Consider the following 141,371-nt stretch of genomic DNA (forward strand, 5'->3'; position numbering starts at 1 on the left):
GCCTCTCTCTCAAAAAATAAACATTAAAAAATTAAAAAATAAAAAAGGATGAGGGAGAGGCTCTAGACCAGCACTCTCCTATAGAACTTTCTGGGATGATGGCAATGTTCTACATCTATACTGTGCTATATGGGAGCTACAAGCCACATATGGTCAGTGAGCACCTGAGGCTAACGTGATTGAGGATGGATGTTTTATTTTATTCAATTTTAATTAAGTTCAAATAGCCTCCTGCAGATAGTGACTACTGCGCTGGACCACACGCATCCAGAAACAAGATCCATCATTGAGAGGAGAAAAGCCAAGTGCAGGCCAGGCTGTGCAGTGTGTAAACCGCCCCACAAATGAGAGGCCATGTGGGGATTCACTCTGCCGTCTGTTTGAGGAGGTGGCCTCCCAGTGGAAGGGACATAAGAAACAGGCAACGGTGGCAGCCTGGGGTCCGGGCTGCTCTGAATATTGTTGTAGAATAACACACCCCAAAACTCAGTGGCTTACGGCAACCACCATTTGTGGGCTCACAGTCCCTTGGGTCAGAAATCCAGGCTGCTGTCTCTTGCTACAGTGCCGGCTGCTGGCTGGAGTGTCCCCACCCTCCCGTGGGGGACCCCTCGGCTAAGGGTGCCCCGGGGGGGCTGACGGTTGGCCGGAGCACGTGTCTGCCAGCTTTGTGCTTGGTCCTCGGTTCCCCGTGAGGTAGTCTCTCCCTCCCCACGTGATCTCCCCTGCACAGTAGCCGGCTTCCCGCAGAGCACAGAACTGGGAACTGTGAGGCCTCCTTAGGCTTCAGTCCATCATTCCCGGCACCTTCCAGGGGTAGGACTGCACAGAGGCACGCACAGCAGGAGGCGGGTTCCCTGGGAGCCTCAAAGGAAGTCTCCACAGGAAGACGGGTGGGGGCTGAGGGGGGAGGTGGGGGGAAGACCTAACTTTAAATGTTTTTTTTTTCTCCTAACTTTAAAATGTTCACCATGGTGGGGGGGCTGGGGGGAGATGCCAGTGCAGCTCAGTAGGTTGAGCATCTGACTCTTGATTTCGGCTCAGGTCATAATCCCAGGGTTGTGGGATCAAGCCCCACGTTGGGCCCTGTGTGAGCGCGGAGCCTGCTTAGGATTCTCTCTCTCACTCTGCCCCTTTCCCCCACTCACGCACTCTCTCCCTCTCAAATATAAGTTTTTTAATTTTTAAAAATTTAATTAAAAAAATAAAATGCTCATGGATAACGTGTTGCCTTATTGAGTTTACAAAGCCATACAATTGCATGGGTCTGCCTCCATACCTTTGCCCATGCTGTTCCCTCTGCCTCGACACCCTTCCCTTCCACCTACAGATGAGATATGCCTGGAGAAACTTTCCCTAAATGCCCAAGTCAAATGACTCCCTGCTTCCTCTGCACTCCTCCCACCTGGTGCCTCTAGGATCTTATTCTGCCCCTACTGGCTTTAATCCCCCTCTCCTGGCAGCCTCTTAAGGTCAGCCCAATCTAGGTCATGTCTGAGCACACGTACACACACACACACACACACACACACACACACACACACTGAAATCATGCTGATGCTAAGTTGCTGTAAAATGATTTGGGGACCCAACCCAGGAAAATACACACTTACCTGGTCCACAATCTCCCCACCCCACGGGGCCTTTGCTAGCATCGGTGATTGCACTGCCCAGAATGGCCACCAGGTGGCAGTGGAGCCCAGCCTCCAACCTCCCCAGGCAGCTGTCAGAAAAGCACCTGTCGGTTGGGAAGGCCAGGACAGGGGGCCCCAAGCCCAGCTTTGAAGAGAAATTTCCCATCCTTATCTCCCACTCCCCTCCTCCTCAGCTTCAAAATTTGCTTCCCCCCAAGCAAAATGACTCTAATTAGAGGCGTGCCAACCACCGATAGAGGCAGCAAGCTGGACGAATCTACATCTTGCACCGAGGAAAGATACCAGACATAAAAGAAAACACCCTGCACGGTTCCTTTTCTATGAAGCTCTAGAATAAGCAACATTAATCTATGGCGGCAAACATCAGAATGGCGGTTGCCTCAAACGGGGGAGCGGGCAGGCTTGAGTGGGGAAGTATGAGTGAGAGTCCTTCTTGGGGTGATGGTGAGCACTCTGTGTTAGTTTCCTGGAGCTGCCATAACAAAGTTCCGCCACGAACCAGGTGGGTTAAAACAACATACACGTGCAACATGCATGTTGGAGGCTGGAAACATTCTGGAGGTTGGAAATCTGACATCAAGGCCACACTGCTTCTGAAGGCTCTCGGGAAGAATCCTTCCTTGTCTCTTCTAGCTGATTGTGGTTACCAGTCCTGGCATTCCTGGGCGTAGAGCCGCATCCCTCCGTCTCTGCCTCTGTCCTTGCGCGGCCTTCTTCCCCCTATGTGTGTCTGTATCCAAATCTCCTTCTCCTTTCTCTATAAAGACACCAGTCATTGGATTTAGGATCCACCCTGGTCCCAGATGATTTCATCTTAACTCCGTTACATCTGCAAGACCCTATTTCCAAATCGGGTTGCATCCACAAGTGCCAAGAGTCAGGACCTGGGGCGCCCGGGGGGCTCAGTCAGTTAAGCTTTCAACTCTGGATTTCAGCTCAGGTCATGATCTTGCAGTTTGTGAGTTCGAGCTCCACATCGGGCTCCGCTCTGGCAGTGTGGAGCATGCTTGGGACTCTCTCTCTCTCTCTCTCTCTCTCTCTCTCTCTCTCTCTCAAAGTAAATAAATAAAGTTAAAAAAAAAAAACAAAACAAGAGTCAGGACTTGAACATATCTTTTCGAGGGACTCGATTCAGCCCAGTTCATGTTCTTTATCTTGGAAAGAGTCTGGACAACACAGGCAGATGTACGTATCAAAAATAATCAAAACTCCACTAAGATTTGTGCATCTCACTGGATATAAGTTTTACAGACAGAAACAGATATTGAGCTCCAACTAGTGATATGCACCCTGCAGTGCTTAGGGGTGAGACATACTCGGTGTCTGCGACTCACTGCATTGAGTTGCCCTGGCTCTTTTAACTGCCAACAATTCCTCAGTCCCTCTCCTTCATGATCTTGACACTTTCAAAGAGGACAAACCAGCTATTTTGTGAGACTGTCCCTCGTGTGGCTCTCTCTGAAGTTTCCTCGCTGTCAGACTCAAGCTCTGCGCTTGTCAGGACCCCCGCTGCTGGTGGCATGTCTGTCCTCCTCGGTGCTTGCCATCACGGACACCTGAGAGCCACTTGTCCCCTTACTGGTCATGTCAATAGTGGTCACTTGGTCAAGTGGCTGTCTGCCAGTTGTCACCACTGGCAAGTTACCGTATTTTCTCTTTATAAGGAGAAGTATCTTGTGGGAAGATATTTTTTTTTTAATTAAAAAAAATTTTTTTAACATTTATTTACTTGAGAGACAGAGCGTGAACGGGGGAGGGTCAGAGAGAGATGGAGACACAGAATCGGAAGCAGGCTCCAGGCTCTGAGCTGTCAGCACAGAGCCCGACGCGGGGCTCAAACTCACGAACCATGAGATCATAACGTGAGCCGAGACCCGACGCTTAACCGACTGAGCCACCCAGGCGCCCCGGGAAGATATTTTTAAACTGTCTAAATATCCTTTTAATCTTCCAACGTTCACTAATTTTAACGTCACGTACGATGCTTGCCTCAATCAATCTATTGCTACGTAATAAATGATCCCAAAACATAGCAGCTGAAGACAAAAATCATTCATTTTCTCACTGTTTTGGGGAGCTGAGAATTCAGGAGGAGTCTGACTGGAAGGTTCTGGCTCAGAGTCTCTCAGAAGCTTGCAGTCAAGATGTCAACTGGGTCTGGGGCTCTTGGGCGGCTCAGTCTGTTAAGCGTCCAACTTCGGCTCAGATCATGATCTCATGGTTTGTGAGTTCGAGCCTCTCATCAGGCTCTGTGCTGACAGCTCGGAGCCTGGAGCCTGCTTCAGATTCTGTGTCTCCCTCTCTCTGCCCCTCTTCCTGCTCATGACCTGTCTCTCTCTGTCTCTCAAAAATAAAATAAACATTAAAAAAAAAAAAGAAGATGTCAGCTGGGGCTGCAATTATCTGAAAGCTCAGCTGGGCTGGGGCATTGGTGGCCAGTGGGAATATAACATGTGAGCCAGACATGAGAACCACACACTTAACTTTTAGTTTTCCAGCAGCCATGGTTTTAAAAGTAGAAAAAGATATAGGTGACATTCATTTTTGTAATATATTTTATTTAACTCAATGTAACTAAAGTCACACTTCAACATGTTCTCAACTTGAAAAATTGTCAACAACGTATTTGACATCTCTTTTTTCATGATGTCTTTGAAATTCAGTGTATATTTCACACAGCATATTCCAGTTTGGACGTGGCCATAGCAAGTGCTTAACAGCCCCTGGTGGCTAGTGACTCGTGTGGGACAGTCAGTGCGGAGGCCCCTGCTTCCAAGGAGGCCCCTGCGTGGAAGCTGTTCATACAGTCCTGTTCATACAAGACTGTTAGGGGAGGCCTCAGTCCCCACCACATGGGACTGTTCATAAGGCTGCCTGAGTGTCCCCACGATATGGAAGCTGTCTTCACCTAGACACAGTGATGGAGGAGAAAGGGCAAAGAGAAAGCACCCGCTTATTAACGACCTTGTTCTCCAACCCAGTATCACTTCTGCCATATTCTAGCCATCAGAATCGAATCACTGAGGGGCGCCTGGGTGGCTCAGTTGGTTAAGCATGTGACTTCAGCTCAGGCCATAATCTCACAGTTCATAGGTTCAAGCCCCACATTGGGCTCTGTGCTGACAGCTCAGAGCCTGGAGCCTACTTCGGATTCTGTGTCTCCCTCTCTCTCTGCCCCTCCCCCACTCATGTTCTGTGTCTTTCTCAAAAATAAATAAACATTAAAAAAAAAAGAATCATTGAATCCAGCCCCCACTCAAAGGGAAGTGAATTGGATTTCACCTCTTGAGGAGAAGAATGTCAAAGAATTGGTGGTCGTATCTTAAAATCACCATATTCCCATTTATTTGCTTATTCATTTATATCAAGATGGACCCATGGGTTTTATTTTCTTTCAGGGGTTAAAAATCCATCACCAGCATTACTTACGTCAGTGCTCAAAGTGACCCAGATTCGGCCACAGCCCAAGTCACTTTCTGCTGGCTCCTGTGTCTTGTCACCATGTCCCAGTCATTCTCTGGGCATTTACTTGTTTCTGGAACAAGATGTTCAGGCTCACTTTCTACTTTTCTTGCCCCTGCCCTGGTTCCTTTTACTGGAGAATGCGATTTTAAAACCAAACTCTGGGTGCTTTTTTATTTTTGCCAATCTCTCAGGCGTAAAGTGATATTTCCTGGTTGTTTTCATTCTCATTTCCTATTACTAACTAGTTTGAGCCTGATTCATTTGCTGGTGTTTTTCCTCTTCTGTAAATTCCTGTTCACATCCATTGTCCCTTATCCTTTGGGGCCACTGTCTCTTCTGTTGTGTATGTGCAAGCTTCCTGTATATTCTAAGCACTGCAATTTTATTTTATTTATTTTATTTTATTATTTTACTTTATTTTACTTTACTATGTTATTTTTTATTTTATTTTATTTTACTTTATTTTACTTTATCTTATCTTATTTTATTTTATTTTACTTTATCTTATTTTATTTTATTTTATTTTATTTTATTTTATTTTATTTTATTTTTAGAGAGAGCACAAGCAAGGGAGTGGAGAGAGGAAGAAAGAGAGAGAATCTCAAGCAAGCTCCACATTGAGTGTGGAGCCTGATGCAGGGCTGGATCCCACAACCCTGGGATCATGACCTGAGCTGAAATCAAGAGTCAGATGCTCAACTCACTGAACCACCCAGTCCTAAGCACTGCACTGAAATTTTTTTAAGTATTTTTTTTTTAAGTTTATTCATTTACTTTAAGAGAGACAGAGACAGCGCGAGCAGAGGAGGGGCAGAGAGAGGGACAGAGACATAATCCCAAGCAGGCTCCGCACTGTCAGCGTAGAGCCCGATGCAGAGCTCAAACTCACGAACTGCGAGACCGTGACCTGAACCATAACCAAGAGTCGGACCATTAAGCAACTGCACCACCCAGGTGCCCCTAAGCACTGCAATTTCAGACACTGCTGTGTGTTCACTCTCTGACCCCTGCCTGTTTACTCTGTCCCTGGTACCCTTGGGCCAGAATTCCTCAATTTTGATGTAATCAGAGTAATTAAAAATATATATATATTTTGCCTTTTATACACTTGTGGGGGCTTTGGTTGTGGTAAAACACAGATAACGTAAAAGTTACCATTTTAGTGGTTTTTAAGGGTACAATTCAGTGGCATTAACGACAATCACTGGGTTGGACAACCATCATCACCGTCTATCTCAGGAACTTTTGCATCCTCCCAGACGGAAACTCTGTCTTGAGTGTGGCTGCTCCAGGCACCTCAAATCGCGGAACCATTACAATACTTGTCCTTTTGTGTCTGGCTTATTTCCCTTTGCTTAGTGTCTTCAAGGTTCATCCATGTTGGTGCCTGTGTCGGAAGTTCATTTCTTCTTAAGGCTGAATAATATTCCCTCCTTTGAATACAACACATCTGGTGCATCCACTCACCTGTGAGTGGATATTTGCCTTGTTTTCCCCTTTGGGCTGTTGTGAATAACGCTGCTATGAATGGAGATTCGAGCATCTGTTTGAGTTCATTTTTCAACTCGGGATTGGGGATCATATGGCAATTCCGTTTCACTTTTTGAGAAGCCGCCAACCTGTTTTCCACACCAGCTGCCCTGTTTTGCATTCCCACCAGGCACTACAACAGGGTTCCGATTCCTGTACATCCTCACCAAGACGTAGTTTCGACGGTTTTTTTTTTTCTTTTTTACGAGAGCCATCCTAATGGGTGTGAAGTGTTATCCCATCGTGGCTTTGATTTGCATCTCCCTAATGATAATGAGCATCCTCCCGTGTGTACTCTGGCCATCTGAGTGTCTTTTTTGGTGAGATGTCTAATTAAGTTGTTTGGCCATTTCTGAATCAGATTCTTTATGCTTGTGCTTTTGAAATTAGCTTCATTTACAAGAGGTCTTGTCTCACCTCTAGGCACAAAGTGATTTCTGACTATTCTACTAATGAGAGGGCACTCTGGGGGTGAAATATATATCACATGCGTCATTTCAATCATTTGTAAATGTACAATACAGGGGCATCGATTACATTCACAAGTCCTGTATCCATCACCACTATCAATACCCAAAACTTTTTCATCGTCCCCAACGTAAACTCTGTCGCCATTAAACAATAACTCCCTGGGGCACTTGTGTGGCTCAGTCGGTCGAGCGTCTGACTTCAGCTCAGGCCACGATCTCATGGTTCACGAGCCCCACATCAAGCTCCCTGCTGTCAGCACAGAGCCTACTTCAGATCCTCTGTCCCCCTCTCCTCTCTCTGCTCCTCCCCCACTTAAGATCTCCACAAAATAAATAAATGTTAAATAATAATAATAATTAATAAAACAAACAATAGCTCCCCGTCCTCCTTCCCCCCTCCTGCTTCCGGCAGCTACCATCCAATTTTCTATCTGTATGAATCTATCTATTATTGTTCTTCTGAGTCTGGCTTGTTTCCCTTACCATTACACTTTCAGGAACTCTCCATGCTGTAGCATGTGTTCAAATCTCATTCCTTTTTATGGCTAAATGACATTCCACTATGTGCTTATAACTGCTAATTTTATGATTTTCCCCTTCATGTTAAGACTTTTTTTTTTTTAATGTTTATTTTTATTTCTGAGAGAGAGAGAGAGACAGAGCATGAACGGGGGAGGGTCAGAGAGAGGTAGACACAGAATCTGAAATAGGCTCCAGGCTCTGAGCTGTCAGCACAGAGCCCGACGCGGGACTCGAACTCACGGACCGCGAGATCATGACCTGAGCCGAAGTCGGCCGCTTAACCGACTGAGCCACCCATGCGCCCCTAAGTTCATTTATTTTTTGAGAAAGACAGCACACGTTGGGGAAGGGCGGAGAGAGGGAGGGACAGAGGATCCAAAGCGGGCTCCACACTGACAGCACAGAGCCCAATGCGGGGCTTGAACTCGCGAGCCGTGACATCATGACCTGAGCCAAAGTCGGACGCTGAGCCACTCAGGTGCCCCACCTTCACATTAAGACTTTAATCCACGTTAAGAGTCTGCCTGTGTTTGCAACTGGGGGCCAGTTTCCCAACACCATCTTCTGAACCCTGTCTCCTTTCCTGGGCGGGCTGTGGGGTCACCTTTACCCACACACTTGGCTCTCATGCAACCTCTGTCTGCTCCAGCCCACCGTGTTCCCTCGTTGGTCTGTTTCTCTGTGCGTCAGCACCCCACTGCTTTTATTATAATGGCGTGTGCCTTTTTCGACTGGCAGGGGAAGGCTCCTCCTTACTATTCTTTCTTAAGGTTGTGGCATCCACGCCACATCTCATCAAATCCCCAGAACATCCCCGTGTCCACAGGTACAACCCTTTTTCCCACAAGACAGTGAGGAACCAGGCTTCAGGGAGGGGAAGTGACCTGATGAGATTTACAGGGCCGACAAATGGCAGAGCTAGGACAAAACAAGGCGGGTCTGACTCTCCAGCTGCCCCCTGGTCCCCGCCCCCAGCTGCCTCTCCTATCTGTAGCCCACTGGGGTTTTATCTGCAAGAAGGAGGAAGGGGCTAAAAAAGAAACCACTGTGCATTTAAACAGAGAAACTTTCCAACAGGAAATTGCTTACGGAGGTGATGGAGGAGCCCAAAAGTCAAAAAAGAGACTGCGGAAAAGCTCAGAGATTCCTCGCAGAAGCCAGTGCCACCTCTAAGCTGGAGGGAGCAGGGGAGGAGGAAATGTTACGGCAGGACAGGGCCTTTGGCCCCTCAGAAAATTGGAAATGCATCCATATGATAGGACTATGAGCCACCATTAGTTGAGCATTTACTATGTGCCAGGGGTTTCCACTAGTATTTTACATGTACTCTATATACACAAGGTGTGGCTCCTCTGGCCTCTGCTCAAACCTCCTCAGAGATGCCCTATAATGCTGCCACCAACAAAGATCCATCTCCTGCTTTATTGTCCTTTATGGCATTATCAGTTTATCAGTAACTGAAATGATCCCATACGAGTGTTCGTCTATTATCTCCCCCGCCACCTGACCCATCTCAAGACTGTAAGCCCCATGAGGGCAGGACTTGAGTCTTGGTGCATCTTAGCGCCCGGATGAGAGTCTCAATCACCCAGATCATAGGTACTCTTATGTTGCTTCGATAACTAATCTAAAGAATGCTCTCATGAAATCCTCACCAGACATCCATAAGGTGGGCACGAGGGTCCTCATTTTATAGAAGAAGAAACTGAGCCTCAGAGAAAGTCCCAAATTCGCCCAAGCTCACCTAGCTAGTAAGTAGCGAAGCTGAATTCGAAGCCAGGTCTGTTGCTCTCGACCTGAACACCTGCGCCCCCTTCTTGCCTTGGTGCCTTCCTTCCAAATCTCTCCTTGCTCTGTGGTTTCCCACACTACCCTCACCGCTACCCCCCAAACCTCTCTTGTCCTGGAAATTCCCAGGGCCTTGCTGAGCTGGGCTGCAGTAACACTTTGTGCCAGGAGGTGTCACCAGAGAAGTCTCGTGGCCACGGTCTGGGGTCCGTACCCCAGCGACGAACGTGCCATAGTTTAATCACTTTTAAGGATATTCCCAAGTTTTTCCTCCACAAACCAAGCGGCAGCTATATCCTAGCACCTGTGGTCACAGGCTATGAGGGGAGGATTTCTCTGGGAATGGGTTTCTCGAAATGGAGTTGCAAAGATCAATGAACATCTTTAAACTGCATAGATCCCGTGAACGTGCGAAGCCTGGTTTTACAGCTGAAGAGTGTGGGGCCCAGAGAGGGCACACGGTTTACCCGAGGGCATACAGCAAGTTAGTACAAGAGCCAGGTCTGAAGCTGGTTCCTCCGGCCACAGATTCTGCCACCGCACTTGGATGGATGCTTCCACCTAGGCTCAAGTGCAGTCTTGGTGCACTGGTACATGCGTGTGGACCTGTATCTGACTGTTCCTTCTGTCGTCCAAGCCTCCATTCACTCACTTAACAAATACATTGGTGAGATACAGGATCAACACTGCCCACTCAAATAACAAGTGCCTCCCACACAAGCAAATAATTTATTTTCCTCTCTGATATTAATCTGAATGAAAGCAGTCCAGGGTTGGACGATGGCTTTATGGTGTCAGGGACCCAGACTCTTTCCGTCTTACAGCTCTTCCATCTTAGACTGGCAGTTTCCATCTCATGGCCCAACGTGGCAGCTGTAGCGTTGCCAGCACATCTACATTCCTGCCAGTGGGGAGTGGAGAAAAGGAAGAAGCCAACATCTTTAAGGGCACAAACCAGAATGTTTTGTGCCATTTCCACTCTCATTCAATCGGCCAGATTGAGTCACATGTCCTACACTGCTGCAGAGGAGGCTGGAACAGCATTAGCTGGGCGGCTATGCTTTCTGTTAAAACTCGGGGTTCTACAACCAATGAATACATTGGCCACTCCCTGCCACCCATACATTTTCTGAGCACCTACTATGTGTGAGAGAAGGTGCAGCAACCTAGAAAGAGTGCAGACCTGGGAATTTGATTCATCTTGGGTTGAACCCCAATTCTGCCTTTCCCAGCTGTGTGTCATGACCTCGCTGAGCCTTAGTTCGCTCGTTTAGAAAGTGGAGACAAGACAGTGCGTGTGCTCGTGCACTGCGAGAGCATGCGGACTCAGCGTTGGGTCCAGGGTACAGTTGGCATCAAAGAAATGGCACATGCTTCTACAAGAGTTAGACGCTGAGCCGGGTTCCCGGGCTGGGGGGGAGGGGGGTGGCGGGGAGAGGTGACTCAGCAGAGGCCCTGCCCTCGAGTCCTATGGGGAGACATTCCAATGCAGCCTCCTGTAAATAAAAGCTCAGAGACTGCTCAGCACATAATCCCAACGCGTCCGTCACGCATGAGTCAGAAGCAGTTATGCCCTTAAGTCATAAAGTCGCAGCTGGACCCGAGATAACTGGCACCCTTCCAATCCCACCCCGGCCCCATTTTACAGAGGAGCAAACAGAGCTGACGGAAGAGCCGTGACCACAGCGCGACTACAGTTTGATTTTATCAGCCTCCCCCTGCTGGGATGTGTGGGTTCGTTCCAGTATGGAGCGATCGGAAACAGACTTGGCTGGACCTCTTTTCCAGACTGGCTGGGGAGAAACAGGATTGCCGGGGCGAAGCGTCGTCCCACCGGGTGCTCTGACCGCAAGAGAGGGAGGTGTCTCTCTCCAATTTACTTACAGATCAGTTTCTCAACCTCAGCACTACGGACATTTGGGGCCAGAGAATTCTCTGTCCCGTGCATGGCAAGAACGTTAGCAGTGTCCCTGGCCTCTCTACTCGTGAGACGGCAATAGCATATCACCACTTCCAGCTGTGACAACCACAAATGTCTCAAGATGTTGCCAAATGTCCCGTAGGGGTCAAAAGCGTCCCCAGTTGAAAACCACTGCTTGAGATAGACAGAGCCTGCAGGTAGGATGTTTAAGCACAGATTCTTTAAGCAGATTTATGGATGTTAGTGATTTTCTTCTCTGTGGGCAGGTGTATGTTTTTTCTCCTACAAAGGGGTACAATGGCCTTCGTAGTTATTAATGATTTCAGGCCATTATTGGTACAATTTGTGGCATTTGAATGTGGACAATGGAAATTATATTATAGGGGCGCCTGGGTGGCTCAGTCAGTTAAGCGTCCGACTTCAGCCAGGTCACGATCTCGCAGTCCGTGAGTTCAAGCCCCGCGTCAGGCTGTGTGCTGACAGCTCAGAGCCTGGAGCCTGTTTCGGATTCTGTGTCTCCTTCTCTCTCTCTTTCTGCCCCTCCCTGGCTCTCACTGTCTCTCTCAAAAATAAATAAACATCAAAAAAAATTTTTTGAGAAATGATATGACAATGTTGTGTCAACGTTAAATTTCCTGACTTTGAAACCTATTTCAAACCTGTGGCCGTGTATGAGAATGTCCTTGTTCTTCAGAAATGCACTCGGGGTAAAAATCATCAGGTCTGTATCTGACTCTCAGATGGTTCAGAAAAATTACACACACACAGAAAATGATAAATCAAGTGTAGCAAAATGTTGAAAATTGGGGGATCTGAGTGAAGGAGATATGGAAGCTCATCGAGCTATTCTTTTTTTATATATATATTTATTTTTGAGAGAGAGAGAGAGAGAGAGAGAGAGAGGGAGGGAGGGAGGGAGCACGACCGGGAGGGGGCAGAGAGAGAGGGAGACACAGAATCGGAAGCAGGCTCCATCCAGGCTCCGAGCCGTCAGCCCAGAGCCTGACATGGGGCTCGAACTCACAAACTGCAAGATGGTGACCTGAGCTGGAGTCAGACTCTTCACTGACCCAGCCGCCCAGGTGCCCCTTATTGCACCATTCCTGCAACTTCTCGGTAAAATTGAAATCATCTTAGAAATTATTTTGGAGGGATACACCTTTCTCCCCAGTCCCCCCCGATCTTGATCCCCCCACACTCTGCAAGTAAGAAAGAGGGTGTAAAATAGAAACAGAGGATGGCTTGGTCTCCTATAACTGCAAAGTCCAGAAGATGATCACACGCAGTTCAGGTAAGGTTTGCTCTAGGCGGTTAATGCTAATAATAGCTAAAACTCAGTGAGTGCTTACAATGTGCCACTCTTCTAACCACAATATATTTAGCAGCTTATCTTCACAACAGCCCCATGAGGTAGCCATACTCTTATTATCCCTGTTTTCCACATTAGGAAACGACATCCCAAAAGAATAAAAACTTGCCCGTGGTCACACAGCACACAAGTGGGGGGGGCTCAGACTAGTCTGACTGACTAGAAAGGGAGATCCACCTTCAAGTAAGGCTTGATCCAGCCGCTCGAGGATCTCACCAAGGACCTGGTTTCCCTTGGTCTCTCCTCTTCGCCTTCTCCAGGGAACTCACCCCCTCATGGCTGCCAGCAGATTCTGATGAGACTTTTTTCCCTCGGGGCAAAAAGCACCCGTGTCTCAATTCCATGCCAAGATCCTCAAATTCACTCTCATTGGGCCATCTGAAGTCACACACCTATTTCTGAACCAATCGCCATGCTCCAGGTGGCTGGACAATGTTGCTTGGCTTTTGTATTAAACAGGTGGAGTCTGCTGAGAAAGCAGGCAAGAGAGATTCCTCCAAAAGTTCAAGGTCTTATTTCCCTGAAGGAGGGGGAATGGCTGTAGGCAACCAGAAACAGATGTCTGCATCCCCATGACTCACACATACAATAAAACACTGTAAAATGTAGAGGGGGAGGAGGAGGAGGAGGAGGAGGAGGAGGAGGAGGAGGAGGAGGAAGGAGAATGGAGAATGGAGAAAGGAGGAAGGAGGAGGAGAGGAGGAGGCCTGGTTTGGGGACGGCTATGCTGTAGCCCAGGCATGCACCATCTGGCAGCCTGGCCTGGCCGTGACCCTCCAGGGAAGGAGGCCTTCCTGTCCACACCCACACCCCGAAGTGGTGGCAGGGTCACAGGGCAGGCACGCTCAGGGTTTTGGAAGACAGCCTGCAGCACGGCCAGGTCACTTCTGGGCTACTTCCTTCTGGGCAGGAGGCCCTGCTGGGAATAGGGAACATGTGAAGATGTTCCCACAGACTGACCGGCTGGGCACACGTAGCCTCTAGGGACAGTGGGCAGGGATACCTGACGTCCTGAGAACACAGTGGCCCCTCTTGTCTCACAGCCAGGAAACGCTGAGGCCCTTGGTCCTTCCACCAGGCTATAACCGGGAGCTTCTAAAGTCCCTGTGGGCCCCAAGCCCACTTTTTCCTTTCTTTTTTTTTTTTTTAATGTTTATTCATTTTTTGAGAGACAGAGACAGAGCATGAGTGGGGGAGGGGTAGAGAGCGAGGGAGACATAGAATCCGAGCTCCAGGCTCCGAGCTGTGAGCACAAAGCTGACGTGGGGTTGGAACTCACGGACCGTGAGATCATGACCCGAGCCGAAGCCAGACGCCCAACTGACGGAGCCACCCAGGTGCCCTGAAGCCCACTTTTTCTTTCTTTTTTTTCTTTTTTTTTTTTTAATTTTTTTTTTTCAACGTTTATTTATTTTTGGGACAGAGAGAGACAGAGCATGGACGGGGGAGGGGCAGAGAGAGAGGGAGACACAGAATCAGAAACAGGCTCCAGGCTCTGAGCCATCAGCCCAGAGCCCGACGCGGGGCTCGAACCCACGGACCGCGAGATCGTGACCTGGCTGAAGTCGGACGCTTAACCGACTATGCCACCCAGGTGCCCCTACTTTTTCTTAACAGCCCACACATTCAATCATTAAAAAGCCAGTAATGCTTCTTCCTGCCTCAGGGCTTTTGCACTGGCTTTCTGCTCTGTCTGGAACACTGTTCCCCTACAGTCTCACATGGCTCCTTCCATCCCCTCCCATAAGTCTGCTCACATATCACCTTCTCAGTGAGGCAGTCCCTGGCCACCTTCATCCACAACTCAACCTGCCCTCTAGCCTCCCAGCTTCAGATCCTCCTTACCCTGCTTTGTGTGTGTTTGTTTGTTTGTTTGTTTGTTTTTCAAAGCAGCCATCACTTCACTTCTGGCATGTCGACAAGTCCATTACCTATTGGTTATTATCCATCACCCCCCACCACCACCTCCCCAGGTGTCGGCTCCAGGAGGCAGAGATTTTTGTCTTCTTTTATTCCTGCTGTTTCCCGTACCTAGAACAGGCCCTGCCTTGTAACATCTGCTCAATAAATATTTGCTGAATGAATAAATACATGAATAGCAAAAATTATAGTGAAGCTCATTTTTGCAGTCAATTTGTGTTGTTTGGAACCTATGCAAATGTGCATGAGGAACCTTAAACGTTCTCCTCAACATCAGGCGCTGTGCGTCACTGAGGAACGTCTCTTAGGAATGAGACTCCATTCCCCACAGGGCCACCAGCCCCCAGGACAGGGCTGGCGCGGAGCAGATGCTGAAAACGTTTAACCGGCAAATGTACCGTCAGGCAGATGACCAGGTGGGAGAAGGAAGTCAGTTGGCACGAGCCCCCATTACAGCCTCCCTGCCTCCAGCCCCCTCACCCCTCACCCCTGTGCGCCCTTCTTACTCACTGCCCTTCCCTCTCGGTGCACCCCCCACTCTAACCGGCCTCCTCTCAGCAGCTAGACGGATCCCCTCAAAGCACAAATTGGATCTTCAATTCTGCGGGGCTCCCTGCTGCCCTCGGAACAGCCTAGATTCCTCTGTAGGGCACCAAGCATGCCCAGCCCCCACGGAACTTCCATTTTTCTACAACTTTCTTCTCACGTTCACTCCAGGCTCGCCGATTGTTTTTTCTTCAATTCAGTGAGTAAAACAACCTCTCGCCACCAGGGTGAGAGCACATGGCACGTGCTATTCCCTCTGTGTGGAGGACTCTCATACCTCACCTGATTCCCTTTCCCCAGCGGGTTCTTACTTAACTTCAGATTTCAGCTGATTCCCCTCCTGCAGGAAGCCCTCCCTGATTTCTCCTCCTGAGGTAGATCACGACTACGTATGCATCCCCATAGTTCTCTCTCTGCCCCAGTCTTTCATTCACGCATTAATTCAACACGTATTTGGCCTACTTGGTGCATAATGATCTGGCTCTTTAATATCTCTCTGATCCCACCTTCCCCCTTTTTTCCTCTCACCCTCTGCTCCAGCTACATAAGCCTCCTTGCTATTGCTTGAGCACACCAAGCATGCTCCTGCCCCAGGGCCTCTGCACTTCTTTGGGCATCTTCATCCAGTTCCTTCACTTCCTGCAGGTCTCTGCTTAACTGCTGCCTCCTCGGAAAGGCTCTGCCGACACCTTCCCCTCCCCATCTGCTGAAGCACTCCTCGTCATTCTCTGTCCATCCCTGTAGCCTGCGTCATTTCTCCACATCATTTGTCCCTACCGGAAATTAGATTATCTTTTTACCTGTTTATTGTCTGTCCCTCTTGCGACTCTGAGGGCAGGGGCCTCCCATGTCTTGTCTGCTGCTGAATTATCAGCATTTTACACAGTACCTGGCCCACAGCTATTCTTGGTAAAGATTTGGTGAGTGAATGAATGTGGCAATCCAGATCAATATGACTCGGCACAAGCCATGGGGGGCTCCGTCCCCCAACACCGTGACACCTCCGGGGTGTCCATCTCGGGCAGCTTTGCAGCCTGAGTCTCAGAGCTAGGAGGAAGCGGAGAACATAGACCTAAAGGAAGAGAAGGGGCCAGCCACATCCCTCTCCAGGGAGATCATTCACTTGGAAGTAGGTACAGTGAGTGCAAAGGCCCTGTGGCAGGATGACAGTAGGAGACATCAGGAGACAAGGCTGGAGAGTCAGCAGGGCCTTGAATGTCAGGTGAGGGTGTGGACCTCAACCCAACACTTTCATAGTCAAGTATAACACACAGGGGAAGTAATAAACATTTCTTCAGTGTCTCCTGCCTGTCAGTACCCTACCTCTCATTGTGTTCACTGTGAACCTTTCTAAAGCCTATGAAGCATTAGATTTCCATTTAATGAAGGAAAATGGACCTACATAGGCTCAGAAACACAGCTATGAGACTCCAAGTTTCTAAGGCTAGGCTCCTCCCATTGTCTTTGACCTTTGCCCCATCCTGTGATTCCACCTCTTCCCTCCTTTCTGGCTTTGTTCTAATTGGTGACCAAAGGCACATGTCATTCTCCAGGCCAGAAAAACAACTTGACACCCATTCAACGTCTCCCCCGGAACACCCAACACCCATCACATGTAATATATGCAAAACAGAACTCCCAGGTTCCCCACCCCCAGAGCTGATCTCCCCCAGCTCAGCCAGTGGCACCTCCGTCTCCCAAAGGCTCAGGCCAGGAACCTGAGCGTCATCCCTGACATCTCATCAACCAGCAAATGCTGGCCGCTCCACCTTCAAAATACATCCAGAATCAGCCACTTCTCCCAAGTCCATGATCACCCTGGTCTGACCATCCATCCATCCACTCCTACCTGGGCTATTTCAGCACCTGTCCCTGGTGTCCTGCCTCTGCACGGTCGCTGGGTCCATTCCTTGCGTGGAGCCAGAGAGACCCTGTTAAAAATATAAAGTCAAAGTCACCACGCAATTCTTTACCAGAGCTTCCCGAAAGAATTATGACGGACGTGTTCCACATCTGTACCGCCCGATACATTTCCCACCTGCCACATGGGACTATCGAAATGGGCTCAGTCTAACTGAAGGGCTGAATTTTTAATTTTACTTACTTTAATAGTTGGCAAGGCTGTGGGAAAACAAGCATTCTTGAACACAGCTGTGAGAGTATAAATTAGGACGTGATTCTAATCCCAGTATCCACCTACCTCAGAATGGTTTGTCTCTATCTACCAAAATGACAAGGGCATGTAACAGTTATCACGGCAATCCCACTTCAAGAGTGTGTCTTTCCCGTGCAAAAGTGACATTACACAAAAAAATTTACAACACCCAAAGACAGGAAACAACCCAAGTGCCTATTCAACAGACAACTAGTTACATGAATTATGTGGTCCAGCCACATAAGGGAATACGATGATGTTGTTAAAAAAAAAAAAAAAAAAAAAAAAAAAGGAGGAAACAGGACACCTAGAGCAAAAACAAAGAAAAAATCCAGAAACTGGACTTCATCAAAAGCAAAAACGGTTTTGTGCACCAAAGGACACTATCCAAAAAGTGAAAACACAGCCAACAAAATGAGAAAATAGATTTGCAAATCATGTATCTGGTAAGAGGCTAGCGTCCAGAATGCATGAAGAACTCTTACAACTCAACCACAAAAAGACAGATCATCCCATTTTGAAACAGGCAAAGGTTTGAATAAATGCACTGGGCTGAGCCTTAATTCACTCGGCAAGTGTTTACTGAGCCTCTACCACGTGCCCTATGCTGATCCCGACATGGGGATTCAGCTGTGAACAAAGCAAGTCCGGGCCCTCAGGAACTGGTTTTCTGGTGAATGACACATGTTATGGCCCATGACAAGCGCTGTGAAGACAAAACATGATGATGTCACAGTGACTGGAGGAGAGGGCAACTTTGAGTAGGGAGGGCAAGAGGGCCCCCCCCCGAGGAGGCAACATCATTGGTAATTAAGAGTAAATGAAAGGCTGTGGACTCGCTCCTGGGCCTGCGCCTAACAGATATTAAGCGCTCACCAAATCTTATAGTGACGCTTAGGGTCATTCTCCTCAGTTTACTGTCTTCTCCCTCGGGAGAACAAGAGGTCCTGGGGATCGGGCTCGACGTTTCTCCTCCCCGGGACGCTCAACGGCAGCTGGCACACAGTAGGTGTACGCAGGGTCCTCCTGACCTCCGCACGACGTAGGGCTCCAGAAGCTAGCCCAGTGGGAATGGGCCTCAGCCCAGGAGTACGGTTCAAAGTGTCCACCAAGTGCCGGCTTTCTAGCCCCGGGCCGGCGCCCTCCACTCGCGCTCCCTGCACGCAGGAGGCGCTTGACAGTGCTTGCTGAAGAAACGCCCTTTCCTGGGTCCGGTGGCGCACGGCCTCGACCCATTGCACAGGCCGGCAAACCGAGCGAGAGATGGGCGGTGCCACGGGCGGCATTTCCGTGGGGGCAGGAACCGAGGCCCCCGCCGGGGGCGAACCGCGACGAGCTGGGACTCGCCGCCGCCCCACGCTTCCGTGCCCAGCTGCGCCCAGCTGCGCTCCTGCCTCCGGAGCGCCGCGGTTGGCTGCGGCTCGGAGGCCGCTGATTGGCCATCGCGGCCCCGGCGCGGTCCCCGATTGGCTGTGACGCGCGGCCGGGCGAGGCCCCCGCCGGCGCCGCCGCCGCGCCCGGCGCTGGGCGGTCATTGGGCGGCGTGATCTCGCCGCGGTTCCGCGGCCCTGCCGCCGCCGCCGCCGCCGCTAGCTGAGCGCACCGGGCGGGCCGGGCGAGTGGCCATGGCGGGCGCCGAGGACGGGCCCGGTCAGCAGCCGGAGCTCGATGAGGACGAGGCGGCGTATTGCCGGCGCTGGGGCGCGCAGCACGCCGGGGCCCGCGAACTGGCCGCGCTCTACTCTCCAGGTAGGACCTCCGGGCCCCCCTCCGGGCCTGCAGTCACTAGCCCGGGCTACGGACAGCGATCCCGGGTTCCCTAGATGGGAACCCCAGCCTCAGGCCCCGATGGAGAACTCCAGCCTCTGCTTCTAAACTTGCAAATAGCGCCCCCAAGTCCGGGGACCCCACCCCAGCGCCCCTTCCAAGATTAAGCCACAGCCCCAGCCACGGGGCTTTCTAGATGAACGTACAGTGCCTATATCAAGGAACTGCCACATCAGCTACCCGGGCCGCATACAGAGCTCCCATCGCACCCCTCGATCCGGATCCTAGCCTCAGAGCACCCGAGGCTGCAAAGAGCGCCCCAAGACTTAGTAAGGACCCCCATCCCAGGACCCTGTCCAAGCTGGACGCAGCCCTTCAGCTGCATGCACTGCCCCCGGCCTCCTAAAAGTCACATCCCATTCCACGTTCCCTAGATCCGGAATGCACACACTAGGGCCCTAGTTGTGCCCCAGCCAGGGCCCTGGGCTGCAAACAGTGACCTCACCTCCCCCCCAAATCTGGGCACATCAGCCTCTCTGCTCTAGAACCTCAGCGCATGGGGTCCAGGCTTCCTGGCATCCCCGATGCCGCCCTTCCCCCAAGCTCTGTTCTAGTTATAGCTTCAGTGGTCACAGACCACCCCGCTCCCCCCCCCCCCACCTCCCGCAGAGAGGGGCCTCAGCCCTCGCTGTATTCCAGAATCCCAGGTGGTGAGGGCATGGCAAATCTTCCAGTTTCAGCCCCTCCCCTGCGCAAGCCCCAAGTCCAGCCCTTGCTCCTTTTCCATTGCATATATTAGCCCCCTCCCTTTAGGACTTGGGGCTGGAGCCCTCCCTTTCCCCAAACCAGACCACAGTTTCCAGACCCTTGCCCCGCCCCCCCCCCCCTCCCCTTCAGCCCTCAGACCAAGGTCCCTGGCTCCTTCCTACTGTGCCTGCCACTTAAATGCTCCAGTGAGCACCAGCTCCCCCACCCTTCTCGTACTTCCAGAAGAGCCCGGGGAATCTCATTGCCTGGGCACTCTGTCCCCAGGGGTTAAGGAAGTGCCATCAACTCCAGAGTCAGGTGACTAGGAGCCGCAGGAGGCCCCTCCGCCTGAATGTCGCCATCACACCAAGCTTTGTTTGTCAAACATTCTGACATCTTTCCTTTTGCCAGGGGACAGCCACCACGCACAGCCCTTGCCTGGCATGGGCATGGGTCGACTACCACCTTTGGCTTTCTACTCTGACTGGCCTGGGTTTGCAGACCATCTCTGCCATCACTGGCTGTGTGACCTTGGGCCATTGGCTTTCTTGTTGAGTCCTAGGTCACAGAGGCCTCTCTAGACTTGCAGTTCCATGCTCTGGGAGTGATTTTTTGGAACCTGACTTGGGCACCTGGTCCATGATGCCGCGGTTTCTTTAGCCTGTTCCTAGAGCACCTAGCCTATGGACTTGAAACCGCCTGTACGTCCTGGGACAGACTGGACGTGGCATCCTGGCTGCTTCTTTAGCTGTGTGACCTGGACCAAGCCACTTTCTCTCTCTGAGCCTCAGTTTCCTCACCTCTAAAAAATGGATACAAAGTAAAATTTATCTGCCCCTTGGTGTTTGGGGGAAGACAAAATGAGATCACCCACCTGTTGTTTGGGTTTTTTTTTAAGTTTATTTATTTATTTTGAGAGAGAGAGAACAGGTTGGGGAGAGGGAGAGAGAGAGAAGCCCAGGCAGGCTCTGCACTGTCAGCACAGAGCCCGATGCAGGGCTCAAACTCAGGAACTGTGAGATCGTGACCCGAGCTGAAGTCAGACGCTCAACCGACTGAGCCACCCAGGCTCCCTGAGATCAAACTTTGAGCAGCACCTGGCTTGCAGTGGGCACTCCCTATTGCTAACCCAGTAGTCTGGCCTTTCCTGTGAGTTTCGGAGTCAGCTGTCTCTCCTCTCTGGCCCTCAGACTCACCACGTGAGAATCGAGGGTAAGGATTTAAAGGCCTCCTCCTTTGGTGTCCAGCTCTCCCCACCTGAGTAAACCCTACCCACTTTCAACCAAATCATACCCCGGCATCCTGAGATTCCCCAAGGGACTGCCGTTTGGGTCTGATTTCCCCAAATGCCCTTCACCCTCTGAAGAACAGCCCCGGAGGGATCTGAGATTGCAGGCAGCCTCCGGGTGCCCCAAACCTTCAGTCAAGGCCTTATCTCCTCCTGACCTGGAGCAGGGAGGAAGCCAGGCAGTGAGGAGCAGAGAAGTGAGAGACTGATCAGACTGGTTTCTCCAAATTTCATAGGCCTCCACCTCCCTGTCCCTTTCCTGCAGGGCTTGGGGGAAGTACCTTGACCTCTCTGGACCTGACTTACAAAATGAGGGACCAGCCTCAACACATAGGGAGCATCTTTGTCCCAGTCCCTGTTCTAGGCCCCAGGGGCAAAGCAGTGAACAAGACCGGGGAAAAAAAGGTGGCATTTTACTAAACCCAGTAAATAAGGAAAATAGCCCACTTGCCCAGTGGTGGCAAACATTATGGAGCAAATATAGAGCAGAAAAGGGGGAAGTGAAATATTGGGGGCAATAACATTTCAGAGAGGGGGCAGTTAAGACTTCACTGAGTGAGTAATACTTGAACAGAGACCTGAAGATATTCGAGGAAGGATGGTCCAGATCAGGGACCCAGCAAGTGCAAAGGCCCTGAGGTGGGAGCACGCCGGGAGTGTTTGTGGGACTGCATGGTAGGAGTCCCATGGGCTGGAGCAAAATGAGCAAGGGGAGTGTAGGAGAAGCTTCTGGGTTCCAGGACTGAATTCCTGAGATTCCTGGGGCCAGAAGTGGATTGGTACTGTGACAGTCGGCAGCCATGAGAAGGCAGTTGACATAGCTGACATTCTTGAGCACTGGCTGTGCTGGACATTTTCTTCACACTTACTACAACCGTCTGGGGCACACCCTCAGTACTAACCCCATTTTTCAGGGGAGGAAACCGAGGACCCCGTCACCTCCTCATCGCCCACCCCCCAAAGGTGTTCTTCCGAATGCTTGTCCTGCTTGGGATTAGGCTTGCATTTGCCCCTAGCAGAGGGCCAGGTCAGCAAGCCCGGGGACGGCTTATGTTTGATTTGCCTGAAGGGCTGTCACTTCAGGGATACCCTGTCCCACTTGAAGACATTTCCGGAGGCTTAGCAAAGAGTAGGGACTTGCCCGGAGCCCCATAGCCCGTTAGCGGCAGAACCAGAACACTGGTGGAAGAAGGGGGGTGTTCTAGGTTCCGTGTTCTTAATCTTCACTGTGGGAGTGAGCCAGCCCTGGGGTGGGTGTGCAGGAGGGGGACCAATGTTCCAGGTCGGCGGAACAGCATGCGTGCGGGGCCGCTGGCAGAGAGAGTGGGCCTAGTGTCCGCGGGGAGCTGTGAGTAGTCTAATCGAGGCGGCATTGGGTGGTGGGAGCAGCAGGGGCCAAGGAGGGAGGCAGCCTCAGCCGTACCCCGTGGGCCCCGAGGGTCTGGCCAGGGAGCTGAGGCCCGGGCCTGCGGATCCCAGGAGCCCCCTGCACTCCGGGTTTGGGTTTTACGGCAGCAGCCTGCCCTGTGCTGGGATTTGTGAAGGACCTGGTGGGCTCGCAGGCCTCGTGGGCAAGCCCACGGGTAAGGCAGGTATCCAGCTTCCCGGCAGGTGCCAGCTGAAACCTGCCTATATGTGTGCCACTTCTCAGGTGCCCCGGGCTCCAGAGGTGGATCCTGAGGGGTCACTGGAGTCAGCTGTTCAAGCCACCCTGGCTAAGTACAGGTGCCTGTGGCCCTGGGGGACACAAGGGTCTCTTAGCTTAGGGTCAGAGGAAAGATTCAGTCCCCCCACGTGGGCCTGACTGAAGCCAGAGACCTGGGGCCCTTTCCCTGGCCAGGCCTGGTCCCTGCCACCCTGGGCTGAGCTTTGTCTCTGTTTTCCTCTGTCTTGTTCTTTTTCTATTTCTTTGTCTCTCCCCTCTGGCCATGTTCTTTCTCTTTTTTTCTCTTTGTCTTCCCATAATCTCTCCGTGACTCTGTTTCTCTCTGTTTCTCATTTCTCTGTGTCTCTGATTCGTCTTCGGTCTCGTCTCTGTCTCTCTGTCCCTCTTCCTCTGCCTCTCTCTGGTCCCTCCCTGCCTTCTATCTCCTGTGCCCCCACCTCCCTGAGGCCAAGGGGCATCAGAAGTGCAGATTATTCAGGGCTTCTCTGACTGAAACTAGAAGAGTCGGGCCCGATGCCAAGCCCGTAGCTGCCATGGCCTGCCCCCAGGAAAGCAAAGATGGCCGAGGCCTGGCGCCTGGCCTTCCCTGCTCCTCCCAAGCCCTACAGCCACCACACATAGGCCCAATCTCCTCCCCAGGCCAACAAGCATGCACTGCCATAACTCAGCCCAGATCATGGACCCTGGCCAGGCCAGAGGCTGGCTCAGGAAAACAAGGCCCAGCTCTCTGCCAGAGGTGGCCCAAGCTCTTATGTCCTGAGCAGAGCCCTTCTCTCCCTGGGCCTCAGTCTGCCCATCTGTAAAGTGACACCACTTAGACCACCTGACCCTGTAGGCCCTGCCAGGCTGACGGTCCATGCCGTGACTTTGGAAAAGTCGTTTCATCACTCAGGCCTAGTTTCTCCTTGTGAAAGACAGGGCATGTGGTCCCCAGCCCACAGTGTATGGGAAGGGCTGGCTGAGCTCATCCTGACATTGTACCTGGCACATAGTAGGTGCTCAATGAAGACTGCTTTTATGATAGATGTACTTCTTATGAATCAAAGTTGAAGCACTTGGTCTGCGAAGGATCCAGATCCCAGAAGCCAAAGATAGATGGGGTCTAGAAGGGAAAATATTCAGACTTCAGGAACGTTCTCGAAGGCATGGGAAGAGAGCTGGGCTGTCTTTAGAACATCCGAGCTAACGTGTCCCGTTGACGAGCTCAGGATCCAAACCCAGCTCCTCATTTTCACCCACTGAGCCTCAGTTTCCTCGTCTGGGAACTGAAATCACATAGTTCCTTCCTGGAAGGACTGAGACTTGAACGAGAGAGAGACTGTCTCAGGCTCAATGCAGGTGACTGCAGGAAGCCACCCAATGTGAGGCCACAGGGAGGGAAGGAGACTGGGCTGAACCAGGAACCCCTGCCCCATCTGACGGGAGCAGCCGCTGCTGCTCAGGCCTGTGGTGCCCAGAGCCTTGTGTTCTCAAGGGAAGCAGGAAATTAGGAGTTTTATATGATTTATTTTTTTAATGTAGCTAGTTTTTTTTTTTTTTCTTAACTTAGAGCTGAGTGTGCTGGAGGGAGCTGCTCCCTGCAACATCCCTGATGTGGGCCACACCTGACCACCCCAGCTGTGCTAGGCCTCAGTGCGTATCAGCCACCGTTACTGTTATTTGATCACGTTGCTGTCCCTGCAGGCTGGGGGTCAGGCAGGTGGGTCGGCATCGAAGAATCATCTTCTCCTTACCCCTTCCACATGCCCCTCCAGACTTCTGCTTCTGAGTCCCAGGCCCTGGCCGCAAACAGGAACCAGAAAGGGGAAGGGCCAGCTGGGGCAGATGACAGTGACCCCAGGTAGGGGCTGCTGGGGCAACAGGGTCATGGGGCCCACGGGGAACAGTCCCTGATGAAGAAGTGGAATGCGAAGGGTTCTGGGCCCACTTCTGCTGCTGTGTGACTACCACTGGAGTCCTGCCCTCTCTGGACTTGAGTGTCCTCATCTGTACAAGTGGGGGCCAAGAGGATGCAACCCTGGGCGTGTTCCTTCTCCCCTCCGACCCTCGGTCTTTTCACGGGGCAAGGGGAGGGCAGCTGTTCTGATTTTGGCCCAGGGCACAGTGTGCTGTATGTGGTACATCCTGGGTAAGGCCCTTCTCTCTCTCTGAGGGAGAATGGAATGCCTAACAGGAGCAGTGGAATACCTGATATTTCCTTCTAAGGTGCTTTGGTGACGAGCACCCAGAGACAAAGTCTGGCAGTTGTCCCCTAAGATGACGTATAGGAATTCGTTTATTTCACGGGCATTTATTGAGTGCCAACTGTGTGCCAGGGCCCTGGTGAGCAAGCCAGACATGGCCCTGGGCCTCCTGAATTCACACGTGGATAGGGGAAGAGGGACGTCCTTCGGGCAGTGACAGCCCCTCAGGATGGGCCCCATGTTGGAGGAGTCCGAGAGTCAGAGGAAGCATCATGGATAGCCTCCTGGCGGTGGAGGTTCTAGGTTGAGATCTGCAGGAGCATTGCCAGAGTCGCTCCAGGTGAGGAGAGCAGACACAGGAGGAAGCCTCTCTATCTGCCATGGCCCCCTTCAGTTGTTGACCACTCACAGGGGCCTGCCTGGCCATAGGATCCGAGTCTGTAACCGACTAGCTTTGCGGCCTCTGCTACTTCTCGGGGCCACTCTGACCCTCAGATCTCTCATCTGCAAAACAGCATCACCTCAGCAGGTACCTGGCATATAGCAACTGCTCGGTAGATGTTAAACACTAATGATAAGAAAATTATTGTCGTTAAGGAGCTTCCATGCCCTTGGGACCAGCTGCCTGGGAAAATAATATCCCCAGGGGACCTGCAACACATTCTGTGTCACCCACGCGATGTTTTCGTTTCCTTTTATTCATTTATTTTTTACTTTAATTTACAATTACAAGAAAAGATTTTTGGTGGAGGAGCACATTCACGAATATTAAATTCCGAGAGGAATAAGTGGAAGCCAGTCTTGACTAGACAGTTTCTTTCTTTTCTTTTCACACATAAATGGCTGCTTTTTTGCGCTTACCAGTAGGCCCTGGACATCTTCCCTGTCCACATACAGACAGCCACCCAGACTTATTTTCTGGCTGCAGAGATGCCGTAGGCCAAGTTCATTTGGCTGATCCCTCCGGTGTTGGACTGTTCAGACACCTCAGATGGAGCTGCAGTGAGTGAATCAGCTTGTCTGAGCTCACATGCCTTTTAAAAACACGTGGCAGGAAGTTTAAAAAGAGTTCACACACCGCTTCTGATTCCTGGCTTCCCTTGGGTGTTAGAAGTTCAGGCGTCCTGGGCCCACACTCCCACCTGGCAGTGGTCAGGCCGTTAGCGACCACCCCCCGCGCCCACACTTAACAAAGGATCCATGGGCAGCCAGTATCCCACGGCCCCCACCCAGCCCACCTTACTGCTCCACGTCACCTGCCTGGTGGCTGGAGGGCTTGGGAGCACCTCCTCTTTCCTGTGTTGTGCTCCCAGACCCCCTGCTCCTGGCAGGAGCCCTGCACGTGGTAACCAAGGCCCATTTCTCCTAAATTCCTGACTCATTGGAGCCTTGCTGGATGGCAGTCGGGCAGGATCTGATCCTCTGGGATTAAAGACTCCACTTCCGAATGATTACCTATAAAAGGGGATAGGTGATGCCATGATGTCAGTTTGAAAAAGCTCATTAAAGCTCCCTCTGGGGCCTCCGGGGAGAGCCCACCAGGGCCCGGAGACGAGTTCTGGTCCTGTCTGCCAAAGAATCGGCCCTTCAAGGCAGGCTTCACGGGCCTGTACCTTGGGCAGACTCTCCCCCTACTCTGGCCTTCGGTGACATTGTCTGTGAAATGGGTGGGCGTTCTTCGTGGCAGTCCCTAAGTTCAGCCTGTGGTTAGCACCGTAGACTCCCTGAGCTCTGAAGAGCTCCTACAGGGTTCAGCTCTGCCTGGCGTTGGTCCTTGATCCCTCGGCCTCCCCCACCCGCCCCACACTCACCTCGGGCCTCCTCTCCCTGCAGGCAAGCGCTTCCAGGAGTGGTGCTGCGTGATCCTGTGCTTCGGCCTCATTGCCCACAACTTGGTCCACCTTCTGCTGCTGGCCCGCTGGGAGCACACGCCCCTTGTCATGCTGGGTGTCAGTGAGTACCGATTGCCCCGCCGCCGGCCTCAGTTTCCCCAGGAGTCAGGGACCCACTCTGATGGCAGCTCGCATACATGTGTAATCGTGAGTGGCTGTGTGTGCTTGGGTGTGCACGTGCACTGTTGGACACACTCGTACCTCAGGGCCTTTGCACATGCCGTTCCTCTGCCTGGAACTCTCTTCCTTCAGACACCTACCTGGTTCACTTCCTCATCCAGGTCTCACAGGTCACCTCCTCGGGGAGGCTCTCCCTGATTATCCCTCAAAAGTAACAGCCCTGCCGTACACCGTCACCTCAGCATACTGTGTTGTCCAGTACATTTGTTTGTTTAGTATCTGTCTCCCTTCACTCAAATCTCACTCCCTGAAAGTAGCGATTCTTGTGTGCTCCCTGTTGGGTCCCCAGCCCCCAGTGCGAGGCCTGGCACATGGTAGGTACTTGATAAATATTTATGGCATCAGGAGATGAATGAATGGGCAGGCTGTAACTTATAGCACATGCTGAGTGTTTCCCATTGGTCAGTCCTCCCCCATCCACAGCCTGGGAGGTGGATGCTACACTTGTTGTCATTTTCCAGATGAGCCAACTGAGGCTCAGAGAAGGGCCCGTCCACCATCACACCTCAAGCCAGAAGCACAATAGAGCTCTCCATTCACCGTCTCCACTCCCAGGTCCTGAGGTGACTCCCTTCCTTCCTGCCTGCGCACCGGCCTCCCCTCTGCCCTTGAACTCAGGCGCTCATCCCTTCCCCTGCTCCGGGCTCCCAGGCTGAGGGGGGCGGCTGTGCCCTTGGTCTGTCCGCCCAGCCCTCCCTGCGTGTTCAGCTCCCACAATCTCATTAAAAGCACTCTGGCCGCCTAAGCCAATAGTGCTCAGGCTGGCTAATTGGGCCATCTGGGTCTGCGTTGGGGTGGGCACGTGGCGGGGGCGGGCCAGCTGGGGGAGAGGGAGTTAACCCCTCCGGTGCTGGGGAGCCTGGGCCCCGCCTCAGGAGCCACACCCGCCCCCCCTTACCCAGGGGTGAGAGGGACCGTGCACCTGCAGCCTCTCTGCCTCAGAGCCCTACATTCAGGGGCAGGAACGTGGCCGGCGTGAGCCCTGATGCCCCCTCTGGGGGTGGCTGCATGCAGGCGCTGGGTTCAAGTCCCAGCTCCACGGCTTTGTGGCTGTGTTGCCTTGGGGCTAGGGGTGTTGCATCTCCGAGCCTTGTTTCCACACCTGTAAGTCGAGGCTGCTTGTGGCACCTGCCTCCTCGGGCTGTTGTGAGGGCCTCACACAGGTGTGTAGCTGCTGAGGGGCCAGCGACTGAGCAGAGGTGGGAAGGAGACCCCACCCGACATAACCACTCGCGAGGGCTCAGACCACCGTGGTCTCTTTAGCAATGGATTCTTTCCCAAGTGTCCACTATGCACCAAGCTGCACGTGGAGTACTTTCAACTCTTGGTGTCGAGCCAGTGCGGAGGTTGGGACCGCCGTCCCCTGAGAGGCCGGGCACTTGCCGGCTGGCCCAGCAGAGTCCGGCATCACACATCCAGACGTGCCCAGCTCTAGAGCCACAGACTCCCCCAGCAGGGCCCGTAGGGCCTCCGGTTAGCACTGGGAGGACAGTGTGTCTGAGCCCACGTCTGTGTTGTGTGAGGCAGGAGGATGGGTGTCCCAGGCCGTCACCACCTTCCTTCCCTGGTTGGGATCAGATCCTCCAGGCCCTGGTTCAGGAGCGCTCTGGCCGTCCGGTCACCGAATGTGACACCAGCTCCCCCATCCCACGCCTTGGCCTCTGAGCTGATGAGAATAGACCATCTCCTGATAGTGGTGTTTGCACAGTCCCTAATTGATTTAAGTAGCCACCCTGATTTGTGTGTTAACATGCAGGAAGCGAGGCACCGTGCCAGTCTGTGGAGCCTGCCTCTGGCCCAGCACTATCTCTCCAGAAGCCTGGTGCCCCTGGCAGGCCCTGGAAACCAGGGAAGGCGGAAACATGAAAAGGTGCCCAGTTGATAAACACAGACAGATGATGCAATGCTGGGAAGCAAAACCGAGATAAGAGAATAGCCAGGGAAGAGTTGAGAGGTCAGGGAAGGCCTTTCTGGAAAAATGACATCCGCACGCAGACCTGAAGGAGGTGAGGGAGGAGGCCAGGCAGATATCTTGGGGAGGGGCGGCAGGGAACAGCAGGTGCAAAGTCCCAGAGGCTGGGATGCGCCCAGGGAACAGGCGGGAGGCCAGCGTGGCTGGGGAAAATTGATCAAAGGAAAGGTAGTTGCTGGCTGCTGAGAGAGGCAAGGTGCAGATTGCGCAGTGCCTTGGTCTGGACTTGGGGTTTAATTCTACAGGCCGTGCGGAGCCGCTGGGGAGTGTCCCGTAGGGAGCTGACATCAGCTGGGGCTGCAGGCGGGATGGATGGGGGCGGGGATGCTGGCCCACCCGGCGGTGGTGCAAGATCCTCAAGTTCTCAGTGAGCTGTGCAAGGCGAGCGGCCAGAGCATCCTGTCACGCTGGCCGTGAGTGGTGACCCACGGGCTTTGATGGAAGGGATGGGCTTCCATTGGCAGAGGCCCGAAGAGGCGGCTTGAGACGAGATGCTCGAGCCGCCTGCCTGAGAGCCAGGGCAAGGTGCCGAGCAGCAAGTTGGAAATCCGAGTCTGGAGTCCAGGAAGGCGGCTACAGATACAAATCTGGGAGACCTCGCAGTAGAAGAGGTGTGTGAAGCCCAGAGGCCGGCGGAGAGCCCCCAGGGCTTCCATGCCGGGGGGAGGAGGAAGAGCCAGCCGGGGCGGCCAGAGGGGCCGCAGAGGCCGGGAGGGGAGAGTGTCTCCAGAAGACTTGAGGCTCAACTGAGAGCAGCCGCTGAGCAGAGCCAGCAGGACGGGGCAGCGAGGGCACCGCCGGATCTGGCCACATGGAGGTCGTTAGTGACCTTGGCAGGGACAGCGTTGTCGTGAATGAAAGAGCGAACACACGAACGGCCCTGGGAGCCTTGAGCTGTTAGCGGCACCCGGGGAAAATGGAGGAAAAGTGTGGGCGCCCACGAGTTGGCCCTTGAGGAGCTGAGTAAGAGTTTTCTGGCAGACAGAGCGGGGAGGGTGTTCCCGGCAAGGGAGCCCGGGGAGTGCAAAGACTGGTGATGAGGTCGGAGGGCCCACGGCCTCGGGTCAGGTGAGGAGTCTGTGCTGAACGATGGTAGAGGCGGGATTTCAGCAGCCCACCCTCGCGGTCCACCCTCGCGGTCTCCACACCAGGCCTTGAGGTGGGCAGCAGCTAAGAAGTCACAGCTGGGTAACCTGTGGTGAGGTGAAGGCCCCAAGGGACCCAAGGACTATCCCAAAGTCACCCGGCGAGTCAGGGTAGCCTGGGGTGAGTCATCGCCTGTCCTGTACCCTGTGGTACCATGGGGTGCTAACCAGGCCAAAGCTGCCCTCACGATGAGCCAGCTCTAGCCACTGCCCCCGGCGCCAGGACAGAGAAGCTCTGTGTGCTTGCCTCTCCTGTCTCCACTAAAGCCCCCTGAGGCAGCAGGCCTGGAGGCCCAGAGTCACTGCTCTAGAAACCCCCACTCACAGAGGCCTGGGGGGTCACAGAGCCCAAGGAGCAAATTGTTTCTTCTCGCCAAGAAATCGTTCCTGACATCTGTCCAAAGCACACATCCCTCCCTGCTCTGCAGCCTGAAAAGGCCAGGTCATTTGACAGATGATAAGACTGAGGCCTGGAGAGGGTGGTAACACCTAAACTACTAACTATAGCTACATTTGGGAGCGCTTACCGTGTCCCAGGGACTCACTTGACACGTATTAGCCCAGCTTATTAATCGATTGTACTTAAGTAAAGTTGAGTGCTATTATTAATGTTCCCATTTCCCAGACCTGGACGTGAACACAGCATCATTGTGAACGGCCCTCACAGTAGTCCCTGGCCGCCGGTCAGCAGCCCTGACTGCCCTTACCCTCTGAGTCTCATTCCTCCTCTGGACTCTCCTCTGGAGAGTCGGGATGTGTTGGGGCCCATAACTATGGACGTGAAATAAGATGATGCAGTTTTTCAGAAATAGACTTTATTTACTAGAACAAAAAAGAGTATAGAGAGTTCCCCTAGGCTCCATGCACCCAGTTCCCCCTGTTGTTAACATCTTATATCTTATATTTTACATTAGTGTCATACATTTGTTACAATCAACATACCAATATGGATACATTATTACAAATTAAAGACCATGGTTTATTCAGATTTCCTTAGTTTCTACCTAATGTCCTTCTCCTGTGCCAGGGTCCTTTCGAGGATACCACTCACATTAGTTATCGGGTTCCTTTAGGCTCCCTGTGGCTATGACAGTGTCTCAGACTTTCCTTGTTTTGGGGGACCTTGACAGTTTTGAGGAGCCCTGATATTTCTTTTTTAAATCTTTTTTTTAATGTTTATTTTTGAGAGAGAGACAGAAAGACAGAGTGCGAGCAGGGGAGGGGCAGAGAGAGAGGGAGACAGAATCCGAAGCAGGTTCCGGGCTCCGAGCTGTCAGCACAGAGCCCGACGCGGGGCTCGAACCGCAAGATCATGACCTGAGCCGAAGTCGGACGCTCAGCCGACGGAGCCTCCCAGGCGCCCCGAGCCCTGATGTTTCACAGGATGCCTCGCTACAGAATTTGTCTCATGCTTTTCTTAGACCACGTTGTATGTTTCTGGGAGGAGGAGCTGAGAGGCAAAGCACCATTTCCATCACATAGCCAGGGCATGTACTTGACCTTGACCACCTGGCCCGAGGAGTGTCAGGTTTCCCCACTCTGAAGTTACTCTCCTCCCGCTTCCCCACCGTATCCTCCCTGGAAGAAAGTCCCTGGGCACAGCCCATATTTAAGGTATGAAGAGTTATATGTTCCAATAATGCATGTCTAACACCTTTGACATAGTGCCTGGCATAAAGGATGCACCCCATAAATGTTAACCACTGTCACAAACATTGTTTTTCTAATATTGTTTTTATTATTATCATTCTTTTCATCTGTAAGGATTAAATGCTTAGGATGATTAAGGAGATAAGATGTGTAACCGGCTTAGAACTGGCCTTGGTACAGTTTAGGGATTAAAAGAGATAAAACATTTAAGGGGCTGGCACAGGGCCTGGTACCTAGAAGTGCTCAGTAAATGTTGAGTGAAAATAAATAAATAAATAGCTGGCATTTTTATGAAGAAATGATGGCATATGTCCGCCTCCAGGTTTGGGTATGAATGTCCACAGCAGCTTGACTCCTAACAGCTTTATACTGATTAACTCAGGGAATATTTACTGAACCCCTAATAAGTGCCAGGGACTGGGAAGGAGACGGGAAATAGGAAACACTGGAAGATGGGGGTGGTTATAATGTCAAACACTCAACGGATGTTTGAACAAAGACCTGGAGGGAGTGAAGGAGGGAACTGTGCAATACCCTGGGAAAGAATGTTCCAGGCGGAGGGAACAGTAAATGCAGAGAGAGACCCAGAGGCGTGTGAGGGTGCGCAAGGGAAAGAGCGTCAGTAAGCCAGTAGGGTTGAGATGCAGCGAGCAGGGAGAGTGATGGGGGCAGCACTGGGATGTTCCCTCGCCCAAGCAGTCAGCCACTCGGCCTCAGTTTCCCTGTGTGCAGGAGTGGTTGTGCATCCTGCTGTGTTAGATTGGGACCTCAAGGCAGGTTAAGAGCCCAGCTCTGCCACTTGCCCTCTTGGGACCTCGGTCCAGTTAAACTTGTGTTCTCCAGGACTCTGTTTCCACCGCTGCAAAGGGGGAATAAGGAGGGTACCAGCTTCGGCCGGATTGTGAGAATCCACTGAGATCAAACACGTAAAGCGCTTGTCTGGCACTGAAGGTGCTCAATAAATGGCAGCCACTGTTTTTTTGTAATCGTCATGCCCATCTATCTAAAGGAAACTGGGGCACAGAGGTTGAGTATCATGCCCAACGTCACACAGCTAGTGAGAGACAGCTGGCATTTCCTGATCTAACAGCTCTTAACCCCTATGTTATACCGAACCTTCAAGCAAGTGGATGGTGTTGGGGTCTTTGCAGGAACCCAGTCCAGTTCTGAACACATTGAGAACAAGGAAAAGGCTGCCAGAGGCCAAATTACCACATTTCTTGTGATACAAGCTAGGTTGGGGAGGAAGGCATGGCTACTGCCTGCACCTGAGGGGATTCTGACGACAGACCCCAAAAGCACATTTCCATCTATTCACTGGCAGCACTGGAGCAGAGTGGGCCTCCCTCTGTGGAGTGATTGGGGGTCAGAGAGAAGGGCCCAGTCAGCTCCTGATAGGGAAAAGTCGAGCTGATCTGTGCCTGCCCCCTTGATTCCCTCCAGACTCCCCAAACAAATGAGTCCCCACATATCCCTGGGCAGAGCAAGTAAAGGGACAGGAGTGCTCTACCTGAGACTCCATTCACAGGGAGGAAAACATCCCAAGTAGAGAAGAGATACCACCCCCCGTAACGAGTGAGTGAGCAAGCAAGCAAGTGAATGAATGCGGGACTCCCTGATTTGGGGCAAAGGGTGGGCACGACTGTCGCCTGGCTGGTCCCCTGCCTCACCCACCTCTTGTCCACAGTTGCAGGCGCTCTCATTGCTGACTTCTTGTCTGGCTTGGTGCACTGGGGGGCTGACACTTGGGGCTCCGTGGAGCTGCCCATCGTGGGGAAGGTGAGTACCTTGACCCAGCCCGTCTCCTGCAGAAGCAGGTTGGGCTGTCTGATGCGGGGTGAGCCCCCTTCCTCTCTGAGCTTCCCGTTGCCCTGTTTGAAAGGCAGAAGCCATCATTCCAGCCTGACCCCCTGCGTCTCCTCGAGGACCAGAACAGACTAGAAATCCTGGGATTTCTGGAATTTTCTGGAAGCAAAAGCATCAAGCATGGGATAGAGAGCTTTGAACCCCTTGAATTTGGGGACCACGCCTCATTCTCCTTTGCCAGCCCTGTTGCACCTCACCATTGGTTCTAGTTGAACTTTTACCTTGTGCCACACTGTTTGGGTTGTCCAATACAAACAGCCTTAGCCAAACAAAGGTACTGGTCCACGTACCCGAAAATTTCAAGAGTAGAGCCAAGTGAAAGCGTGGCTGGGTCCAGTAGGACAGACAGACCATGCTCTCATGACTCCGTCTCTCTCTGTGTCTGTCCCTGCTTTCCTCTCTGTTGGCTTCCCTGTCACATAGGCTTTCCCTTCATCCTTCCAGCTCGGCCCCCTCAGTGGAAAGAGAACTCTCCTTTCCCACGGTTGCAGCCAAAGTCCCATAGCACGCTCCCATTGGCCCAGCTCAGGTCACGTGCCCATCCCTGTCACTGTGGCGGGCAAGCCGGGGTGCTCTGATTGGCCAGGCCAGGGTCACGTGCTCACCTTTAGGTTCTGCCCCATCGGAACAGTATGTACCAACAGAAGAGGAAGAGGGGGCGGCTGTTACCAGAAAGAGGGGCTTGGACACTGGGAAGAAATAGAGGGGTCTGCCTGCCACTGTGAGGGGTGTCCTCAACTGTATTAGAGTGGGGAAGAAGGGTGGAGGTGGTCTCCAACTCCCCTCACACCCCTGCTGGGGAGACTGAGGCCCAGAGTGGGGCGGTACCGTGCCGCGGTCCCCACCTAGTCATTTTGACTGCCTCCTGCTAGCGCAGCTTAGAGCAGGACCCTGAAGGTTGGGGGGGCTCTGTAGCAGTATGATGGGGGAGCGTTCTGGCATCCTGAAGGCAAGGAGGTAAGCCCGAGTCCAGTATGCGCAGCAGGTGGTGGAGAGAGGCCGGCCACCACGGGCTGACCGGTCGGACGTACCCCCTCTCCCACCCTCACCTCCACCCCAGGCTTTTATCCGACCCTTCCGCGAGCATCACATCGACCCCACAGCCATCACGCGACACGACTTCATCGAGACCAATGGGGACAACTGCCTGGTGACACTGCTGCCTCTGCTGAACATGGCCTACAAGTTCCGCACCCAGAGCCCAGGTGAGTGTGCCTGCCAGCTGCCAGGGGGCTGTGGGGACACGGTCCCCTCACTACCTTAAAAAACTTTTAGTTATCATCCTGTAAAATTGGCACATTTGACATAAAAATCTGTGCTTCCAGCTTCTCTTGAACAATCCAGTCTGGCCATCCTGGGCCCTTGTTCCCCTCTGGCTTCACTGGGAGGGAGCTGAGCTGCGGCCGCCATCTTTACACAGTCCCCACTGTCCTACACAGTCTCCCTGCTGTCCTACACCTGGACCAGCTTGCTCACCTGCATTATCTGCCTGGCCCTCAGGGCTTCTGGCTTGGCTGCCCTGGCTGAGTAGGGCCAACACGGGCAGTGAACTCAGAAAGTTCTGAGTTCTGATCTTTGCCCTATTTTAAGGAGGGAACCTGTCCCAAAGCAAGTCATTTCACCTGTCAGAGCCTCAGTTACATCATCTGCCAGGTGGGCAGAAGGCGGGGGAGGGGAGGTTGAATACTCCCACCAGGCCGCGTCGTGTCCTAACTACTTGATACGTCGCTGGTCCTTGGAGCAGCCCCTTGGTGGGTAGAGGTGTGGGTGTCTGTGGTGTGGTGCCATGGTGGCCGCCAGATCCTCCCCACGTGTGCACCCATCCCCCAGTTGCCACGAGCAGCGGCTGCTAACGGCTCCCAGCTGTCCCTTTTGGGAACCGCCAGGGCAGGTCCTACGTCTCCCCTTGGGATAAGCCTAAAGCCAAACGTAAAGGGACAGGAAAAGCCGACAGAAGACCAGCCCTCTCACTTCTGGGTGGGACCAACTCTGTGGAGCCATTAACCCTCCAGAGCTGCCCCCAGGATCAGGCTGAGACAAGACTCCCCCAAACCCATCATTGTTTAGCTCACCCCCTGCTTTCCCCACTCCCTCAGATGATTTTCCGAACAGAAGATACCCTCCCTTCCCCCCCCTCCCCCCCCCCCGTGAACCCTTGTCTCAGGCTCTGCCTTTGGGAACCTGGACAAAGACTTATTGCCGTGTTAGTGACGATGAAGTTGAGACTCAAAGAGGCAGAATCGCTGGCCCAAGCTCGTGTAGCCAAGAAATGTCAGAGCACGGACCTGAACCCAGCTCTGCCTGACTCCGGAGCCTACACCCGTAACTATTTCTTGTGCTTCCTGCACGATCTGCCCACTGAGCAGAAGAGAAGCCTGAGGCCCAGAGGGGAGTCTGAACTTGCCTGAGACCATGGGGGAGGGTGGAAGGAGGCCAGGGAGCTGCCCAGGGGCGAGGAGCCAGGGCCAGGCTGGTGGTGGCCCTGCCCCCGTGACAGCCTCGACACCCTGTCCCGTCGTGTCGTCCCCCCCCCCGCAGAAGCGCTGGAGCAGCTGTACCCCTGGGAGTGCTTCGTCTTCTGCCTGACCATCTTCGGCACGTTCACCAACCAGATCCACAAGTGGTCGCACACGTACTTCGGGCTGCCACGCTGGGTCACCCTCCTGCAGGACTGGCACGTGATCCTGCCACGCAAACACCATCGCATCCACCACGTCTCACCCCACGAGACCTACTTCTGCATCACCACAGGTGCGGCTCCAGGGTGGCGTGGAAGAGGCTGCCCTGCCCCCACCCCAGCTCTGCCTCTATCCTCAGGGTTAGGAGGGCAGAGGTCACAGGAGGAGGTCATATCATCCTTGCCCTGCAGGAACATGCTCTTAGATTCATGTGCCAAGTGTAGGTGCTGAGGACGCAGCAGCACGAGAGAGACCGCCTCCCCCACTCCCACCTCCTAGAGTCGTGATTTCAACCATCCATCCATCCAGCAGATATTTGTTGAGCGCCTACTATGTGCCAAGCGCCGTCCTGGGCTGAGGCTCCAGCACTGAAACAAACAGGCAAAAATCCCTGCCTCTATGGTATTCACATTCTAGTAGGGGACATTCCATTTAACCCTGCTGACTGCTGGTAGGTGAGGAGAAGGAAATGGGAGACTTTACCCTTTAAATAAGGTGGTCAGTGCACCGAGGAGACAGTTGAGCTGAGGGAGAAGATAACGCAGATCTGGAGGAAGAACAGAGGGTGTGAAGTCCCCGAAGGAGGAACACACAGGCCTGCTTGGTTTGAGGAACAGCGAGGAGGTCAGTGTGGCTGGAGCAAAGGGCACTGGGGGCAGGGGGTAGGGGAGATGACAAATGCCCAGTCGTGAGGCGTGCTCGGGCGAAAGCGGAGTATAGCTGTTCATAGTAGGCGGTCAGAAATCTGGAAGAAGAAAAAAAAAGAAGAAAAAAAAAAGCGTGGGAGGGCCCTGCAGCTAAATAATGACAGAACAGTTCAGGCAAAGGGAGTAGGAAGTACAAAGACCCTGAGGCGGGAACACGCCTGGTGAGACCAAGGAACAGGAAGGAAACCCACCTGCCACCAGTAGTTACAGGACCAGTACCAAAGAAGTGAGGTGAGTTGAGCAGGTTGTCTGGGGTCAGCTGGCATCTTTCAAGATTAAGGGTGTCTGAGGTGCTGTCAGCACCTTGATGGCAAGTCAGGCTACAGCTTTCGATCAGCTCTCCACTCTTCCGTGTGAATCTTTAGGAAGCAAGCCTCCCTGGATGTGCTTTGTTCTCACGCACAGCATGGGGCTGCAGCTGCCACCTTACATAGGACTGTCACGGGGCCAGGGCGTGAAGGGCGCTATGGCAGATGTGAAGTGTTTGGCACATAATAATAAGTACTCGATAAGTCACGGCTACTAGTTTCTGCGGGGAGAGCGGTGCATTGTCTTTCTGGAGACAGAACTGAGAACCACAGAAAATATTCTTCGTACGTCTTAAGGTCATGTTCTTTGAGAGCAGGTGGAGGGGGTGGAATTGAGGCCGCCGAGATCAGTTAACTGCTCAGCCAAGCCTAGGATCGGGCCTGGTTTGGCCACTCGCTAACGGGGAGACTCCTCTCTGAGCCCGTCTTCTCATGTGGAAAATGGGAGTATCTACTATTTGGGTAGGAGGCTATCATACAGATGAAATAAGATGGGAAGTAATATTTACTGAACATCTTTGTGCCAGTCACCATCCCAGACACTCGGGATCAACAGAGGGAGAACAGAGTTCTGCTCTTGGGAGCAGATGCTGTGGTTGGGAGTTGGGGAGAAAAACCAACACAAAACAGGGAAGTGGCCACAGGTTATCATAAAGGATATAAAGAAACAGAAGAGGGTGATGTGGTCAAGGAAGGCTTCCTGGAAGAAGTGGCAGTGGAGCCCAGTGATAAGAAATGCTGCCACTGTGCCTGGCATATAGTAAGCACTCGGTAAGAAAGTGAACGAATGAGGGGACAAAGGCATGTCTGAGCAGCCCTAAGCCCACTGGTGGGAGGTCCCCATCCCCTTGGTCAGCCCTTGTCCCGCTACAGACTCACTCCCTGTTGCTCCTGCCCCAGGCAAAGCCAACTTTGCTCCGTCTCCTCAACTGCTGCTCTCCCACTCAACGCCCTGGTGCCGTTTCCCCCCCTGCAGGCTGGCTCAACTATCCTCTGGAGAAGATAGGCTTCTGGAGACGCCTAGAAGACCTCATCCAGGGCCTGACCGGCGAGAAGCCTCGGGCCGATGACATGAAATGGGCCCAGAAGATCAAATAACTACTCCGAGCCTGCCACCTTGTTGCCAACCCTCCCTAGCCCCCTAAACCGAAGCCATCTGCCAAATTCCAGCCTCCTCGTGCTGGCCCCTCCAGATGGAGAGGACGCCTCCTGGGCTGGGCCCGGGCACCCCCAGCCCACCCCTCGTGACACAGAATACTTGAGCCACTGATTTTTCATTTCCTTTTTTTCATTTTCTCTCCTTGGCCCCTCCCCAGCCACCTGAGCTGCTGTCTCCAAGCCTGACTCTGCAGAAAAAGGAGCCCCGCCCTGCCAGCTATTCCTTGGGTAGAGGAGAAGCTCACCCACTCCCTGTGCGCCTACAGCACCTCCACCCCCACCCCACTGGGCAGCCCTTCAGCATGGCTGGCGTTGGGGCCACTGAGTCGTCTTATCTGTCTCTCGTTTGTCCCCAGTGGTCTAGGAGCCCCCAGGCACACCTAAGTGTCCCCGGAGCATTTGCCCTGCCATGGCCCTGTGAACTGACCCCGAAGACCTGGGTGGGTGGACAGCCCCAGGCGCCACCTTCAGCCTAGCCTGTCCACCCAAGAATGGCAAAGTGAGCAAGGGTCTGAGGGCAGCCGGCCAGAAGAGGCAGGAATCCCCTGCCCAAGTCTGGAACCCCTTCTCCCCTGCCCGTCCCCCACCTGCCCACGTGATTCCAGCCAGAGCTGATACTTCTAATCAGAGGATGTCTTCACAGAGTGCAGCCCCTGCAACGGGTCTTGGTCATTTGGAAGGGGACACGGTGTCCCCTCTGGCTAGGGGAATGTCAGAGAAGGAAGAATTGGGCTGTTTTGTTTTGGTTTTTTTTTTTTTTTTTAAAGGTGCTTGCTTGTTTAATGTAAATAATAGAAAGCCTTAATATCTTTTCTGTAACACGGAGTAATATTTTAATGTCACGTTTTGGATGTACATAATATATTTATAACAAAGCAGCAAGAGTCTACTTAACCTCGGCTGCCTCGTATTTCCTGGTTGGCTGGTGGGGGGGTGGTTAAGGATCCTGGAGAGTAAGACCCTACCTCTACCCCATTCCCAGCTCCCTTCCCCCTACCTTGGGCTCAGAATGGGAGTTTTTTCACCGGACACAGTGAATTAATGTTGCCATGTGCTCCAAACACGTTTGGAGGGGACCCATGATTGGGTGAGGAATGGCCTTGCAGGAAGTCATGATGATCGAGTAATGAAGGCTGATCCCTATTAGTGAATTCCTTCAGCAAATGTTATTGGCCTGGTGTGTGCCAGGCTCTGACCTGGACACTGGGACACAGCACTGAACAAACAGACAAGGACTTACCCTGGTGGGGTTGACCTCCTGAGAGACAATAAACATAAATAAATGCATATGTACACTCAGATGGTGATTTGTAAAGAAAATCAAACAATACTGAATCACATTGGAAAAGCACGGTGGGGCTGCTTCGGCAGCATTGGTCAGGGAGGGTCTGAGGAAGTGGCATCTGACCTGAGACCTGTAGGAGATTGAGCCAACTAGGGGAAGCGGTGGCAGACTGGACAGAAAGTGCAAAGGCCCCGAGGCAGGAACAAGTTTGAGGTTTTTAGGACACAGTGGGACTGGGCTGGAGGGAACAAGGGGAAAGTGGAAGATCTGGTTGGAAAAATCAGGACTTGTTATATGGAGCCTCACAAGCTGAGGAAGTTGGGAGACACTGGACGTTTTAGACAAATATCTTGTTCAGTTACTCATTGAACAAGTAATTGCAAGGCACCTCCCATGTGCTAGGCACTGAGATTCAGTAGTGAACATTACAATCAATATGTAGCCTGAGCTTCATAGTTTCTGCAATATTAGCAAAAAAAGAGATGTTAGGGACACAAATTGTAAAATACTCTTCAGAGTGGTCACAGATAAAGCTTTTTTTTAATGTTTATTTATGAGAGAGAGAGCATGTGTAGGAGAGGGGCAGAGACAGAGACACAGAATCTGAAGCAGGCTCCAGGCTCCAAGCCGTCAGCACAGAGCCCGACGCGGGGCTCGAAACCCTGCCGTGAGATCATGACCTGAGCCGAAGTTGGACGCTTGACCAGCTGAGCCACCCAGGCGCCCCAGATAAAGCTTTGCCCTGAAAGTATGCCCACCACTAGACTTGATTTGTGACTGTCCGAGGGGATCCCAAAAGGAAGGGGAATTAAGAGTTCAATTCATTAATAACAAAATAGCTTAAGTAAAAATAGCTAAAATCATTTTTATTAACTCCTATAATAACTGAAAAGTTGAGTTAATAACTGACTTAAGGTTTGGCAGGACCCAAGGGTTCACATGATTCACCAGACCTTGGTCAATCTACTTCCGTTTTTCTCTTGAGTTGAGACTTGAGATTGGACCAGCTCTGCAATCTCAGTGGAAAAGTTTCCCCGCCCAGTGGCCGCAGCAGAAGCCCGGGCCAGGCTCCCACTGGGACAGATTGTGTCTTGTGGTGGTTCGTGGTTCTGATTGGCCAGGTTTGAAACAGGTTCACCCGGAATTGCAGGGATGGGAACAACACTTCCCAAGCCACAGGATGAGAGGAGGGAGATGGTTCCCAAAAGAAAAGGTAAGGTGTTATCAAAGGAGGTCTACAGTGGATGGGGCAGCCAGCCAAACTCTGGAGGGGTCAGATAAGCAGCCTTGGGGCTGCAAGAGTTGGTTTCCTGTTCACAAGCCCCGGAGGGGAGACTGTGCAGGCCTACCAACCTGTGTTAATTACCCTGGCCCAGCAAAAATACAGCCTAAGTCCAAAGAGGTGAACTGGCTTGCCCAAGACGGCACAGCTGCTAAGGCAGAGCCAGGCCTCACAGACAGACTTGTCTTGCTGCTCCTGAATCCCAGGGACTGGGAAAACACCTTCAGAACCAGAAGGAGTATCCGGTCTGATTGTGTTGGGTCATTTGTGAGATATGGGTGTTGCAAACAAGTGCCTGTGAGGGCTGGGCAGGGGGAAATGCTCATATCTGCTGAACACTTAACCACATGCCGGACTGCAGAGAGCTCCATACATCGGATCTGAGAGGTGAAGACACTTAGCCCCATTTGCAGATAAGGAAACTGAGGCACTGGGGTCATGTAACAGGCCCACAGTCACATAGCTAGTAGGTGGCAGGGCTGGAATCCGAGCCCTGATCTGACCCAGAGCCCCTGTGCTTTCACACCTGCCTGTAGCCCCAGTGGAGGGATGGAAGTGAGGAGGCAGGTGGCAAGTGAGAAACGCGTCGAGAAAATAGCAACAGAGCAGGATGAGAAAGAGCAGCTGACACAGAGGGCTGGGATGCCCTGGAGACATCAGGCCCAGAGAGCAGCTGCTGCTCACATCAGCCGATTAAAGAGGAGCCAGAAATCCAGATTTTTAAAGATGTTGGCTCCATTTTTTAAACATACAGTAGACACGGGCGCCAGGGTGGCTCAGCTGGTTAAGCCCTCAACCTGAGCTCAGGTCACGATCTCATGGCTGGTGAGTTCAAGCCCCGCATCAGGCTCTGTACTGACATCTCAGAGCCTGGAGCCTGCTTCTGATTCTGTGTCTCCCTCTCCCTCTGCCCCTCGCCCACTTGCACTCTGTCTCTGTCTCTCTCTCAAAAATACATATTAAAAAAATATATACAGTAGGCAAAATAAAACAGGTGTACGGGCTGACTTCTGCCCTCAGCTTTCCAGCTGGTGCGGGATGGCCTGCCTTTAGGTGGATTTGTGCTGCTATCTGGTGGCGGAGTGGGGCAGGTAGCAACGCAGGGCAAACGTGTATTTCCAGCTTGGCTGGGAATGCCCTGCATCCCCCTCTATGCTGGCTGCTTCTTCCAGGGGATCTTCGAGGGGCACCTGTCCCCAACTTTACCCCCGCCCCCTTTTGATAAACCTAAATAATTTCAAGCTACCCTTTAAACTATTCTTTAATAGGTAATGCATGTGTAAGGTAAAGACTAAGAACCAAACAGAAGGATCTAGAGCAGGGGTCCACTGATGGCCACCCGTGAGCCAAAGCTGGCCCACTTGTTATTCTATGGCCCCAGGAGCATTTTTTTAAGTGGCTGGGGGGCAAAAAAGAATATTTCCTAACACATCAAGTTCAAATTTCAGTGTGGCCGTAAAGCTTTACTGGCACGCAGCCACACCCATTCATTTGCACATTGCCTAATACAGCAGCAAAGTTGAGAGCCAAATGGCCCTCAAAACCTAAAATATTTACTTATGTGGCCCCTTACCAAAAAAAAAAAAAAATCTACCAACTCCTGGTCTAGAGTGAAGAGTAACGTGTTCCCACTCATGTTTTTCCAACCCCTCAGTTTCCCTCCCCAGAAGCCATACTTCAACAAGTCCCTCGCAAATCCCTTGAACAGGCAGAGAGGCGTGCCCGGCCCCTGCTTTCACACGATCAGTAGAATATTATACACACAGTTCGGCACCTTACCTTTTTTCACTCAGCGTATTTGGGAGACAATGTTAGATCAATACTTCCTTCCTCTTTTTGACAGCTGTGTAGCATTCCAACTTCATATTGGACTTTCATGTTTTAACTCGCCTTTTGTTGCACGTTGAGGTTGTTTCCAGTCTTGGGTAATACAAGACTGCTGTTAGGTGCAGGGGAGAACCTGACTCTTTGCTCATCGGGGCCAGCAGACCCCTGAGGGGTTAATTTCTAGGAACCGAATGGTTGGGCCCCGGGTGTCTGTGTTACAATTGGATAGTTCAGGCCAAATTGCTTTCCAATTGCCCATCTAAACTCACAACTTTTGAGAGTGCCAGTTTCCCCACACCCTTGCCAACACAGTGTGTTATCAAGTGTTTTGTTCTTTGCCAATCTGATAGGTGGTTTTAATTTGCATTTCTCTTACTCTCTTTCATTGAATCTAAGAGATCATTGATTGTAAGATGCATCCTGATTCCACAGATGTGTGAATGTAATAATGTGCATCTCAGAATCATTGAAATACAGTATGTTGAATGACCGTGGGTATCTTACCTCATTTCCTCACTCTGTACATGTCCTTTTCCTATTTTTCTTGGGAGGCAGGGCAGTAGTGGTTAAGAGCTTGGGGTTCAAATCCGAGCTCTGCCACTTACAAGCTTGTAACTTTGGCCGAGTTACTAAACCTCTCTGTGTCTGTTTCCTCATCTGTAAGAAGAGATAACAGTACCTACCTTATAAGGTAGTTGTGAAGCTTAGATGAATTAATATATGCAAAATACTATGTTCCTGGAACGTAGTAAATGCTGCATAAATGTTGGCCATGATTAACATCTTTTCTTTTGGACTGTTTATCTTTTTTTTTTTTTCCACAATGAGTTGCAAGGGCTCTTTATAATGTAGGGAAACTCACCCTTTGGTCCTACCCACCCCACCGCCCCAGACTTCTGGTTCTTATTTATTTTTCCCTGACCACAAAAGTAACATGATACAAAATTCAGACATTACAGAAATGAACTGTATAGGAAGAAGCCAACGGAAACAACTCAGATGTCCATCGAGAGGACTGAGTAGATAAATTGTAACATCCCCCTATCCACCCACTCCCATCCCTTTTGGGTTTTACATACTTCAGCAACTTCATCAAATGTCAAATAAAACATTTTCATGTTATGCTTCAGACACACCCCAGAGGGACAGCATTCCATGTATGTGCCATGAAATGCCATTAGCAAGTGTGTTTCCCACACCCACTCAATCTCAGACCCCCTCCCCAGGCATTCTACTCTGTCTTCTGGGTGCCCACGATCCTTTCTGTGAACAATTTGTCAGCTTTACATTCTGTAGTTTGTATTATAAAAGCTGTAGCAGGAGGTTGGGGAGTTTTTTTCTTAACTATAAATTGGAAATAAGATCATAAAATTATATAATGTTATCTATAAGCTGGCTACTCCAAGTGCGGTCTGCGCATCCCCTAGGGGCTTGTTAGAAATGCAGCATTTCAGCACAACCCCCACCCCCAAACACACATACAGAATCAGAATCTGCATTTTAACAAGACTCCTAGTGATTTGTGTGCACATTAGAGTTTTGAAAAGTATTGCTCGGGGGGCACCTGGGTGGTGCAGTCAGTTAGGCATCCGACTTCAGCTCAGGTCGTGATCTCACAGTTTGTGAGTTTCTGTGCTGCCTGCTCAGAGCCTGGAGCCTGTTTGGGATCCTGTGTGTGTTCTCTCTCTCTCTGCTCCTCCCCTGCTTGTGCGCACTCTCTCTCTCAAAAATAAATAGACATTTAAAAAATACATTGTTCTAGAGGCACCTGGGTGGCTCAGTCAGTTAAGTGGCCAACTTCGGCTCAGGGCACGATCTTGCAGTCCGTGAGTTCAAGCCCCGCGTCGGTCTCTGTGCTGACAGCTCAGAGCCTGGAGCCTGTTTCACATTCTGTGTCTCCCTCTCTCTGACCCTCCCTGTTCATGCTCTGTCCCTCCCTGTCTCAAAAATAAATAAAATGTTAAAAAAAATAAAAAATATATTGTTCTAAAAAATAATACTGTAGGCTCCAGCAAGTATACTGCATTTTTTACATTTTGAAATGTAAAAATGCAGGAGGCATTTTTTCTTAACTATACCTGTGAGGCACTCATGCCTTTCACATCACACAGATTCCCAAACTGCCCAGATGTTTTCCCACCTTGTCGAGAATAGTGTTTGAACACTGGGGAACAGGCCACATGTGTCTCTTCACTGGAGCACTGTGCAGCCTCCTGTACCTACCAGGTATGCTTTTGACCGTAAATAGTGAAAACCTACCTTTAAGAGCAGCTTCAGCAATAAAGACACTTATCTCACATCTTACGAAATCTTAAGAAACCTGTAGGTAGACAGCCCCGGGATTCCTTCAGCAGCCCAACCACATCATCCGAGGTCCTAGCTCTTGCCATCTTCCTGTGCCAGCACCTTCTTTCTCTGTACACCTGTAATGTACCATAGACTTTGTGGCCTCTTGATCGCCACAGCCCCAACCATCAAAAAACCTCCTTTTATAGGAAGGAGGAAAAGGGACAAAAAGAAGCTTTCCCCTCAGTTATTCTTAAGGGAGGGAAACTTTCCAAACACGTCCCCTCCTCAACTCATTGGTCGGAAAGAACTAGGTGACCCGCGCACCCTGGGACCAATCACTGGCAAAAGGAAATGGCTGTGCCAGTGATTAGCTTGGATTCACACCTGGAACCGGACCTTCAGCCTCCTAAACAAAACCAGCTATGTGGGCACGAAAGGACATGGTGACTGAACCCAGTCAACGGTGTCCAACACACCCCCTCTCTGGCTCCCCGCCTCCAACCTTGCTGCCGCCCCATTCAATCTCCTCAAGGCCGCCAGGCTGCAATTGGTAAAAAAATGCAACCCCGCCCACGCTTTCCCCCAAATCTCCCAAGCTCCCCGGAGGAAATGGCAGGTGCCCCAGGGTTCAGAGAACTGAATTCCAAACCTGATTTTATTCCTTCCTTGTTGTGGGATCCTGGGAAAGCATTCCTACGCTTCTGAGCCTCAGTTTCCTTATCTGACAAATAGAGATGATGAAAGCTTCTTTGCAAGGGTCATTGAGGATTAATAAGAAAAATAATAGCTAATACTTATACGGCACTCGCTCTGTGTCAAGGCCTTCTCTAAATTCTTTAGTTCCATTAACCATTTTAATCTTCCCAACAATCCGATAAACAGGACTCTTGTCCTGTAAACAGCTACCAGCTCCAGCGCAAGGCGGAGATGAGGCGCAGGCACCCGCCGAATCCGGCTTGGGGGACTGGCTGTGACTTCCGAGAGAGGGGATGGAGCTTCTCGGAGGGAGCTTCAGCGCCGAGGACCACAACTCCCGGCAGGCTCTGCGACGCCGCTGAACTACAATACCCAGCATGCCCCGGGCCGTCGGGTTTAACCTATTCCTCCGGCAAGGTGTTCCGCACCGGAATTTGCTCTACTGTGAATTTTGCTTGCCAGAAATTCCCCTAGAGAACCAAGGAATCTATGCGAGTAAACGTTTAGGAGCATCGTGGATAAATGGCTTGTGTTTTCATCCTCACTCCTTCACCTGTCAGCTCTGAGTCTGTTTTCTCATCTCTAAGATGGGGATGTCCCTAGAATTTGCCGCATCCAGTTGCTGAAAAGATTAAAAACTGGAAATGACGGCTTGGTAAATATCAGCTAGCGTCCCCTCCTCCCTCTGTGCTAAAGAGTTTTATCAAAGCATTTCATCTCTACAGCAACCCTATGAGGTTGATACTATCAACCCCGCCCCCCCCCCCCCCCCTTTTCAGAAGGGGGAACTGATGCCAAAAGAGATTCAAGTCTCTTTCCTAAAGTCACAAAGCAAAGGGAGTGGTGAAGAAAGACAGAAACCCAGAAATTTTCACTCCGGAGGTGAGTCCACTTTAGGAGCCCAAATGCTTCCCACTTGCTACTGAGGCTTTCCAATGACCCAGAGTCCAAGGCAAATATTTTCTGTGCTCTTCAAGATAAACTTGAATCACGTGATAAACGGGACGCTCTCAAGGTGATTACCTGTTGCCAGGCTGGGAAGGAGACGCACGTGGCACTTTGAGAATCAATTATAGCTGAATCCGACCAGGTTGGAGAAATCAAGGAAAGTTTCCCTGAGGGGGTGATGCTGGATCTGAGAACTGAAGAGCAGAAGAGCGAAGGCAAAAGCCCTAAGGGTAGAGGGCACGTGTTGCAGAGGGCTTGAAAAAGGCCAGTGTTGCTGGAGAGGTACAGGCAAGTCTCAGATATACAGGCTGTGTTAAGGAGGGGGGAAAGAGGCACCCAGGGTGCAAATTTTAGGGAAGTATTCACTTGCAGGATAGTGCAGGGGCAGAACTGAGACCTAAGACTAAAAGTCTCCTTAAATGAGGCTTAAGTGAAAGCTCTAGACATCTCACAGGTGTCTTACTGGTCCCGCCCTAGGCCTTTGGTCAGGGTGGCCATCTATCGTGGTTTGCCCAGAAGAGTCCTGTTGTCCTGGGACGATTATACCGGGCCTTCTTTGAATCCGTTCCTCTTAGTCGAGGAGCATTCTATGGTCACGTGACTTGTAGAGCCTATCTTATCACAAGGAAATGGGGAGCCACTGAAAGATTTAACTGAAGGGCGTTTTGAGCAAATTCTGCCTGCCACACAGAGACTGGACCATGGGGGCAAGAATAAAGGGTGCTGAGGTCACCCAAGTGGGAGACGAGGACAGCCTACCCTAAGTAAGAGAAATAAATGGAGCCGAGAAATGCTTAGGAGGCACTGCTGTCGGAACCAGGTGATGCAATGGATGTGCTGGATGAGAGCTTCCCATTTCCTTGTTGCCTGTACTGAAAGTCCCCGTCCTTCCTCTGCCAGGGTTAGCTGTGTTACCTTGAGGCAGTCCCTTTACCTCGCAGCTTGTTTGTACATCCGTTTCAGGGCTTCTAAGCCCATTTACAATAAAGGAGCAGTCCCTTCTTGGATTTAATATATATTTGCAAACATGTGTCTGTAGGACCTTTGCACATGCTGCTCCCTCTACCTCCTAATCATTCAGTTTCAGTTTCAATGTGACCACTTTAGGAGGCCCCTGCTGCCCCGTCCCTGCTTTACTCTCCGTCCTATCATAGTTATATATTCTTTCCTATTTCTTTGTTAACTGGCTATCTCCGATTAAAATGTAAGCCCACAAGAGCAGACTTCAGGGGAATGTATCCATTCCCACAACCTAGCACAGCGCCTAGCACATAGTTGTTCTTAGTAAGTATTTCTTTGGATGAATAAATGGATTGATAAGTGAATGAATGAATGAGTGAATGCTTTCCCTGACAACTTAATGCCCCCCAACATTCTCTGGCCAGGGAGCATGGATCCTGGAAGCAAGACATTTCTGGCCTGGGTTCAAATTCAGACTTAGTCACTTAACTGCTAAATTGTGATAAATCGCTTAACCCTCCTCAGCTTCATTTTTCACATTAATCCCGACCTGGTAGAAATATTGTGAGGCTCCAGCTAGATAGGAAAACGCTCGCAGCGAAATAGGTAACTTTTTTTAAGCTTTCTTTTCTTCTGTATCTTTCATAATCGAGTCCTCCCAAGTCCGATCACCCCCGCCCTTCTCACCAAGCACCTCAATAACTCCCTCGCACCCGAGCCTGGAGGGACGTGCAGGTTGCTGGGCCCTCCCGCACACAAATCATGTTTCCTCCCTCTGAAAAGGCAGGGAAAAAACCTTCCCGGCAACGGGTCGCGCGGTCGGCGTAGCGGGCGTCAGCGGTGCCGTCTGCGCAGGCGCGGACGCCTGCGCAGAAGGGCCCGGGGAAACGGGTGGGGGGTGAAGAAGGGGCCGGCCTTCGAGCGACAGCGACGCAAGATGGCAGCCACCACGGGCTCGGGTGAGCTGGGGCGCCGGACCCGGCCTGCCGAGGGGGCGCGGGCTTGGGCCAGGGACTGGGGACCCGCAAAGGCCCTAGCAGCGGGACCAGGGCCTCTGCGCTGCCTCTGTCCGCTGGGCTCCGCGGCGGCGACCCTGGCGGCCAGAGTGGGGAGGAGGAGCAGGCGGTGGCCGGAAGCACGGGCGGGGGCCTGAGGGGCCTGTGGGCGGCGCGGCGGGGCTCACAGGCTTCCCCGGGCGGCGTGAGGGCCCTGTTGGGAGGAAGGACCCGGCCCCAAGGCAATGCTGAGCGGCCGGAGCTATCGAGGGGCGAGCCCAGAGGCACTCCTGAGGAGACGAGGCTGGCGGCTCTGGGGGAGATCCAGGGGTCCCCTAGAGGATAAGGAAGCGCCCCTGAATGGATGAGAGTCCTTTACCGGGTGATGGAGGTCCGAGTGAGGGGGTAGCCATCCTTGGGATGTCCGTTTGGCGGGGACTTCAGAGAACCCCTTAGGATGGATGGAAGGAGAAAACGATCTCAAGGGGGTGACCGAGGATCCTCCATTGGCTAAGGGGACGGCTCCAGCGTTAGTTTGGGGGATGGGGTTAGCCGAGGAAATCTCTATGTCGCTTGGAAAGGGGGCGTCTTGGCGTGGCTGGTTTTGGCGGAGCGGGGGGGATTAAGGGCATCAGGACTGGCGAAGTGAGAAGGGAAAACGATCTCTCAGATTCCAAAGGGGAATGACCCCATCGTTATCAGGCTTTTCTTTGAGGAGACATGTTAGGTTTTAGGAGCCAAGCTCTGAGTGGGGCAGCGGTGGAAACTTTCGACATTGGGTGAATTGGAAGCCCTGGGGGTACCTGTTCGGTGCGGGAGGTCCACCGAGGGAAGCCACAGGCGATGGTTGAGAGCGGGGGAAAGTTCAGAGATGTTTCTCTCCGAAGAGAAAAATCTCCTCTCTCGGGTGAGGGAAGCATACCCTAGCAGTGCCGGTTTTACGGAGACTGTCACTCCGTTCCACTCCTTTGGATGTTGGGAAAAGATAAGTGGGTTCAGCTCAGCAGTTCCCTATTGAGTGGGTGGGTGTGGGGAGAGGGACAAGTGAAATGAGGAGTCTGGGTGACTGGGGCAGGAAAGCTGAGCAAATCCCCATCTCCAGGATGCAGCAGAGGGAATAAGGGGGCTGTACTTTGGAGGAGGGGGAGTGCTCCCAGTCTCGCATAGGTAGAGGGAAGCAGCATTTATTTTGAGACTGGATTCGCTGTTCTGCACTCTTTAGATGGGCCAGAGGATCAGATCACGAAGAGTCCGTTTCCGAGTTAACGTTCCGCAAATGGGCATCAGGGGATGGACTCAGATGGCCTTCTTGAGGAGGTAGGGTGAGGATTAGCTGGGGGAGGTCCCCCAGAGACGCTGATAAGGTAAGAGAGAATCCAGAAGTGCAGGATTTGGGGGAAGACTCAGTGTCTCCCTTATGGAGAGGCGGCTGTACCTGTCGGCCAAGGAGGTCCTCTCAAATGCGGGGACGACAGGTGACCTCTGATGAAGCAGGCAGGGCCGCCAGCCCAGCTACTGAAATCCTCTGGCTAGTTAAGGCCACAGCATCAGCACTGTCAGGGGAGGTGACCTAAAGGGAACGGGGCGATGGGAGTCCCGTCTTTCCGGGGCGATGCGCCTCCAGTGTCCCAGGGAGCCATCCTCGTCTGTTGCAGTGGCCGTGGAGGGGATTGGCTGTAGGGGTTCAGACCGAAGTGACCTGTCACAAGCTGCCTTTTAAACTTAAAGCAGTGGGGTCCTCCGGGGGGAGGGAGGAGACCACACATCCTTTTCCTGGAGTTTGGTTTCAGCTGGGATAGTGCTGAGTCAACTCGTCTTGCACGCTACTGCCACAGAAGAGAGAGGCTGAGTCAGGCCAGCCTGCTGTGGGAAACTTCGCACCAGAATAGCACCCCTGTCAGGTTGCTAGGAAGTGGGGGGCACAGCGTGCCCGTGGCAGCCAGCGTTATGGTTGCGTTGCAGCTCGGCCCTGTGTGCAGGCACTTGAGATTGGCCACCTACAGTCCGGCTTAGCAGCTACTTGATTCTAACTTCTTGAGGCCCTGCCAGTTGATGATTGCTTCATAAATGCTACTGCAGTCAGATCAAACCTCATCGGCTGCTGTCCTAATGTCAAGAGCACTTGGCATGGTTTGGGTGACAAGGAGCAGGCTTCCAGGTGCTCCAACACGGGCTTCCCAAAAGTCCTTTGTCTGTTTATTCAACAGATGTTTATCGAGGGCCTGTTGTGTCCCCTTGTGAACGGTGGGTGAGAGAGACACAGCCCCTGGCCTTCAGGAGCTTCCACTCTAGTCGGGAAGAAAGCCGCCAAAGGAGTAAATAATGATTAAGGCAGTTTCAGATAGCAGTTGGCGCTACGAAGGAAATTGTGCGATGTGATCAAGAGCAGGTGGGGAGGTGATCTGGGAAGATGACATGTGAACGGTTAGAAGGGATGGCAGGAGCCAGCCCGACAGTGTGTATTGTAGGCAGGGGAGGCGGGGACAGTGAGTGCAAAGGCCTCATGGCAGGACCAAGCTCAGTGTCCTGAAAGAACAGATTAAAGGCCTTCCTGTGCAAGAGAGGCTTGCGAAGGAGATGAGTTGAAGAGCTCTAGCTTTGGATTTTATTAAGTGTGAAGGAAAGCCGTCGAGTGAGCGAGTGGTATGCATTAGGCCTTCAGTAACTGTTTGTTGAATGAATGAATGAACGAATGAATGAACGAACGAGTCTTAAAAGGAGGGGAACGACACAATCTGGCCTGTGCAGAGTGCCAAGGGTAGAAGCAGAAGGGCCTTAGTTGGGTTAAACCAAAACGAATGTTCAGGCTTCTGCTCTCTAACCCTGAGAAGTCACTCAGGTTGGTCAGGGGCCCCGAGGCCTTCCTTAGGTTTAGAACCAGCCACCTGATTAACCTGTGCCCTCGTTGCCAGGAAACAGCTGGGAAGCCTGTGAGTTCCTGGAAAGGGCTGCCCTTCGTTTTCTTTTGGTCCAACACCTTGGCATCTCCCTTGGTTCTGCGGTGCGTGAGTTCTGCATGGACCCTAGAGGGTGGTACCGTGAAGAGCCCCCGAGACTCCTTCAGGATGCCCGTGCTGTGGCGGGTGACTGCCTCCGCCGTGGCCAGGATTGCGGGACCTCAGGCCCTTGGCTGCCAGGCCCTTCGTCTCACCCAGCATCCCACGGGCTTCCCTGACAGTTGCCCAGCAAACCTGAGTGCCCCAAGAGTAGCCCCTGATGGGGTGTGATTTTAAGTTTGCATTCGCTGGAGTGGCCCCCTCTACACATTCGGCATATGTGCAGACTTGACCGTGTGGGCAGTGGGGGCTCAGGAGCCCTCCGTTCCATTTAGGGGTGTTCCCAGAGAGCTGGAGATGGGAGGTGAGAGCCTGTACTCCGGGAAGTTGGGCTTGGTCCTGCGTGTCTCGCTGTGTGAACGTCTTGTGCCGCTTGTGGCCGCCTGCCTCTTGTACAGCGTGGGCCCTGCGTTCGGGAGCACCGCTCACCTGCCTCGCGCTCCGCTGGTGGAGGGGAAGCTCTGTGTTGGGCCAGTACGACCTGTTGCTGTCTTCAGGGATTCCCAAGGTTAATTGTGACGGTTGTGATGTTCCCCTTCGTGGGAACTTTTCGTGAGTGCTTTTCACTCCGGCACACGCCCTCTCTCCTGCCCCTTCCCTCTCACCTGAACTTTGATGAAGGTGGAATGCAAAAGGTGAAGTCGGGAATCCTCTGTTTAATTCCGAAAGGCCCCAGTTGAAGGACAGAGCAGTGTATTTGGTGGAGTAAACGTTTAACACTAAACTACTTCAGAGTTTTCCGGGTAATTTGACTTCCCTGTTATGTCATCTCATGCAATGCTCCACAGCCTAATGGGCTAACCAGGGACAGTGCTGCCCCCACGTCATTGCTGAGGGAGATTGGTGGCTGAGCGGTGGCACTGAGACTAGAGCCCCGGGGTTTGGCTCCACCGCCCTCCCCAACCCTCTCCAGTACCTTAGCAAAGAAACGGAAAGGCCTGGAGTTGGGCGTATGCCCTTCCCAGGTCTTGGGGTGTTCCGTTGATCTTGGTGAGAGAAAGGGCTTTAAAGAGAAGGATCTGCAGCTGCAGCAGGGTCCCTTGTCACAGGAACCCTGGCCACTGTTTGTCCCATTCTGGGTAACGTGCTGTCCTGTGAGCGTGAAGTCCCCTTTTAAGGAAGTTCTTTCTTGTGCCTTATACTCAGTACCTCATACTCACTGGGCTTGGGGCCCCTCATGTCACGTACGAAGCAGGACTTTGTCTTCCATCACATGCAGGCCCTTCAGACTTCTTTTGAAAGATTACTTCTGGGGCTGACTGTGTGCTAGACGCGGGTTTCAGTTCAGTCAAGTTAAATGATCTCAGTCCTCCCGGCAGAAATTTGAGACCCGTGTCTGTCCTGAAGGTGAGAAAATAGGCCCAGAGAGGGGAAAGGACTTGCCCGGGGCGCAGAGCCAGCGTTGTGTAGAGCGAGGGTGCAGGGCCTCGGCCACAGTCTCATTCTTCCAGCCCCCTTTGCCAGGCATCTCACATTCCTTCAGCCCCTCACGGGTCTGTTGACATTTCCGACTCGGCCAAGTGTCTTCACGGGTGGACAGTCGCGGCCCTCAGGTGGGATTCTTTCCTCACCCTTCCACCCACCCATCACAAGTCCAGGAGGTATAACCCAACGAGAGATGCCCGATCCTCCTCTCCGTCTCTACTCTTGCCATTCTTGCCCAACCAGAACCATCTGTCTCTCCCCTGGAAGACTGCAGAAGCCAGCTTCCGGTCTTGCCCTTTTCCAGTCCGTTCTCTAGAGGAGGCGCATGAACTCTTGCAGACCGAAAGCGGAAACCGCCACTCCCCTGCAGAAAGCCCTCAGAATCAAATCACCCTGCGCTTAGAATCAAGTCACTCTCTTTTCTGAGGCGCAGACGGCCCTCTGTGATCTGGGTCTTGCCCACCCCCTGACCTCGTGTGGTATCACGCACACGTCTGCTCTTGCTCCGACCCCTTTGGGAATGCTCTGCCCCCACATCTTCACGTGATTGGCTGCCTCTTGTTCTTCAGGTCTCCTCTCTCCGGAAAGGCCATCCCTAACGACCCCCGTTCGGTGTAGTCTTTTGAGTCATTATCACATGTCTCCTCTGTCCTTCTAAAGCACTCACCTTGGGGCACCTGGGTGGCTCAGTGGGTTAAACGTCCAACTTCGACTCAGGTCATGATCTTGTGGTTCGTGATTTCAAGCCTCACGTCGGGCTCTGTGCCGACAGCTCAGGGCCTGGAGCCTGCTTCAGATTCTGTGTCTCCCTCTCTCTCTGCCCCTCCCCTGCTCGTGCTTCTATGTCCTCGGCACCCAGCATAGTCCCTTTCCCTAACATAGTAGGTGCTCAGTAAATATTTGTTGACCGTTGCAGTGACTTAATCAAAGGTCTCACCTTGATGTGGCCAATATGTAAATTTGACAGATTTTGGAGGAACAGTGTGTCTGATAAGACAGAAGCAAAAGTGACTGACTCTTCAGCTTTTCAAAAAGAAAAGCCCTGGGGCGCCTGGGTGGCGCAGTCGGTAAAGCGTCCGACTTCAGCCAGGTCACGATCTCGCGGTCCGTGAGTTCGAGCCCCGCGTCAGGCTCTGGGCTGATGGCTCGGAGCCTGGAGCCTGTTTCCGATTCTGTGTCTCCCTCTCTCTCTGCCCCTCCCCCGTTCATGCTCTGTCTCTCTCTGTCCCAAAAATAAATAAACGTTGAAAAAAAAAAAATTAAAAAAAAAAAAAAAGAAAAGCCCTTGTCCTGATGAGTTGGTATTTCTAAAGGGACTTTAGCGTAGACTTAACTCTGTCCTCTCCTTCCCTAACTGTCCCGACACACTTCCCACATCTTACTCTTTGTCTCCACCCCTGTCAGAAAATCTGGTCCTTGTCCCTGGCCACCCTAGTGTCAGAGAAACACAAGGTCTCGTAATTTGTCACCAGCTGTCGGTTGTCCCATTGTGTGGACTGTAAAGATAGATCGCCACTGTTTCTTCCCCTGGATTGGCAGTTCTTAAACTAGCGTGCATCCGCATCACCAGGATTGCTTGTTCAGTTGCTGGGCTCCACCCTTAGAGTCCCAGATCCAGGAGTTCTGTGGTGTGTTGTAGTGTTCTGGGATGGGGCCTGCGAATTTACATTTCTAGTGGGTTCCCAGATGATGTGTAGGCTGCAGGGCTGGGGACCATACTCAGAGGACCATTGCTGTAGAGGAGAGAAAACACCTCCTCTGGGCAGGCACTAACTAGGGAGCCAGACTGCACTGGCCAGTTGCTCAGGAATAAAAGTTACCCGCTGCCAACTTTCTGTCTACTTTTCAGGAACATTGAAGCTGGTGCATCACCTTCCAGGCCTCCTTATTTTCCAAGACAGAAGCAGCACCAGACTCCTAGCTCAGTTCACTATCTTCTTAAAATAGGCAACCAAACCAGTTTTAACTGGCAACTTTCAGGAGAAACCTGTGAGGCTTGGTCAGGCCAGGGTTTTCCAAGATTGCATGTTGTATAATAGCAGCTGCTTGGTGGCCGTGATTTTCCCAAAAGATGTTTTAAAGGGCTTCAAATCCATTCCGTACCACAAATATTTTAATAGGTGGCTGTGTTTCATATTACTGCATTAAATGTTTTACTATGACATGGTATAAAACCCTATCAAATATTCATGCTTTTTCAACCTGGTTGTCATATTTTCTTTGTAATATCCTGCAGCTGCTGACTTTTCAGTTTATATTTAGCCGGGAGAATAACTGGCTGACTTTTCGATACTGACACAGATCCAGGAAAAATCCTTCTGGAAAGAATTCTGAAGTAACAGGAACACATATTTTCTTTTTAAAAATCTTGGATTACTGTGGTATTTTAGCACCTTGGTGAAGTTATCTTAACATTTTCATGTTAACTTTTTAATAGTTTATTAAGGTTAGTTAAGAGTTCATTTTTACACCCTCTGTATTGCCCCTTGAAGCTGTTTCTCCAGCTGTCTTTTGGTGTCAGATTCACACAGATATTAGGAATTTTAAGATTTAGGTTGATTTTGGGGCGCCTGGGTGGCGCAGTCGGTTAAGCGTCCGACTTCAGCCAGGTCCCGATCTCACGGTCCGTGAGTTCCAGCCCCGCGTCAGGCTCTGGGCTGATGCTCAGAGCCTGGAGCCTGTTTCCGATTCTGTGTCTCCCTCTCTCTCTGCCCCTCCCCCGTTCATGCTCTGTCTCTCTCTGTCCCAAAAATAAAATAAACGTTGAAAAGATTTAGGTTGATTCAGTAGATTAAAAAGCCATAGCAATTAAACATATATTAGAGCATTCTTAAGTTTTTCTCATCTGTTATGCTTCAGTTCTTCGGCATGTGTGGATTTAATTTTTAAATATATTCACTGAAGAAGCACCTGGGTGGCTCGTTCAGTTAAGTGTCCATCTGTTGGTTTTGGCTCAGGTGATGATCTCACAGTTCATGAGTTCAAGCCCTGCATCGGGCTTTGAGCTGACAGCACAGAGCCTGCTTGGGATCCTCTGTCTTCCTCTTTCTGTGCCCCTTCCCTGTTCGTGCTCTCTCTCAAACATAAATAAACATTTAAATATATTCAGTGAAATCCTATGTTAAAATTAGTGTATCACGATTTTAAGCTTATACTCTCCATTTGGGATGGGATGAAGTCCTAACTTATGACTGGTGCACTCACAAGGTCTATAGGATCCATCCATCCATCCATCCATCCATCCATCCATTTATTTATTCATTTATGTATTTAATATTTTATTTTTAAGTAATCTCTACCCAACTTGGGGCTCAAACTCACAGCCCCAGGATCAAGAGTCAGATGGTTTACCGACTGAGCCAGTCAGGCACCCCTGAATTCCACCAATATTTGGACTTATATCCCTGGATAGGCCCTGAAGTTCTAGCACTAGGGCATAGTCAGGCCATTTGGAGTTGAGTGTGCTTGCTTTGTAGAAAATACTGATGTAATAACTTCATACACAGTTTCTATGGTTTAGAATATCAGTAACATGCTTTCATGTATGTTTTCTGAAACAAAGTTCATTTTGTAGTGAAGAATCCTTTGACTTGTGTGGTTTGGGTAAAAAACCAGTTTTCCTTCATTTAAAAAAAATGTAGGTTTCCCTGAAAGTATCTATTATACTTGATTTTAAAAAGCTAGTTATGGGGCGCCTGGGTGGCGCAGTCGGTTAAGCGTCCGACTTCAGCCAGGTCACGATCTCGCGCTCCGTGAGTTCAAGCCCCGCGTCAGGCTCTGGGCTGATGGCTTGGAGCCTGGAGCCTGGAGCCTGGAGCCTGTTTCCGATTCTGTGTCTCCCTCTCTCTCTGCCCCTCCCCCGTTCATGCTCTGTCTCTCTCTGTCCCAAAAATAAATAAACGTTGAAAAAAAAAATTTAAAAAGCTAGTTATCAATTTTTAATGATCTCAAAAGACGTTAGGTATCTCCGTTACATGGTAGCAGTGTTCAGTGTCTTGGCCACATAGACCATGTTAGAGTTTACGGTGGGAAAGGAAGAGTTGGGTTGCCTGGGGGCTCAGTTGGTTGAGCGTCCACCTCTTGATTTTGGCTCAGGTCATGAACTCCCAGTTTGTGGGATCGAGCCCCACATCGGACTTTGCGCTGACAGTGCAGAGCCTGCTTGGGATTCCCTCTCCCTCTCCCTCTCCCTCTCCCTCTCCCTCTCCCTCTCTCTCTCTCTCTCTCTCTCTCTCCCTCCCTCCCTCCCTCTCTCTCTCTCTCTCTCTCTCTCTCTCCCCCCTCCCCTGCTGACACTCTTCTTTCTCATAATAAATAAATAAACAAAAAGGGGAAGGAAGAGTTGGTGCTGTTTCTCCAATCAGGAAATTTTATTAAGTACCATTATATGACAGGTAACATAATAGATTCAGGGGAGGCAGGGTTGAATGAGTCACAGCTCTAACTCAAGAAACTCCAAGAGTGAGTCAGACAATAAAAAGGAAATAAAATAAAATGTAAAGAAAAAGAAAAGGCCCGGCACAGACATTGTGTGAGGGTAAAGGTAGGTGAGAGAGGGGTGCTTGACAAGACCTCTGTAGACTGCCTGGTTTTCTAATTTAAGATTTGTATTTCTTCTCAAGATCATTCAGAATTCAATGTGTAACTTTCCTTGGGCTACTGAAAATCCATACTCAGCCCCTTTGATAATCTTTATGATGTCAAGAATTTCTTTTAATAGTGCTATGAGTGTTTCTGTGCTGTATTTTCAGAAATAAACAGAGTTTCAGAGTTAGGATTTTGTGACATCGAACATTATTCATTCTGAAATAAGATCCCTTGCTAGCACCCAGCCACCCATTCATTCCTTCAACAAGCCTTTGAGTGCATACTCTGGCAAGGCACTCCTTGAGGGGTTGGAGATTTGGCGTGAACCAAAGAGATGAAGCTTTGCTCTCGTGAAGCTTATTTTTGTTCAGATGGGGAGAGACAGTAAACCACTAATGAAGTAGAAATGAATATATTTAAAATGTCAAGTGGTAACAAGTGCTGTGAAGAAAAAAAAAGCAAGATGGGGCACCTGGGTAGCTCAGTCTGTTAAGTGTCCCACTTTGGCGCAGGTCATGATCTCACAGCTCGTGAGTTCAAGCCCCACGTCAGGCTCTGTGCTGACAGCTCGGAGCGTGGAGCCTGCTCCGGATTCTGTGTCTCCCTCTCTCTCTGCCCCTCCCCCACTCACGCTCTGTCTCTGTCTCTCAAAAAATAAATAAACGTTAAAAATGATTTTTTTAAATAAAAGGCAAAATAAGGCAATGGAAGTGGCTGAGTGATGGAAGTGAACTTACTTTGAAAAGCTAACTGTGGAGACTAGACTGCAGGTACAGGCCAGGTAGGCTGAGCCACCAGTTAGGAAGCGGAGAGGGCATGGACTGCAGGGATCATAGTGGAGATGGTGAACATGGGCCACGTTTGGAATACATCTGGAAACGGGTTGGATATAGGGTGTAAGGGAAAGAGTTCTCATCTCGACTTCCAAGATTTTTGGCCATAGCAATCTGGTAAATGTGCCACATACTGGGATTGAGGAGTGGGTCGTTTTTGTGTTTTTCGAGGAGTACAAGGCAAGTTCTGTTTGGAAGTGTTTTTAGAGTCTCAGTAGCCATCTAAACGGAGATGTCAGGGAGGCTGTTAATTGGAAATGTAAATTGGAAAGTCTCCAGCCTCTTTGGTCTGGGTAAGACCGCTTGGGGATGGCTAAGTAGAGTAGACGGAAAGGCAGAGGGCTACGGGCTCTTCCCTGAGGTCAGGCAGGCAGTATTCGGAGGTCAGGGAGGTGCAGCCAAGCAGCCAGGGAGGTAGGACGAGAACCTGAGGCCCAGGGAAGCCCAGGAGTTGCCACTGGAGCTCCAGGAAGTGGGGGTGGGAGCTGAAAATTTGGCCAGAGGGTGCTCCTGGTGCCCCTGACCAGAGTGGTTTCGGTGGGTGACTAGGTGGAAAGGGCTGATTGGAGTAGGTGCAAGTAAGGTGAAGAATGGCAGACAGGGAATCAGGACAGCCTTTTTGAGGTTTTTTGCTAAGAAGGAACAAAGAAATGTGATGGTAACTAGAAGGGATATGGAGTCAAGTGAGGGGGTTTGTTTTGTATTTTATGATCTGTGATACAATGTGCCAGTGACGGTGACTCGATAAAAAAATTACTCCTCCAGATACTACACACACGGCTTTACAGGTTTTATCTCATTGATTGTTCCTTGCCACCCATAGAGGCAGAGAGTGACGGCATCCCCGTTTCGCTAAGGCTCAAGGTAACTGGTAAAGTCGCACAGCGAAGGTTACGAGGAAGCTGTGGACTTGATCTGGACTTGATCCCAGATCTGTGCTCTTAATCCTCTGTGGAAAGATCGTAGAATTTTCTCTAGAGTACACTCTGATTCTTTTTTGTGGGAAATAACTTAGCCATTGCTCTGACGAGCATTTAGAAAATAGAATGGTGGGGCACCTGGATGGCTCAGTGGGTTAAGCATTTGACTTCAACTCAGGTCCTGATTATCTCATGGTTCCTGAGTTCAGGCCCCATGTCAGGCTGTCTGCTGTCAGCACAGAGTCTGCTTCGGGTCCAGCGTCCCCCTCTCAGTGCCCCTCCCCAGCTTGTGTGTGCTTTCTCTCTCAAAAATAAATAAAACATTAAAAAAAAAAAAAAAAAAAGAATGGTATGGGGTGCCTAACTGATTCAGTCATTAGAGCATGCGACTCTTGATCTTGGGGTTGTAAATTTGAGCCCGACGTTGGGTGTAGAGATTGCTTAAAAACAAAATCTTTTTAAAAATAATAACAAATAGAATGATAGACCAGGTATTCTCATGATTGTATGTTTGTGACATCTAAAAATTTATGTCATTTATACCATGTGAGGAAGCATGGATGACTTAGTGCTTTTTTTTTTTTAAGTTTATTTATTTATTAGAGAGAGAGAGAGAGAGCACACAAGTGGAGGGGGAGGGACAGAAGGGTAGACAGAGGATCCAAAGTGGGCTCCGTACTGGGTGCAGAGAACCCAGTGTGAGGCTCGAACCCACAAACTGCAAGATCATGATCTGAGCCAAAGTCGACTCTTAACCAACTGAGCCACCCAGGCACCCTGTATTTATTTTTTATAAAATGGGGTTTGCATACTTTTTTATTCTCTCCCCCACCCCAATTTTGGATTTATCAACAAGTTCTTATGCAAAGCCTGTTTTTATGTCACGTTGTAAACATGGGAACTGCTGCCATACTCATGCAAATGTATATGCACTGCCTTAAATCTCTTAGCATTCCTGTTTCCCACCCCCTGGGCCTATAAGAAGTTGATTAGATGTTCTGTCCCAATATTTGCTCCCAGCAGATGCTTCTGGCTCTGCATCCTGAGGTGAATGGTGGCACAGCCCTCACCTGGCCTCTGATCCTTCACAGCCCACTCTGAACATTACCCGGGAGATTCGCTTTATCTCTAGTCCCACTCAGAGTCTTGTAGCTCCCGCCGGTGCTCCTGAGGATAAAGTCCAGTCCCTCTCCGTCCCACCTCTGTAGCTTTCGTCCAATTCAGAGGGGCCTAGGACCCTCAGAGGTAGAACAGAACAAAACAACAAAACCATTGTTCTGTGATAGGTTATATTTCTGTCATCCAAAGTTTTGATGCTGTTCTGTTTCATTGAACTTTGTGTATATCTTGTTTCCATAGTGAGACTTTATACTCCAGTTGGGAGACTTCTGTTTTTCTTTCATAGTCGCTATAAAGGTCTAGCGTGGGATTGGATGAGTGTTGGATGTTATTGCGCAGAAAGAAAGTTGTGTACATATATGTTACTGACATTCATATATAAGGAAATTCTGACAAGCAGGTAAAAAGCCTGGAAGAGAGAGAGAGGGAATCCCAAGCAGGCTCTGCACCCTCCACGGCGCACAAACCGTGAGATCAGGACCTGAACCCAAGAGTCGGATGAGTAACTGACTGAACCACCCAGACTCCCCCTAGCAAACTTTTAATTACAGTCCTGAGACGTGTGGATATTTTGCCTGAAGTGTGGAGTGAGCTCAGTTTTATGCATGTTAAACATGGTGAACCCCAAATGGTGCCTTACCAAGTAGAGTTTAGTAAACCAGCTAACCGGGTGCTAATCAGCCCCTTCTGTTTAAATATCAGAAAAACTAAATGAACCACTCCATAGTTTTATAATTTCCGATTTCTGCTAGCTGTCGTTATTCCCCAAACTCTGCTTTTTGTCAGCTCTTGAGTGAACATAAAAGTTTATGTCTTAGTAAAATAAGTTCAAGGTAACAGTGCTGTTTTAGAGCTATAGTTTGTGGACTTGAACTCTTCGATATTTAGCTAAATAAAGGTCAACAGAGTACTGCACCCGCTGATGCCAGATTCGCCCAGTGTTTATCAATCTCACCCTTCTGACAAAAGAAAGGGTTTAAAATATTCTCTAAGCTAAGTCTAGGATGTTAAAGATCAGAGACTTTTTTTAAGTTACTTACTATTTATTTTTGAGAAAGAGAGAGTGGGAGCAGGGAAGGGGCAGAGAGCAGGCTCCATGCTATCAGTTTAAGAGCCCAAGCATCGCAGAGCCTGACATGGGGCTCGAACTCATGAAACTGTGAGATCATGACCTAAGCCGAAATCGAGAGTCGGACGGATGCTCAACTGATGGAGCCACCCAGGCGCCCCAGGATCAAAGAGATTCTTGAGAACAATTTGGTGACCCCCAAATGTTGTAAAATGGGTGGTCCATAAGCTGAACCGGACCGACAGATACTTGGCCAGAGCAAAGGAGTGACTGTGCCCTTTAGACAGACATGTATTTTCCAGCTCACCTGAGTTCTTAATACTCCCATTTTAAGCCAGCCATTAAAGAGAATTTGTAAAGCCATACCACTCTTCTCACTAATTTTCTTTTGTTCTTTGGAAAGTGTAGTTCTTTCATAAGATATGTTATTTATCTCAACACATGATGGTTTGTTGTGCTTAGTTGTAAATGAATTTTTAAAAAATGTTTCAGTTTTATTTTTTTATAAGTTTGTTTATTTTGAGAGAGAGTGTGTGTAACTGGGGGAGGGGCAGAGAGAGACGGTCCCCAGCAGGCTTGGCGCTCGCTGTCAGAGCAATCCCACCAACCTGAGCAGAAATCAGGGGTCGGATGCTTAACTGACCTGAGCCACCAGGCACCCCTCTCAGTTGTAATTTCTAATTTGGCAAATATCAGTAGCTATAACCCACGTAAACAGAGGCTCTTTGAAGTCTTCAGTGACTTTTAAGAGAGTATATAAAGGGGTCTTGAGACCAGAAAAGTTTGTGAACTACTGTTCAAATGGAATGAATGCTTATTGTAATTAATCAGCATGTAGGGCATGCTTATATGTATGTTCCAGCTCCCACTTTGAATGTTTTGTGACTACCTAAAAGATACTGGCCAGTATAAAGTTTTGATTTTTTAAACTGTTCCTGATGCCTGATTTATAACTTGAAGCAAGTTGAATGATCCTATAATATCAGTACTGCAGTAACCACAAATTGCACCGTCCTGTGTGGTACTCCATTACTGTTCCAAATGCTAACCTGATTCCTTATTTGTTTGGTTCAATTGTGTATGCGGGCTTTAACTGAATTGTCTGATCCAGTAGAAAATGGCTGTTGGAAGTACAGGATTAACCAATATGATGGTTTTCCCTATTTCACAAGTAGATATCAAACATGCAAAAAATATAACTCGAATTCACTATCTGTTTGAAACTAATGTAATGAGCTTGCAATGTTTAGGAGTCCCTAATCAGACCTAGTTGTTAATGAAGGGGTAACGTTTCCAGCCATAAAGTTTTGCTAACATTTACAAGAGAAATAGTCATACCAGAAACAGTTAATCCAGCCTGATTTATTTATTTATTTTTAACCTTTATTTATTTTTTTTTTGAGACAGAGAGAGACAGAGCATGAACGGGGGAGGGTCAGAGAGAGGGAGACACAGAATCTGAAACAGGCTCCAGGCTCTGAGCTGTCAGCACAGAGCCCGACGCGGGGCTTGCTTGAACTCATGGACCGCGAGATCACGCCCTGAGCCGAAGTCGGCCACTTAACCGACTGAGCCACCCAGGCGCCCCTAACCCAGCCTGATTTAAATAACCGGACACAAGAAGGCACATTTTTCATCTTGCTAAAAAGAGCAACTTAAAATAGAGGTCACACGTGTAGCTTCCCTTCATTAATAGCTATGGAAGCTGTTGTACTTTGCCATTGTTCATTTGGCCTGAACAGGTTTTAATATTAAAAAAAACATGGACTATTTACTTAAAATTACTCACTTAGGAAATACTATTAAATGAGATTCCTAGTCTCAGAGGATCCTTGTTCCTTATTGCAGTCAGGGGTCATATAACTTAAGCCCTGAGAAGTTAAGGGAGCTTGACGGATATCTGGAGAAAGATGTTCCAAGCAGAGGGAATAACAGATGCTGAAGCCCAGATGTAGAACCTTGTCTAGAGTATAATTGGCATAGTTCCGTAAATGTTTTGTTTTGTAAATATCAAGATCATGGTAGAAGAAATGGGGATGGGGATTAAAGAATACAGTCATCATGATGAATAAAGTAAAATGATTTAAAAAAAGAAAATCTAGAAAAGGAGGGGAGTCGCCCATAATCCTTGCACCTAAAGATAACCACTGTTACCATCTTGGTCTCTAACCTTTCCAACTTTCTTAAGCTTCTTAAAACGTCACCGAGCATCTGTATTCGTTTACTAGGGTTGCCGTAACACCGTACCACAGACTGGATGGCTTACACAACAGGATTTAGCCCAGGAGGCTAGAAGTCCAAGATCAAGGTGTCAACTGGTCTCATTCTTCTGAGACCTCTCCCCTTGGCTTGCAGATGGCTGCCCTCCCGCTGTGTCCTCACAAGGTCTCTTCTCCATGCACTCGAGCATCCCTGTTTTCCTTTGTGTGTCTAAATTTCCTCCTCTTATAAGGATACCAGTCAGATTGGATTAGGGCTCATCCTAATGGACTTGTTTTAGTTTATATATATATATATATATATATATATATTTTAAGAGTTTTTGGGTTTGTTTTTGGGGGGGTTTTGGTTGTTTTTAGGAACTCCATACGCAGCAAGGGGCTTGAACTCACAACCCCAAGATCAGGAGTTACATGCTCTACCTTCTGGGCCAGCCAGGTGCCCCAGTGGACCCATTTTAACTTAATCACCTCTTTGAAGGCCCTATAACCAAATACTGTCACACTCTGAGGTACTAGCGATCAGGGCTTCGACATACAAATTTGCAGGGACACAGTTCAGCCTACTACGCCATCTTTGATATTTGCCAATCTCCCTGACATGATTGTGTGTTCTTTTGGTATAGTCATCTTTATTAGTGCAGGCTTGTAAATTAAACAATAGTAATAGCTGTAGTTCTACACAATGATTCCCCCTCCCCCGTCCGCTGCCCAGCCAAAATAGTTAGTGAGGATTATTAAAGATTTAGATTTAGGGGCACCTGGGTGGCTCAGTCGGTTAAGCGGCCGACTTCGGCTCAGGTCACGATCTCGCGGTCCGTGAGTTCGAGCCCCGCGTCGGGCTCTGTGCTGACAGCTCAGAGCCTGGAGCCTGTTTCGGATTCTGTGTCTCCCTCTCTCTCTGACCCTCCCCCATTCATGCTCTGTCTCTCTCTGTCTCAAAAATAAATAAGCGTTAAAAAAAAAATAAAAATAAAAAGATTTAGATTTAACTCTCTCTAGATGAAAGACATTGCATTGTCTGGCTTTTTGCTTATAATGTCACAAACATCCTTTAATTTTGTGTTTGCTAGGGAACACAATCCAGTATAGCTGAATAATCCAGTTGACTATGTGGATGGAAAACGCCAGTATTTTCCAAATGAGCCATTCAGCTATGCTTTCAGGTTTATTCTGTTTCCTCTCAAATACCATCTGTGTTACTTAATATTACCTTCAGCCAGCTGAGTCTTCTGCTTACATTTACGTTAGAAGGAAATTGTTTTCACCATCATTGTACCTGGGAAGTTAGTACAACATGACTTGCCTTAAAGTATTCCTAAAAATCAACATGTGACAGGGCGCCTGGGTGGCTCAGTCAGTTAAGTCTCCCAAGTCCTGATTTCAGCTCAGGTCATGAGATCAAGCCCCTCACAGGGCTCTGTGCTGACAGCCTGCTTTGGATTCTCTCCCTCCCTTGCGCTCTCTCTCTCTCTCTCTCTCTCTTTCTCAAAATAAACATTTAAAAAAGAGAGGTGGCCCGACTGCAAAGTGAGTGCTCACGTCTGTACCCACCTAAAATCCTCTACCGCCCCTGGCAACTCCCTCCCACTTGCTCAGACAAAAGCCTGGGAGCCACCATCATCGGCTGCTCTTTCGTGCTTCTCAGGCAATCTGGCAGCAAATCTTACCAGCTTAGACCCCCCCGCCCCCCCATATCTGGAATTGTGCTACTTCTCACTACCTTCACTGGCTCAAGCCGGTATTTTCCTTTGCCAGGATAATTGCAGTAGGGCCCGGCTCCCTTCACTGTCTTCTGCACACGGCAGTCAGAGGAAGCCTATTTGAAAAAGCAAGTCAGATCCTGTGCCCCCTCTGTTCAGAGTTCCAGTGGCTTCTCGGGCCAGTAATAGTTGGAGCCCTTAACCGTCTGCTGCTTTTCCAAGTCGCTGAGTCAGATTTAGCGGAGTTGGAATCTTGCTGCTCTTCGGCATTGCAGGCAAGATCCCACCTAAGGGTCTTAGCACTTGGCTGTTCCCTCTACTTGGAAGACTCTCCTCGGCTGTGCAGAAGTCCTGCTCCTTCCCCTCGGCTCTTTAGCCATGACACCTGGTCGCAGTGAGGCTTTCCTTGATCCCCCCATTGAAAATCCTAGCTCCTCCCCCATTACTCCTGCTCCATAACACCACAGGCTGTCATGCTACGTGATATGTATTTTTGTTTTGTCATTATGTGGTTCCCACTAGAATGTAAGCTCCGTGGGGGCAGGCGTTTTTGTTTTGTTTACTGCTTGTTCCCCCCATTGCCTAGAAAAGTGCCTGGCCTCTAGCAGATGCTCAAGTATTTATTCCAGTTGAACCAATAGTAGCGGGAGTCCCACCTTGGGAAACACTGAGATATACTGGGAACACCTCCCAGGCTGGAGTCCCTCCAGTGGGCTTTTCTCCAGAGTTATGTGGTAAGTGCTGCTCAGTTACCTCTGGGAGTCTGGCCGGTTGGGGGCTCAGCATTTAAGGCAAATTTAAGGCAAGCTTGGAACTTGCCTGAATTTGAAGCTTTTTCCAGAGGTAATAGTTCAGATGCCAGGGAGAGAGGTAGGAGGAGAGAGAAGCCGGCAGGATGGGTTGGGAAGGCATCCCTGGGAGAGTTGCTTAGTGCCCAGGCACAGGAAGAAAATCGGTGTCCCTGCCCTCCCCCAACCTCGTCCCCCACCTGGCCCCAGTGCTTCGGCTCTGTTCCGGAAAACACCCAGAAATGGCCGAAGCCTCAGCCTGAACTCAGGTATCGTGGCTTGAAACTTATGGGATGGGTTTGTGTGGTTTCTTCCCTGAGCTACTTACCAGGCTTTGGGATTTTTGGAAACGAATCAGAGAACTAGCCACCCTCTTTGGGCTTTTTCACAAGAGAGAAACCATGGCTTGAATAATTGAAAATTTTATCCTTGGCGCCTTCAGGTGACTCTTAACTGATCAAGAGGACACCGTTTTGATTTCATGCGGCCACGGCGGCTGTTCCTCCTGAGGTAGTTGGAGAGTCTGTTCCAACAAATGAGCTCACCCTTAGCCTCAGAAATGCATGATAAGAGCAAAGTGAAAGGAATAGCCTCTTCCCTTCCAAGGCACTTCGTATTCATGATACTGATACTGATGGTTTTCAACTATCGTGGACCCAAATTGATCAACATTTAGACACGTAAACTCTCGATGAAGTTTATCAAAGCTACGGAGGTGGGGGGTGGGGTGTCTCTCCAGGCTGGGTTCAGTCGCTTCACCTGTAACAAAACCACGTGCCCCTTCCTGTGGTTACTCTGGTCGGTACCGGAAGCCCTGGGAACAAGTTTAAGGGACGACGACTTTCGGCCTTTTTTGCATGTTAGCATCTGTATTTCCACGGAGTAATAACGAGCAGCTAGATCTAGGCTTACAAGTTCCCCTGGAGTTGCTAGTATCTTGAATTTCTTTCCATTTATTTTAGGAGTAAAAGTCCCTCGCAATTTTCGACTGTTGGAAGAACTGGAAGAAGGCCAGAAAGGAGTAGGAGATGGCACAGTTAGCTGGGGTCTAGAAGATGACGAAGACATGACACTTACAAGATGGACAGGGATGATAATTGGGCCTCCAAGAGTAAGCGTCGAGCTACGGCTATAAATGTCAATGTCTTAAATTCACTGTGCCTCCTTTTAAGAAATATTAGCCTTATCACGGAAAAAGCTCACCAATGGTATATTTTCTGAAATGTGGCTATTCTTTTTTGACCAGTTTCAGTTTATATATTTGAACCTCCTCTGATGCTGTTTAATCCCTCCACATGGTAAGCAAAAACCTGTTTAGACTCCTAGTGTGAATTTACATGACAATGTAGACAGTGAGGTTTGAGGTAATTGCACCCTCAGATGTAGTTTAGAACAAACTCTGGGGCTTATCAGATAACAAGGCTCCAGATACAGCCAGGGTTCTGAGAAGACCTGGTCGAAACAAACTTTGGCCTTCACAGTTGTGGTTTCCATTCACTGTGTCCCAGGTCGGGACCCATGCACCCATATCTTAATTCATCGGGCTGTTCAGCAAAGGCTTCTTGCCTGCCTGGTTGGCTCTGGTCTGTTCCAGGCACTTTGAGACCCAGAGGCCTTTGTGAAGAAGACAGTGACAACGGGGATGAGAAAACTGACCTCTCCTTTAGAGTTTCGTGATTTGTGAGAGTTCCCAGGCTTCATAGTGCCAGCTGACTTTGTTTTAGCATACATAGTGAAACCCCCAAGAAATGTCATCTAACTCTCATGAGAACCTGTTGTTAGGTTCTCCTGTAGTTAGTTCAGCCTCTGGTTGCATTTGTTTTACAGGTGAGGAAATAGAGAAATGAAGTGCCTCGCCCAGAGTCACGTAGCTGCTAATGCCCCTAGGGGTCCTGGCTCCAGACTCTGTGTTCCTAACCACTGTGCTACATTGTCTCCCCGCTGCTTAGATTGTGAGTTTTCCTCTGTTCCCATTTGAGAATCACACGGGGTGTTAAGCAGTCAGTTAACGTAGGAGCGAAGAAGTAGATTCCTGCAATGTGACGCTTGTTGCAGACAATAGGAGATTCTGCCTGAATGGAGCAAGACCTTTCCTTCTTCTGCTTGTGCTTCAAGATGCTGGTGCTCTCCTTCTTCTCACTGCGTGCCCAGGCCCTCCACCAGCTCTGTGGGGAGTAGGAAGACACGTGGGATGTGGTCCCGGCTGGAACAAGGAAGAGGGCCATGCTCACTAAGTGTTAGGACCATCTGATGTTCATCTTGGACCGTCATAAACACCGATGGTGAATGGCTAGCTTTGCCGTTCAACGTTACTTGTTGAGTCATTTTTGACCCTGTACTTTTGGTTTTTTGGGTTTTGAAAACCTATCCAATTTACTGTTTTTACTCATTTGTTTATCTTTTTTTTTTAATCTCTGAAAACCAGGATTTATGGATCTATAAAATACTGGGGGAAACCTGATCTAGAAAGCTAGTTTCTTCATGGAAATCATTTCTCGTTGTCTCTGAGAGTCCACTGCGTGGTTGACAGCTTCCTTCACTACATCTCTTCTCTTCCTGAGAATGGGTTAGGTTTCTCGAGGATGAGAATTATTCTTCCCTCCCCCTTACTCTCCAGAGCACCTGGAGATGACTCAGAATCAAGTAGTTGTTCAATAGATTTATTAATCAACCGACTGATTTTTAGGTTCTAACAAATTAAGAATGAACCAGTGTACAACATTGAGAATCTACTAAATACTGCTGAGTTTCACAGTGAAACAATGAATGAACAAAATGAACCACCAAATCCCATTGAAAATATTCTGTTCTACCTACAATACCCTGGATGACCCTGAGTTTCACTTTAGTGATTTCCGTAGGGAGCTAACTTGCAGTGAGTGGCTGCGGTACGCACAGTGCCTGCCTTCCACACATTCTTTTTTTATTTTTTCTCTTTTTTTTAATAACAGCTTTATTGAGGTAAAAATTCCTATATCCTAGGATTTGAAAACTGTAGAATACACCTTTAAACTGTACAGTTCAGTGGTTTTTATCATATTCAGAATTGTGCACCTGTCAGTAATTTCAGAACATTTCGTGACTCCAGAGAGAAACCTCCCCCATCAGCAGTCACTCCCATTCTGTCTCCCGTCCCCATCCCTCCCCTTTGACAGCCTTTCATTTACTTTTTGTCTCTGTGAATTTGTCTCTTCTGAACATTTCATATAAATGGAATTACACAATATGTGGTCTTTTGTGACGAGCTTTTATTTAGCATGTTTTCAAGGTTCATACATGTTACAGCACTTACCAGTAGCTCATTCCTTCCTATGGCTGAATGACGTTCCATTTTGTTCACATTTTCTTCACTCATTAATTGATTGACAGACATTTGAATTTTTTCCATATTTTGCCAGTTATGAGCAATGCTGCTATGAATTTTTGTGTATAGGTTTTTGTGTGGACATATGTTTTCATTTCTCTTGGGCATATACCTAGGAGTGGAACTGCCTGGATCATATGGTAGCTTTATGTTGAACATTTTAAATTTTTTTTTTTTCAACATTTATTTATTTTTGGGACAGAGAGAGACAGAGCATGAACGGGGGAGGGGCAGAGAGAGAGGGAGACACAGAATCGGAAGCAGGCTCCAGGCTCTGAGCCATCAGCCCAGAGCCCGACGCGGGGCTCGAACTCACGGACCGCGAGATCGTGACCTGGCTGAAGTCGGACGCTTAACCGACTGCGCCACCCAGGCGCCCCAATGTTGAACATTTTAAATAACTGTCAGACTATTTTCCAAAGCGGCTGCACCGTTTTATATTCCCACCCAACAGTACATGAGGGTGTTGGTTTCTCCACACCCTCACCAACGCTTGTTATTGACTTTTTTTTTTTTTCTTTTTTTTTATCCCTGTCATTATGCTTGCTCTGGATCCCCAAGGTTAAAAGCAAAGTTGTAAAGGGAACTGTGTGCTTCTGGGTGCTTCCTATGACCGGTCTATTTTATGACTAGCATCCCTTATACAAGGGATAAACTGTGACTTTGCAATATCAACATAGTTATTAGTATCTAAATAGACCACTTGAGTAACTTATCTCCCTGTTGTATTTTTGCTGCTGTATGACTCAACAAGAAAATCTTCCATCAAAAGTGGTCCAGCAAAAAAAAAAAAAAAAAAAGTGATCCAGCAACTCTAGGAATTTACTCTGCTCTTTTTAATGTGTTGCCCAAAGGCCTCTGTGTACAAAATTATTGAATGCAGCATTTTCAGTAGTAGCAAAATATTGGAAACCACCTCAGTGTCTTTCAGCAGACCATAGTATGTGCTGTTGAGCTGTTGAAAAACAGGAGCCAGATTTATGTGTGCTCAACTGGAACGCTTTCCATGATATTTAAGGGCGAAAAGGAAGGTACAAGGCAGTAAAGAATATGCTGCCACTGAGGAGGTGGGGGAGAGCAGGAGGTCGTACATATACTGTGTTTACAGTACTTTTGGAAGAACATAAAAGAAATTGGTGACAGTGGTTGCCTTCTTCAAAAGAGATCTAGCTGGCTGGGGCCAGCGTGGAAAGGAGGCTTATTTTTTTGCCATTTTCCTTTTTGTACTTTGAGTTGCTTTAAAGTTTCTCATCCAATTGCCATTTGCAAAATTCTGACATAATGTCCAACTGTCTCCAACAGAGAACAGGTTACAGAGTGGCCAGGTTACAGAGCAGTTTCTCAGCCTGAGCGCCATTCACATCTTGAGCTGGATCCTTCTTTGTTGCGGGGCTGTCTTGTGCATTGTAGGGTCAGCAGCACTCCAGGTCTCTGCTCACTAGCAGAGTAGCACCTCTCTCCTCCAGTTGTGACAACCATTAATGTCTCCAGATGTTGGGGTGGGGGGCTGGGCAGAAATTGCCTGGGTTGAGAAACACTGTTATGTCTCTGGAGTTCTCCAAGATAATGTTTTTGTGCGTGGTTAGAGCCTGGGTGTGTGTTCCTACACGTGGTTAGAGCCTGGGTGTGTGTTTATACACGTACTTCTCTAAAAGTCCCTACACATGCTTAAGAACGAAACATAATTACACAAGTGTGTGAACTAAAAGGAGACTGATCCTTTCCCCCATTTCATTATACTCCCCAGAGACTGTGTGTGTTCCTACTGGCTTTTGCTTTTGGGTACACAAACATAAATGCATATCCTTTTTAATAAAAATGAGACCTTGCTCTACACAATGTTTTGCAGCTTCGTGTTTTTCACATAACAGATGGTGGAAGTCTTTCCATATCAGTGCATGTCGATCTGTCTCTTTTTAAAAAGCTTTATGTGACATGTATGATACGTGAATATATCCTCATAAAAATTCTCAAACAATACAGAATATGTAAAGGAAGAAGTTTACTTTGTTCCCCTTAACTCTTTGTGTCAGGAAAAGAGAAAACCATGCTAGGTATTTCAAGAAAGCTAATTTAATAAAGGAAGGTGATCAAATTGGTGTTGGACTGCAAAAGCAGAAAAGGCACAGTGTGGGAGCACAGAGCTAATGCAGCAGGAAACAGTAACTTAGCCCTGGGGCCAAGAAGACTTGGGGGGCACGGGCCCGTCAGAACCAAGCACCTGGAGGAGTGGTCCCAGGAGGCAGTGAAAATGCTTGGGGACATTAAAAGACGCTAGAAGTCAGAGCAGCTCTCAATGCCACAATGAGGGGCTCATGTAGGCTGACATGGCAGGAAGAGAAATCTAATGGACAGGAACAAGTGCCTCCTTTCTCCTTTGTATTTTACATTAGATGATTGTGTGGTTAACTTGACAGTTTAGTCTTTAGGTTGAAGAATATTCAGGTGGTGCCGGCATTAAGTCAGAGAAATGAATAATTAATGTCACCTGAAGATGGGTCCAGTGGCTTGCTCAGAAGGATACCCTGGTGGCCGGTGGGAAGAGGGAGAGGCTTGGTACGAAGGAAGGTTGTGTCTCATCACTGTCTGGAGGGGTGTTTTGCAGGTGCCGGTTTAAGCTCTAAGCCCACCTTTCTCAGCTCTGCTTTGAATACTGGGGCCAGGACTCTGCAAACTACATTTTTCCTTTGTCAGCTGGTGCTCTATTGGGTTCCTCCAATCAGGGACACAGGAGAGTGCCTGAAAGGCAAGAAGAAGGGCCTGTTCTGTCAGAGCCACTCTGGTAATGGCCCTTCATCCCAGCATCAGCAATGGGTCTCAGCCTCCATCCAACTCGAGGGGGCGCTCCCAGAGCTGGCCCACAGTGCCTCCTCAGAGGTCTGGGTTCAGCTCTGGAGACCTGTAACCCTGAGCCTCTAGGTCTGAAAAACTGGCTTATTCCCTCTGTTCCCCCAGCCAAGGGACACCACTGCTTTCTGCCGGTTCCCTCTGTGTTAGCTCGGATCCCTTTCTGCCTTTTCAGTCCAGTGACACCTGTTTAACCACTTCCCTATATTAAATTCTCTGTTAAAGTACCTAGTGCGGTATCTCCCTTCCTGGGCCATCCCTACCTGCCATATCCCCGCTCTCCAGATTAACTGGGAGCAGCATTCAGTACTTCCCCTCTCACACCTCTTCCTGTGCATTTTCCTTCCCATCTTCAGAGCCACTCCATTAAGGATTTCTCACCTTTTAAAGGGCCCACCGCTCATTCTCACGTAGCATGTGCCCACCTTGTGCATCACACATAACTTGTGTATACCTGCGTCAGATTTCAACTGAGGAGCAGTTGTCTGGTTGACCTGAATCACCTTTTTATATACTGAGATTTTGTCATTTTGCTTGTTTTTGCAATCAGTACCTTTTCCTTTTCTCATGTATCATACAGTTTAAAGATAAATTTTATTTCATAATACTTCTAGGCTTAAAGAAAAGGTGCAAAGGTAGTATGGAACGTTCCCATGTGTTCCCCTTCCCCCCCCCCCCCTTTCCCTGTTGTTAGCATCTTATGTTGGGATAGTACGTTTGTTACGACCAGTGATCCAGATACGGATGGCTTACTGTTAACCAAAGTCCGTATTTTATTCAGGTGTTCTTAATTTTTACCTTGTGTCTATTTTCTGTTCCAGAATCCTATCCAAGATACCACATTATATTTTGTCATCCTGTCCCACAAGGGTGGCTGTGGCTGTGACAATTTCAGGTTTTTCTTGTTTCTGTTGCCCTAGACAGTTTTGGAGAATACTGGTCAGGTGTTTTGTAGAATGTCTGTATTGGAATTTATCTGATGTTTTTCATCATGATTAGGCTGGGATTATCTCCTGTATATAGTTTAGGCCCAGGAGAAGTTTGTAATCTCTAGGCTCTGGGCTCGTAGTGTCTAATGCATGAAACAACCCGTGTGCACATTCACATAGCCACACTTGGAGGGAGGTGTCTGCCTGCTTTTATAGGATGTACCTATTCTGCACCTTGATCTGTACCAAGAGCCACGTCTTGGCAGTCTTTGTCTGGCCTCAGTCTTTGAAAAGACGACAGGGTACCCGATATTATGAATATGCCGAATTTGTTGAGTCAGTCCCTTGCAGGTGGACATTTTGATTGTTTACAGTTATTTTTGCTGTTGCAGACAGTGTTCCACATTTTTGTGCATAAATATGAGTCTGCCTGTAGGAAATACCTAGAAGTGGCTTTGCTGGTTTGAGCTTGCGTGTTTCTCATTCTGATAGGCACTACCAAATTGCCCCATGAAGCTCAAGCCATGTCAACAAGGTGGAAAGTGTTTCATGATCAAACGATGAATCTGGAACAGTGTTCCTCACAGAGGTACCATGTTCTAGCACCTCTTGGGGCATATTTCCTTTCTTCAGTGAAACCTTTAGCAGGTCCCTGGAGCACTAGTAAACAGAACAAAAGAAGAAAACCAGAACCCTGTTTTCTACAAAAGTCTTGCTTTGGGCTTTTTAATGACCCTTCTGGTGTCTCTGTGTTCACTTGACTTGAGGCATTTTTTTTGTGGGTTTCAGTGAAATTGCCAGTTGAATGTCAATGGTCAGAAATTTAGTATTTCTTTTTTGCTTTCTAGGAAGTTCGTCACAGAATGCCTATTTTTAAATTAGACTTGATAGTGTCAAGAGTTACGAGATTTAATGTATGGAATAATCAGAAACCTGTTACCAAGCTGTCCACCTTCTTAACCATTTTGATGTCGTTGTTAATAGAATGATTAGTAAAAGTATATCGAGGCTGATAAGCCGTAAAACGTTCTCACAGGTGAATAAATTGATGCATCAGAAACTCCAAAATGTAGATCCAATATTTTAAAAAGACTTACTTTGATAATTACCACAAGCCCGTGCCCCCAGGGACTATTCTGTATAAGAGATTCTGTCTTTCAATTGTGTGACAAACCATTGAGCATGAATGCTGGACACATCCAGAGATGAACTTGGGCTCATACAGTTGACAGATATTGCTGAGTGAGTAGTTGCTGATGGAGACCGTGCTAGATGCTAAGGATAGACCTTTTATCGTATTTTCCATAAGTCCCTCTGGCTTCCTTCTTGTGTTTACTGATTTTTTTTTCTTTTTAACTTGTAAAGAGCAATATTCAAGTCCAGGAACATTTGAGTACCAATTCGGTTGAGGCCCCTGCCCTTCTTGTTCTGAGTTTATCGAAGAAGGTCTGACATGAGACTTCAGATGGGGAGTCAGGAAGACTTCCGAGAGGAAGGTCCCCTTGAGCCAAAGAGCTAGGACGGACGCAGAGGCGCAACCAGTTTCGGGGCCCCAAGGTGGAGAGAAGTTGGGGCTAGATGGGGCGAAGAGTAAAAAGAGAGGAAGGCAGGGGTGCACAGCAGGGTCTGACCCAGGAACATGGGCTTCCTTCTCGGGTCACTAGCAGCCACTGGAGGGGTTAGGCCAGCCGGGCCACTTCTTGCTTTTGGAAGGTCAGTCAGGCTGCTATGTGGAGAGCAGATTGTAGGGGGAGCAAGAGAGCAGAGACCAGGGGTGCTTGAGAGGAGGTGCGTGGTGGAGGGAAGCAGGTGGGTGTGGAATCTCTCTTGGAGGTGGAAGCTGAGCCTTTCTTGTGATTGGAAGGTAAGGGGTAAGAGAAAAGGGAATTCTAGGTGGCTGCCAGGTTTTGCTTTATCTAATGCCTAGATGGTGGTGCCACGTACGAGGGAAGAAGAGGGGAAGAGCAGGTTGAGTGAGGGTAGGTGGAAATCCAGAATTGAGTTTAGGTTTGTCACAGTTTGGAGTCCCTGTTACATGGATGTGTAAGGTTCCTGTGGGGATATTATGAATGCCTTCTTTTTTTTTTTTTTTTTTAATGTTTATTTTTGAGACAGAGAGAGACAGAGCACAAGCAGGGGAGGGAGAGAGAGAGGAGACACGGAATCTGAAGCAGCTCCAGGCTCTGAGCTGTCAGCACAGAGGCCCATGTGGGGCTCAAACTCACGAACTGTGAGATCATGACCTGAGCCGAAGTCGGACGCTTAACCGACTGAGCCACCCAGGCACCCCACATGAATGCCTTCTGAATTTTAAAACATGTTCGAGTTTTTTGTCAGGGATTGATCACTGTTTAGACACAATGCTTTCAAGGATTTAAATCACGTCTTCTGTAATTTGTTTCCCCCAAAGACAGCTAGATGTCGCTGTTTACACAGGAGCCTTTACTGGTGCAGCAGGCACTGGGGAGGGGAACACTGGTGCCTGCGAGGGGGACCTATTGGAGGGTGGATGGCCTCTGCCTTCAAGGGGGCCAATATTATGGAGAGGCATCACCTTTCACGGTGGTGTTCAGACAAGTAAATGATAACACTGGGGCTTCATAAAAGAACAGAAAGCTGGGACTAGCTTGTCCTGTGTGACATTTGACCAGGTGATGTTTGAACTGGGTCTCAGTGGATGTGTGGCGGCTCAGGTGGGGGCAGGGCGCTCTAGGCAGACGGAACAGCCTGCCAGCAGCAGTGCAGCGAGGAGTCCATCGGCCTGGGGGGTCGGACTTTGCCGTGTTTTTCTACAGAGCCCCCGTTGGCATTTGAAGGACAGGTTTTTCCTCCGCGGGCCTGGTATCTTTAGCCTCCCGCCTCACCCACTAAATGCCTGTAATCTCTCAGGTCAGTGTCACGCCTGCAGGGAGAGGCGGCACCTAGCAGTTGAGCTCCCTCGTGTGGCGCCCAACCCCAGACGGATGATGGAGCGGGGAAGCAGCTCTCGCGTCTGCATCCGCGCCCTCTGACTTTGCTTCAATGTTGAAGCGAAGAGCTGCCTCTTCTCTGCTCTGCACATAGTGGCATCTGATGCATTGGCTGATGTCCCTGGCGTGAGCGGACGTTTAGTGTTGCTTCCGGAGTAAAGAATACTCCTTACACACCATTCCCAGAGCATGGGACAGATCTGCAAGGTAGAGAAATTAGTAGAAAAACCAGTCCATCTGATTGGACTTAATACTAACTCAAAAGTTCAGTGATACTGTTTTAAATTGTCTGTCTTTTTATTGCCCCCCGAGACCAGAGTTCATATACACTAGAGTGGAGACTAGTTACTACTAACTTGACAAGTAACAAGTAGCCTGTGTATAAAGAAGGCAGATGCACCAGTTCTGCAGGCAGGAATAAATGGGGTTTCAAAAGATCTGCCTTTTTGAATTCATGGTTTGTAATTGCCTGATGTCTCTGTACCTTTTTTTTTTTCCAGACAATTTATGAAAACCGAATATACAGCCTTAAAATAGAATGTGGACCTAAATACCCAGAAGCACCCCCCTTTGTAAGATTTGTAACAAAAATTAATATGAATGGAGTTAATAGTTCTAATGGAGTGGTAAGTTGTTTTTCCTGCCCATACTTGTTTGGGTTGAGAAATGCTTTGTGTTTACCATCAGGGGCACTTTGGCCCTCATTCCGTGTATTCCTTGGTTCTTTGATGATGAAATGCGTTGCAGTATGAACATATGCGGACTTGGGGCGAAGGCCTGTTCCCCAGCTGTATTTAAATCATCACTCATACGACACTTACTCTGGGCCAGCACCGTGCAGGTCACTTGGAGATATCGGCTCGTTCCATTCATGAGGTAGAGATGAGGAAACCAAGGCCCAGAGATGCAAAATCTTATCCAGGATCATACTTTTACTTCCTGAGCCTTATTTGTGGTACATGGCATTTTTTTCTGTTTAACGGCCTCGTTTTATACTTATTTTTACTACCATATACGGAAAGCCAGTGTCACTTGTCGTAACAGCAACAGTACAGTAAATGCTGCAAAATCAGAGTGACATTAATACATTCTTCCTCCGTGTGTTTCTTGCCAAAGGCTTTGCACCTTTGAGACCTGCTCTCGTTCAAAGGGAAAATCAGCAAGGGCTGAAGGGTTTTACACGTTAACATCATGTGAACTAAGCCTTTGTTTTGAGGTACTCGGAAGACTTGAAAGCAGACTGGGAAGAGACGAGCCTTGTTGCTGTGTGTTCAGGGTTTAAGGTCATATCTGAGTTCCACCTGAAGTCCAGAACCCGGAACTCTACCCACACTTTGGAAAATTTCCTCTGGGAATTGCGAGCGTAACTTGAGAGTGTGACTCTGGGGCAATCCTTGTCACGAGAGCGTGGACCTGGGCCACCGCCTGCCTTGGCTGTCCTACTGCCCTGTGCGTCGTTACCGTCCACCAGGGTATAGACTCGAGACAGGACAGGCTGTGAGCAGTGGCAGCAGCCAGCCCAAGAGAAGAGGCCACCGTTCTAGAGCCAGTTGGGTTGAGTCTTGCCGAGTGTGTGAGCCATTTCTCTAAAGGTGGCTTTGCTTATCCAAGACTTCCTTCTCCCAAACAGAGACACAAACAGAAAAACAGACTGACTGGAGGGAGGGGATCACGCAGGGGCTCTGCGTGTCGGGTCTCATTGTGTGACTGGCATGTTCAGCTTGAAAAGTGCATTTCACTCGTGTCGGTAGCTTAACTCCAGCATGTAGCGATTCATTTGTTTGAGAGCCTGACGGTACTTTTCTTGTTTGCCTTTTTGTAGGTGGACCCAAGAGCCACATCAGTGCTAGCAAAGTGGCAGAATTCATACAGCATCAAAGTCGTCCTGCAAGAGCTCCGGCGCCTAATGATGTCTAAAGAAAACATGAAACTCCCTCAGCCGCCCGAAGGACAGTGTTACAGCAATTAATCAAAAGAAAAACCACAGGCCCTCCCTACCCCCCTCCCATTCGATTTAAGCAGTCTTCATTTTCCACAGTAGTAAATTTTCTAGATACGTCTTGTAGACCTCAAAGTACTGGAAAGGAAGCTCCCATTCAAAGGCAATTTATCTTAAGATACTGTAAACGATACTAATTTTTTTGTCCATTTAAAATATATAAGTTGTGCTATAACAAATCATCCTGTCAAGTGTAACCACTGTCCACATAGTTGAACTTCTGGGATCAAGAAAGTATATTTAAATTGGTTCCCATCATAACTGGTGGGGCACATCTAACTCAACTGTGAAAAGACACATCACACAATCACCTTGCTGCTGATTACATGGCCTGGGGTCTCTGCCTTCTCCCCTTCTCCTCCCCCTGCCTCCCTCCCTCCCTTCCCTCCCTCCCTCCCTGCAACAGCCCTCCAGCTTGGGGTGGCTTGCTAGAGTAGGTGTGAAGGTTTCAGGTCACAGCCTGTGGGACTACTGCTGGGTGTGTGGGGGTGCTCCAGCTGCACCCCTGCTTTTTTTAAGTCTTAAATGATGCCCCCCACCACCACACCCCCCCCCCCCCCGCCCAAGCCATTGTCCCTTCTTCACTTTCCACCACCACCCTTGGCCGAAGCATAGATTGTAACCCCCTCTGCTCCCCTCTGAAATTGGCCTTTGGTGAGGAATTCAGGGCTCTCCCCATATCTTCTCCCCCACCTTAATCGAGGGGTGCTGCTTTTTCCTTCCTCCTCCTCAACTCCCTTTTTGTACCATCACCACCCAACACTTTCCACAATACTTCCTTGCTTTGGCCAGAAGCCATCAGGTAAGGTTGGAAAGAGTCTCTGACTTCCTCGTTTAGTTTTGGAACCACATTTACTCACTCTCCACCAGCCTGGGAATGAATATTGGGTCCTCAGCCCTGCCACCCTCTGCTGTCATCGTCAGCTGATGCGGTTTTTTAGCTCAGGTTTTGATAAAGTGAAAAGAACAGTCACCAGGGGTACTCACACCTGCCAGCTCTCAAAGTTCTTGGTGGTTAAACTTGGAGAAAGGCCACAGAAGACACTTGTAAGCACACACGATCCCTCTGAATGAATTTTCTTTTCCTGTAATTGCTTTTGCTTTTAAAAATTGAAGAAGTTTTACACAGGGTTCTCATGTGGTCATCTTGCAATCCGTTTGGGTCTAGTTTGGAATGTGGCAACTGGAACAAAAAGAACCTTGAATTCGGTGCATACTTTGGTTTTGGTGCTGCTGTTTCTCACGGTCCTCAGCAGGGATTGAAAAAGAACTCGGTGTGCACAGCAGATCCCCGAAATTGGCGGGCTTGACTTCCTGGCAAATTGCTGCGTTTTTCCACTTTTCTGTTCAGGACCACTAAATGCTGAGATGTGGATGCATACCGAAATAAAAGCGATTCATTGTGTTCTAAAGTTTTTTTTTTTTTAATTTAGTGTTTGTGTAAAACCACCTTTTGAAGCAGCAACTATCAAGTCTGAAAAGCAATCGATGTTTCCATTAATCTTTTTCTGGGGGAAACCTTAGTTCTAAGGATTTAACATCCTGTAAGTAAAGTTTAACATAACAGTATTCCATAAGCAGCCTTTTTATTGTCAGACCATTGCCTGATTTTAATATAATAAAAAAAAAAAGTGTGCGTTAATATTTAAGAAGCTGTGCCCTTCTTCCTCTTGGCTTGTAATTTAGGAACGATTTAATGTCTTGGATGCTTTGGGATTCAAATTGATGTTCCCAAAGCGGGGGTCAGCAAACCTTCCACCGAGGGCCTAAGTCAGTAAATCCTTGGGCGGCTTTGTGGGCCAAGAGGCAAAATGGAAGGAGGACCCTATGTAAGTGTTTTATTCGTACAGTGAGAGAAAACAGATTCCCACAAAAATTTTTTATTGATGAAATTCAATATCTAATAATTGAGTACAATCCTTTTTGTAATGTTACAAGTCTGATGAAAAAAATGGAATTCTTTTTTGGGGGGATAACGTTTTGCTTCATCAGAATTCAAAGATAGTATTCCTGATTATCAGGTAAGTTGTGAAAATCCTCCTTCACCCAGGGGCTGTACAAAAACAGGCAGTGGGCCGGGTTTGGCCCATGGTCCACAGTTTGCCAACCCCTGTCCTAGAAGATTGTAGTGAATAAGGGGGCGGGGGGGTGGTGCTCTCCTTTAAGTAGCTTTGTTAAGTCCCTTGTAGTGCGTACTTACTGGCTGGATTTAGTCTATTGGGAAGGGGAAAATGGGACCTTCACATGGATTTCTGGTGCGTGAGACCAGAATTTTGACAGTTTGTTTGCTCTCTACTGTGTAAGGAGTGGAAACGTGTCTGCGGCTGTTTTTATCCAGGGTTTGAACTTCCTGCTGTGGTCCCAACGCCAGCAGGCACGACTTGAGTGTCCTGTGGCCGGGGCCGGGCCGTTCTCTTGTGGCTGCTGGGGCCAGCTCAGATGTCAGAGCCTCATCCTCCAGAAAGCACAGCCCGAATTCCTGCCAGATGGTCCCTGGGAGTCCTGTGGAGTGAACCACTGCCTTTCAGCTCCCCTGAAGGGAGTTGGCCGGGACCCGTGTGGGTTCTTGGCCCTCCGTCCTCAGTTCCCCTGAGGGAGGAAAAGGACGAGAGGTTCTAAACTTCTTTCACAATGCTGCTGGGAAACCCCAAGGCAGATTCGGGGCCGAATCTAAAGGTGACAGCTCCCATGTGCTGTGTGACCTCCAGAAGGAGGAGCCGTCGGAGATGCTGGAGCGTGCACCTTTTACCTTCTTAGCGGGCTAACAAAACTGACCTCAGAGCTTTGGAAGTTCGGCTCGAGTCTCGTGGTAACTGTTTGAGTCTGATCTGCAGTTATGTGCCACGGTCATGTGCTCTGCTCTTCCTTGTTGCCGGCGGGTTTACAGGTGGTCTGCAGGTCGGGCCTAGATTTAGGGCAGGGAAGACGCGCTTGTCTGGGGGCCTAGTGTGCCGCTTCACCAGGTGGCCTGCTCGGACCTGCCGGGTCTTTGCTCTCGAAAGAAAGAAGACGCATCTATTATTTTTCACTGGGTAGAACCGCGGGGTCCGGGGGTGCACGGAGGTCTGCACAGCGACCTGACAGAGTGGACGAGAAAGCACACCCTCTGATGCACCCAGAGCAAACCCGCGGTGGGTCTCCAGGACCCCGGGACCTTTGACCACGATCTTGGAGTGAGGGCAGGGCCCTTGTGTGTCTTTGTCCTGTCGAGGAAGTTCTGGAGCCCTTCGGGTGGGGGCAGGTCAACGGCACAGACAGGCCCCGCGGTCTGCCGTTGTGTCCACCCCGGCTGTCGGGGCTCCCGGCTCCGCCTCTTGCCCTTCCGTACTCTTCCCCTGCGCCCCAGGAGCCCGTGGACGCTAAGCCACGTCCCCCTTCCTTGCTTGTGTCTGCTCCACACTCCTCATCAGAACCCCGGGAGCGATGGCATGCCATTAGGGCTGTCCCCTTCCTTCCTCAGCCGAGGAGGAAATTCTAAGGAAGGGCAGCTTGTGAAAGCGTGTCTTTCCAGGGTGAGTCCCAATCCGCCGGGGCGGGGGCTGGACGGGCCACAGAGCTCTGAGCTGTGCGCGTGATAACTGAACATACCCCGAAGGCTTTCTTGTGGGGATCACAGGAGGCTACCCGCCCTTGCTTGTAGTCCGAGCCTCCACTGGCTGGCGGGAGGTAACCTTGGAAGAGGGGAGGCCTAGTGCCGGAGCCAGCCTCACTGCTGCTGCCGGACTTCCCACCGTGAACAAGAAGGCACGGGCCACACGTCGGAGTTCGGGGGTGGGTGAGTATGGAGGTGCTGCCCAGTGCTCGGGATGTGGGCTCAGCGAACGCCAGCTCTTTGATTTGTGAGAGAAGCTGTGAATGCAGATTTTTAGGTGGAATCCACTTCACTCCCCGCGTAGAACAGAGACCTTCACAGCTTGTGGGCCACAGCAGAGAGCTCCGTGGACAGACGGCTCTGTCACCAGCTGCACCTTGGCCCTCCCCTGGTTGTTATCACGGTGGCCTTTGGCCCCTGGGAGGCTTGTGGTCCTGGAAGCCCCGCCCACGGGCATACTGTGGGTCCTCAGAGCATGGGCAGCACCACCTGTAGCACAGGTGGAAGCTTCTAAGAAGCCGAGAGTTGCTGCAGAATTCACGAAAAACAGACCCGTGTTTCACGGAGTCCAATGCAGTCCCACTGTGAGACGTGCCATCGTTTTTTACGAAGACAAAAATGCTGTCGCTGCTAAATGTAAGACACTACTGATTACAAGCAACGTTCCAATTCCACAAATGTTAAGATGTGAAGGTGTCCGTATGGTCACTTGCGGCAAGGACAGAGGCGGTGGCCTCACTGGTGGCGACGGACAGTCGCCACATCGCACCCCCCGCTGAAAACACTGATGTGCAAACCTACGACGGGCCAACCCGAGCCGGAGACCCCATCTCTGCCTTCACTAAATACAGAACACACGGACCTAGGAAGCACTTCCAACAGCAGAAAGGGAGTAGAGCAGAAGGTGAAGTTCTCTCTGGCCTCTGAGCCATCGTCTCCGGGCCAGCACCTGCGTCGTGGGCCCTTCAGATCCGGTCGAAACCAGGCCTCCCTCCACTCCCCTACCTCCTTCCCACCATTTGTTTTTTAACACGACCGGGAATGTGGCCTCCACTTGGCCCTCCCCCTGCAGGTTTTTCTTCCTAAATGGGACCTGCCGAGGTCCCTGGGGAGGAGCCGTGTGCTTCTGAACAGCCGCTGAGCACCCAGTAGGCGGTGGACCCCCACCCCGCTCCCCCGGCCCTGATGGGCACCCAGGTGGTCTCTGACGTTTTGCAGCCCTCACCAGCCTTAGGGTGCGTGTGGGTGTGCATGCACACATCTGGAGAGTCAAGTCCCGGGAGTGGGCTTCTCCATCCAAGGATGTGGGCACTTAGGGTCATTTTCAAGTTGCCTGCCAAGGGGATAGCATCTCACCCTCCCATCAGCAATGTAGGACGGGTCTCTTCCCCTCCCTGTCCCTCTGATCTTACTTACCTCTCTGCCCGCCCATCTTTGAGCTGAGTTGGCTATTCCACAGTCTCCTGTGCATTTTCTTAGGTGAGAGGCTGGGTCCTCTTAAGTTGAAAAGTCGTGTTTTTCCCTCCCAACCGTGACCTCTTTGTTAGTTTTTCCTACCAGTTTGTAAGAGTGCCTTACATAAAAGAGTTCTCGCTGTCTGAGATGGACATTTGACGCATACACGGACGGGTCTGGTGTTCTTGGCAGGGTTAGCTGATGGGAGGCCACCTCCACCATCGAGGGCCCTGCGGTACAAGTGGCTCAAATTGGAAACCTTCGCTTGTGGTCAGCCGGGGACGTTTTCAGTCCCTCCTCAAGGCCTGTCCACCTCAGGGTCCTGTAAATGAATAGGGGTGAAGACAGGCATGCGGCCCACAGAGCGGCTTTCTGACACCACCCATCGTTTGCTGCGTGACGCGGGTGTGTGTCCTGATGTGTCCTGATGTGTCCTGCCCCCGGCAGTGCTTGGAAGGGCACAGACTTCGTGCGGATGGGTGGGTGCACTAAGAAACTTCTTGCTTCCAGAAGCCGGTTCTCACATCCACCAGTACCTTCCCAGCCCAAGTCGCCATCAACTCCCTGCCCCCCCGCCCCCCGCTCCCGCCCCCCAGCCCCCACAGGCCATTCCCCACACAGAAACTCAGCCTAGAATGGTCGTCACGCTCTTCTCTGTGTGGCTGGCTCTCCGTCGCCAGGATAGCGGCTCGTTTATATCCTCCCAAGAGAGGCTTTCCCACGCCCTGTCCTCCTTTGGGCACAGCACCCGCTTGTGTTTTGTTCTGGGCAGTTACTAACATCTAACAATATCTTCAGTTATTCTTCTTTCCCTCCTTGGAGCGGACCTCGTGCAGGTGAGGGCCTCATCCGGTTTATCCCATGCTGTGCCCCCCATACCAAAAAGCAACGCCAAAGCTGAAACCCGTTAAAAGAGCACGTGAGTTACTCCCCAGGGCTGGGCCTGGGCCTTCCTCTCCCGGCCATGGACAGTGATAAGGGAAGGGCCTCGATGGTCCGTGAGGCCTTGGGCTGCCCCTCCATGAACTCACGGGGTGATGTTTGGACAGCAGGGTGGATGGGTGAGTTGGTGGAGGGACTGGCTGAGTTTGGTTCCGGGGGAAGCTTGTAAGTGGTTGTGTGCATGCAAGGACAAGCATAGGAGTGAGGAGAGGTGAGATCTTCACGTAATGTATCCCACGACCCCAGCGACGAACCCCCGGGGTCAGGAGTCAGGCGGGCCAACCCCAGCTCATCCGTCTACCTGCTGCGTGACCCTGGGCAGCCTCCTTAACCTCTCTCTGTCTACTTCATAGGGTTATTCTAAGGATTACTGGAGGTTTTACGTGTTGTGGGATTCTCACAGTCCTCAACACACAGCAAACTCTCAGGAAACGTTAGCTCCTGAACGCTGAGCAGAACAGGAAAGAAACTTCCCCAGGTCTGCGGACATTTGGAACGAGTTCCGGCTCAGAGCTACGCACCCGGAATCGGCCAGCAGAGGGCGCCCGCGCGCTGCAGACCGAGGCGCGGGCTCTGGGGCCACACCTCCGGTCCCAGCCAGGCCCCCACCTTGACAGATGTGGCCTCTGGGCAGGGAGGGACCACTTCAGAGCAGGGCTCTCAGGAGCCTGCGTGCATTTGGCGAAGGGGGACTTGCAGGAAACACGGGGGGGGGGGGGGGGGGAGGTGGGGTGCAGCCTCCCCTCCCCCCCATACCCGGAGGAGCTCTACCCCAGCTACACCCTTGCTGCCTCTGGCTTCAGGGGTCGCAAACCCAAATGCTTCAAAGGCTTGATGGGGGCCACTGCGAACTGGAAAACTGACCTATTCAGCTCTGGAATATGGACTCAGGGTGGCCACATCTTTTGATTTTTCAAAAGAGAAGCCAGACATCAGTATTTAGTAAAGAACCTCAATTTTTATGGTGGCAGTGGATTAAAGGCTTTTTTTTTTTTTTTTTTTTTTTTACTTTTAACCGCCAGTTGCCACCTCTAAGCCACCTTGTATCTTTGTTAAGTTTATTTTTGAGAGAGAGAGAAAGCTTGAGTGTGAGTGGGGGTGGGGTAGAGAGAGAGGGAGACAGACCCAATCCCAAGCAGGTTCCTCACTGTCAGCACAGAGCCTGATGCGGGGCTCTATCCGAGAACCATGAGCTCATGACCTGAGCGGAAATCAAGAGTCTGATGCTTAACCGACTGAGCCCCCCAGGCGCCCCCGAGCTACCTTTTAATGCTGCCTTGAGATAAAACCACGTCCCTCCGTTTCCTCACCTGCCCACCAGCCGCCCTCCTTCTGGCTTCAGTTTGCTGGTCACCCCCCCTCTGGGTTCGGTAAGGAGCCGCACCCCATCCCTGAGCTTTCCCAGTAGAGCTTTCATTCACTGGTTCATTCCTTCGTTTGTTCCCTCGACAAGCGACAAGCATTAACTGCATGCTTTCTACCTGCTGCCTGCTGTGCTTGGGGACACAGCAGGGAACAAAACAACTCCTGCCTTCGTGGAGCTGCGACTGAATAAAGGAGACGGACCACAGATAAGGTCATTTTCGAAACAAACACAAGTAAAGGAACAGGATGGGATGGCAGCACTGAGCAGGGAGGGCCTCTCTGAGGAGGTGATTTTAAGTGTGTGGAGGAACCGCTGTGCCCAGAGCCTGGCAGGGTGGACAGTTCCAGGTAAAAGAAACAGCAAGAGCAAAGGCCCCGGGGTGGGAAGATGCAAACGTCCACGGTGCCTGGCCCATCGCAGGCATTCTGTGAACAGATGAACAAGGAGACACAGGGATGTGCTGTGCCGGGTCCCGTGCTGGGCACAGGGGAGGGCGATGACTGCTGAAGAATGAATGAATGAATGAATGAACGAACGAACGAACAGACCCAGGGCTTGCTGGGGTCCTGCTGCTCCTGCCCTGGATTCATTAGCTCTGTCCCAGGCCTTTCCCTCACATGCGCTGGCCTCATATGCAGCCCGGCTGGGAAGGGTTTTCCATTTCTAAAGGCCCTTGCGCAGCCCCAAGACATCCCCCACATCTGCCCTGAGCCCCCCTTTTCTATGTTCTAGAAACAGGCTCAGAGTCCGCATGGGCTTGTCAAGGGGTATGGGGTGCCAGTAGTGGGCAGGAGGTTCCGAGAGCATCAGGCCATTCCTCAGAGAAAGGCAGTGATCTGGGGCCACAGAAGCCCTCACCCCCACCCTTGTCCTGTGTTGAAGTCCAGCCTGGATGAAATGAGATCTTTCCTAAAAGGTAGCATGTTGGTGCATCCACTCATGAGTGAGGCCTAGAGAGAGGACAGGTCTGTCTGACACTGGTTCATTCAACAGATGTTGGGAGGGCTTCCGTGCCAGGCCTTGGGGTTGCAGGACAGGCAGGATAGGGCAGAGAAGCCCCTTGCCCTCACCCAGCTGTCATTCCAGGCACGGGAGACGTGGGAAATAATGAGCCTATAAGACAATTTAACTACTGGATCGGGGCGGTAAAAACAGCACGGTGAGCTGATGTGAGACGAGAAAGGGTGTGGGGAGAAGATCTCTAAGGAGGTGACATCTGAGCTGAGTGCAGGTTAGGGAAGGAATTGGCAGAGGGAGCTGAGGGTGCCAATGTCCTGAGGCTGGCATGAGTTTGGTGGGATGACAGACTGGCAAGGAAGCCAGTGCGCCTGGAAGAACGGGGTGACCTCACGAGGTGATGTGAGGATAAATGAGACAGTACAGAAAAGGGTCTGGAACACAATACCTCAATCATCCTCCCCAGGTCTGGGCCTCGGGACCATCCTAGGAAAGGCCATGAGGTCTTTCGGGCCCTATCTGTGGCTTATAGGGTCAGTAACCCCCTCTGTGCGCCCAGGTGCCCCCACCAAGGCCTGGGGGATGAGAGTGAACACCGCCTGTCGTGAGGTGGTCCCTGAGCTGCGCCCCAGTCTATAGCAGTGGCCTCCCCTCCCCAGGACCTGCCCCTTGGTGGCCACATTCCAGCCATTCACAACTTGGGGGCACCTCCCCCAGCCTGGTCCAAGTGCCAGCCATCCTGGGTCACCCCGACCTGACCATTTGACCTCGCTGAGCCTCAGGCAGGGCCGCCACCTGCCCAAGCCAGGCCTGCCTCTCGCCTCCTCACCCCACCCCCACGGCGGTTCTGGCGCCCAAGCCATGGGTTCCTTGGAATGTGATTATTTTTCTTCCCAGATAATTCAGGCCAGAAGACTGGGCCGGCCACTTCCGGCCACACTGACCCCACTGCCTTCCTGATCTTTCTTTCCACTAACTTGACACTGTGGTCAGAGGCCTAAAGCCAGACCCAGAAGCCCCCTTGCCTCCCCTTCTTGCCTGGCCCCTGATCAGCACCCAGCTCTGGGAATCTGACTAAACACCAGGACCCTCAGCTGCCCCTTTCCCACAAACCCCAACTGAGAACATGCTGACCCAGCCATGGCATCCAGCAAGTACTATACTCTACAGTTTATAGAGTGATTCCAAATCATAGAGCTCCCCAGGGCTCCCCAGATAACCCACAGATGTGTCAGCATCCACACCTCCAGATTCATTCATTTAACAAGTATTTAATGAGCACCTACTGGCTGCCAGGCTCTGCCCCAGGCCCGGGGGATATAGCAGAGAACAAAACAGGCAGAAACACTTGTCTTCATAAAACTGACATTCTGGGGGGTGGGGGGTGACCACGGAGGGGGGTACAGGAAGAAAAAATAAGTAAAAACTCAATTATGTAGCATATTGGTTGGCAATAGATGCTATGGTAGAAAATAAAACAGGGTAGGCAGACAGGGGTGATTGGCGTGGGGCAGGAAAGGCCTGCTATTTGAGAAGGTGGCATTTGGACAAAGACCCGAATAAGACGAGGGAGTGAGTCATGTGGATCCTGGCGGGGGGGGGGGGGGGTGGAGAGGAATGTTCTAGGTAGAGGAAACAGCCAGTGCAAAGGCCCTGAGGCAGGAGCAGTCTGATTTGTTGCAGGAACAGCCAGGAGGCCGGTGTGGCTGGAGCAGAGTGAACGAGGAAGATAAGGGAGAAGATGAGGCCCGACTGACAAGGGACACATCATGCAGGGCCTTGTAAAGATTTGCCTTTTTTCTCTGAGGGAGACAGAGACTGTGCAAAGGAGGAACAGGATGTGACTCGGGTTTTCTCAGTCCTAGCTGCATGCAGAGGACAGACCATGGAGGGTGAGGGGGGAAGCAGGAGACGCGGAGGTGACAGAGACGGACCAGGGTGCGGAGGGAGGAGAGGACGGGGCTGCCGCAGGTGTTTCCAGGACACCGGGTAAGAAGTGACTGGACGGCGGACGCCATGCTTCACTGGTTCAAGACGGACATTGTTCCACACTGTGCACCTCTCCAGTCGATTTCCATGGCCTCTCGGATTCATGGAAAACAGAATGTTGGGGTAGTGGAGCACCCGGGGTGGGTGCGGGGGTCGGGAAGGAGGAGCAGAGACCCCCCCATCTCTGGACCCAGTCCAGGGAGGCCGGCGTTGACTTCTCCTGCCCCGGGGGAGGCTCGGAGGAGCCAGTTTGTGGGGGGCCATTCAGCACTGGGTATATTCCACTGCGTGCGATGCCAGACGGAGGGGTCAAGGAGGCTGGTGGGTCCAGAGCTGAGGGAAGAGCTAGGACTGGGGACAGATGCCGGGGCTGAGGACAGACCACTGCAGTGGCCCGTGTCTGAGCTTCCCAGAGGCAGCATGGATGAAAAGAAACAGGGAGGCCCGTGCTTTCAAATTAGGAAAAGGTCTCCTTCCTATAGGCACAGCCACCTGGGCCGGTGGTCTGGGAGTCGACAGCCTCTGCCTCTCCCTGTGGGTGCAGCCCTGCACTGGTCGCTGAGCACAGATGTGACCACACCCCAGGCCCCCCTCAGCCCTCTGCTCCATGACCTTGGGGTCTTCCTGTGTTAACAGGATAAAACTGAGGCCCAGAGAGGCTGAGTGACTGGCCCGAGATCACATAGCTCTGAGCCACAGTGAGATTCACTCTGACCAGTGTGGCCTTGAACCAGTCATGCTGCCATAATTACCTGCCCCCCCCCCCACTCCCCATGACTGTCAGCTCCTTGACCAGCCTAGTGAGGTCAGTTTATTCAGCGCTGACTGAATAAATCCTGGTGCCTGAAATACATCACACCCCCCATATCACTTTTCTTCCCCACCATCCTATGATGTTGTCGGTGCCCCATTCTACAGATGAGGAGACTGAGACTCAGAGAAGTTAAGTCACTAGTGTAGTGTGGCCCACAAGACCTGGGATCTGAACCCAAACTGTCTTCGTCCAGAGCTTTCCCTCTATGTGGGGAAGGGGAGCCAGGTGACCCAGGGACTAAGGATAACAATCAAACCGTAAGAGCCACCTTCTGCAAGCTGGGCACGTTACAAAACTGTCTTCCCCCAGCCCTAAGAGGCAGGGACTACTTATCAATCCCATTTTATGGAAGGAGAAACGGAGCCCTAAAGGGAGTCCATTGGCCCCTAGAGCTCCTGCTGCCCCCTCTGACCCCAACTTTCCCAAAGGCCTGGAGGTGGTGAGAGGCCAGCCATGCTGGGTGACCTCGAGCAGTTTGCTGGCCCCTGAGCCTTGGTCCCCTCAGCCTGACCACAGACTGTGACTCAGAGCCCTGAGTCCCCCCCCCCACACACACCCACCACCACCGAGAATTCAGCCCTAGGAGGGATACTCCAAACCCCCGCTCACCCCCAGCCCGGGACCAGATCCCCTGGGCCGGTGCCCCGTGACACGGTCACCCGAGGCCAGCACTTCTTACGAAATCACAGATACGTGACCCTCAGGCTGCCAGAAGAGGGACCCCCGCCTCGGGGCCCTGAACCACGCCCGGGGAGCCCGACCCCCGCCAACCAGCCAGGGCTGAACCTGCACGCGCCATGCAAGCTCTGCTCAGCTAAATCACAGAACTGGGCACCGGGCACTTGGTTCAGTGAAGCACCTCCGGGTTCCTGGAAACAGCACAGCCCCATGCTGGTGGGGGCAGGGGGAGGGGCCGGGGCCCCTGAGGCCCAGAGAGGGGCACCAGTGGCCCAAAGACGCCCAGCTGGCAAGTGGCTGGTGGGTGCCCCTGGAGGGTCCGGGAGACGGGTACGGGGGGTCCTTGAATCTGGGGGGCACCTGAGACTGTGCACGTGTCGACAAGCTGTACAACGTAGCGAGTGGGTAAACGTGGGCTCCGAAGCAGTTAGCCAGGGTTCTAACCCCAGGCCCCTGACATCCTTCTCTATGAGTTTGGACAAGCCACCCGACCTCTGGGCCTTGAGTGTCCTGGTCTGTGAAATGGGCATGATGACGGACCCTTAGTGTGGGTTTCGCAGCGTGAGGAAGCCATCAGTCCCGGGCCTCCCTCGGCAGTCGGCTCGGGGGCTTTCGCGCTGCAGAAGTTCAGGTGGCCACTGACAGGGACAGTGGGTACAGGGCCACTTCCTCAGGGCCCCAGGGCACCTCCACCCTCCCTCCCTCATTTCCTTCTTGGTTCAGCACATCTTGATTTCTTCTCCCCACTCTGGGGCCCTGGGATCGATCAGAGGGGGTCCAGACAAGGGGACGCCCGAAGGAGCAGCGAGGGCCTGACCCAGAGCTCCTGGAGTGACACTCACACCCCAGATGTGGAGCCACACCTGGGTTCCAGAGGTTTGGGCCTGGGGTTCTGCAGCCCTGGTCCCTCCCTGAGCCTCAGTTTCCCCATCTCCACAATAGCAAGAACGGTGCGTCCTTGTCGACCGTGAATTGGCCTGGAGAGTGAGATTAGGCTGGGGTCCTGTGGCAGAGAAAGGGGGGACCTCTGGATGTCCAGAGTGGCCAGGAGAGACCCAAGCTCCCTGTCGCACACCACATGGGGTGTGGAGCCAGCGAGGCAGGCGCCCCACCCCCACCCCCACCCCCACCCCAGGCATAGTCACCGTGGCTCCTAAGAGAACTCCCAGTGAAAGGCCAAAACCCACCCCCCCACCATCCCTCCACCCCAGAATCCGGGCGGCTCTTTGCTGCACCTCACAGAGGCTCTAGGAGTGTGTGGGTTGAAAACCTAGCTTTTGAACTTTTGGTTTGCTCAGCACAGCAAGATGCCCACGGCCAAGGCCAGCGGGCAGGCCCAGCCCCCGACTCAAGTTCACGGGTGCCACTATTCATACGCCATCCCACTCTCTCGCCTCAGCCCCCACCCCAAGAAGATGGATTTGCCAAAGCCAAGTGCACGTGTGATTGCCACCCAGCTGTATTTTTATGGGCAAATGTAGGACTCACCTAAAATGTTCTACTTTTTTTTTTTTAAACGTTTATTTATTTTTGGGACAGAGAGAGACAGAGCATGAACGGGGGAGGGGCAGAGAGAGAGGGAGACACAGAATCAGAAACAGGCTCCAGGCTCTGAACCATCAGCCCAGAGCCTGACGCGGGGCTTGAACTCACGGACTGCAAGATCGTGACCTGGCTGAAGTCGGACGCTTAACCGACTGCGCCACCCAGGCGCCCCTACTTTTTTAAGTGTGTCTGTGCATGTGTATGTGTAGACAGGGAGGAAATCCAGAAGGAAACCCTCCAACATTTCACGCCCTTACTCCAGCCCTTGTCAGCCAGAGGCTGCCCCCTCCCTGGGACACTTGGCCGTGCCTGGAGACATTTTCAGTTGTCACAACTCAGGAGTGCTACTGGCAGCTGGTGGGTAGGGCCCTGGGGGGCAGCTAACGACCCTGCACTGGACAGCCCCACCATGGAGGATGATCCAGCTCGGAATGTGGAAGGTACAAGGTGGAGAAGCCACGCCCTGGCCTGCGGGAACGTGGGTGACTTTTCTGTCCCCCACTGGGGTCCTCAGATTCCCTGAAGAGAAGTGATCAGGAGGACAGACGGACGATGCAGCCAGACCGCTGGGCTTTTACATCGCGGCCCGGGGCCCCCCCACAGCTGTGCACCCCCCGGAACAAGAGTCCTTCCTCTCTGGTCACCAGCTGTGGCCTGGGGCTGTGCACGATGCACCCCCTCCCCGTCGTGGGGGGAGGACTCGGTGGGATGATGTCTGTGGAGGTCTTGAAGCATAGTAGGCCCTGGCTAGATTCAGGAGAAGCTCACATCTGTGTCGTTAGGAAAAACGACAGTAACAATGTTGGTGCCCGAGAGCCAACCATGCCCAGGGACTGGGCTAGCGCATCACACAAAATCACTCAGGTTACCCTCAGCGCAACCCTTTGAGGGAGAGATTATTATTATCTCCTATTTGGCGGGTGAGGAAATTGAGGCACAGAAAGGTTGGGCAGGTCGCCTGACGTCACACAGCAAGTAAGTGGCAGAGGAGGGATTACATTTCTTGTTTCAGGGCCCAGCTGCTGGCTCCCTTTCCTGCCTCTAACACCAGAAAAAAGGGCGGTTGTCAGTTGAGTCTCCCCAACTGTCTCCTCTAAAACTGGGTACCATGAAGTCTTTGTTGGAATCCAGATCATTGCTAAAACGACAGATGTCCTCTTGTACCTGGCCACTATCCTCCTGCCAGGAGCCCCTGTTTACATGGTTCCCGGGGAGAGGCCAAGACCGCTGGGGACTTCACAGCCCCTCCTGCCCCAAGCCAACTTCAAAACCCTCGGTGTCTTCAGCTCTGCTTTGGTTTCAGGCATTTTATGGGCAAGAAATCCAAGCCTTGGTCCTTCTAAAGATATTGGGCTCCTTGGGGGTGGAGGTGGCCTTGTGGGGCCACTGGACAGGCCACAGGCCAGTGACTGAGGCTTTGAAAGGATCTGAGGCCGGGAAGGTCTAACGCCCTTTAGGATCCAGGGTTATGTCCCGGGAGAGCAGGACCCCAAGCCCACTCTCGTAGAAACACCTACCGGCCAGGTGCTCCGCCAGCCTGGGACCAGCTTCTTCTCATCCACTCTCCACCACGGCTTTCTCAAAGCCGGGCGACATTCTTCCCATTGCAAATGGGGAAACTGAGACTCAGAGAGGAGCGACCCTCCCCCCATCGCTCAGCACAGAGCCCAGATTCAGGCTTTTCCCCCTTTATCCCGCTGCCTCCTGACCTTCAGAGTGACCGGCAGGAGAACTAAGGGAGGACAGGTGGAGAAAATCCCCCCGGCGGCCTGGCCCTGGACTCTAACTGAAGGTGAGGAGAGTCACTTGGGGGGACACTTCAAGGAGCATTCATATTTGAGGATAAGCACTCGCTGCAGTGTATCTGAAGGGCCTCAGGAGGGACGAGGTCCCCAGAAGCTGGGCGTCCACGCTGGGTGTGGACACGGGCTTCTGGGGACGGGGGAGGGCAGGCGATGTCTACACAGCCCGATTTCCTAGTCACCTCGGGAGCTCCTTACACCCCCCCCCCCACACACACACACTGGACGACCTCCAGCCTCCCCAGCCCCACAGCCCGAGCAGGCACCCCAGGATACAAGCCCAGTCACAGGGGACGAGGGCAGTCGCCTCACCACACCCAAGTGGCCCTGGATGGCCACCAGAGCCGCTTTTGGTTTATTCCTTCACTCACCTGTTCGCCCACACGAGCAAAACTTACTAGCGTCTGGCGGCTGCTGGAACAAAGTGCCACGAATTTGGTGGCTGAAAACAAGAGAAGCGTATTCGCCCACAGTTCTGGACAACTGGGAAACCAAGGTCAGCAGAGCCAGAACCCCTCCAAGGCTCCGGGACACAGAACCCGTGCCTGTCCGGGCACCGGTGGGCTCCCAGAGTTTCCTGGCTGATCGACACATCACTCCAGTCTCTGCCTTCGTCCCCACGTGACCTTCATCCGTGTGTCTGTGTGTCCTCTCCTGTCCTCACACGGACGCCGGTCATTGAGGTAGGGCCCACCCCTGATCCAGGAGGGTCTCATCTCAAGGTCTTTAAACTAATGACCTCCGCAAAGACCGATGTCCAGATAAAACCACATTCTGGACTCCTGGAAAGACAGGAGTTTTGGTGACTGCTGTGAGCTCTGGGCCCTGGGGACAGACAGGTAGGTGGATGAGACAGAGTGGCTGTGACCTCGCAGAGTTCCGGCACAAGAGTGCGCCGGGGAGACAGAAAGAGACAATCACAGGGACAAGGGCTGCAGGAAGCTCCCCCAGAAACGCTGGCTCGGGGACATGCTGCAAAGGCTGGGCCTGGGTGCACGACATCAGCACCCCAGCCTCCGGCCGGCTGCCTCCCACGGGGCCCTTCCTGCCCGTGCATCCTGGGGCCTCAGCTCAGAGCTCGTTTCCTCCAGGAAGCCTCTCCCCAGGTGCCCCCTCTGGGCTCCGAGGCCTCCTGAACTTCCTCCCAGCATCGGTGGGTGGTAGGGTTGTATTTTTTCTTACTTGGGAATGCTTTACTTCTTTCCAAAAGGATTGCTTTCTGTTAAAGAAAATTAATTAAAAGCGTCAACAGAAAAGTGCACTGTCTTCCTCCCTAAATCCACTGTGTGGAATTTCTCCCTCTTGGCAGGTAGGCAGGTACCTTCAGTTTAGTCACCGGTACCCAGTAGATGGCTCCGTAAATTTTGTAGAGCTAGGGCCTCAGGACAGGGAGATGGTTGAGTCACCACCCCCGGCCCCCAGGAAGTCACTGAGGTACGATCTCTGTGCTGCCCAGTCCAAGGCAGGGCATACAGTTGGTGCTCCATAAATGTTGGGGATGACTCAGGAGTTGCCCTTGGAGTCCCCTCCCATCTTTGCTGCCGACTCTGGTGAGAGAAGCCCTTGGTCAACTCAGGGTGGGACCTGGTGAGGTGGGCCCCGGGGGGCCAGAGGCACAGCTGCCGGGAGGGCCTCCGGGAGGCTGCCCTGTGTAGGAATTCCAGCCTGGTGGCCTTGGGGACCTGCTCTTCCCTCTGGGCCTCCACTCCAGGGGCCAACTTTCAGCATCTGGATCTTCCGTCCCCAACCGCTGCCCAGACATCAGGACTTTGGAGCGTCCACTGCCGATCTATGAGCACTTATAGAGTACCTACTGTGTGCCGGGGGCTGCTTTGCATAAGACCAGCCGTCTCCCTCCCTCATGGAGCTGGTGTCCTGGATGGGGAGAGGGGCAGACGAGTCAGTAAGACTTCAGGGCCTAGTGTCAGGGAGAAAGAGGGCAGAAAGGTTGAGGGAGTGGCAGATATTAAATTATATTAAATATTAAACAGGTCAGGGAGGCCTCCAGAGGAAGTGACACTTGACAGGGACAGTGATGGACGGCAGGAGGCTCTGAAGGAGGAGCCCATGTGCCGGAGCCCAGGGAGGGAGGGCGGGGAGGCAATGGGGCACGTCCTGCAGGGCGCTGTGGCCACTGTGAGACTTGGCTGTCTCCTGTGTGAGGTGGGAGCCGTGGAAGGTCTGAGCGCTGGACAGACAGGACGTGACTCGGTTACATAGGGTTCTCAGCCTCGGTGCTATTGACCTTGGAGCTGGATCATTCTCTGGGCACTGCAGGATGTTTAGCAGGGGCCTCCACCCACCAGATGCCAGTAGCACACCCCTCTGCCAGTTGTGACAACCTAAAACGTCCCCAGAATTGCCACATGGCCCCGGCGGTGGGGCTTTGCAAAATGGCCCTGTTAACCTGTAAGGGACTGTGGGGGAGCTAGTCTGGAAGCAGGGAGACCAGTGAGGAGGGGACTGCGAGGCTGGTGGTGGGCGGTGGAGAGGGTGAAGGCCTTATTTTCTAACTTTGTGATCTGTATTTTCTCAAGTGTCTGCCACGGACACGTTTCTCTTTTGCAATCAGGAAGAAACGAAAGCAAGAAAGAAGTGTTTTGGCTTTTTGCGTTTTGTTTTTTTAGGAGAGACTCAGGTGAAGCATTTCTGCTCACCCTTAAGAACAGCTGACTGTGTCTGTGCCTCAGTTTCCTCGTGGGTGAGGCACGGCTGGTGGGACGCTACAGGGCACAGGCCTCCCACAGGGCACGGCGGCGATGGCTCTCGGAAGAGTAAATGCAGTCACCTGCAGTTCGAAGAGCTGATCGTCCAGAAAATACTCCCGAGCCGCCAAACACAAGCACAGGGGGTGTCGGCGCAGCGGGATCTGTGGGAGTGAAGACGGGCCACAACCCGATGGAATACCACACAGCCTCGAAAAAGCACGAGGCTGCAGGAAGCCTCGCCGCCTACTGTTAAGAGAAAACCGCCAGGCACCCAGCAGTGTATATTTCAATGCTATTTGTAAAACAAAAACAAAAATAGGAAAGAGAATGTGTGCGGACCTTCGCGTGGGTTCTGGGGCACCCCCTGGAAAGTATGGAAGACAGCTCTAAGCAGGGGTAGGGCTGAGGGGGTGGGAGCAGGAGGAAGTGTCCGTTTGCTCCCTTTTCCTCCACTTATTATTAGGTACTGAGACAAACCAGTTCCGGCCAACAAAGAAAATATGAAGAATGACGCCCCCATCTCCAACCCAAGAGAGAAAACCCCGTGGAGAGAACGGAGCCCCCCCTCGTCACTCACCCCCACCCCCACCCCCCAAGGAATCGCCATTCCCGAATCCGCGGCGTGTCCTTCCCACACGTGGCTTCTCTCTGGTCGCTCGCTGAGCACCCCGTGAGTCTTCCCGAGTTTTGCCCCTTTTTTTATGCTGGGTGGGTCACCTTTGCCCCCCATCAGGGATGCGGAAGCTTACGCAAAAAAGAAGTCTTCTTGGCTCGTCGCCCCTCCGGGTGGCTCCTGGAGCTTCGGTTTCCCGGAAGGGGGGGGGGGCTGCACCCCTCGCCCCCCTCGCCCCCCCCTCCCCCCCCCGCCGGGTCCGGGTGGCCGGGCGGCGGCGGAGCGGAGCGAGACCCGGGCGCAAAAGCCCGCGTGCGGCTCGCCTGGCTTCTGCAGGCCCGGGGCTCGGAGCCAGCAGGCTGGAGCCAGGCGGCCTCCCGGGCCCTCCTCGCAGCCGCTTTTGATAAAGCCCCTCTGTGCGTGGGGTGGGGGGGCCCGGCCGGCTGGAGCCAGCGCACATCTGGAGGCCAGCACAGGCCCGGGGCGGCCGGCGCGGCTGACAGCGGCGCCACCCTGAGCCACACGCCCGGCCCTGGGTAAACACGCCCGCGCCCACCCAGCGGCTCACCTTTCGCCCACAAGGCTGCCTTTCTTCTCGGACCCGGGCCGAGGCCGCCGCGAACATTCCTCCCGGTTCAGGGCAGAACGGGCTGCTGACCTCGCGGCTGGGCCGAGATCCGAATCCCGGCGCTGGGCGTCGCCGGGCTGGGGGAGGGGGGGCGCGGCGGGGGCAGGGGCGGGGGGGGCGAGGAGAAGCACCTACTACCTGCCAGGGGGCCCAACTCGCTCCGGCCCCCCCCCCCTCCTGGGAGTGGGGACATGGGGTTAAGAGTGTGTGCTCTGGGGCTCAACGTCTGGGGTTCGCAGCCCAACTCAGCTGTGTGACCTTGAGCGAGGCTCTCAACCTCTCTGAGCCTCTTTTCCTCATCTGTAAAATGGGAATGATAGCGCCCCCCGCAGCTGATGTGAATATTAAAGTTACCGCAAGTTCATTGCTCCAAAGAGTGCCTGGCCTGTCTGTAAGTGCTGGATAGCCTGACGACTCGGTCCCTCGTTCAACAAAGCCACATCGGGGGAGTCCTGTGCCAGACACAAGAGGAGGATCGGGAGAGACAGGGGCTCAGCTGTCGGGGCTCTTGCTCAGCTGAGCAGGGAGGGATGACCACCAGGAGAACACCCCCCCCACACACACACCGGCTTGTCCTGCAGCCTCCTCCCCTGGGACGAGGCTACTGCCCAGCCTGGGCTCCAGACGGGTGTGGGAGCAGGTGGTCAGGCCAGGGCTCCACACCCCTTTTCTGGGGGATCACAACCCAGAACCAACCCGGGGCAACAGCTGGCCTGGGTCCTCACCGCCTGTCCACGATGTGGGCTCTCGGGAGCAGCCACCAGGTCTCCTGACTTCGGGCCACGTGCCGTGTGACCGGGAGAAGCAGCCCCTGTGCGCGCCGGGCTCTACCCTCCCCTGGCAGTGAGGCCCCCGGCATGTCCTGCCGCCTCCGTGACTTCCGTGTCTTCATTTACAGGGGGAGAAGGTGGAGGCAACAGCACGGGTTCCAGTGGCACCACGGTGTTGGAGAGACTCTGCGAGAGGCCATGGGAAGGGCACGGCGCTTGGCACAAGACAGAGGCCTGAGTGGAAGTCACGGCAGCTTCCTGGAGGAGGCTGTGCTCTCAGGTGGGAGGAGAAGCAGGGACCAAAGGCATATCGGGGAGAGAGGAAAGGAGACTGAGCACCTGCTACGTATACAGCCAGCACACCACCCGGCAGTTCGCGTGAGCCATATCGGTGACTCTTCCGGCCACCTGCCGAAGGCTGTACTACAGCCATACCCATTTTACAGATGAAGAAACTAAGGCCCAGAGAGCCAAAATAGTTCACTTGTTCAGGGAGTAAACTCCAGAGCCGGAACTCGAACGCAGGAGGCAATCATGCCTCCTTGTCTCCTTCTTCCCACCCTCTCTCCTTCCATCTCTCGTGCCCTCTCTTCCTTCCTTGGGTTTTTACTGTGTCCCCTTTGTGTGCTGGGTTCACGGAGACGGAGCAAACCCAGCGCCAACCCTCAGGAGCCCCTTCCTCTGTCTACCACCAACCTTATACCGTCCTTGACCCTTCTGGGCCTCAGTTTCTCTCCTCTGGGCAATGGGTTCCATCTTTGCAGCCCCTTCTGGCCCTTGTGTCCCCGACTCAGATGAGCGGCAGCCGAGGCCGGCTGGTTGGGGCCTCTCTGCCCCAGCAAGACGGGGTGGGGGTCCTCCACCTGCTGCCACCCCCCCCCCCCAGTCCCCCGTGAACCTGCTCGCCAGGCTGGAGCCAGCCACCATCTGGAGCAACGGGCTGTTTATGGAGCCAGGCGGCGGCGGCCCTGGCCCTGACCCGGCCAATCTGGAAGCGATTAGCAGCCTGGGCTGGGGAGCATTTGGAGTTCTCATCAGTCGTTCGGGACCCCCCCCCCCAGCCCCCACACCCCGCACCACCCGGAGCCGAAGCCGCTCTGGGGGTCTCCAAGGAGCCCCTTTTCTTGCAGGGCACTGCAGCTCGGACCTGCTCCAAGGCCTACAGCTCTGAAAACCAGCAGCGGAGGCGGCGAGACTGGGCCACACACAGGCCAGGATGTGGGGGCGGGCTGGGGAGGGTGGGGGTGGGGGATCCGGGGCCTTCCCGGAGGAAACCTCTTGCAGAATTGCTTTTTGGTGTTTGGTTTTGAATGTACATACGAGGACATAGGGGAAACACACACACACACACACACACCTCTCAGAGAGCACAGAGGGTGGAAAAGGTGTGGAGTGAAAAGTCCGGGTCCCTATCCCCGCCTCCTCCGGGGCCTCCACTCCCTCCGACCGGAGAATTCAACGATGCCAGTATCTTGGTTCCCCCACGATGGTGCAAGCGTCTGTACACGGTCTCTACTCATTCCTCTTGACCATTTTTTTTTACAGGCAGCAGCCCACTTTGCATTCTGTCCCACCCCTTCTTTTCCCTCCCTTGGATTAATCCATATTTCTAGCACGACCACCGCTAAGCGTCATAATGTTAATAATGCCACTAGAGGCTGCAAACGTTTCTGAAGTACTTACTTACTATGTGGTGAACACAGTTTCTGGATGCTGTGCATGGATTAGTTAACCAGTCATAAGGTTGAAGTGATCCTACTGGGAGGCTGTATTATTCTCAGCATCTCTGTGTTGTAGATGGGGAAACTGAGGCACAGAGCAACAAGGCACCTGCCTCGCTCCACAGCAGTGGCTGGCAGAGCTGGGATTTAGGCCCAGGCTGACAGGCTCCCAAGTCTGTGCTCCAAACCTCTGTACCATTTTGCCTCTCCCAAGCCTCCAGAATATTCTGTCTGGTGAATTTGAGGAGGCTTCGGGTGATGCATCACTGGGTTGTTTCCGTCTTGGGCTGGTGCCAGCCGTTCCGTGAACACTGTGGCAGGACGTCATGCTGCACGGGGTTGCGGGGGGGTCCTTTCCCTAAAGGGCCTGGCCAGTCACAGGGGGTAGCAGTCGGAGGGCCGAGGGCCGTTGCCCAACTGTCTTCGTGGTGGAGGTGCGCTGACGCCTGATCCGGTCCCCTGGGAGGACGGAGAAAGCCTCGGCAGCAGCCGCGTCCCGGGCCTGTTTCCAGGGAGACTCAGGTCCAGGCCAGCACATCCATGGTTTCCAGCTCCTTGGTCTGTCCTAAGCCTGCCTGTCTGCTCTCCTCTGATGGGCAGACGGGACTCCAGTCTCCCTTCTGCTCTTCCCTCCTCCAGCCTCACCCCTCCGGTTTGGGCTCCGTGCTGCAGCCGGAGCAAACCTTGTAAAACCTAAATCAAGCCAGGCCTCTCCCAGCTCACCACCCACCTCTCAGGATAAGGTCCAACCCCCTCCATCCAGGCCAAGCCACAGACAGGTCCCCAAATTGCTGTGCCCACCTCACCCTTTGCACGGTCCATCCGTCGGAACACCCTCCACACCCTGCATCTGGCTTCTTCTCACCCTTCCGGTCTGAGCCCACAGCCTCCCCCCAAACCCCCAGACTGGGTTAAGCAGTTGTCTCCCCCGGTTCCCCCGGAACTGGCCCCAGTGAATCTTCGCTTGGATCACACTGTTGTCTGATGACTGTGTCCCATGACAGAATGGCAGCTCCAGGAAGATAAAGATTTTTGCCTGTCTTACACGTTTCGGTATCCCCAGATCCTAGAGCAGAGCCTGGAACACAGTAGATGCACAAAAGAAATTGTTGAGTGCGTGCATGCGGAAGTGAATGTATGAATGAATAAATGAGTGAATGAGTCGGTGGAAAGCCTGGATCTGCTGGCATAATGGCTGCCCTGGGGGCAGTGGGGTCCTGCAGTAGCCCTGGGGCGGGAGGAAAAGAGGGTACAGCCGGGAGAGGAGGAAACAAAGAGTTTATAAAGCACCCACTGCGCACCAGGCACTTTCTCATTCCTGCCCATCCACAAACCTATCCCGGGGGTCTCCAGACGCCGGGCTGGGAGCTAGGGTGACAGCAAAGAACAAGGCAGGCGGGAACCCCGGGCTTTCCCAGCTGGTGGGGGAGGCACAGCCAACAGGAAGGGGAGCGGAAGGAACCCGAATTCGTGCCTCAGCACCGCACGACCCCACTCTGCAGCCGGGAGACAGCTTGTTTGAAAGCTGCATCCTTGGGCGGGGGGTGGGGGGGGGGCCTGACTGGCTCAGGGGGTTGAGCGTCTGACTCTCGATTTCGGCTCACGCCGCGATCTCGCAGTTTGGTTCGTGAGTTCCGGCCCCGCAGTCTCTGAGCTGACAGCCCAGAGCCTGCTTGGGATTCTCTCTCCCTCTCTCTGCCCCGCCTCTGCTTGCACGCGCACGCACGCGCTCTCTCTCTCCCTAGTGCAAAAAACAAACAAACAAACAAAAGTTCCATTCTTGACACACCTGATGTCTCCTTGCCCCTGTTCTGGGTGTTCAAGCACAGTAACTGGCCTACTATGCACCGGGCCTCGTCCACGCAGTTTACACAGCTCTGAGGGAGGAATTTTATTGCTCCCGAGACACAGATGAGGCACCCGGGGCCCAGAGAGGCCAAGTGCCTTGCCCAGGGACACACAGAGTAAACCCAGGGAAGTAACATGAAATCACACAGAAGGTCATGGACCCCAGACTCAGGACACCAAATTCCTTCCTCTGGAAGGAGGGCAGGGCACGCATAGGGTCTTCCACAGTCTCCGCCACGTTTTCTTCCTCTCTTGGAGTGGGAACGTGGACGCTCGGGCATGTTGAAAATGGTCCGTCACAGCAAGTAGCCAGGTAGCCGCGACGTACAGAGTGACTAACAGTGGATGCCAGGCAGGCTTTGACCCAGCTCTGCGTGACTCGGGCCTGAGGCCCGCCTGGGCGTGGAGGCCCGTCCCCCCCGCCCCCCCCCGCCCCCCACGCCCCTCCCGGCTCTCAGTGACGCGGCTGTGGTGACATTTGGCAACCCTGGCTGCCCACAGTTACGACAGCCCCACATCTGCCGCTGGGGGCAGGGACTCAGGGCCCGCGTCTGCCTCTGCCGGCTGCCGCCTCCTCCGGGCAGCCCGCGGAGTAGCCCAGACACCCTCCCTGCTGCCCCTCCGGCTTTCCCTTTGCCCATAGCGCTTTTTACCACCCGACATCACAACTGTTTGCAGTGACCAGAAAGCGCCTGGAGGGCAGGAATCGTGTCTGTGTTGGTCAGGCTCTGTCCCCAGACTAGTGAGCAGGTGGCACTCAATGAGCATTTGCTGAATGAACAAATGAAAAGCAAGATACGTGAATCCTCCCTCCTTCTCTCCCTCCCCTCCTTCTTTCCTTCCTTCCTCCTTCCCTCCCTCCCTGCTTCCCTCCCTCCCTCCTTTCCTCCCTCTCTCTCTCCTTTTCTTCCTTCCTCCTTCCTCCTTCCCTCCCTCCCTCCCTGCTTCCCTCCCTCCTTTCCTCCCTCTCTCTCTTCCTTCCTTCCTTCCTTCCTTCTGCAGATACTAATTAAGCACCTGCTATGGGCCAGGCCCTGCAGGGGACACAACAGTGCAGGGAACAGGCAGAGATCCCCGTCCTCAGGATGTGGATGTTCTAGAGGACGCAGCTTGTCAGTGACGCAGTCATCCTGCACATGAAGTGCGTGAAGGAGGAGACACGTCCCTGGGGCCATGGGCACCTGCAGTGGGGAGGCAGGTGTCTCCCTGATGCGGGGCCCCTGCAGGGCTCGTTCACACATAGTGCACCTACTCAGCGCCAGGTAAAGCCCGGAGAACAGTGGGAGTGAGTAGGGAACAGGTTACAGGAGAGGAAGCCCTCAGGCGCTGAGCAGGAGTGTCGGGGCCTGACCTTGCCCTCCCAGCCCGGAAGGGTCTGGAGGAAGTGACGCCTGAGCAGCGGCTGAGGAGGAATCTTCCCTCAGGGGCAGGAGCTGGTGCAGAGGCAGGAAGGCTGCCACACCCCTGGGAAGCTGGCAGCTCTGCCCAGCAATACCCCCCCCCCCCCCCGCAAATGAAGCGGTGCCCCCACCCCCACCGGCCCCAGCAGGGATGCTAGAAGGTTCTCTGGGAGACTTTTAGGGGCAGAGCAAGGCACTTGGGTTTTTTTTTTTTTTTTTTTATGTTTATTTATTCTTGAGAGAGAGAGAGAGAGAGACAGAATCGGAAGCAGGCTCCAGGCTCCGAGCCATCAGCACAGAGCCCGACGCGGGGCTTGAACCCACGAACTGTGAGATCATGACCTGAGCCGAAGTCGGTCGCTTGACCGACTGAGCCCCCCAGGCGCCCCTGCAAGGCACTTGACTTAAATCCTGCGAGTGGGTTGCTTTTTCCGTCCTCCCCGCTAGGCTGTGAGCCCAATGGGAGAGGGCCGAGCACAGCCTGCACATAGTAGGTGCTCAGGGCGTGTCTGTGGATTAAATGAGCCCGCAAGTCTCAGTTTCCTCATCCGTGTGATGGAGATAACGTTGGTGTGGCCGCGGGGTAGGAGCAAACCGCTCATCACACTTGGGGGTTGTCTCCTCTCCCTGCCTCCCGGTGGTAAGTCGGGCCTCTGTGGACCCCTAGAGTCCTGGTGAAAGACCCTCTCTGGGGCTGGGGCAGAAGGACCGGAGAGGGTGCGCTGCACAGTCCTCTAGCTCCAGACTTTGAGGCGGGACCCTGAGGTGCCTAGAAGGAAATGACAAGCAGCCTCATTTACAATGGAAGGAAACTGAGGTACGGGAACCACAGTAATAACCTCTGATGCTTACGGAGTCCCCGCTCCAAGCCAGGTGCTCGGCGCAAAGCCTCTGCTCCAAGTTTTGTCACCCAGTCCTTTCAAGAACCTCGTGGTAGGAAGTGAATACTATGACCAATATTTTACCCATGGGGAAATGAAGCCTTGGGGAGGTAAGTCAAGACCACACCACCAGATAACAGGGCACCTGGGGTGGGAATGCAGATCTGGCTCCAGAACCCAGAGTCATAAACCTGGCACTTCCTGTGGGGAAGCGAAGGGATGAGGGGCTCCGGGAGAGACGAAAATAAGCCCCTATCTGGGGACACCGAGGGTCATGGAATAAATACTTGCAAGAATGTGGGGTCCTGGGGCGTCTGGCAGCTCGGTGGGTACAGCATGTGACTCTTGATCTCAGGGTTGTGAGTTCGAGCCCCACGTTAGGTATAGAGTGTACTTTAAAAAATTTTTTTTTTAATTTTTTTTTTATTTTTTTTTTTAATTTTTTTTTTCAACGTTTATTTATTTTTGGGACAGAGAGAGACAGAGCACGAACGGGGGAGCGGCAGAGAGAGAGGGAGACACAGAATCGGAAGCAGGCTCCAGGCTCTGAGCCATCAGCCCAGAGCCCGACGCGGGGCTCGAACTCACGCACCGCGAGATCGTGACCTGGCTGAAGTCGGGCGCTCAACCAACTACGCCACCCAGGCGCCCCCAAAAAAATTTTTTTTTAAAGAAATAAAAAAGAATGAGTTGTTGGAGGACCCCCAGTCTCCAGCTCACCCCAGGACCAGAATGTATTCTGCCTCACCTCACTCATTCATTCATTCATTCATAGTCAGTCAACAGAAAACAGAAGAGAGGAAGAAATGAGACCAAACGTATCCATGTAAACAATAAACATAAATGGGTTGAATGGCTCTATTAAAAAGCAAAGACTCTTGGGCACCTGGGTGGCTCAGTCATTAAGCATCTGACTTCCACTCAGGTCATGATCTCAGGGTTTGTGAGTTCAAGTTCCACATTGGGTGAGCGCACACCCTGCTTCGGGTGAACACAAGCCCGGCTTCTCTCTCTCTCTCTCTCTCTCTCTCTCTCTTTCTCTCTCTCTCTCTCTTTCCCCCCATCCCTCCCCCCACTCTCTCCCCCTTCTGGGATTCTCTCCTCTCTACCTCTCACTCACTTGCACCCTCTCTGTCAAAAAAAAACAAACAAACCACAAAACAAAGACTCTCATATTATGCTAAGTGAAATAAGTCAGTCAGAGGAAGACAAATATCATAAGAATTCACTCATGTGGAATTTAAGAACCAAAACAGATGAACATAGGGGAAAGGAAGGAAAAATAAGGTAAAAACAGAGGGAGGCAAACCATAAGAGACTCTTCAATACAGAGAACAAACTGAGGGTTGCTGGAGGGGAGGTGGGTGGGGGGATGGGCTAAATGGGTGATGCACATTAAGGAGGGTGCTTGTTGGAAAGAGCACTGAGTGTTATATGTAAGTGAGGAATCACTGGGTTCTACTCCTGAATCCAATACATACACTGTATGCCAACGAACTTGAATTCAAATAAAAACAAACAAACAAACAAACAAACAAGGACTCTTACATTAGATCAGAAATCAAAATTCATTCATTTATTTATGGGACAAATATTTATTAAATGCCTAAACTATTCTAGGTCTTGTTTTAGATTCTAATGATAGAATCTAAAAATAAAATTTCTGTTAAAGAAGGGAAAACATGGGAAAAGGGAATCCGGGAAGAGAGACCTGTAGGTGCAAAGGCCCTGAGGCAGGAGTGAGCTTGGAGCAACAGAGAAGCAGAAGCGGCTGGTGAGGTTGGAGAACAGCACTCGTGAGCGAGCAAGGCTGGGGTGCGGCAGGAAAGGCCCCGGGGCCGGGTATCCGAGAGCGTAAGAAAGGGCAGAGGCTGCGGCCAGCGGGCCAGCACCGGGGAGGGTTGAGATGCACAACAGCCGGGTCCTGTTTACACAGAGCAGAGGGTCAGTGACCAGCAACACTAGCTGGACTCATGACCCTTTCCAGCCAGGGGCCCTTCCTGCCCTGAATGCAGCCACGATGGTCCAGCACAGCCTCTGCTCGGGGAAGAAGACTTACCACCTATTGGGTGCCAGGCTCTGCCATTGGTGGTTTACATGCTTAATTCGCTCCTAAGTCCGGCCATCAGGTCAGTTTTCTCCCCATCTTGCAGAAGAGAAAACTGAGCCTCAGAGAGGTAGAGTGACCTGCCTGAGGCCACACAGTGAGTGGCAGGGCCAGGGTGTGAACTCGGGGGGTCTGACACTATCACATGCTGCCTTGACATTGCGTAGCTGCTTCCCAGGAAATGGCAGCGGGGAGCCCTCCACTGGCTGTGTCCTTGTGTGGGTCCCCTGACCTTTACTGCCTCAGTTCCCCATCTGGGAAACTACGTCAGGTCCGTGTCAGGACTTTGATGACTCCCTCCCTCAGGGCAGCGGAGTTTCCAAAGTGCTGAGCTGGCATCCCCCACTCTACCTCACGATGACTCCACTTGACAGAAGAGGAAACTGAGGCTCAGAGGGGGAAGTGATTCTCCAAGGTCATGACCTCGTGCTTCCCTGAGGGTCTGGGACTTTGTCTGAGTCCACTCAGACATGGATGGTAAGAAGGGGCCACCCAAGGCTGCAGAGACTTTGGGGTGGGGGGGTGGGGGTGGGCGGGGACAAAGATACACAGTCAATGAGGGAGAGGAGGCCTGGAAGCCAGGACTCGAACTCCCAGCCTCTGCCCCCCACCGCATCCTTGGCCCCTCAGTCCCAGTTATCGCCTGAGAGCAGAGAGGGGCCACGGGAAGTCTCCCCACATCTTCTCACTCAGGTCATGCCCTAAGTCCTGCCCAAAGAAACAGGAAATGCCAGGCAGTCCCCCACCCCCACCAGGGCTGCGGGAAGGCTCTGCCTGGGATTCTGGTGCTTCAGCACTAGCCCAGCCTTGGTGGGGTTCTAGGCCCTATCAGGGCCTGCATGACCTTGGACAAGACCCTTCCCCTCTTGGGGCCTCAGTTTTCCCCTCTGTAGTCACAGGTTCTGAGTCAGGATTCTGCTGTCATCTGGCTGTGTGACCTCAGGCAGGTGGCTGTCCTCCTCTGAAGTCCAGCTCCGTCTTCTGGGGGACATGCTCCCCCAACAGAACCCTTGTTACCCAGGCAGGGGCGTGATGGGGAAGGCTGGCCTTCAGAAAGATTCCTGGGGCCCTCTGGGAAAGATGTCCCGGCTTCCATGGACTCAGGACCGGTCCAGCCACCTCCCTGCACCTCACTTTCCCAGTCTGTGAAAGAGGCAGAGCTGGGACACTGGCTGAGTTGCAAGGATTGAATGACAGAAGGGATCGGGAGGCAGGCAGCAGCGGGAGAAGGGGGAGTGTGGAGTGGATTCAAGAGAGGTACCGATAAGGGCTTCTGGGGGCCTGGAGAAGGTGGCCTCCTCGTTACTCACGCTTCTTTCCTGGTGACAAAAGGCAGGCCAGGATAGGCCAGGTGGGACAAGGGGGCAGGACTGGGCCCCATCTCTTGGGGGCTTGCAGACCACTCCCAGGGGACAGAGTGGGGAGAAGAAATAGGTCTGGGGCAGGGGTGCAGGTGGCTCTGTGCCTCCCCCTGGTCCTTCCAGGCAGAAAGAGGGTGCTTTCAGGTGCCAGGCCTTCTGTGAGTAGTCCCAGACCCTGGCTCCAGATCCCAGCCCAGGGCCTTCGCAGCAAGCTGTGATTCCATGGAGTCAGGAGAGGCTGGCAGCTCAGAGAGGCACAGCAGCATGCCTGACGTCACACAGCCGAGTTGCCACTACCTCTCTCCAGCCTCCTTCCCCCGCCCCACCCCCGCCCGGAGACAGTGACAGTCCCAAGTGTGAATGGGAAGGAAGCCACCTGCCAGTTCCATACTGGGGGAGGAGGGGGTGGAGAGGAGGGACAGCATGAGCCCCAGACCCTTCAGAGACTTGGGGAAACCAAGGTTCCAGGGAGGGTCATCTGGCTTTGAGGCACCAAATGTGCAATGGGCTTCTGTAGGTGGGCCTGTCCACCTCCCAGTGCCAGGCATGTCCTGGGACAGAAGAACTTGGGAAAAGCGTTCAAGCTGCCTCATTCCATCTTACTACAGACACTAAGCTGCTTCTCGGAAGCTTGGTTTCTTTGCTGTAAAAGACAACAGAAGAAGGTAACGGTGAGAGATCCTGGATGTAAAGCCAGTATCTGGAACACAGCTCAGTAAGCCAGGCTTGTTCTTATAGCTGATATTATTAGAGACCTGCTATTTAATCCCTCTGAGCCTCGGTTTCCTCATCTGTGAAATGGGTACAACAGTCCCCTCTACAGAGAGTCCCCCTGAGGATTCCAAGAGTATCCATATAAAGCACTTACTATGTGCCTGGCTTTTTTCTTCCGTTTCCATTCCAACACCCACCACGGTGCCTGGCACATAGTAGGTACGCGATATGTCTTAGCTGAGGTTATTACTGTTATTATGGCCCTGATTTCCCCCCTCTCCAGCTGTCTGAGTTCTTGGGCAACTCACCAACTCACCACCTTGCTCAATTTCACTTTCCTGCTTCATATATTGTAATAACAATAGCACCGACTTCTCTGAGCTGGGTGAGGATCCGTTCACGCATTCCACAAATGCTTATTAAGCACCTACTGGTTTACGGTACAACTAGGAACAAAGCAGAAAACAAAAACCAAAAAACGGCCCTGTCCTTAGGAAGCTGATGTCTGTGGAGGGGAGACAGGGTGCATCTGTATTTATAAAGCATTTAGAACTGCAAAGAGCAGGGAAAGGCAGTCCTATCAAGGGGGTTTTTGGTGGAAGGGAGAGTGAGTCGTAGCTTTACGTGGTGTGGCTGGGTCTGAGAGCGTGATGGGGAGCGGTGGAGAGCGGGGTGGGGGGGTGGCCGTATTGGGCCTGTGGTCCTGGAGCCCCAGTACCCCGGGGCCCCAAGGAAGGCCTGGGAAGCACCGTGTGATTCATCAAGGGCCTTGGGCTTCGGGTTTTGGCCTAGACAAGCCTCCGCTTGGCCTGGAAATCCTCACCTCTGGGGCCTCTCCTTGCCCAGACCTGCGCAGAAGGAACAGTTGAGGTGCCTGGACCCTGGCCGGCTCTATAAACCTCTGCCAATCCTGCTGTCTGGGACATGATTTTTACCATTATTTTAGCTATAATTATAAATTATATCATAAAACTCCACAGTCTAAGGATTTTGCATTAGATACTATCATTAGCTACATCTGAGAGCTGAGGATAGTCTGGCGGCAAGTGGGGGGTGGGGGATGGGGGTTACTGCCTGAGGTCACACAGTGGCAGAACTGGGATTTGAACTCCCAGACTTGCGGTTCCAGAGGCCAAGCTCTTGTCAAAGCTGGAGAATGAAACAGGCCGTCCAGAGGTTCCACTCAGCCCCATTGTAAGGTAAGTGGGGAAACTGAGGCACGGGCAGGCTCAGGGAACTGCCCCCAGCCACACAGAGACCCACAGAGCAAGTCCAAGAGGCCCCTTCCCAGGAGCTAGGGGGCTCTGGGCCCTGCAGGAAGTGGCCAGGGCTAGGACAGGCTGCTTTGATCTGCTTTATGAGCCGTGGCTGTTTATGGAGGCCCAGGCCCCCGCCCCCTGCCACCCGGGACTGGGTCTCGTCACCAGCACTCGGGATATTAGCAGTCCTGGGAGAGTCTGCTGGCCAGGGTCTTGGCCCCATTTCCTCCAGCCTGGCCCTTGCCCTGCCCCCTGGCCTCAGCCCTTGGGAACAGGGCAGAGGGTCCCCCCCGGGCCAGATGCCCTCACAGAGGGGCCTCCTTGTACCTCCTCTGCAAACGCGGAACCAGCTTGGGCCCACCTCAGGGCCTTTGCTCTTGCTATGCCAGCTGCCTGGAGCCCGCTCCCCAGCTCTGCCAGTGCTACACTGTGGCTCCTTCTCAGGTCGCTCTGCGTCGCCTCCTCAAACAGGCCTCCCTGACCTTCCCGGCGAAAGCAGCTCCCACCCTTGTCGCCCTCCCGCACCTCAACTTAATTCTTCATCACCTGTATCACTGTCTGGAATTTTGTTGCTCATTCTTTTTCCTGTGGATTTTCTGCCTTCTTCCTGGGACATCCCTCACTCGTCCTACCCGCTCCTGCGTCCCCAGTGCCTAGCATGGTTCTAGCACACAGTAGGTGCCCAATCAATGTTTCTTGAGTGAAAGATTTCAAAGAAATCTTCAAAAGAAATTTTATCATTTCTAAGAATCTTCGTTGGAGGGGTGAACCGTGGGCAGCTGGAGCCCCCAAAGCATTTCTCAGGGCCCCCCACCCCCATGCCTCACATGTGCTTGGGAAATTCACAGAGGGGAGTTTCAGCCCCATTTTGTGGATGGGGAAACTGAGGCTCGAAGAAATGATGTGACTTGCCCAGTGTCCCCAGCCTGAAGGAATAGGGCTGGGATTCTATCCCAGGTCCCTCTACCCCAGACCCCATGGTCTCCGCTCCCCCTCCTCCTCCCCACCACAACCCCCACGCCCCCTCCCACCTTTCACCTCCCCGCCCTCCCGGCCCTCTCCACCCCCCACCCCCCGTCACCCAGGGCTTGGCGCATGCCTGTGATGGTTCCTGACAAGAAGCAGCTGGGGACAGGTGTCTGACCAGCCAGGCCGGTTCCAGGGCATGTTTGGGGGGGCACTCCCCGCCCCACCCCTCCCTCCCACCGGGTAATGCTGAGGGATGACAGTGGACACCTGCTCCCACACCTGCCCCTGCCCCCTCACCCTCATTCAGACCCTGCGAGTCCCCACCCACCACCCACAAGGCCACAATGGATGGCTTGTCCTCAGAGACCCTCAGAATGCCTCCTCCCCACCCCCTCAGCTCCCCGCCTGTGTTCTGTGACCTGGGGCAGGTGCACCCTGCTTTGGCCCGGGGAGGCAGCAGGCAGGAGTTTTCATCCTTCTCCATAGACACCATTGGCTGCTGCCTCCCCACTCACCCTGGCCAGCTGGGGAACCTCGGGGCACAGGGGCGGGGGGAGGGGAGAGCATGCGGGCATCTGCTGGGGGCAGGCTGGTTCTGGTTTTTACAGAATTCACTAGGCTTCCCAGCAACCCTGGAGGCAGTCCCTGTGGTCATTACCTTATCCTAGCTGAGGCAATGGAGGCCCAGGGACAGAGAGGGCAGGGCATTTGCCCAAGGTCACATAGCAGGCAGAACCAGAATCCACGTGTGTTTTTTGCCCCTGTTCCTTCAACTTGTCCTGCCTTGGGCCATCAATGTCACCGTAGCCTTTGCTAAAACCTAGCATGCACCAGGCATTCAGCCAGGCCCAAATTCATTGAAAATACTTATACAGTGGCTAGGGATTTACCAAGCAAATCATTTCATTGTCAAACCAACCCACGAGGTCGTCACCCAGAGTATGCCCCTTGCACAGACGAGGGAACAGGTGCAGAGAGGAGTGACTTGTCTGAGGACTCAGAGACAGGTCAGGGCTTTTGTAATTTATTCAACAAATATTTATTGAGCACCTACTGTGTGCAGGCCAAAATAGATGGGCAGGGATCGAAACAGACACACTCAGCTTTTATGGTCTTTACAGCCCCGTGGGAGAGACAGACATGGAACCATTCAAGAAGGGATATACACTAAGCTTCGCAGACGGGCCTGGGTCTGGGTTGTCTCTTGCTAGCTGCGTGACTTTGGGCAAATTACTTAACCTCTCTCTGCCTGTTTCTTCGCTGTGTAAAATGGGAGGTGACGGTAACACATGCCTCATAGGGCTGTTTACAGTTCTTAGGGAAATTGCTTTCATTTTACAAAACTTTATTGAGTGCCTACTGTGTACCAGACTCTAGTCTGGAAGCTTAGGACACAGAGTGACCGAGATGATACAGCTACCGCCCTGTTGGGGACTCTGGGTGGAGCCCAAGTGTCCTGACCCCCAGGCCAGGCAGCCACAGAACCGCATCCAGCCCCATTCCTCCTCCAGGAAGCCTTCCATAATGACCCTGCCCTGCGGGAACTCTGGGACTCTATAGGCTGACTGACACTGACACTCTCCATCTGGGTGCCCCGAGACACTCGTCCGGAGCCGGCACCCATCACAGGATGGAGGGAAAGTTTAGGCACTGGCAGGATGTTTTATCCATTAAAGTCCTGGCAGACGCCAGGAGACGGGCGGGGTGGAGGTGTGGGTGAGAAATGACTTTTGCAGGCAGGACAGTGCCTCCTTTGCTGTCCAGGTCTGGCTTTTCCCCGGAGTCCCAGCTCCCTACCATGTGTCCTCCCTCAGGCCAGGCCACAGGAAAACTGAATGCAGAGAGGCCTGGGACTTCTCTAGGGCATCCAGTAAGCATCCAGCCTGTAGCCTCCGCCAGCAGGCAGAGACCGCAAACTGGGGGCCCTCAGACCAAGCCAGGCCCACGGAGGGACAGAGGCGTCGTTTTGGCCCCACAGGGTCTAAAACACAGGAATTCCTTGCCCACAGATTTCCATCGGTACCCAGACTTCCTGTTTTCCCACGGAGATGGCCCTTTCCCACATGACAATGAACCCCGTCCACCACAGTCCCCACCAAACCCTACTGCCCCATTCTTTGCTCATTTAAGTACCTGCCTAACATCTGCAGGCAAGTGAAGTCATCTGACCCTTGCTTAAAGCACAGGGAAAGAAGAACAAACAGTGAAATTGTAGGCAGGGGTCAGTGGAAAAAGGATTTGGGCTCCCCAAAGTAGCCCCTGGAGGCACCAGAATTTGCAGCCCCTGCTGGGAAGGAACAGCCCTCTGACCTTTCCTGGAGCTGCTGACCCCCGGGCCTTTCTCTGGCCAGGACCCTACAGGCGAGTACGTGCATAGCCTGAGGCCTCTTCCAAGTGGATTTGTGAGCTCATTCACAAATGTGTTCACCGGCGTGTGTTTGCGGGCACAGAAAACCTTTGGCGGCCTCCAATCTTGGATCTACCATTCCCTGGCTGTGTGGCCCTGGGCAAGGGCCTCACCCTCTCTGGGCCCAGTTTTCTTGTCCGTAAAACGAACCTAGGGCTGGTGCCAGAGAAGAGGGAAGAGGGCTTTACAATTGGATGTAAAGCCAAGTGCCTGGCACGTCCTGAGGGGTGAGGAGCCCGAGGACCAGAGAGGCGGAGCCCATGGCCCAGAGCCACTGGCCAGGAGGGGAAGAAGGATTCGAACCCAGGCCTCCTGGCTCCTGGGGCCACGTGCCGACTCCCCCAACACACGGAGAATGCTGCTTTTAGCACAGTTACCACTCGTCCTGTTTCGTGGTTGATATCGAGTGTGGGGGGCACACCCGTCCTTGGGGTTTCCTGAGTTCACCGGGGCTCAGCGTGCATGTGTGAGTGGCAGACCGGGCCTTGCGTGCACATACCCGTGCATGCGTGTCCGTGTGTATGTTGCGGCTGTGTGTGTCTGTGACCGCACACACACGTCCCTCTGTTGCCTACATACGTCCGCCCCTGAGCGCACGCTTATCCTTCCGGCCAGGCACGTGTTATCTGTGCACGCACACTCCCGTGCTCCCGCGTGACCTAAGTGCATGTAGGTGCCCCCACCACGTGTGCACGAATCCACGTCTGCCCTGGGGGCTTCTGACCCCACGGGGACCCTGCAGGGCCTCTAAAGAATAGTGAGCTGAACCCCCACCCTCCTTCCACACCGGACCCTCCTGCTCCCGTGGGCTGCGCTCGTGGCTGGGACCCAGCCCCCTACGTGCGTCCGGGCACCTGACAGAAACACCAGGCATAAAACACACAGGTAGCTGCACGTATACGATCACGCAAAACCCAGACATGCTGCATTGCACACGCCCACAAGCACCTACAAACGCAGAAGCACAAACAGCCCCACGGCGGACACCCAGCACAGAGCCACAGATGGATGACGGAAGTACCCAGGGACACGCACCCCCAGGCCCCCACACCACAGACACACGCTCGCACACGTACCCGCCATTCAAAGCCACCCCGGCCGGCCGGCACCGCGACGTCCACCTCGGATGATGACCAGCGGGCCCGTCTGACATCACCTCCCGTCCCTCCCTGCCCTCCACTCGGCCGGCAGGATTCACACCTAACAACGGCATAAACCTGTCGGCACGCGTGATGACCGGCCCCAGTGGGATGCATTGAGAGGGCCGGTCTAGACCAACAACCGGGAACAAAGCCTGGCTCTGCCCATCCCGCCTCTGACTCCCCCGTGCCTCCCCTTCCCCATCTGTGAAATGGGAGCAGTAACAGATGTAAGAGTCAATGAGCCAGTCCGATAGAGCTCAGCAGGCATGACTAGTGGGAGCAGGTGTGACTTCCCTCCCCAGAGGCAGCCGGTGTTTCGTTTTCTCACCAGGCTTTCTGGGAGCCTCCACCTGGGCTTTCTCTGCTGGATTTCTAGCTCCCTGTGGGCAGCGACGGTGTCTGTCTTGTTCCTCACTGTTCCAGCTCCGTAGATGTTGGTGGAACGAATGAACACATGAATGAAAGCATGAAGGAAGGAATGGGCCAGTCCCAGGCCCTATGACAGCCGGCCCAGCTCCAGAAGGCAGTGAGAAGACCATTTGGCAAGATCAAGCCCTACCCAGGGAAGGCCTGGACCCAAATGCTTGCAGATTCATTTCAGGTGGTGGGGTTTGCTGCTCTGTGTGGTGTAAAGGCCACAACATTCTCAGAAATCCTTAAGTTGCTCAAAATACACTAAAGACCAGCCCCTCGTCCCCCTTGGGATCTGCTCTAGCCACACTGGCCTCCTGGCTGTTCTTTGAACACATCAGGCACATTCCTGCCTCAGGGCCTTTGCACTTGCTGTTCCCTCTGCCCAGAATGCTATTCCTGACCCTCGGATAACTGCACGGCCCCATTTCCCCATCTGTGCAATGGGGACCATCACGGCTGGGTCAAGGAGGAATGAGCTAGTTCTGTAAAGGCTCAGGAAAGGGACGGGCTCTCACTGCTTATTGCTAGCATTAGGTCCGTGTTATTTCCTTCCCCAGAGGGCATAACTCCTGCTTTCGGTCTCTGCTCAAACGTCACTTTCGCAGTGAGGCCACTCCTGACCCCACTCCACCCACCGCTGAAAGTAGCCCACCCCTCCCCTTGCAGCTCTATTCTAGGTCTCTGGCCACTTTTCTTCTCCACAACTCTCACCGCTACCTGGTGGTGTTCTTTTCTTTGTTGCTAGTCTCCCTGTGAATCCCCTGGGGCACGGAAACTGCTTTCTGCCAAGTTGTAACTCTAGCACCTAGAACACTGCCAGGCACAGAACAGGTTCTCAATAAATATCTGTTGAATGGATACATAAAGAGACACAATAGAAGAGAAAGGAATGGAAGGCTCTAGAACAGACCAGAACACATGACAGAACAGGAACAATGCAGTGGACTGGACATGATACACCATGGCAACCCAACACGACCCAGCAAAGCCAGGATGAGCCTCAAGGCCTCAAAACCTGGTGGAACAGCCAAGAACCCCCTCCTAAAACTATGATCCAGAACCCCAGGGGCACCATCGGGGGCAAGTGGCTGAGAGCTACATTTGGATTTTCTTGGGGGGGGGGGGGGTCTTCCCATGCCACCTCCCTCCAGCTACCCTAGTCTGAGGGCTTTTCCACCCACTTGGTCTCTGTTCCTGTCCAGCCGGACAGGTCAGGGGTGGTTTCTGGTCTGAGCACTGGGGCACTGGCTCCTGTCTGGGGTGATTCCTGCTGAGTCACTGGCTAGGCTCTCAGGATCCCATGGGTCTAATCGTGCAGGGGGTGAGGGACGATGGCCAGAAGGATGAGACACTACGTCTATGTGAGTGCTGGGTGCTGGGCTGGCCACAGCCTGCTTCTCCCCCTCACTGGTGGCTTCTGTTTCACCTCTCCCCGCTGCATGGCCCTGGAAGGACCCAGCCCCCACCCAGGCCTGACCAAGGCCCTGGCTAGCCTGCCGGTTAAGAAAGAGGACAAGAGAAGACTTATGGAACCCCCCCCCCCCCCCGCCACAAGAGGCCCTCCGCAGGGGACCTGGAAGGTCTGACCTTCAGGCCTGACCCTGGAAGCCTGAATTCACTTGTGGGGTGGGGTCCTGGCCCAAGGCTTGGGCCTCATATCAGGGTGGGGGGCAAAGTAGGGGCATCCTGCCTGTCTGCCGGGAGGGTTGGAAGGTCCTGATTCCAATCCGAGCGCTGTCTCTCCCTAGCCCTCACCCCGATCCGTCACTGCGATAGGTCAGCTCCCCCCCTAAATCTATCTAGAATCTGACCCTGTCTCACCACCTCCATCGCCCCTCTGCTCAGGACCCTCCAGGGGCTCACAGAACAAAAGCCAGGGGCTCTGAGAACAAAAGCCAAATCCTCACTGTGGCCTGCCCAATCTGCCCACCCCCTTCCCTCAATGACTTTATCTTGTCTCACCTACTCTCTGCTCCAGCCATACCGGTTTCCTTGTTGTTCCTTGAATATGCCCACCATATTCCTGCCTCAGGACCTTTGCATTTGCTGTTCCCTTGCCTGAAACTCCTTTTCCCAAATATTCACATGGCCCCCTCCTCACTGCCTTCAAATCTTCACTTGGCATCACTTCCGGAGACGTCTTCCTTCAACCCCTACCCAACATGAAGACCAGTCTCTCTGGGGTTCCGACTCCCCCACCTGTGCTTGATTCTTCCCCCCTAACCCTTACCACCACACATTGTGCTACAATGTGCTTGTCTAGCTCCCTTGGCAGCAGGGAGACTGTCTGCTCTGTTCACTGTTTTATCCCATGTGCCCAGAGCAAGGTCTGGCCCACAGTAGGTGCTCAATATATTTGGGGCAGATAAATGAATGAATGGTTGAGCTGGAGAAATTGGGAAGGGCAGTGAGAAGAGCACATCTTAAAGCACAGGTGTTCAGGGAGAGCCACTCTGAGGAGGTGACATTTAAGCTGGAGCCTGAGGCTGAAAAAGAGCTAATCCCTCCAAGTGTTCAAGGAGGAGAAAATAGCAAGTGCAAAGGCCCTGAGGCTGGAACCTAATCAACAAACTCAAGACACAGAAAGAGGATCATGAAGCTGAGTGCAACATGTGTGTATATGGAGGGCAGAGGGCAATTAGGAGATTTGGGGGGATTGCTGTTGCCGCCTGAAACCCAGGGGGTGCAAGGATCCCATGCTGACTCCCCAAGACGCCCTTGGTATCTGACTTGCTCCTGACTGATGGTTTTCTGTCTGTCCCACCCAACAACAGCCACAATTGGGATCTCAGCTCTCCACCCACTGCCCCCCCTCCATTCCTCCCCCCTGTCTCCACCCGCCTCCCCCTTTCCCGCCTGGTGCTTGGCAGAACGGGAAACTGTGACTCAGGAGTCTGGAAGACAAGGGGCCTCCCTCCCCCTCCCTCCCCCTTGCCTCTCTCCACATCCGGGCAGGCGTCTGGGCGGGTGGCCGGGCAGGAGCCAGCCTTGGCTGACACCACCGAGGGCCCTCCCACCTGACGTTTAACTGGGCTCAGGCCAAGGGTGTCCGCCCCTCGGCAGGACAGACTCGCCATGTGAATTTCTACTGGCAGCCGCAGTGGGAATACGCAACCCTCCAGCCGTGTGTGGTGATCATCCCCACCTTCCAGGGGAGGCAGCTGCGGTTCAGAGAAGCTGTCACACTTGCCCAGGTCACACAGCAGGCCTGGCGCCCTGGAGTTACGGTGCCGGTGGTGGCAATGCCCGGTTGGCAAGTCGAAGGCAGCAGGCTGGGTGGAGCCGAGCCTTCTTCACCAGTGTAGACAGACCACATGCTTCCCCAGTCATCTCCCAGGCTGGAGGGACCCCGTGCTGCTGACCCGGCCTCGAATCCCAACACCCCCCCCCCACACACACACTTCAGAGCTGGGGTCTCCCTTCTCTCGCTTAACCCTCCAACCACACACACACTCACCAAGAAATAACTTGACTCAAGAGTCCAGGAAGGAAAACACCCAGCAAGTGGGACACAGGACACTTCCTGGGGTGCCTTTACCCCCCTCCCCATTTCCTCCATCAGCAAACCTCCTGCCCATCAGCCAGTGACCTCAGCCAGACAGGGTCACCTGGTTTTGCAGAGCATGAAACAACCTTTTCCTGGCCTTCCCTGGAGGAAGGTCCGTGGTGGTTCAGGGTCTGGGCTTCGACTGGGTCCTGACTTGTCTGGGTTCAAATCCCAGCTCAGCCACTTCTTAGGTGTTCAGTCCTGGGCGGCTGCCTTCACGTCTCTGGGCCTCAGTTTCTCCATCTGAATAGTGGGGCTTATCACACCTTCCAGTGCTGTTTTGCACGTTGAAGGAGCCGGTGCACACAGCAAGTAAGTGCTCCGTAACTGTCCCCGTGGTTCTCCACAAATGCAGGCCTGAGTCTGTGCCGAGTTGAGCAAAGAGGCTTGGGCGCCCCACCCTGTGCCCACATTGAAAGCTCATCTGTGAAACTCCTCAGTCACCCTGTCCCTCCCGTTAGTTACATGTCCAAGTTAGATTTTTATTCTCTGGCGTCCACTTAACAAGCCATAGTTATTATTATTCCTGGCCTAAAATACAGTGTGGTTTGGGGAAATTAATGGACCCAGGCTACTTTCCCTTCTGATGAGGTGGCATCCCTAGCATTTCTGGGAAACTCTGCACTGTTTTCCCATCCAAAGTATTCCAGTGTCATTATGGACATGGGACTTTGAGGTGGATGCCACTTCTATGCCCGGGCCGCCCACCCCTTCCAGCCCCGGGCCCTGTTGCCCCCACAAGCCCTCCTGGAGAGGAGATTCTGGGGGCCCCTGACTCCCTGCTGTCCCCCCAGCCCCACCTAAGCCAAGAGCAAGTGATCTCACTGCTGGAAACACCTCTTCCCCTTGTGTTCAAAAAGCGTAGTAACAGCAGTTGTAATGATGACAGGAAAGCAAGCTTCTGGTTTCATCCTTATAACTACCATTGAAGGATGTGTCTCTCCTTAGCACCATTTAATGGGGAAACAGAGGCTCAGGGAGGTGAAGCGGTTTGCCTCCAAGTCACACAGGCAGGAAGGAGCGAGGGGGATTGAAACCCAAGCAAGTCTGACGGAGAAACGCTGGCTTTTACCTTTTTCCTCAGCTTCCTCCATACATGGATGGAAGACAGCCTTGTTCGCACTCTTCCCCTCTCTCCCACTTCAGCCTGGGCTCGAGGGGGTTCAGAATGCAACAAATCCAAGTTCATCACTTCTCACCAGTGGGACCTTGGTTCGTGAATTCCACTGTCTGAGCCTCAGTGTCCCTATCTGCAGAATGGGGGCATTGCAGAGCTCCCTCCATGAGCCGCTGGTGAGAATTCGCCAAGGTTGTGGACGCTTTACAAAGTGCTCAGCTGGCGTCTCCTCGAGAAATTAAACACAGAGTCACCACGTGACCCAGCGACTCCTCTCTCTGTGCTATACCCAGAAGAACTGAAAACGGGATTCAAATAAGAATTTGTACATACAAGTTCACAGCACCACTCGCAATAGGCAAAAAGTGGGAACAAATCTCCATCACCTGATGAAGGAATAACAAAAAATGCGGTATATCCATACAATAGACCATTCTCGGGCAATCAGAAAGACTGGGGCACTGATACATGCCTGCAAAAAAGCCAGACACAAAAAGCCACACGCTGTGTGATTCCACTAACGTGAAACACCCAGAGAAGGCAAATCCGTAGAGACAGAAAGTAGGTTAGTGGTTTCCAGAGGCTCGAGGGAGGGGGGTGGATTGGGGAGTGACTGTCTAATGGGCACAGAGCTTCCTTTAAGAATGATGGAAATGTTCTGGAAACTGGATTGTGGCGGTGGTTGCACAACGTTGTGAATGTACTAAATGCCACTGAATTGCACACTTCAAAACGGTAAATTTTATGTGTATTTTACCATAATTCTAAAAAGTGCTTAGCACAGTGCCTGGCAGACAGCAAGCATCCAAAGAAAGTGAGCCACGATTATTAACATTATTTCAGGACAATTTCGTTGCACTCAGGGCTTGGATTCCAGAGTTGGCTCGCGAGGCCAAAATCGAGTCAAAACCACAATCCACAAAACACAGGACCTATTTTCCCTGCCGTCCATCGACGGCACCCATGCTTGGGTCCCTGTGGCCACATTTTCCGTGCCACATGGCAGCCAGGAGGTGACTCTGGGTACCTCTGGCCAGCTGACGTTGTAATTATGGAGAAAGAAAGACAATACGTCCCATGCACCCAATACGCAGAGACGAGGATGCCACATAGCCATGAGCATGAGGAAGAACGGAAAGGGGGCTAGTTCAGTCAGGGTCGTCAGGGAAGCTCCCTTGGAGGAGGTGACTCACAGAACCAAGAGGGTCTCCAGCTGTGACCCGCACGCACAGACCGCATGACTCGCACACAGCCTCCTCAGCCCCACCGGACTCTCCCTGATTCACCGAATTCCAGCAACACCCTTCTCTCACTGTCCTTCAGCTTGCTCTGTCCCCAGGGCCTTTGCACTTGCTGATCCTATGCCTGGAGCACTTTCCCCATATCTGTCCCAGAAGACCAGCTTCTCTCCTGCCTCCATTTGGGTCTGTTCTCACACGACCTTGACCTCTTCAGGGAGGCCTTCCTGGACTGCCCTGTCCTTAGGGGCCCCTGAAATCATGTTCCATCACCACCCCTAATACTTTTCCCACTGGAAATCATCTTTACAAGTCTGTTATCTGTCTCCCCTGCTGAACCGTCAGCTCCATGAGAGCGAGGCTTTTTGTCTGTCTTGTTTTCTGGTGTAGCCCCCTGTGCCCCATGCCTAGAATCATGCCTGGCACATAGTAAGTGCTCAAGAAATACCTATGGGAGTAAAGCACAAAAACATGAATGAGTGAATGTGTGAGGGAGTGAATGAACGAATGCCTCTTTGTAGAGGGGATGGGGCTCAGCCCAGAAGGGGGCCAAGAATTCTCCAAGGGGCATGCAGCTGGGGAGAGGGCTCACTCCAGGAGCCTAGGGAGGGCTCAACCCAGGCCACACCCAGGACATCTGTGAGGGGCTTGTTGGAAAGGCCAAGCTAGCCCTGGTGACCACAAGCCCATCTGTTTCCCTCCCTCTCGATGTCCCCTCTGCTCACACATCTTGGGGGTCCTGCCCACCCAGCTCCCCAGCCCACATCCTGCTTGTCACAGCCTCCGGCACTGGGTGACCCACAGGGGCTTCCCCAGCAGGTGGCGGCTGGGGCAGCGGGAAAGTGCGAGGGTGCTGCCCGGCCGGCCCTGTACCCTCGAAACTGCCATCTGGGAATTGAGCAGAGGGTGAGAGTCCCCACGTCAGCGGGCCTCTGCCAAAGGCTCTCACTCAGCAAGTGCGGCCCCGCCCTCTGTCGGGACGCCCAGCCGGAGGGACCCTGGGCAGGTGGAGACACCCCTCCGAGTCTCCATTTCCTCGGGGGTAAACGTGGGTGATCATTCTCACCTCAACGGGCCAATGTGAGAAAGAAACGCATGAGCAAAACGCCTCCCACGGGCCTGCCATGGGATATACTTACCACTAATAGATGTCACACAGGATGTGCTTCTACCAAAGGCTTAATTTGTTGCTTATCTCAAATTCAAACTGAACTGGGCATCCTGGGTCTTTTGCTGTTGTCGATCTTGCTTTTGTGTTTGCTAAATCTCTCCGTTGTGGTCAAACACCTGGCTCAGAAGTACCTGCCTCCGAGAACATTCGTGCTCCTGTCTCAGGCTCGGGCCGTTCAGGGAAGCCGGGGCTTGCAGAGGGAAGTGACTCACCCAAGGCCCTCCGGGCCTCTTGCCTCTGAGGCCAGACCCGTCCTCATTCCCAGGAGGCTCCTGCCCTGCGTACAATAATAAAACCCAGCCCAGTGGCACGCGTGGCCCCTCCGAATCTCAGAACAGCCCCACCACGCCAGGGCAGCTGCCCCTCGTGGTGCCAGCGAGGAAACCGAGGCTCAGAAAGGCGATGCGACCAACCGAAGCGGACAGTGACACTTCCTGGACGCTGCCCCTCAGCCTGGGGCAGAGCCGGAGGCCCGAGGCCTGGAGCTGGCAGGGCTCCAGGCTCGGCTATGACTGGCGAGTCCCACGGCCCCGGACCGGCCCTCCCAGCCACTGCTGGACAAGGACCCAACGAGGAGTTACTCAGCCCCAGCTTAACTTCGTGAAGGAAATGCCTCCCCCTGGCAGTCTTCCCACGATCCCCGGCTCTACGGCCGGGAACTACCACCCCCAAGGCCTGCTCACCTCCCGGCAGCCGCGGCAGATGTGGAAACCCAGGCTTGGCTCTGAGCTGGCAGACGGTGGGTGGTGGGCGGGGCTTGTGCCAGACACGCTCGGCCGCGGCAGCCAGCTTGCATTTCATTCGGTCATTCGACAAACATCCCCGGAGGTCTATTCTGGGCCAGGCACTGGGCCCCTTTCTTGCGCTGGTCGCGGGGAAAAGCGGTTCAGGGGATGAGTATTTAAAAAGTCCAACACAGGGGCGCCTGGGTGGCTCAGTCGGTTGAGCGTCCGACTTCGGCTCAGGTCACGATCTCGCGGTCCATGAATTCGAGCCCCGCGTCGGGCTCTGGGCTGACAGCTTGGAGCCCGGAGCCTGCTTCGGATTCTGTGTCTCCCTCTCTCTCTGCCCCGGCGGCCCAGGTCGGTTAAGCCGCCCCATTGGTTTTCTTTTCTAAAAAAGTAATAACAGTACCCGCCTCATGGGGTCCTGAGGATTTACAACGTTTTTCCATGTGAAGAGCACACACAGAGCCTGGTACCTACTGACAGCCTAACACATACTGAGAACTTTGCTTTTGAATCTCCTTTCTCAGCTGAGCAAACCAAGCCTCGGAGAAATTATGACACCTGCCCAGCATGAAAAACTGCTTAAGGTGGAACTTGAGTCCAAATGTCCAATAGACTGAGTGGTCCCCTTCCTCAGGAACCCTGCTCTCACTCAGTCTATTCCAACTCCAAGGGGTCCAGCTCCCCAGCCCCTGCCCTGCTCCTGACCCAACTTTTAATCTCAGTCTTTAAGGCCCTACGAGGACACCCTCATGCAGCGTCCAACAGATCACCTGTGTCCGAATCTCCTCTGGGTGTTGCCTCCATTGGCCCCATCCCCAGTGTACAAACACACCTGTGTCCATGCAGGGCCCAGGGGTCTGTATTTTAATAAGTGTTGCTGACGGTTGCTGTGCTGGGGCCTAATGCAGCCACTTAGGCCGGGAGCAGGGCTGAGATGGAGGTTGTCCAGGCAAGGTAAGAGTGCAACCCAGGGGTGAGGTGGGCTGGGCAAGCAATATTTTATTTCAAACAGGAGGGAGAGGGGAGGGAGAGGGAAGAAGAAAGAAAGGGGCGTCTGGGTGGCTCGGGTCTGACTTCAGCTCAGGTCACGATCTCGTGGTCCATGAGTTTGAGCCCCACGACAGGCTCTGTGCTGACAGCTCAGAGCCTGGAGCCTGCTTCAGATTCTGTGTCTCCTTCTCTCTCTACCCCTCCCCCACTCGCTCGCGCGCACGCGCGCGCGCTCTCTCTCTCTCTCTCTCTCTGTCTCTCAAAAATACATAAACATTAAAAAAGAAAGAAAGATGAAGAGGGAAAGCAAAGAAAGGAAAGGAAAGGAAAGGAGAAAGAAAGGGAAAGAAAGAAAGAGAGAGAGAAGAAAGAAAGAAAGAAAGAAAGAAAGAAAGAGAAGAGAGAGAAGAAAGGAAAGAAAGAAGAAAAAAGAAAGAAAGTGAAAGAGAGAGAAGAAAGGAAAAAAAGAAAGGGAAAGAAAGAAAGAAAGAGGGAAAGAAAGAAAGAAAGAAAGAAAGAGGAAGAAAGAAAGAAAGAAAGAAAGAAAGAAAGAAAGAAAGAAAAAGGAAGAAAGAAAAAAAATTCTCATCTGGCAGAAGCTTGCCCAAACTGAGTTTGGGGCCAGACCACAGGGCTCTCATTTCTCCCCTGATTTTTCTGCCCGAGGCAGGAAACAGTCTCCCTTGGGATAATCAGAAATAGCTAAGTTCAAACACTAGGCTGGGTGAGAGGACTCTAGGCTGGGGGAGGGATTTACACCAAAGGGCTCTGTGGAACTTAGAGGGTCAGGGCAGAGCCGTTGGAGCCAGTCAGCCTGGGTTCAAATCCCTGCTCTGCCTCTTCCTGGCTGTGTGACCTTGAATTTGGCCTCAGTTTCTCAGCCACAAAGCAGGAACCATAATGGAACCAGGCATGGCTGCATCTAGGTATTCAGATGCCATCAGGACTTGGTTCCTGTCCATTTTTGCTGGCTCCTCTCTGTCAAACTCCACACTCATTAAGGCCAGATGAACTCTACACTCCAGGCTTTCACCCAACCAGCAACCCCAGCAGAAAGAAAGTGCTTCATTCCTCCTGGCTCCAGCTAAAATCCCAGGCCAGTCTCTCATTGGCTGAGAAGATGCGGTGCTCTAATTGGTCAGTGCTGGGTCACATCCCCGCCCCCCAGAATGGCATTGGCTCCACCCAGAAACCCTGGACTGAGGATAAGAGGAGGGGAGTGGGTGCTGATTAGGAACCAACACCAGATTCCCCTACAGGGGCTCATAATGGATACGAATTCTTTTTTTTTTTTTTTTTTTTTTTAACATTTATTTATTTATTTATTTTCAAGAGACAGAGAGAGACAGAGCATAAGCCAGGGAGGTGCAGAGAGACAGGGAGACACAGAATCCGAAGCAGGCTTCATCCAGGCTCCGAGCTGCCAGCACAGAGCCCGACACGGGGCTCAAACCCAGGAACTGTGAGATCATGACCTGAGCCAAAGTCGGACACCCAACCGACTGAGCCCCTCGGGTGCCCCTGCGTATGAATTCTAACTGGAGAGGAGGAGTGCCTACCTGTTGAGTGCTCAGCCTGTGCCATTTTTTAATGTATGTGCTCCAGGTAAGTTTCCTGACTGGCTGAAGTTCACAACTAGCACTTAATGAAAAGCTGTGCCACGCGGCTCCGGGGCCCCGAGCCCGGCCAGGGCAGCATGGGGCTGGCTACAGTGGTGAGCACGCTGCCCAGATTTACCCACAATCTTCCAGACCGTATGAAAGGAGACAAGTGCCATTTTGATTACCTCAATTTTACAGAGGAGAAACGGACGCGCAGAGAGTCCTGACTTGCCTGAGGCCACACAGCCAAGAAGGAGGAGGGCAGGGATCAGAACCCAGGCCAGTCTGGTTGCAGAGCCCACCTCTGAACCCCTCTCTAGTGCCGCGCACGCGGTCAAGGCTAGCTGTCACGACTGTTACTGTCGCCCTTACTGCTGGGATCTGCCCAGCTGTCTGGAGTGAAGGCTCTACCCTGAGTTGGGAAGCAGAGTGGCCCCAACCTTCCCAGGATCCCGTCCCAAATGGCCACCCTTTGTGACCCTGCTGGAGAAACTGAGGCATATAGGGTATGTGCAGGCCCAAAGCTGCACAGCCCGGGGATCAGCCATGGCTTCTCAGGGGAGCGTCCTCACCCAGCTGGCATCTCCTGGACCACCCCTCAACACACACACACACACACACACACACACACACACACACACCCCGGGGGGGCGGGGCTGCTCTCCGCAGGCTCCATGCTGGCTGCAGGACATTTGTTACTCTGTCAGTTCCAGCCCCCACCCTGATGGGGGGCCAGCAGGCAGGGGGCTTCCTGGCGGCTCCAGGAGGGAGGAATGCGCCCCCACCCCCAGCCCCATATGGCCTCCATCCCGGCCCATCTGCTTCCCATTGCCTGACGCGGCCACTGCGGGACCGACGGAGCCCGCCCGCAGGGGTGTGAAGTTTATGTGGCCAGGCCCGGAGCCGGCGGTGACAGGGCCACACACGCTCACACAGACACACATCGGGCACCCCCCACCAGCCCTGGAGTGAGCGTGCATACACAAGCCACCCTCCCATCTGCCCCCAGATACACTCATGTCCTCACCTCACGCCAGCACCGAACCCCGACATCGGCATGCCCCCCCCAACCAAATCCTGACACACACACACACACACACACACACACACACACACTCCAATCCACTCCCAGAACAGACCCCACACACATAAGTACGCCCATGTACAAATATATACACAGACTCACACATCCAATCACGCTGGATTCCTCCACCCACACGCAAACCCCCACAAATACACATTCACACCACACACACGAACATGCACGCACACATATACGCACCCCTGCCCCCACCCAGATGACACAGTGATTTACACACAGGCCCAGGTCCCGGAGAGGCCATCGCGAACAGAACGGATGCTCCCCTCTCTCAGCCCCATTCCCGCCCCCAACCTCTCCCACAGCCCCCAAACCCGGGAGCTGCTCTCCAGGGCCCAGGCCCCCGTGCCAGGCATCTGACGCTGGCTTTCTTGCCCCACCCTCCTTCCCCCCTGGAGGCCGAAGCAAAAGGTTGAGGAGCCCTGGGGCCCAGCAGTCACTACTGAGTTCGGACTCAGACCCAAGGGACTCCGCATCTGGTACCTTCTTTAGGATACCTGGGGTGTCCCCTCCTGACTCACCTGGGCTCCTGGCCACCTAGACTATCCTGGAGAGATGCTGTCACTCACCACCATGGGGCAATTCAGGGACCCATGAACTTGGACTGGGGAAGAAAGGTACATGTTGATTTTCGCTAACCTCCAACTGAAATTTGGCATGTCCTTTCCTTATGGGCAGACATGGGAAACGAACCACCGCAGCGGTAGCTGGACTGTGGCTTTGTGAGTCGGGAATCACGGGCATTTCCCAACTTTACGGGGTCCCTCTTCCCAGCTTCAAAATGACTGCAGTTAGGCCTGCCACCAGATCTCGTCATTAAATGCATTAACAAAATAGCACAGCAGGCACTGTATGAAGCATTTGGCTATTAAATACCTAAATAAACCTAGTTCAATGTCACTGGTGTTTCTTTTTAATTCTATACACTTTATAAATTTAAATCGAGATTTATAAACATAAAAGGGGGTCCACAGCACACAAGCAGATAAGAGCCCCTCAACCAAACTCAGGTACCACATTATTTCATACTTTTACTATTATGGTGCCTTTTTTAGGACACAGTGAGGTTGGGTAGCTTGCCCGGGATCACACAGCTCCAAATGGCTGGGCAGGGATTTGAACCCAGGCAGGCTGGCTCACCCTCGCGCTCTATGCTATCCTGTCTGTGGAAACCCAGGGCCCATGCCCCGCCCCATGGGAAAGAGGATCCCAGGGTCTAGGAGGCCCCACCATATACACCACCCAGCGGGGCAACCCCGAGGACCTCCAGACCAGCCCAAGGCGGATCCACCCGGCTGCCCCAGCCAGAAGGGAGCCGGGCTGCATTTACAACGTGTGAGATTTCTCACCAGTGGCAGTGACAGGCAGAGCAGGCAGCTAGCTCCCAGACTCGCCTGTCCTGCTGGGGCTGCTGCAACATGTTGAAAATGAGCTTCCCTCTGTGCGGCCCCAGGAGGCAGGAACAGCCAGTGGGCCCTAGAGCTCTCTGTCCCCTGTCCCTCTATTCACCTGATCTTCTGTCTGCCTGTCCGTAGCTCAGGAAACTGTCCCCTATGAGCCAGAACTGGAATCACCAGAAACAAAGGGGAGCCTCTCTTTGTTCACCATTGCCTGGTTCTGTCCATTCATTCATTCATTCATTCCTCATTTATTGAGCACCTACTGTGTGCCAGGCTGGGTGCAGAGGCTACAGCTGTGAACAAAATCCCCATCCTCATCAAGCTCACAGGCAAGTGGAGGATGCAGGTGAAACACGTGAACAAAAAAGCATACAAATATAATGAAAAGAAATAACTCAGGGCCAGGGGCAAAGAGAGAGGCCTGGGGTGGGCGTGTGTTTAGGCAGTGGTCTGGGAAGGCTGCGCAGAAGAGTGGACCTTTGAGCAGAGGTTTGGAGGAAGTCAGGGAAAGAGCTAAGGTGACACCAGGGGGAGGAACAGTGTTTGGGAGGAGGGAGAAACAAATGTAAAGCCTGCCTTCTGGCTGCCTCCAGCCTCCCTTTCCGCCTTCTTCCAGTCTGAGTCTGAAGTTGGGCCTCCGGGAATCCTCTCTCCAATTTCCCCCTCTGCAGTCACCTGCCTTCCGCTCCGCTGTACCTTCCCGGTCCTCCCTCCCTCTCTCTTCTTCCAGCCCCAGGGCTCAGGGTGTTAATTATATCAGCTCCTGTGCACACTTGTTCTCCTCTTTCAAGGGAATCCCTCAGTCACCCCACTGGGGCAAGCCCGGGAGTCCAGGGCGGTCCTGCTCCCTGCTCTCCCCCAGCACAGGGCACGGTGCCCGGCCCATGCCCACCTGACAGATGACAAAACAGGTCCGGCGACACCGTGGCTGACCCAGGCCTCGCCACGGCAACGCCGGGGCTGGCCACTCAGCTCGGTCCCTCTCCCGGTCCTGGCCCATAACCTTGACCTTGTGGCCTCGTCTTCAGGGACCGGCCCGCTTTCGAGCCTGGCTCAGGCCCCACCATAGGCGGTGGGGAACAGCCTGGAAATCCGAATGCCCGCGCCCCTCCCCCCCCCCCCCCCCCCAATAGCTCAGCCTCAACTTGCGGCTTATGAAATCATAACGCCAACAGTATCCACACATGACTCGCTTTGTCCAGGGCTTCCCACGCGCCGGCCACCACCGCGCGGGGCAACTCATTTAATCGTCCCACCCGCCAGGGGGTCGGGCGCCTTTCACGGAGGGGGAGGTGGAGGCACGCAGAGGCGAGGCGCCGCCCTCCCCCCACCCCCAGTCGGGAGCGCGCAGGAACGCGCCGACGCGGGCGCCCCCGCCCCCTCCACCTGCCGGCCACGGCGCGCGCGCGGTCCCGCGGGGCCCCGGGAATGCGCGGGGCGGGGGCGCCGGCTCACGTTTCCGGTCGGGCCCGCGGCCCCCGCCGCCCCCCCACCCCCGGCCGCCGCCGCCGCCGCCGCTGGCGGCCCCCTCATTAAGGCGCCCTGCCTTCCACCTCCGAATTTTCCACGCAGGGTTAGCCTGGCGACGCGCTGTCTGCGGGCCCCATAAAGGCCGCCGTGTGCTGCATTCGTCTCGCTGGGGGCCGGCGGGGAGGGGGCCGCGGCCTGGAGGGGCGCCCGCCTGCGAGACGCGGCGGGCGGGGCGGCCGGCCCGCTCCGCGCAGAGGGGGCCCCCTCCCGGGTCGGCCGAGAGGTCCGCGTTGGTCAACAGGCATTTGGAAAAACAAAGCCAAACAGCCGCCGGCCTTCGGGGGGGCCCCCCCACCCCCCGCAAAGTGCCAAGGGAGCCTCAGGACCCGCACGTCCCGAGAGACGCTCCTGGCAAACGCCGGGTGGAAGGGCTGCGCCGAAACCCGCTTGGCCACAGCTCGGGGAGTGGGAATGACTGTCCGCGGTCACGCGGGGAAGGGGGTGGCGTTGCTGTCAGGCGGCCGAGCGGAGCCCGGCCTTCTCTGTGGAGCTCCTACTGTGTGCCAGGGATTCCGCGGTGAGACGCCAAACTCCCTGCCCTCCCGTGGCTGCCGGTCCAGTGGGGGAGCCAGACGTTGGCAAATAAACACCTAACATAGAGTGTCAGATGGCGGTGACTGCTGGGGGCAGGGGGAAGAGGGGGAGGTAAAGCAGGAAAGGGGGTTGGGGAGTGAAGGTGGGGAGGGGGGGCACGAAACGGTCATAGGATGGCCAGAAAAGTTCTCTTTGGAGTTTGGAGTCAGGTGGGCAGCTAAAGGAAGGGCGGGCCAAGCAGCAGAAACAGCATGTGCAAAGGCCCTGAGGCAGGAGCCTGCTTGGCCCGCATTTCTTAATCCTCTGCTACAGTTACGTCTCATGCGTTATTTTCCCCATTCTTTCCCACCTCTCTGCCAGTCTAGGAATCTGTATAATTTTCTCTGTCCACCTGAGGAAATCGAGGCTCAGAGAGGTTAAGAGAGAGGCCTACTGAGGCCCCTCAGCAGGTGTTAGTCAAGCTGGGATTTGGACCGGTCTCTTGCACTCGTATTGATGGGGTCCACACAGGTGACAAGGGCAAGGCCAGGTCTGATTCCCCATCTTTTAGCACAGGCTCTGGCCAGGGCAGCAGGGGAGGGACCGAAGGGAGGAAGAACTTCCCCCACTGGGTGGTGGTGGGATTCCTCGTGGTGGCCCATCCCTATGTGAAGATGCCCGCAACAAAAATCATGCCTAGGTCCTCTCAGAGGAAGGCAGTGCCTGGAACAGTTTGTGCCACCTGCTCGTGGTGCTCGTGGCATCCCGTGACCTAGAAGGGAATCCGTAGGACGGAGGACAAAACACCTGGTAAGCGAGTCTGTCTGTCGGCTTTATTTATTTCTGCGTTGGTTTCCAGGTCACTCTCGCCCCTCGCTCGCACACATGACCGTGCCCTCCCTTTCTGCAGCCAGACAGGGGTGGGGTGTCCTGGGACCCGGTGGCTTCTCGGCCGCGTCTCACCCGAGGGGAGTGTGGTCCCATCTGGCTCCTCCACGCGGGTTCCCCCAGCCCCGACTCCCCCACCACCCGCCAGCCTCACCCAGCTTCTCACTCTCCACTCCGGGCGTCTCAGAACCAAGAGGCGGCTGCAGGGCCCATTGTCCCCAGGCGGACGCCAGCTTCACCTCGCTGCCCTCTCCACCACTCAGCCTCTCATTTTCCCTCTCCACACCTGACCCTGCAGTGGACAGTCCCCGGGTCACTCTGCTCCACCCGACTTCCCCTGGGCATCCCTCAGGTCGCCGGCAGTAGACCACACGTTGTTTTCCTTCCCCCCGCCTCGGAATGCACCCCCAGTGCCCTGGGAATCACCCGTGTCCCCCAGCTGGGAGGGACCAGCCTTGCCCGCGTTCCTGTGACAGTCAGCCCGGCACCCACAGGAAACCCCTGCCAACCCACAGGCCTCCCCGCTTCCTCCCCAGGGTCTCTCATGCCCTCACCTGCAGTCCTGGGAGACCCTCCCTGTCATCCAGCTCCTCCCCTGCTCCCAGCCTCCCACGGCCTCTCACCTCCCTGCCCTGCCCCTCAGGGTTTAAACCATCTTTCCCTCCTGTTTGGTTTCCTGCTGTTTCCCACCGCCCCTCTTCTGCTCGGCCTCCCTCTGCCGTCACCCACTGCCACTGCTGCTTCCGTCCTTCCTCCCCTGAGGCCGGGCTTCCCTCTGCACCTTCTCAGGGAAGGTGCGAAGGGCCTGGGCTCTCCCTGTGCACCCCTGTCTCTGTCTCCCTTCCCCTGTCTCCCTCCTTCCCCCTGTGCCTGTATCTCCTCTCCCATCCTTCCTGCTGGTGTCACCTGTCCCTGAGACCTTGTCTCTATTACTCTCAGTCCCCCACCTTGTTCCTTCCATTTATCTTGTGCCCTTCCTCCCCCCAGACCCTGATCTGTCCCCAGACCCACATACATTTTGATGCCTGTCATCACCCACATTTATGTTCCCCCGGGCCCCCCACCCACCTGCCTTTGGCCTTTGTCCAGCCCTGCGCCGGCCTCATCTCTGCGCCCGGCTCTTGTCGCCAGGGGCTCCGGCCCCCTCGTGAGCCAGTCGTCCCCTCTTTCAACCCTGTGGGGTCTCTCGCAGCCTCGCTCGGACCCCGACTGATGCCACATGTTCTGGCACCACCCCTTGCGCTCTGTCCCTGTGTTTTTCCACACACACTGTCGACCCTCAGCTGGTCCCCTGTGTCCCCACACTGTGCCCACCTGCTGTCTGAGCTCTGCTGGGTCCTCCCTGCCTCCCCCAGTGCGTCGACCCCCAGCCCGCCTTTCGGCCCTGTCCCCCTCCCCTCTTCAGCCCTGTGTCCCCCCCGGCCACTCCTCCACCCCTCCTAACCCCCAAGTGTCTACATTTTGCTCAATGCTAACATTCAGCGGGGTAAATCAGTTTTCTGGACTGTCACCACCCCGTGGAACGAATACGGGAGAGAAGGGGAATGTAAGATTCTATGAAACAATTTAAAACGATCGGCCCATCTTATTATCCCCCTGATTGGTCATCAGTTTAAAGTGCGACCTCATTGGGCAGATCAGTAATTATTTCACGCTGTCAGCTGCCTGGGGACCCCTCCCCCGTGCCTGGTCACCACACTGCCTGGGACACGTCGAAAGAGATGACTCCTCCCCCCGGAAACATTGAAGGACATCACTGATTCCCTGGCCCCAGGGCAGTGACATCTCAGACACGCTTTTTGGTAACCGTGCTCATGATGGAACTTTTGTCCAGGAATCAAGAGTTGGGCAAATTTAAAATATTCTTCCTTTTCAGCTAAGGAAGTAATTGTATAAGCAGCAATAACTTCAGCACGTTGCTTAGGCAGCACTGTAGCCTGAAGACAGGAAACATTATAGAAAATATGTACCTAAAGCTTCCTCCCTGGTGCCCATTGTTCTGAAGCTTGATTGGCGGGACAAAGGACATGTGGGTTCCTCATTTTCTCCTGATCGTCCTTCATTTTCCGCATATACCCAACTTAAGATTTTTTCCTAGAAGACCCAGGGACCTAGAGGAAATTACATAACTGAACAATATTACGTTCTCAAAGGTTATATTCTTAATATGAATTTTATTATTTGTTATGAAAGCTAGCAAACCACATAATGGTACAAGAATTAGAAGTAATTCTACTGTTCTGTTACTCATTATCATTTAATTATTTAGAAACATTTGCTTGGGAAAAGAACTCCCAAGTTTCAGCCAAAGTTATTGCTTTTGTTTTTTTTTTTTTAACGTATTGCTTTTGTATTAACCGTCGATTGATTTATTTTCTTACATTTTATTTATTTGAACCTTCTTGTTTTTATAGGCTTGGCCACGTTCACAATAATTATTAAAATAAGACCGTATTTTGCTCCTTTACAATAAATATACATTTACGTTTTGAGTGACTAGTGGAATTTCAGCCAATAGAGCCAGAAGATATTCGACTCGTCAGCTGTCCGCTAGGATTTTGCCTGTGTTTGATGATGACTTTTAGAAGCAACAAGGAATGTGAAATATAGGCCTGGTTCATGTCGCTGTCACTGACCTATCACTGATGGTGACCTGCCATTGTCACTATCACGGATGAGATGACAGTACGTTCACATATTCGCAGGTCAGGCCATCGGTGGGAAGGACAGAAGTGATTCCAATAATTCTTAAGTTCTTTTTTTATTATTATTTTAAAAAATTTTAAGGTTTATTTATTTCTGATGGAGAGAGAGACAGAGCGTGAGTGGGGGAGGGGCGGAGAGAGGGGGAGACACAGAATCCGAAGCAGGCTCCAGGCTCTGAGCTGTCAGCACAGAGCCCCACGCGGGGCTCGAACTCACAAACTGTGAGATCGTGACCTGAGCCGAAGTCGGACGCTCAACCGACCGAGCCACCCAGGAGCCCCACTAATTCTTAAATTCTTAAACTAATTCTCATCCATACTCTACCAGATGGACACGGGCATAGGTCTGGCTATTCTTGTTTCTATTTGGGTTATTTTACGTAAGGCTCAGTAGCACCCAACTTTGATCATCGACCCCCATTCGTGCTTTCATTAGGATTTTGGGTCCCAGGTGTCACCCCCTTTTGGTGCCTCCTCAGCCCCCAGACAGCCGTGGAGGAGACGTGGTCTGTCCCTCGCGTGGTGTCATAGGCCAGGCTCACATGTGGGTCCTGGAGGAGGGGGGTGAAGCCGTAAAGGACCTGGTTCCTCCTCTGTCAGACGCGGTCGTTAGCTCTGATCACTCAGAGCTGCTGCTATGAGGATTAAGCAAGAGGGTCCATGTGAGGACGTGGTGAGGCTGGTGCAGGGACCCTTCCCCCCCACATCTGTGCAGACACAGACCGCTCCCTCAGCTCCAGCCACAACCAGCCAAAAATCTGGTATCCCACTGAACTTGTGCGACTTCCATTAAAAAGTGAACTTTCATTTCGTTTCATAAAAAAGATAATAATAGCTTTTTTTGCAGCCTTGGCTCTGTGCCACGCATGGTGTATTCGACCCTTATCAGCCACTCTACCGGGGAGAGACACGGCAGAAGGCCCTGGCCTGGGTCGTGCAGCCAGGCAGTGGCAGAGCTGAGAGTTGAACCTCACGCTTGCTCTCGAAACCACGTCCAGACGACCACGGTGATGAAAACGATAGTGACAAACAAAACTGCCAGCCGGTGTTTCCTGCGCGTGACAAGACTCTCTTCCGCCCAGGAGGGGCTACTTAGGGATCCCCACTAGAGGGGAGAGAAAGTGGGGCACGGTAAAGGACAGGGGTACAGTTTCTCCTTTGCTAGACTCTCTAACGACTCTCTCCCCACGCCCCCGACGGCAGCGCCTTGAGCTGGGACAGGCCAGGTCTGTGGCCAACACTGAAGATTAGAAGAAACACAGAGCTCTCTTAAACCTCAGTCAGACCACTGATTGGCCCGATGAAAAGTGGGCAAAGGATACGATCAGCAAAGAAATCCCCACAGACTGGGGGGAAAGTATCTGCAAAACACGTTATCTGATTTAAAAATATATATCGTATTTAGAATATATAAAGACTTCCCAGAAAAGAAGTCAGTGACGAGATGGACAAAAGGGGAGCCTGGGTGGCTCCGTCGGTTGAGCGTCTGACTCTTGATTTCGGCTCAGGTCACGATCTCACGGTTTGTGAGTCCGAGCCCCACGTCGGGCTCCGCGCTGATGGTGAGGAGTCTGCTTGGGACTCTCTCTCTCCAAAATAAATACACATACACATTTGAAAAAAATAAATAAAACATATGGGTTGTAAATAGGTGTGTGGAAAGATGTTCAGTGTTGGTAGTCATTAAGGAAATGCAAATTAAAACCACAATGAGGTATCGCTAAACACCCAGGAGAATGGCCAAAATCAAAAAGACTGCTCACACCAAGTGCTGATGGGAATGTGAAGGTTCTGCAACTCTCATGCACGGCTGGCCCAAGAGCAAAATGGTTGCAGCCACTTTGGAAGATGGTTTAATGGTTTCTTCAAATGTTCAGCATTTACTTATCATACAATCCAGCAACTACACTCCCATACGTTTACCCAAGAAGAATGAAAACGTAAGTCCGCACAAAGACTTGTCCAGGAATGTTTATAGCAGTTTTTTTTTAATGTTTATTTTTGAGAGAGAGAGACAGAGTGCGAGTGGGGGGCAGAGAGAGAGGGAGACACAGAATCCAAAACAGGCTCCAGGCTCCGAGCTGTCAGCACAGAGCCCGACATGGGGCTCGAACTCACGAAACATGAGAGAGATCATGAACTGAGCCCAAGTCGGCCGCCCAACCGACTGAGCCCCCCAGGTGCCCCTGTTTATAGCAGTTTTACTTGTAATCGCCAAAAACCAGAAACGATCCAAATGTCCATCCAAAGGCGAGTGGTTTATTCCTACACTGATACCATCTACACGGCAGTAAAAAGGAACAACCCTTGGTATATACCACGACACAGATGAACCTCCGAATAATTATGCTGAGTGAAAGAGGCCAGACCAAAAAAAAAAAAAAAAAAAAGAGAGAGAGAGAGAGAACAGACCATAGAATTCCATTAATACTTCCAGAAAAGGCAAACTAATCATTAGTGACCAAAAGTAGATCATTGGTTGCCTGGGGGTGGGGACAATGGTGAGGACGGAGGGAGGAAAGTCAAAGAGGAGGCATAAATCAGGAAACTTTCGGGGAGGACGGATATGTTCACTGTCTGAGTTGTGCTAGTGTCACGCGGGTAGATACGTGTCAAAACTTAGCAAATTTCCACCTCTATATGTGTAGTGTTGTATGTATTCTGCCTGGAGAAAGCTGTTAAACACAGGCACACACATGATGAGACACTATGTCTCGCCTATGAGAATGGCTAAAGTAAAAACAAGAACAAACACTGAGAATAGAAATACGTGAAGCAGCTGGAACTCCCTCCTCCATTTCTGGCGGGAGAGCAAAATGGCACCGAGCTCGGGAAATCACTTTGGAAGTTTTTTGTTTGTTTGCTTTTTTAATCAAGTCAAACACATACTTTTACTCTACAACCCAACGATCCATTCTTAGGTATTTACCCCAAAGGAATGAAAACTTACGTTCCCATGAAAATCTCCATGTGAACACTTATAGCAGCTTCATTCATAACTGCAAAAAAACAAAAAACAGAAAAACAAAAAAAAACTGGAAACAACTCAAGGGTCCGTTCGCTGCTGAATGAATAAACACCGTGAAACAGGCAAACAGCGGAAGCCTTAATCAGCACGAAAAAGGAACACGTTACCGACCTGCCCCACGATGTGGATGAATCCCACAGATACTGTTCCAAGTGAAAGAAGCTGGCTTCTATGGGACTGGAATGTTCTGTCTCTTGTTTCCTGACCTGGGTGCTAGTCTCACAGGTGGATTCGCTTTGAAAAAAGGCATTGGGCTGAACACCTCCGAGGCACGCCTCTCTGCACAATTGTTACGCTTTCACTAACACTCTTAAAATAATAATCATCCAGAGAGTTCAGAAAGAAAAATGTGACAAGTCAGTCTTCCTCCCGCCCCTGACCCCAGCCTCCAGTCTCTTCCGCAGAGGCCACCAGACACAGATGCTGACACATGTCTGTATTTACTCCTGAAGTGTTCTAGAAGGGCCTCTACCGAGAGGAATTCTTCCCGGACGCTTGGGTCCCTAATTTTTATTTTTATTTTTCTAAAATGGCCTTTTGAGGACAAAAGGTTGGATGAGGACTATGCAGCCAGGCAGGTCCAGGTTCGAATCCCTGCTCTGCCATTGGGTAAATGCCACCTGCTTCTGAGACTCAAGTCTCCTCCTCTGTAAAATGGGGAGTATGCAGTCCCCCGAGGGCTGGCTGGTGTGATAAGCTTCATTCCTAGGTTCTAGAACCGGCTGCTTGACCTTAGTCAAGATCCCAGAGAGCCTCTGCCCTCTTCCCGCAGGCCTAGGTAAAAAGGGAGAGACTGAGAACTCAGAGAGAACTCAGACCTTCCTTCCTCTAAACTCCTCTATGGCTCCCATATTCTCCACTAAAGAAGGTAGTCCACAGCCTTCTCTAACTAATTCAACAACTGTTTATTGAGATCCTGCTATGTGCCAGGCACTGCACCAGCTCATGCCGGCCCAGGCCTCACAGTCGGCAGATAGGGAAGGGTGGTGGGCCAGGGAGGGAATGGGGCAGGAATATGCAGAGTTCCGGGTCTGTCCAATCGGGTGCTAGCGTGAGGCATGGGGGCCAGGACTCAGGCAACATGGAGGTCATTGGGAGGCTGGGAGAGATGGCTGAGAAGGTCAAGTGAGAAAAGAATTCTAAAGAAATATGTTGCAGGGGTGCCTGGGTGGCTCAGTCAGTTCAGCCTCTGATTCTTGATTTCAGCTCGTGGTTGGTGAGTTCGAGTCCCACATTGGGCTCTGCACTGACCGCACAGAGCCTGCTTGGGATTCTCTCTCCCTTTCTCTCTGCCCCTCCCCTGCTCTCGCTCTCTCTCTCAAAATATATAAATAAACATTCACAAAAGAAGAAATATGTTTCATTGCGTCGTTTCCTTCCCTGTCTCCTCTCCAGAGACCCAGTTTTCTCAACGGGCACCACCCTGCTTTTCAGGGCTCGCCCCACATCTGGCCTCGCTAGGATCCCTCCTCTGCCTCCTATTCATACCCACTCCCCCCCCATTCAGTCTCTCTCCGCCTGCCCCTCCCCCCCGCCCCAGCACAGACACAAAGCCAACTCCCACCCCTTCTTCCTCCCGGCTGTCCAGCGGAAGCCTCGGCCTGCAGGTGCCTCCTCTGTTGTCTCCCACTTCCTTTCTGTCCCTCAGTCTATTTCCCCCTCACAGAGGAGTCATTCCTCTGTGTGAAGTCCCCTGGCAGCTTCACAGGACTGAGAGTAAGATCTGAACACCCGGCCCATGATGCCCTGCAGGTGGGCCACTGCCGGCCCCTCCCACCCCATCTCCCACCTCTCTCCCCTCCAGCCACACTGACCTCCAAGCGCATCCCCACCTCAGGGCCTTGACGCTTGCTGTTCCCGCCCCTCGCAGTGGCCTCCTCCCACTCAGGCCAACTCCTACTCCTTCATCTGGGGGAAGGTTCCTCAAATACCCCCACATCCCTGACCGAGCTAGCGCCCTGCTGTCCTCCCACGGCACCCTGCGCTCTTTCCAGGCAACATCACCCCCTCCCTGGACTCTCCGAGACTGTCTGCTGCTGTACCGCTAGTTCCTGGAACGGGGCCTGGCGCACAGTAGGGCTCCGTGCACGTGCGCCGAATGCAGGCAGACAGGACCGGGCTACTGTCGCGGGGGCTCCCGGCTGGAGCTGCAGACCGGCCCTGTGCCCAGAGAAGAGACCCAGATGGGAGAGTGAGAGCACCCCGGCTTCTCCATCCCAGGGGGAAGTGGGCCCTGCCAGCGGAAATCACCCTGACCCTGAGGCAGGGAAGATCCGCTTCAAATCCTGGTGTCTAAAGAGAGTCACCGCATGACCCCGAAATTCCACTCCCTTATTTCCCAAAAGAAATTAAAACATCAAAATTTGTACTTTATACATGGCAGCCTATTACATGTCGGTTACATCCTGAGAAGATTGTCTCACACACACACACACACACACACACACCTGCTAAAGTGGCTGAAATACAAAATAAAACCCTGATGATAACACAGTGCTGGCAAGGACGCACTCACAGTGCGCACAGTGTGGACGCACTCACAGATTGCTCATACAGGAGTGGGCACGGCGACTGTCCCCAGGAGAGCCAAGAAGGGGAAAGAACCCCGACGTCCATCAGCTGACAAGCGGATGAACAAGATGTGGCCTGCCCGTCAGTGGCACATCACTGGGCCAGGAAAAGAATAAAGTGCTGACGCTCTACGACACGGATGAACCTCCGAAACATGATGCCAAGTGCGAGCAGCCACAGTGATTCCACGTGTATATGGAGCGTCCAGAAGAGCCCAGACCTTGCAGACAGAAAGCAGATCAGTGGTGGCCAGGGGCCGAGGGGAGGAGGAAACAGGGAGTGGCTACTAATTGGGGGGTTCTTCTTCCGGTGACGAAATGTTCTGGAATGAGATGGTGGGGATGGTTGCACAACCCCGTACGCGTACGAAAAACTGCTGAATTGTGCCTTGTTAGAGGAGGAATTGTACGGTAGGTGGATTACAGCTCAACGAAGCCATTAAAAAAATCCTGTTGCCACCAGTGGCCTCACAGCTGTGCGTTCTTGGGAAAGTCCCCCAAGAACTGAGCTCGGTCTGCCGCTCTCCCACTCAGGACCGACCGCCTACGGGTACACAGCCCTGCATGGTAAATACTCATGCTCTTGGTGAACGACGGCCGCACTGGGGCTGGAGGATGGGCTGCCCAGAGACACGGAGGCTGGGGACCAATTCAGCTCAAGGGCGATGCCCAGGACAGACCTCGAGTGCCAGCCGGACATCACCCTGCAGCCCTCGGGGAACTGACAAGGTGGCTGTGATTGCCAAGCGTGATTTCCTTCACTCTGGAAGGTTGCCAGCTCTTGAACATCGTTCTTCAGAGTGTGTGTGTGTGTGTGTGCGCGCGCACTTCTGTTGAGAAAGGAAATCACATGCTTATCATAGCAAATTCAGAAATCTAACAAGAGGAGAATTAAGGGGCACCTGGGTGGCTCAGTCGGTTAAGTGTCTGACCTTGGCTCAGGTCATGATCTCGCGGTTTGTGAGTCCAAGCCCCACATTGGGCTCTCTGAGAGAATTAAAACCCCAGCAACCCCACCATCCAGAGAGAAGCACCATTGACCCCCAGGGCACGCACTTCCCTCTGCATGAAGGCGAAGGTGGGTGAAAATGGAGGTCAAATTCGACATAAGTGGAACCACACCATTTTTTCAAGCTGCTGTGCAAGTCGGTGCTTGCTCCTGTCAGTACATGTGGGTACCTTTCAAATCCCTTTGGAATATCTAGCTTATCCACGAAAATATCGATTCATTGGCTGATGGCAAGGCAAGAGACGCTCACTGGAAGAAGCGATGATAACAGAAGTGAAAATTGTATCAAATGAAGTGCCCGCTGCTTCACGAGCCCCTCAACCTACGCCCAGAGAAAATCACTATGCACAGGGGCATATCTCTTCCAGATCCTTCTTTTTTTTCTTTTCTTCTCTTTCCTGACCTTCTTTCCTTCCTGTCAACGAATACTGACTACTAACCACTCATTGATTTATTTAATCACTCAAGAAACATTTGGAGTGTTTTTCACGTGCCTGGCTTTTGTTTGTTTTTGTCTGCCTCTTGTGCCACATACACAATACGTATTTTATTTTTTAAGTTTATTTATTTTGAGAGAGAGAGAGAGAGAGAGGACATGTGAGTGTAAGTGGGGGAGGGGCAGAGAAAGAGAGGGAGAGAAAGAAACCCCAGCAGGCTCCGCGCTGGCGGCACAGAGCCCGACACGGGGCTCAAACTCACGAACCGTGAGATCATGACCTGAGCTGAAATCAACAGTTGGAAGCTTAACCGACTGAGCTACCCAGGTTGTCCCTACACAATATATATTTTATTTATTTATTTTTTTTAACATTTATCTATTTTTGAGAGACAGGGCATGAGCAGGGGAGGGGCAGAGAGCGAGGGAGACACAGAACTCAGCACAGAGCTTGACTCAGGTCTTGAACTCATGAACCAGAGATCATGATTTGAGCCGAAGTTGGACGCTTAACCGACTGAGCCACCCAGGAGCCCCCACAATACATATTTTAAAGGTTGTATCATCATTTATAATAGCTGCCAGTTCCCAGGATGCCCCAGGACCCCAGCTAACAGCCCGTGCCCTTGTGCTGGGCATTTGGGTTGTTTATGGCGTTCTGCCCTTCTGAAAAATGCTAGGCAGAATGTGTTTATGTACTTTTAATTTTATTATTGGGTCAAAGGTTGAACATGTTTTTAGTGATGTGCAAAGTGAAACCTGGAAGGGGCAGGGACTCATCCAGGGTCACAGAGTGAGGCGTTGGTGGCCCTCTCAGACCCACAAAGAAAGGATCGAAGTCCTTAGGAAAGCCCCCTGTCCTGCCTCCGCACTCCCACGAGCGCGGGGTTCCTCTCTCCCTGCTGCTGCCTTGTCGGCCCCCACTAAAGCGTGTATTTCAGGCCAGAGCACCAGCTCCATAGAACTGGGTCCGGGAGCACGGTCTCCCTTCCCTGAGGCCTTCTAGCTCACACCCACAGAGGTGCATTCAACGCCAACCTTCCGTGGAGAGTCCTTCAG

General features: G+C 52.4%; 2 protein-coding genes and 1 long non-coding RNA gene across 5 annotated transcripts; 2 read left to right on the plus strand and 1 right to left on the minus strand.

Annotated features, from left to right (window-relative positions):
• The first annotated feature begins 18,861 nt into the window (after positions 1-18,861).
• Positions 18,862-39,847, plus strand: PEDS1 (plasmanylethanolamine desaturase 1). Of its 2 annotated transcripts, none has more exons than XM_047851489.1 (6): positions 18,862-19,090; positions 26,826-26,945; positions 33,519-33,610; positions 34,758-34,902; positions 36,236-36,448; positions 38,367-39,847. In XM_047851489.1, exons 1-6 carry the CDS (start codon positions 18,967-18,969, stop codon positions 38,486-38,488), a joined length of 816 nt encoding a protein of 271 aa, XP_047707445.1. In that variant the 5' UTR covers positions 18,862-18,966; the 3' UTR covers positions 38,489-39,847. The 2 variants fall into 2 exon arrangements, with proteins under 2 accessions (XP_047707445.1, XP_047707446.1); XM_047851490.1 differs by lacking the exon at positions 18,862-19,090 and adding an exon at positions 22,385-22,491.
• An 8,875-nt stretch (positions 39,848-48,722) lies between these two features.
• On the plus strand, positions 48,723-80,069 carry UBE2V1 (ubiquitin conjugating enzyme E2 V1). Of its 2 annotated transcripts, none has more exons than XM_047851491.1 (4): positions 48,723-48,794; positions 67,512-67,660; positions 77,159-77,284; positions 78,481-80,069. In XM_047851491.1, the coding sequence occupies exons 1-4, from the start codon at positions 48,773-48,775 to the stop codon at positions 78,625-78,627; spliced, it is 444 nt and encodes a 147-aa protein (XP_047707447.1). In that variant the 5' UTR covers positions 48,723-48,772; the 3' UTR covers positions 78,628-80,069. The 2 variants fall into 2 exon arrangements, with proteins under 2 accessions (XP_047707447.1, XP_047707448.1); XM_047851492.1 differs by lacking the exon at positions 48,723-48,794 and adding an exon at positions 67,042-67,059.
• Positions 80,070-96,461: 16,392 nt separating this feature from the next.
• LOC125162310 (uncharacterized) lies at positions 96,462-98,936 on the minus strand. Its single transcript, XR_007150980.1, has 3 exons — positions 98,472-98,936; positions 97,687-98,198; positions 96,462-96,666 (listed from the first exon to the last, which is right to left on the minus strand). It is a non-coding gene; the product is annotated as an uncharacterized LOC125162310 (long non-coding RNA).
• Positions 98,937-141,371: the final 42,435 nt, after the last annotated feature.

The sequence above is a fragment of the Prionailurus viverrinus genome, chromosome A3 (genome assembly GCF_022837055.1).
Source record: "Prionailurus viverrinus isolate Anna chromosome A3, UM_Priviv_1.0, whole genome shotgun sequence".
Lineage (NCBI taxonomy): Eukaryota > Metazoa > Chordata > Mammalia > Carnivora > Felidae > Prionailurus > Prionailurus viverrinus.

Excerpts from the sequence above, each read along its gene's own strand:
- PEDS1 (XM_047851489.1), top strand. The coding sequence starts at position 18,967 with ATGGCGGGCGCCGAGGACGGGCCCGGTCAGCAGCCGGAGCTCGATGAG. Across the intron at positions 19,091-26,825 it reads GGCCGCGCTCTACTCTCCAG|GCAAGCGCTTCCAGGAGTGG; the intron begins GTAGGACCTCCG and ends CTCTCCCTGCAG. Across the intron at positions 26,946-33,518 it reads CCTTGTCATGCTGGGTGTCA|TTGCAGGCGCTCTCATTGCT; the intron begins GTGAGTACCGAT and ends TCTTGTCCACAG.
- UBE2V1 (XM_047851491.1), top strand. The coding sequence starts at position 48,773 with ATGGCAGCCACCACGGGCTCGG. Across the intron at positions 48,795-67,511 it reads GGCAGCCACCACGGGCTCGG|GAGTAAAAGTCCCTCGCAAT; the intron begins GTGAGCTGGGGC and ends CATTTATTTTAG. Across the intron at positions 67,661-77,158 it reads TGATAATTGGGCCTCCAAGA|ACAATTTATGAAAACCGAAT; the intron begins GTAAGCGTCGAG and ends TTTTTTTTCCAG.